Source organism: Netta rufina (assembly GCF_964035555.1).
Source record: "Netta rufina genome assembly, chromosome: 1".
NCBI lineage: Eukaryota > Metazoa > Chordata > Aves > Anseriformes > Anatidae > Netta > Netta rufina.
In genome coordinates, this window is record NC_140123.1 from 124,451,222 (window position 1) to 124,589,552 (window position 138,331).

General features: G+C 41.4%; 7 protein-coding genes across 8 annotated transcripts; 4 read left to right on the forward strand and 3 right to left on the reverse strand.

Annotated features, from left to right (window-relative positions):
* Positions 1 to 2,242: 2,242 nt before the first annotated feature.
* Positions 2,243 to 7,965, reverse strand: LOC311222023 (cystatin-A-like; the record flags this gene model as incomplete). Its single annotated transcript, XM_084306101.1, has 3 exons — positions 2,243 to 2,377; positions 3,980 to 4,081; positions 7,903 to 7,965. The coding sequence occupies 3 exons, from the start codon at positions 7,963 to 7,965 to the stop codon at positions 2,249 to 2,251; spliced, it is 294 nt and encodes a 97-aa protein (XP_084162227.1). The 3' UTR covers positions 2,243 to 2,248.
* A 5,578-nt stretch (positions 7,966 to 13,543) lies between these two features.
* On the reverse strand, positions 13,544 to 20,766 carry MIX23 (mitochondrial matrix import factor 23). Its single transcript, XM_084306611.1, has 5 exons — positions 20,692 to 20,766; positions 20,256 to 20,381; positions 19,552 to 19,698; positions 16,499 to 16,558; positions 13,544 to 13,836 (listed from the first exon to the last, which is right to left on the reverse strand). The coding sequence occupies exons 1-5, from the start codon at positions 20,740 to 20,742 to the stop codon at positions 13,786 to 13,788; spliced, it is 435 nt and encodes a 144-aa protein (XP_084162737.1). The 5' UTR covers positions 20,743 to 20,766; the 3' UTR covers positions 13,544 to 13,785.
* An 89-nt stretch (positions 20,767 to 20,855) lies between these two features.
* On the forward strand, positions 20,856 to 29,526 carry FAM162A (family with sequence similarity 162 member A). Its single transcript, XM_084299216.1, has 5 exons — positions 20,856 to 20,921; positions 21,869 to 21,994; positions 24,231 to 24,339; positions 27,407 to 27,515; positions 29,234 to 29,526. The coding sequence occupies exons 1-5, from the start codon at positions 20,906 to 20,908 to the stop codon at positions 29,327 to 29,329; spliced, it is 456 nt and encodes a 151-aa protein (XP_084155342.1). The 5' UTR covers positions 20,856 to 20,905; the 3' UTR covers positions 29,330 to 29,526.
* A 2,142-nt stretch (positions 29,527 to 31,668) lies between these two features.
* KPNA1 (karyopherin subunit alpha 1) lies at positions 31,669 to 88,085 on the reverse strand. Its single transcript, XM_084299215.1, has 14 exons — positions 87,968 to 88,085; positions 76,084 to 76,217; positions 73,954 to 74,061; positions 72,002 to 72,101; positions 71,295 to 71,389; positions 70,055 to 70,186; positions 60,744 to 60,832; positions 58,572 to 58,671; positions 57,309 to 57,472; positions 56,399 to 56,477; positions 53,861 to 53,986; positions 42,174 to 42,301; positions 41,216 to 41,394; positions 31,669 to 37,428 (listed from the first exon to the last, which is right to left on the reverse strand). The coding sequence occupies exons 2-14, from the start codon at positions 76,210 to 76,212 to the stop codon at positions 37,241 to 37,243; spliced, it is 1,617 nt and encodes a 538-aa protein (XP_084155341.1). The 5' UTR covers positions 76,213 to 76,217; positions 87,968 to 88,085; the 3' UTR covers positions 31,669 to 37,240.
* Positions 88,086 to 90,000: 1,915 nt separating this feature from the next.
* FBXO40 (F-box protein 40) lies at positions 90,001 to 104,861 on the forward strand. Of its 2 annotated transcripts, none has more exons than XM_084303170.1 (3): positions 90,001 to 90,137; positions 96,455 to 98,348; positions 100,847 to 104,861. In XM_084303170.1, exons 2-3 carry the CDS (start codon positions 96,546 to 96,548, stop codon positions 101,042 to 101,044), a joined length of 2,001 nt encoding a protein of 666 aa, XP_084159296.1. In that variant the 5' UTR covers positions 90,001 to 90,137; positions 96,455 to 96,545; the 3' UTR covers positions 101,045 to 104,861. The 2 variants fall into 2 exon arrangements, with proteins under 2 accessions (XP_084159296.1, XP_084159295.1); XM_084303169.1 differs by having other exon boundaries at positions 90,006 to 90,137; positions 96,450 to 98,348.
* TAPBPL (TAP binding protein like) lies at positions 104,104 to 111,791 on the forward strand (the record flags this gene model as incomplete). The annotated part of the gene is made up of 8 exons (XM_084296794.1): positions 104,104 to 104,176; positions 107,709 to 107,786; positions 107,903 to 108,145; positions 108,887 to 109,168; positions 109,777 to 110,118; positions 110,299 to 110,622; positions 111,338 to 111,430; positions 111,772 to 111,791. The coding sequence occupies 8 exons, from the start codon at positions 104,104 to 104,106 to the stop codon at positions 111,789 to 111,791; spliced, it is 1,455 nt and encodes a 484-aa protein (XP_084152920.1).
* An 11,384-nt stretch (positions 111,792 to 123,175) lies between these two features.
* SCNN1A (sodium channel epithelial 1 subunit alpha) lies at positions 123,176 to 129,971 on the forward strand (the record flags this gene model as incomplete). Its single annotated transcript, XM_084302374.1, has 13 exons — positions 123,176 to 123,193; positions 123,401 to 123,774; positions 124,196 to 124,451; positions 125,291 to 125,478; positions 126,256 to 126,356; positions 127,027 to 127,190; positions 127,528 to 127,626; positions 127,797 to 127,914; positions 128,203 to 128,281; positions 128,593 to 128,650; positions 128,778 to 128,833; positions 129,349 to 129,424; positions 129,645 to 129,971. 13 exons carry the CDS (start codon positions 123,176 to 123,178, stop codon positions 129,969 to 129,971), a joined length of 1,914 nt encoding a protein of 637 aa, XP_084158500.1.
* Positions 129,972 to 138,331: the final 8,360 nt, after the last annotated feature.

Genomic DNA, 138,331 nt, shown 5'->3' on the forward strand with positions numbered 1-138,331 from the left:
TTTTATTTTATTTTATTTTATTTTATTTTATTTTATTTTATTTTATTTTATTTTATTTTATTTATTGGGGGGGGGGGGAATTTACAGTTTGAAACACTTCATATTGCAGTTATTAAATGATGGTAGAACTGGCCGGTGCTGTAAAGCCTCAATCTGAGGTGTGTTGCTTTCCAAGCTTGCTTTTTGGAGGCCTGTCTGTTACGTGATTTGAAGAGGGAGCTAACACTGAAGACAGCCCTCTTCTTTTCGAACAGATCACATATGTTTTAAATCTTCTCTTTTTAAAAGACCTAAAGTCTTGTGGATGTACATAGGAAACCACTTTACATTTGTTGTTAAGTATACAGGGCAGAAGGGAAGCTGAGACGTTAACAGTGGAAATAACATCAACATAAATCTTCTAGAATAACAACACAGTGCTTTGGTAGAGGCTGTCTCCAGACTTGGTCTCTGTCTGTGATGATGGAACCACATCACTGTCTTGGTTGTGCTGCCTCTTTAGACTCCTGGCCTTGCTTCAACACACAAAAAAGACCTTCAGGGTAATCAGGAACACTGATAGCGTGAGCCTTCAGTCCTAAATACATGAGTATTGCATCAGTCTTAATCACTTGATGTTTCTTTAAGGTGAAGCCTCAGCTAGAAGAAAAAGAAGGGAAAACCTTTGATGTCTTCAGTGCAGTGGAGTTTAAGGCTCAGGTGGTTGCTGGAACAAACTATTTTATCAAGGTAAAGGACACAGGGCAGTGGAATTCCTCCTAGGCTGCAAAAGGTTGATTCCTGTTCCAACAAAGAACAAGAAAATACCTTTTTTTTTTTTTTTTTTTTTTTTTTTTTAACAAAGCTGGAAAAAACAATCTAGTTCTCTCATGCCATTCTCTTACTGCACAGTATCTGAAGGAATCACATAGTTCTCCTTTCATCTTTTGCTACTGCAAACTCAAGGAGCTGCACTGGCTACAGTGCACCTCAACCAGAATACTGTGCCTGAGGCGTGTTTGTGGACTTCCCAGGTCTGGAAGTTGCAGGGGAGAGACACTAGCACTCGTGGATTTGCAGCAAGCAGCAAGAGAAAAACATGCATCTTTTTATGTACTGTTTTGCAACGGTGAATACATCTGTAGATTTAAGGTATACTTAAATTTAAGTGTATTTTCTTGGCAAATACCAGAAGGTGGACTTGAACAGAAAGATTCAGAGAGCAAGGAAAAAAAGGAGTACTGTAGCCTTTGGAAACATTCCCTTGGTAATCATGTTTTTCCTGTTGCAGCAGTAGGATATAATGTCCAGTAGAGGGTGTATGAGATTGTTTGTTGTTTTTTGTTTTTTTCTGCACTAATAAGAGTAAGTACTTCTCTCAAATTTAGATGGTATATTTCACTGGCATGTCTATGTTTTCTTTGCCACTTTTTCAGTAATAGTTACTATCTTGTTCAGTTTTTTTCCGTGAGCTTTTTTCACATTCCAGATGACTAAATCATAGAATCACTTCAGTTGAAAAAGCCCTCTAAGATCATCTGGTCCAACCCTTAAACTAACACTGCCAATTCCATTGTTAAACCATGCCACTAAGCACCACATCTATGTTTACATGAATATTTGTTTTAATTAGAAATACTTTGTTTTAATTGGGTGAGGCAACAACAAAGGCTTTGGGGAGGGAGGATGGGGGTTGGAGGTCAGGTGTGTGTGTGTGTGTGTTGGTAATTTTGATATTTTACTTTGGGAGAGGTGGTGCTGCATTCTGAACTGAGAAGAAACAGCCCACCTGTGTATGACACCAGGGCAGATTCTTGCTTCCACACTGAAGAAACCACACATGCTCATTATTATGCCTCTTGTGGCAGGAATGCTGTGTGAGCATGTAACCAGAATGGTTTAGAGCATGATCTGCTTCCTAACTATTAAGGGGAGCTTCAGGGAGCTCAGACTACTTTTTTGCATATATTCTTTTGCTCGCATCAGCCCAAAGAGTTCTCCCACACTCCCAATGTAGAACATTGGAGGAATACGTCAGGGCTGTTATGCACTGCTTGTTTTGCTAAAATAAGGTGGTTCCACAGATGGTATTTCTTAGCTTTTACTAGTATTTCAGAGCCCTCTCGAGCTTTAGACAGGTGGCAGACTCAGATACAACAAGCAGGAGATGAACACAGCTTTCAAAACTTATTTTATTCTCATGCATTTACTGACACAGGCAGAATCCCCGTGCAACTTGCAGAAGTCAGGAAACATTCCCCACCATCGCTCAGAAGTAGTCAAGAGGATCATCTCTGGTTTTGCCAGTTTGATAACTGACAAGGCTGGGACCTTGGTTCTCATGAGGAAGGGCTTGGAACACCCTTAAGTGGACGTAGCCAGTATCAGAATCTTGGACCTAGAAACCAGAACAGTGGGAGAATGAGGATCATGTCTGAAACTAAAAGTAGCTCTTAAATACTTGGAAGAAGATCTTCTCTCAGAAGCTTAAGTTTAGGCATATCTTCACTTCTACTGCAGTGACTCTTACCCAAGTCTGGATGGTAACACGTGGCAGGAGCTACATGGAGAACTCTGTCTCTACGTATCACAGATTGTAATAAAACACATAAAGAACATCAGACAGATGTTAATGGAAAATCAGGACTTCTTGGGGGTAGAAGCACCAGAAGAAACAAAAGGAGAAAGTTTTTGATGGCATTCCATTTAGCTCTTCGAGATCCTTGTCCATCAGCTTCAAACTTCTCGGGACATTTAGAGCAGGAGACAAAAGCCTAAGTCCTAATGGCTCAGAGGTGGGACAAGATGCAGACACCATATCAGCTCCTAGACGGTACAAAAAGATCTATCCAAAACCTTCACATGGTCTTAAGAACAACCCCAGAGATGCCATGACAACTTGAAAGCCAAGATCCCTTGTCTTTCTTACTGCAAACAGGCTCCTGTCTGGACAGACAACATGACATGTCTTTGTGCTTGCACGGATGAGCATGAGTGGCTGAAATCATTTTTAAAATAAACTTGCCTTCCCCTCCACAAAGCCCTCACAAAGATTTCCTACACAGTTGCACAGAATTTCCTGCATACAGAGCCAAATACAACAGGCGCTCAACTCTTAGTGTGTGAGGTCTATGGTATAAAAGGAAGGTTTAATGCCTTAGGCTCTTAAGAGGTCTTTACATGCCTTCTGGTGACTGCAGTGTTGCACTATGTTTGTTGTTGTCTGCATTACATCTCAGCTGTAAATTTGTTGGTAAAATATTAGCAATGTGGAAAATTCCCAAGTGTAAAGAATGGGTCTTGCAACAGAGCTCACTCCAGTTAACGCTAAATTGAAAAACTGTTTCCTATCACTTGCAAAACTTGGAAAGCCGTCATCAGTCACCAGTGCTATAAATTCGTTTTTTAAGTTTGATTGCATATCTGTCTTAACTTCTGAGTAGCTTGGTCATGAGGCTTACAATGGACAGCAGGCAAGTACTTCACACATGTGATTGCCTAGGTCAGCAATAAGCACTAAGGGAAGAAATCTAACTGGGCATGACTTCTGGCTCTACCTCTGCAGCAGATGACACAGAACCAAAGGGTCAACACATGTGCTTGCATATGAAACTAGACAGAAGATTCTGGGCTGCTTGCGTTAAATTTAAAAATTGACTAACTCTCCATCAGATGCTCGGGCTGACCTCAAATTAATCATCGTAAACACTACTGGAGGACACAAGAGGGAATATGAAATCTGCTGCTTTGCCTTGAAAGGCAACAGGACAGCACAGTTCCGGCTAGTTTAGATAATTTGCAACAAGCACAGTGATTTCAGTTTTTATACTTCTATTCTAGAGTAGTGACAGAGGAATTTTATAAGCAGCTAGAGATAGTGTTGATTCTTGTTGGTCCCATCAGGTTGTCTACATTTGCTTCCCTTTCTTGCTATAAGCCACTATGCAAGTCACCTATATTGTTTGACTACAAAATAATCCCTCTTATAACACATACAAACCTTAATGAAGTAGTTTATTCCAGCAACCACCTGCGTCCTATATACTATGGCTTGAAAGGTGCTATATGTTCTGTTTTCCCTGCTTTCAAATTGTGGCTTCACCTGTATAAAGAAAGGGAAAAAATGGTGGTCAAGTTCACATTTAGGCTTTTCTACCACTCCAATTTTCATGTTTCTAAACACGTGCCTGCAATGAAATAACCCAGAACCATCAAAATAATTCAATTTACAACTAAATCTCCAGCCTTCTTTCCTGGTTCAAGTGTTGCCTCCAGCATTCTTTAAAATCACACTAGAATTAGGCTTCCTAATAGATTTTTTTTCTAAAAGCTGCCTAGCTAAACTGTTTCCTCCCAAAAACCAACAACATTCCATGCATAAACATCATAAATTCTTCACTACGTAGCAGTTGCAGATAGTGCAGTTTCAGAAGAAAAAATACTATGTGCTGAAAGCATTTACCCTCTCAGTTCAGGTAGACACGTTTATGTGCAGTATCCAAGTTAAGCCCTGTGAATCTTAAAATATGCACAGTTAAAACATTTACCGACTTTTCATATACATATTAAAAAAATAAAAAATAATAATAAAAAAAAAAAGTAATAAAACAAGTAACTATTTCTCCTGAAAGAAAGCATAGGGAAAGTTTTAAGTTCATTACCCATCACATTGGTATGGCCCTCTGAGGCAAAATATTCCTACAATTCCTACAATTACGAGGCAGGGAATTAGCAGGGGGACATCTGTGAGCAGTGATGGAAGTCTTTCCAGGTTTCTAAGGCATCACAATTTATGTACCAGTGATTGTTTTGCTACAGTTACTTGCATCCAAATTTCCAATAGAAAGGCATTCACTGCAAAAGTAACCAGAAAACTTATTTCTGTCATCTAGAAAGCATAAGCAATCTTTTGCAGGCCGGGTAACAGCCTCTCCTCAGCACATGACACACGTTAATGGCTTGATGCACGGAAGATGCATTCCAGAAGTCGGGCAGCCCAGTGCATAATCACTCAGCAGCCTGCTCAGGCAGTCCCTGGGAGAAGCTCAGCACTCACCACCAGGCTGTTTCACACACAGAACAAATTGCCCTTCCCAGCACACCCACCTACAACTCTTTGCCACTCCCATTCCTTCCTACTGAGCAGGTCCCAAAGAGTGCCCTGGTGACATCCAAATCAACTGTTTTCAGTCAGAAATTATCCAATACCTTCAATTCATCATCCTGAGGCTTCTCTTACTCTCTCACTGTTATCATTTACTGAAGTAACTGCCTTTTGATGTTCATCCAGACTAACGAGGCAGGTTCCATATGGCTGCAATTTCCAACCCTCTTCCAGCTGGCTGGGTCTGGGGGCTTCTAAGGTGCAAAAGTTAACTGTGGCATCTTTAGGTACACTTCATTCCTCTCTCAAGACAAAAGAAAGTCAGCTCTTCCCCTCCCCAGGTTTATGATCTCGCCTGGCCTCTGACCACTATTTCCACACTTGTCATTTATGGACAGAGCCTTCAGTAAATTCAGGCAGGCAAGCACACAGCTTCTTAACCCACAAACGGACAAAGACAACATTTCTAAGCCCTTATGTAACAGCTCCTTAAACCCCAAACATTCCTCAGCTTTAGGCAACAGCTATAAAATAAGGAGACTGGATAAAGAGCATTCCCCAACTCACTAAGGTTTAAAGTACAAATGAGGCAAAAGGTGTAAGTAAATAATTATGTAATCCCAAGAGATGATAGACCTTGAACAAATACAGCTATATATATGGTATATAGGATACTGAGTTATGCAGATGCATAACTTCACTCAAATCATATCAATTGCTCCTTCTCTTAGCAGATCATAAAATTGTATAGAATTGCATCATTAAAGGGTGACACTTACCTAGCCATAAGTACAGGAGGGCTGCCCCACCATAACGTTTGCCTTCACAAGAACATTATCCTTAGAGAACTATATCAAAGGCTCTGCAGTGGGGCATGAGCTTTTTCAAAGGCAAATGGCCCGCAAAGGGGAGGGCTGAGAGAAGCAGCAGGGACACCCCTCTCTCACCCTCAGCAGAAGGCAGAAATTTCACCTTGCAGAAAATTAAGAGCGAAGAATAATTTGCTTTCATTTTCCTGAACTTACTGAGAATAGAAGAGCACCAAAAATTAGATCAGTCCTCTTCTGGAATCAAACCGAATGCCACTACATTCACATTTCAGATTCTGAATTTGTCCAGGACTTTGTGAACATTAGCACACATTGAAACAAACTTTTACATTTTAAGGTGCATTTGTTGCCCACTGACCACCAGGCACAAGGTTTCATACTTGCTGTGCACTGCAATAGGGTAGGATTTTGATCACCCATAGCACAGCCCAGCATTAAAAACACAGCTCTGGTATGCTACAGTGCCCTAGCACTGTTCGAAGAAGGCCTTTAACACATTTAACACACCCATTGGTGAAACCTCACAGCCTTCAGCTGTCTGGAGACATTGCCCTCCCTCTCTTACACGTGAAGAAACCACAACTGCAAATACACAAAGGTACCACAAACCCTGGCATCATTCTGTGGTCTTCATCTGTCTGTGGTCTTCTCTCTGTGCGTAAAAAGGAGTTCGTGATCTATGCAAGTGCTGCTTGCTAAACCACATCTGTCAGCATAGGAGGAACAGTAATCCTGCTCCTGAGCAATTAAATCCATGTCCCACAGACAAATTTAGATAACCCTTTTCCCTCCTGTTCTGCAAACTATCTCTCCTCTGACTAGCCTGTTAGCATCAGCCACCAGCACACACACCAACTCTCCCCCATCTATATGTACAACTACAATGACAGCCCCAGTCTGCCTGTTTTACAGGGATCTCCTGGTTGCAATGCCTCTCCACACAAACAACCCAGCTCACCTCAGTCTGGCTCCACCATTGCCTGCTGTTAGCCTACAGGCTCACAGGAAACACAAAACAGTGCTGGTGGAAATGCTGTCCACTATGGCACAGCAAAGGAGAGCTTGGAGCCCTGTGCATGCAGCAGTGTGCAGCAGTGTCAGCCAACATCTTCAGCCCCACTACTTCTTCTGTTTCCTCAAGTAGGGCATAAATTATACTTTGTACAGGTGCCAAAGAAGGAAGAGCTCGACCCTTCAGAGTTGTGAAGGTGAAGGGGATTGCTAGGATGGCTTGGAACACCAGATGGGAGGTATGAAAGGAGCTTTCCCATGCCACATTGCCCCCCTCCTGCTCCTCAATGGGTGCTCTCTACGTTTTAGAGTTGCCGCACCACAGAGCATTAGAGAGCATCTCCAGAGGTGTTGTCAACACTGGTGCTTCCAGGAAGGCACCACTCACTGCCTGTAACTACTCACTTTGGCAACTCAGAAGAGGTTTGGCAACTGCTCTCACCCTGTCCACCTTGTGCCAAGCTTGCCTTGCCCTGCGGGCTCAACAGCAGCCCCTGCACCACAGCTGTTATCTCTAGAAAGCACTAGATGCCAGGAAATTTAGTTACACGGCTATTTAGTTATGCCATGTCCTGCATATAGTTTTTTTTTCCCACATACACTGCACATGGCTTGTCCTGTCCACATCCTTCAGTGATTAATTTTGAATTAATCACCTTTTGAATTAATTCAGTCAGGTAAAATCTTCTCCCTTCAGATATATTGACATCAGTGCTGGCACAGTAGAGTTGGTCTTTTAACTGTACTCAAAGATTAAGTGAAGGTAGCCAGTACTATGCCTGCCTATGGACAAGGATTAAGAGAAGTGATTTGGGTTTGTCTTACTTGCACAGTGCCCACGCAGAACGCTGAGAAAAATACTTCCTGGCAAGGGCATTTTCTTCTCTTTCAACACTCAGTATCACCACCTGGTCTCCCAGCCTTCGCACAACATTCACCCTTCACACAGACTTCATCTTTAGATAGGTTGCAACTCACCTGGTCAACAATATGCTGGACTTCTGGAGTAGCAGGCTTAGTTTCAGATAAGCCCCCAGTCATGACAGGCAACATCTCCGAAATGATGGGTGGTTCTAAGGAGGGAAGTCCAGAGTAGTCTGAGAAGAGTCACCAGGCACCTCGTATATATACACAGACACATGTGTCATGGGATCATGTGACTTTTAACATATGGAACCTACCACTACCAAAGTGGAGGAGGAGAAAAATGCTGAGAACAGGGGCAAAAAGCCATGTAAAGCACTAATGATATTAATAGCAACTATAAAGAGCACATTAAAATCTTATGTGAATAAAGTCTCCACGTCAGTTAGAAAAGTAAACGATATTCTCCCGCCATCCATACCTTAAGATAGTTGGTTAGGGCTGAAACTAGAACCTCTTGTCTCTCCACCCACATGCAGGTGACTAGTCCATACACTCAGGAAATGCATCAAAACCACACCCAGCATTTCCCAACACATTTAATATCAGAAGAAAGCGTTCAGCAATTTCCTTAGTGCAGGCCCCATTCTACTTGAAATTGTATTGTCTCAATATCCTTCCAGGTGAGAAAGGAACAGATTTTGTTTTACATGCAGTGACTTTACATACTTCTGCCTGACCAGAAAGATGCAGAGGCAAAATTCAGAAGGGGAAAAAATTAAGTCCTTGGCTCAAGTAAATACTGCAAGTTAGTTAATTCTGTTCCTTTCCCATCAAACCTGTAGTTAGTTGCATTCAGACAATCAAGATAAAAATTCAATATGTGGTACCATTTATGCTTTTCTTGAAACTCTGGTGTCAGTTTCCTGGTTATTGACCTCCTCACAGGTAACAAGCAATGCAACAGACTGCAAACACATACTTCATGTCTAACTTCAAGGCCAAAAGAGACTTGAAAAGAGCTTTTCTTGGCACAAAGAGCTTGAGATTGAGAAACTAGGGCTGACAGGACTAAATCCAACAGTACACAGATCAAGATAGGGGCGTGTTACAGATAAGGATGTTGCAGAATTCTCCAGAACTGTTATGTAACTGGATGAAAGCCATATGAGGAAAAACTGCTGTCCTAATACCACTTCCTGAACAAAGTGAAAAACATTCACAGTTCTTAGGAATAAAGGGAGTGGCGGGTATTGGAAGTTTCCCGTTTTCTCTCAATTCATCACACCAGATGAGGAGATCCTCACAGCCCCGTTCATAGAGGGAACGACAATTCAAGCCAATGAGCTCAGCCTCTTTCTTTTGTACAAGACATTGCTGATTCACTCAAGCACTGATCGTCTTCTGCCACATTCCTACCACGTGTCTCATTCACACAGCAAGACAGATGAGCTAGATAACTGGGAGAGCCAGCTCACCACGCTGAGGCCACAAGTCACAGAGTACATCCAATAACAGCACAGCACCTGGGCTAAACAAAGCCAGTTTAGAAATTTCTCCACTCACCGGGACGCAGATCTCACTAATGCCCTTGGAAGGTATTCTGATACGGTTCCCAAAGCAACACAACCCTTCTGAAGAACTCTTGCTTCTGATTAGTAAGAAATGCACTGAGTACAAAGACCAGAAGAGTTACATTATAACCTCAGGAAGACTGTAGGAGTGAAACTAAAGACACTGATGTTGTGTGGAAGTCATTCATTGGACTCCACATTTCTGGGTTTGTTGGGTTTTGACTTCAAAAATTTTGTCTCAAAATGCAGTGGTACATCTAACGCTGGCATGCAGTGCTCTATTCTTGCACATGTAGCTCACTAAGTCATTTTTAAATGCTGACATTTCACAAACTTGTTAATCAGCGGCAACGGGCTATCCAAGGCAATCTAAACCTCTCTCCATGAAGCTTTGGATGCGATGAAACAGCATTTGGAATGCTGCCTTGAAAAAAAAAAGCCATCCTCATTACATCTCTTGCAGAACATTGACAATTTTGACCACATCTCCACTTCAGCGTATGTGACACGTTTGATGTTACATACCATTCCAGCCCATGCTCAGCATTTGCCCAGACTGCAGTTTTTCTTCACGTAAATGTTCTGCTGTAAGCTTTGAGAATCTGTGCTGGAAGAACAGCAATACTGTTCTATATAACTTTAAAGCTGGGTAGCATCTTCTACTTATTCAGCTAACGAAGAAAAAACTTTGCAGCATGTACACCACTACTCTCTGGTTCTATGCAAGCAATTTTAAGTAGTAAACAGAAGCTGTAGTCAATAAAAGTAACAGTACAGTAACAACAACAACAAAAAAAGAATCTAAACCCTAGGATTAGGTATTTATGAGTTATTTTAAAAAAGAAATGAAGCCATCTCCATAGAAATGATAGGGACATCTAAGGGAGTATGTCAGTCCTGTGGTTGCACGGTGATAAGACATGACTAATCTTGACTGGATGAAATGACACATGGTCTGCACCAAATATCATCAGCTGTGAAAGGAAAGCAGTCCTCCATCTGCTGACTGAGGATCTAGTTGGCATCATCACAGCTTCTCATTAAAGTGCTTTTACTTGCAAGTATTTGTTGGGTCCAGTGTTTGATACACGTGACGTCAAGAGGCCCAGTAATTTTGTGCCTACCTTGATGGCAAAGTTGAAAGAGAATTCAATCGCAGACCAAGCAAGATCCCAGAATGAAGAGGAGTCACTAGATACAGACAGTATTTTATCTACACTCATTTAGCGTGGCCCACAGCTCACACCAGTACTGCTTATATTCCACCACAAAACATCTCACCTCACAGACAGCACGTGTGCACCTGCAGCCCAGAAAGCCAACCATGTCCTGGGCTCCATTAAAAGCAGTGTGGCCAGCAAGTTGAGGGAGGTGATCCTCCTCCTCTGCTCTGCTCTCGTGAGACCCCACCTGGAGGGCTGTGTTCAGCTCTGGGGCCCCCAGCACAAGGACATGGAGCTATTAGGACATGTCCAGAAGAAGGCCACAAAGATTATCAAGGGGCTGGAGCACCTTTCCTATGAAGACAGGCTGAGGGAGTTGGGGTTGTTGGAGTCAGAGAAGAGAATGCTGCAGGGAGACCTTATAGCAGCCTTCCAGTACCTAAAGGGGGCCTGCAAGAAAGCTGGGAAGGGACTTTTTGTCAGGGAGTGTAGTGATGGGACAAGGAGTACCAGATTTAAACTAAAAGAGGGTAGGTTTAGATTACATGTAAGGGGGTAATTCTTTACTACAAGGGTGGTGAGGCCCTGGAACAGCTTGCCCAGAGAAGCTGTGGATGCCCCATCCCTGGAGGTGTTCAAGGCCAGGCCGGATGGGGCTTTGGGCAGCCTGTCTGGTGGTAGGTGTCCCTGCCCATGGCAGGGGGGATGGAATTAGATGATCTTTAAGGTGCCTTCCAACCCAAACCATTCTATGATTTTATGACAGATCTTAACTATCAAAAGATGGTAAAGCTTTTCCTCCTTTCCCATGCCCCAAAGCATGACATGCAATTCCAGTTACTCACCTTAGTGTTCCACTAAGCTCAAGAGCATTCAAACAGCCTCTGATCCATGCCATTTGCCATATGCTGTAAGAGATAGCCCTCTGCACTCAGAGCAGACCAAACAGAGTAATTCAACTTTTTAGTACAACCCTTTGTATGTGACAAGCTGTAAATAACTGGACAGCACCAAACAGGGACTTAAAAATCTTTTTAGGGTTCAGAATCTTTACCATATACAGGCTTATATAGATCTACTTGCTTAGCTTTATATTCAAATGAAAAATTGCATTAGAGGTTGCTTTTTTTTTTCCCTTAGATCTCTCCCAATTAATGCTAAGCTGCACTACCAGAAAAACAAACAAATAAACAACCCCCTCCCTCCCACCCTCCCCCCAAAAAAAAAAGTCCTACAAATGTATCCCATCCATACAGGTCACTTCTCACAGCATCTGCTTAGCTGAAGTTCTCACACAACTGTTGAGCAGACATCTGGATGGATAAAGGAAGACAGTGATTAATTCCCATTAGAATCTCGAGTTTCTACTGATATACAACAAAAGTTTAATTATTTCAGAGATATTAATGCTACCTTATACGCACTGGCAGAAATTTGTATCATACAACTGGCTTAAAAGGACTGCAGCTGTAGACCCAGACCCTGGAGAGAACAAATATTTTAGGCACTTACATTAGGTGCCAGCCTTAGAGCAGTGACTTTGAAATTAAAACTAACTATTCTCAGCATTTGATTAACGGACCATCTCCTGTGGAAATCAGGTTACTGGCAATTCAGCCCACAGTTCTGAGAAGTACTTGACTTCCACTTTGCTTTAATATTAAAGAAAAAACACTAATAAGGATTTATCAGTGTAATAGCAAACTTTTTTTCCCCTTGCTTTCATACTTGCAGAAAAACAATGAATACTTCAAGAGGGAAATGAGAGCTTCATTCAATCAGAGTAAAGCTCTGCTTAGAGCAGTTACAATACCTTAAGGTTTTTTGTTTGTTTGTTTGTTTGTTTTTTAAGAAAAAAAGTGTTTCAATATTAGCATTTACACCCTTAAAGAATTAAAATAGATTTCTACTTCATTCTCAAAAAAAAAAGTGTGTCTAAATGACACCACAACCACCACGTTGTCTAAAAAAACAAAGGTGACCATGTAGTCTAAGGATCTCTACTGGACAAATGACTATGGAGATGATACTACAAAGTTCTTTGCAATTTTCAGTGACACAAAGACATTCCTCCAGCTACTTCCTACTCACCCTATGTGCAAAGCTTTTAAGGACATGAGAGTACGCAGTCATTTCAGTAGTGTAACTGAATTCCAAAGTGTTTACGAGATGGTGCCTGTACTTTTAAGGCTCTGATCAATGTTGTTTGGTTTTTTTTTAAGCATTATTACTCTAACAGAAACAGCTGGTAAGCAAGCAGTCCATTTGACTTGTCAGTCAGAGTTAGTAAAAAAAATAAATAAATAAATAAAGTAAAAAATAAAGATATAATCACAGCAATTTCACTTTAGTCATATTTTTCCAGTTTTAAATGATGCTTTCTTTGCTGTACTACTGCAGGGGTGTTATATTTAAAGCTTTCTAAATACAATACAAAAAGCAGATTCAGCAGTATCAGGTATGCACAGCTATTTTCTCTAGATATAATTCACCTACAGAACTAATTTTTTAGAAAAAGGGGTGGAATAGGGACACTAGAGTTAGCTGTCTCCTTCCTAAATGCTGTTCAAATGCATGTTTTCATTTCCAACACAAAGTAGTTTTAATCAACTCCACATTCTGTGTTAAAAAAAAAAAAAAAAAATCCAGAGCATGGTAACAAAGGTGTTACAGCAGCTGCAACAGATGCTGCCTGTCAGCATTAGGGAAGTCAAAGGAAACTTGTATCCACAGGCAGGGTTTGAATCAATGTTGCTAGTGTTGAGTAGTTCAAAAGAAGGCTGGTGGCTTATTACTTTGATGAGTGCTGAAACTATGGTTGCTTATCATTCTGCAATGTTTATTTCCTTGTGAATTTTTGCACCATGTTCAATGACTGCTTACCAAGCACCAGTTCTGGGAAAACCCTGTCCACACTGCTCAGAGTTGTTTGTTTGTTTTTTTTTAAACAAACAAAAGCCCAACACTTTCTTCCCCTCTTGGGCTCCTGAAGCTTTGAAGTTTAAGAAAGATACCACATTCCATTTGAAAATTATTTTAATACTATAAAACTCATTTGTTCACATATTTTGTACAAAAGATGAGTTGTTTTCTCTTAATTAGAGGAGAATTATTTAAATTGAGATTCCAGCTAGAGTAGGTCCAAAACAAAACGGGACTGGGTTCTCCTGGCTCTGGAGGGTCCCAGTTCAGCTCGCCCAAGGTCTCTTTCCAGTTTGGCTCTCTTGGTTATGGACCACCTTGATGGAAAGTACTTAACATCATTGACTCTTCGGAGGCTTGTAATGAATTCGGCAACGTTCATTAAATACCTGAGACAGCAAAACAGAAGAGCAAAAGTGAGTAAGTCCATGTCTATGGGATAACCTGATCTTCAGAGCTAGTTCAGGCAACTGTCTCCTCCTGTAGCACCCACTCTGAGGTGCCCAGCCCTGCTGTACCAATAAATGGTACTTACCAAGGCATCTGTCTCCATTCACTTTCTCTCCTGGCTTTACTGAATCCAAAGCTTGCAGCCTGGTGCTGGGGGACTGACTGCACAGCACTAACAGTATTCTCCCTCAGATAGGGCAGACATAATCCCGGTGGTCTGTCACTACCAAGGATGCTGAAGCTTTTGGTTGATTGGTTGGTGGGAGATTTTGTTGTTGCTGTTCTAAAGAGGGAGGGAAAAGACCAGCAGAAGGATCCTGACCAGCTGTGTTTTGTTAAGTTCACTGTGGCATTGAAACTGGGACATCGCGTTCTTCTCTTTCCTGAGCAAACACACTTTACATTGTTGGGACAGCTAAAAAGAAGTGCAAGTATGTGTTCTTGGAAGCAGCGGTCTTGTTTTTAATTATTTGACTGGGGATGCTGATGTTGCCAGCATCCCCTCAGAAAGGGCACGCTGCTCTCGCCGCATTCACCTTTCTCTGGGTAAAATTTATCACAGAGCCAAAACCTGAAGATCATTTTCATTTAGCTCAAACTTGCAGACCTCGTCAAACAGCCTGCTTAACCTGATGTGGGCCAGTCATTAAATTACAGCAGTTTTAATCAAAAGCACCACACACAGACTCACACCAAAGTTACTGGGGCTGTTTTCACGGGATTTAGTTATTTAAAGTTTTGGCGCCAAACTATCCCGCACACGTCCTGGAGTGTAGCACGAGCTCCACCTAGCACCAAGCTGAGGCACTGGTGGTTATTAGGTCCACCAGCAGCACTCCCACAACGATGTATTTTGCCAGGGTATCCAGGTACTTTTCAGATCTCCAAACGCCTTTGATGTTGAGGATGTCAAGTTGTGTTAAGTCTCCCTTAGGCTTCACATGCAAAGTGACTGCTCTTGTCATCTTGGGGAAGTAACGTGTTTTATTTAAAATGTTATTTGAAAGTTTATCTTCCTAGAATTGTCTACTTTTGCAACTGATCTCCTTATTCAGCACCAATGGCAAACTTCAACAAAAGCGAGGTGTGCAGCATGCCTTAGTTATGCATTTATACCTAACAATTTTTAAGTAATCTTTGACTTATCAAATTTGGTTCACTTTAAGAAAGACACATTACAAACTAATTCGCATTAAAGAAAAAATGGAAGTTGTGATATAACCTATTTCACATGCACACACAGCCTGTCTCACTACATTCCCACATGCAATGGAAAGCTCTGGATGAGTTAGGAGCATGTAAAGACCTGAAATCAGGTAACTGATAGAAGGAAACAGCAGAAATCAACAGTCAACAAAAAATTTCCTATTCAGAAGCATTTTAATACTAGGAAGATTGTTCCGCTTCTGTCCAAGTCATTTAATATGACTGTCATAAAGGGTACTGGAAATACACTTTAAGCCACTGTAAGGCCAGCTCTCTCACATCAAACAACATACCAAAAAAAAAAAAAATTTCAATTTCCAGCTTGCTATCACGCAAACTTTGAAAGCATCATTATCAGTATCTCTTTAGACCATGAAAGACCAATATTACCATCTTACTAACACTGCCTCCTACTTTTAGGATCATCTACCCACAGATCTCAGTGTGTTGCTCAGTCCAATTAACTCCTATAGTCTACCTGTGAAGTATTACTTTTTTCAGACAAAAAACCACTGTCCAAGATACCCTAAAATGCATGTTGCTACGTAAAAGTTTGATTTTGATGTCTTATGTAGTAATACAAAACACTCTGCTGATAAAGGTGATATATCGAGACTAATGCAAATGTGTTATTTTGGAACCCAATTCACCCTACGCCTTTTTAAAATAAAACTGACAGTAGAGTTGCCATGAAATGTTCGCCACTGGTGGCCTGTAGTGCATTGTTAAAGATAGAGCATTTCTGAGTTTTATCCAAACTGGCTCTAAATTCATTAAACTTAATGCACTAATTAATTAAGGGCATGACTAGCTTTTTCTCTTTTAGCTTTTTCCATTCGGTATTGACTGGGAAACCCTTTAAACACTCATCTGTTCAGTCTCCATGGTGCTCCATTACGGTGACTAGACCTCCAAGAACACCCAAGACTTAAAGCTCTATTGCATTTATCCTGATGCAAACTTCAGGGCTAAAATCCTAAAGCAGAGATTAAGAAAGGAGCTGCAGCAAGTGTTAGCTCTCTGCAAAAAAATCTTTTACATTTAGCAAGGGAACGAGGTTACTTATGCAGAATTGAGAACTCTAGAAAGCTAGGACAAAGCACAAAATCGTGCTAGAAGTGAAATGCTGCAGCAAGAGAATATGCAGGGAGTACTTCACAGTCCCTCCTCCCCACTGAACCAGCCACATTTCTTCCCTTCACAGTGCAACTGAGAAGCTTTGGTGTCTGCTTGTACAAATAGGAAAATGACCAAGCGCTTTCCCTACTTTCCCCAGTGCTGCCCTCACCTATCTCTAGTCCACCTGCCTCCTAAGGCATCAGTCCCACACCTGCAGCGCAGGACAGTTCAAACCCACGGCAAAGAACAACAACACTTTGGTAAATGACTGAGTACCTTCCAACTTCTGTCGTTTACCACTTCTTCGACGTTCAGCTCCGACTGCATCAATTTCAACTGCAGAGAATAATAGACAAAGAAACAGGTTAAAGCCAGTACCAGGTGTGCATCCCATCCAATGGTACAAACTGAAGGCGGTCATCCTGAAAGCCTGGTCCCTCCATTCAGCCAATGCTTTGGGTATGCTAGAGTTGTCCACAAGATGCACTGTGAAGGCAGACTTGCAATGCAAGCCTTGCAGAAATAGCTACTGGTTACTAATTCTCCACTTTTAAATATTGCCCATCAAGACTTGCCAGCATTTAGCTGATTAACCTTCACGGCTTCACCAACAAAAATAACGATGCCAAATTCAAGCACTCAGCACAGGGAATGGTAGTGCTAGGGTTAGCTTTGCAGGCTGGAGTTCTCATTCTTCCACACATGCATTATTAGAGTCAAATAGGACAGCTGGCAACAAAACTATGATGGAAATCAATCAGATTCTTGATTTAGGATTAAGATCACGAAGACACCCCCTCTGCTTTCTTTGCCATCTACTCTGTGTACTGACCAAAAAAGGATCTACAAGAACAGATCATATATGTTCATGTTCTCTGAACCATTTACTATGGTACGTGATCACAGTAGGACAAATCAGATTTACATAGATCCAAGAAATGCCACAATAAGCAGTACTTGAGCACTCGCTCAATCCGTGAGAACTTTTTTTCACCTCTGTTAGTAACTCCAAGGGGCACTCGTGACAGCTGCGTTCAGATGACCTGTGGGAATTTGACCCTGCCACACGTTCCAGAAGCAGTAGTAGAGGACTTAAAGCCCAACTGCCATTTATGCCTATGTTTGGGATTTATTTTTGTTGGAGTTTTAGACTCTAGAATGAATAAATTTTAAGTATGTGGCTCTAATTCGAGAGCTGGTGAACAAATACAAACCAAGAGGGCAATTACATTAAAAAAAAAAAAAAAAACTCCAAGCAGGATGTCCAGACACACACAGCTTATATAGGTGTTGGATGAGCTTTTACCTACTCAAAAGGACTCCAAACTGTTTGAAATAATAACCCAGCATTAACAGGGTTGCTAGATGACCAGCATTAGTCTCTATAAAACAACTGGAGATCTTGAACATTTCAAAGAAGGGCTTTTCCTGCTGGAATACATGAATAGGTTTACAGTTGCCAGCATCGTCACATAACTCAGCTTTGACACCAAGCCTCAGCAAAACTACTATTCAGCCTGTTGCTCAGGGTTACAGACCCAAACAGGAGTGCAATCAGAGTTAATCAACAAGGCTATACAGGTGTTTGTTTGTTTCTAAATTTGCATTTTTTTCCCCTCTCCTCCTAAAAATATACTCCAATGTTTTTTAGCAGGCCCCACTAATTCACTTCATAAAGCTAATACTTGTTAAGCTATATGTTTTGAACTTGGAGAACTAATTTGGGTGGCTATGACATTTCATATAAAAGATATGACATTTCATATAAAAGAAATAAGATGATACCAAATTAATACAATAATCTAATGATAGTTTTATGTAAGTGACCTGAAAGAATTGACTGCTAGACCCACACAGCTCCAAGGTTTTTTAAGCAGTGACCTAGAAGCAGTAACTTTATACAAAGTCCTCCATTTTGTACCATTAACAGTATGCAAAAAGTATAAAGAACAGACCTGTATTTCTAACAAATATATATTTAAAATGAGTAATCTTAACTGTAGGGCATATTCTCCCAAGAGAGCTTATTTGAGTTCCAGAAAAAAAAAAAAAAAAATGAACTCATGAAGAAGGAAAAGAAAAAAGTAGAAATGGAGAAGAAACCACTCTCAAAATCACGTGCAAATTTGAGGTCATCTGATCAAAGGACTTCTGGGATGTTTCCAAATTACAGATTTCTTTTAATTGGACGTGATTTCAAATGTTATTAAGCATTATCATTAAGATTCTCCTATTGCTTTTATCAGTAGGTTTCAGGCTCAGTAACTAAGTGATTTAAAGAATTGACTCTGGAAAAAAAAAGAAAAAAACTTATAGGAAATATTAAGCTATCATTTCAGCAGACCAAAAGTAATATGGATGCTTATTAGAAGTTCTGTAACTTAGGCTTTAAGAACAAAACCACTTGCCTGCCATTTGGTTCTTTAAATCTGAGCTCACAACAGAGGACTTCTCTGAGAGCATGTCAAACATGCTCAATGCCTGGGAAAATCAGTAGCTAGTTTGTGAACCCCTGAACTCAAGTCATCTCTCCAGAAAGCTCTTCGATTACAACTGCATCAGCATTCAAGTGCTCTGCAAAAGACCACTTCTTTCCACTTCTGACAGTCCATCTAATTCACCTCTGGTGAATTCGCTTTCCATCCAGAGGCCATAAGGTTGAGAAGGTTTGAACATTAAAATTCCTTGTGCAAACCCAGAAATCACTCTCACAGCATAAAAGCTAAACACTAAACAACAACAAAAAAAATGGCTTAAGTGGAATTCAAGGTTGACTAACAGCTCCTCACAGTGGACAGCAACTCCAGTTAATACACTGAGTAAGAATAATGCTTCTCAGGGTGATGTTGAATAAGGACAGCTTTAAGTCTGTATAACTGTGTGGTGCAAGAGACAAACACGAAAGACATTTCATTATCTTCTAGTGTTTGCATCTTGGCACACATCCACCATTTGCAGATAGACTACTTTTCACAAAATCTCAAAAAAGGCAAAAGGAACCTTTGGGCATTTGAAGAGAATAAACAAGCCCCAGTTGAGTTGTACACTAAGTGGAGTTAGTCAGTGAAAGTTAGAGTCCACTCTGGAAGAGCACGCATGTTTTGCCATGCATTTGTGTAACAGAATCTCTAAAAATGTTCAATTTACAGGATAAAAGCAGTTCTGTTCTGAGTGCCAGGGAAAACACCACTCACAAACCCATCTGACAAGAACCCAGGACAACACTTAAGTCAGAACCCCCTTCAGGTTCCCTCCATCACAGATATCTTTCAAGTTGGGAAAGACTCACTCTGACTTCTAAGTGACCACACAAAATCCCCACCACTCACCTTTGTCTGCTCTTTCCTGAGTTGCTTTAATAACGCTACGTCATCTTGTGCCTTTTCCCTCTCTTCTCTGAGAGTTTTCACTACACTGGAAGTCTGAGCGATGCAGTTTTTGATGATTCTCTCTCTGTTGGTGTGAGCTTCCATCAGCTAAGTGGGGATGAGACAAAGTCACAACAACTAGGTCAACTACCCAAGGGAGAAAAAAAAAAAAAAAAAGAAAAAAAAAAAAAAGCTCTGAGTTACAATCTGAGTTACATATTTAAGAGACTTTCTGAAGTTAAGGCATTGCTATGCCTGCAGAACTCCCTTTGACTCTATAATCTACAGGGAAGCAATGTTGCTTTGAGCAGTAGTTACCGACGTGGACTGATGGTAAAAGTCAAAGATACACGATAAGAGTCTTTGACTTTTGGACCACAAAAGTGCGCCAGCATCCATTCTTAAAAGAAAGTGGGGTGTCTGCAGTACACCTCAAAGGACTGGTATTGCAGGACAAGCAAGTCCACAGCATGGTTTAAGAGTGAAGTAGCTTTCGCATGCATGTGGTTTAGCTACGTAGGGAAGTCAGGCGTGCCATTATGAATGCATAAAGCATGGTGCATCAAGGGTGTTTTCCTTAGAAAAGGAGGCATGCAGCTTTAGCGGCTAACGAACAGAGCAAAAACTCGGAAAATAAGTCGGAGGTTAAAGAAACAGACACTTACAGACTGGTAGAGCGCTTTACACGTCTGGCTGGCGTCGACTTTCCCGACGAAGGAGGCCGTAGGAATCGTAGTGTTCAGCTCGTGGACGATCCTGTCGTCGATCGTCCTCATCACCCTGAGCAACTCCTGCATCAAATAACAATATAAATAAATAAATAAATAAATAAATAAATACATGCTTATGCAGCCCGGGCCACGAAGGGCAGGCGGGCGCCCCTCAGGGCGTCCCAGCGGCCTGCTGCGCCCCCTGCCTGCCCCACACACACGGCCGGGGGCTGCCGCCGGGCGACCCGAGCGAGGGCCGGGAAGACCGAGGAGGGACCGAGGGGGCACCAGAGGGGGCAGCCCGGGCGGCCACGCGTGGCGACGACCCCCGGCGGGGAGAGGAGGAGGCCCGCAGGCCCGGCCCGGCCCCCCCGCGCCCCGCTCTCGCTACCTGGAACTCGGCGAAGTCCTCGCAGCCCGCCGCGCTGCTGGGCGCCGCCATATTGGCAAGGCCGAGGGCGGAGCGGGGGCCGGGACCGGGGCGGCACCGGGCGGGGACGGGGAGCGGGGAACGGGGAGGGAGGGAGGGAGGAGGAGGAGGAGGAGGAGGGGGGGGGGGTGACATTGAGGGGCCCCGCGCCGCGCTGCGGGCTGCGGGCAGCGCCATGTGGGGCCGAGCCGGTGAGTGCACGGCCCTACACCGGGCCCGGAGCCGGGATGGGGGCCAAGGGGGTCCGGGGAGGGGTCTGTGGGGCCGGGCGGCCGCCGGGGGTGCTGGAGCTTGAAGCCCGGGGGCCTCCGAGCTGGATTAAAAAGTCAAAAAGGGAGGCGGGGGGGGGGGTGGGAAGGTTCGTACCTTTTTGTTTTGTGTTTTCTCCTCCGAAAACCTTGGGAATGGGTTTGGTTTTGAGGGTGCCTTTTTAATATTTTTTTTCCTATACTTGAGAAATTTTCCAGAATAAAGAAGACTAAAAAAAAAAATACCCGTTTACATATATATATATATATATATTTATTTACTACCCCTTTATCCTCCAAAACTTCATTTTTTTTCCCTCAGAAATTTCTCGCCACATGGTGAATTGAAAGGTTTTTTCCATTAAAACAGCACGTTTTCCTCTATAAGCCTCCCGGCGCAGTATCTCAGCGCTGCGAGGTCCGGCTTCTGCCGTGGCAGCCCCCCGTCAAGTCACTGACTTGCTTCTTGGATGCGACAAGGCTGTCAAAATCCTGGTGCACAGCCCTTGAAAGAGCCCTGCCCGAAGTGTATCTGATGCCTAGGAATAGATAAGTGCCTTGAAGTGGTGATACGTTCGTAGCACGTCTTGGAAATTGCTCGTAGGCTATAATCTGTCGGTCCGGTTTTCCTACGTGTGCTTAACAGGTAAGCTCCAGCGATGGTTTATGGAGTTGTCCTTAATTTCTTTCTAAATCTGCCTAAATCTGCAGATACAAATCTGCAGCCTAAATCTGCTCAGTATTAGGTTTGTACCCGCTGCTTTTACTTCTGATTTTGCCCTGCAGGTGGGGAGGAGAAACAACCTCCTATATCCCACTTCCAGCATTCTCACTCTCTACTATTCTGAGTTAGATTTAACCCCCTTTGCTTCTTCTGCTTTCTCTTCCAGACAGGGCAGTTAAACTGCTGGAAAGAAACATTCCCTCAATTCTGAGGTTGACTAGAGGAGTAGATCTGAAGGTAAACAGAAGGCTTTGCAGCAAACCTCTCCAAGAAGGCCCGCCTCAGCCAAGAAGTAAGTTTCTGATAAAGATCGTGGCACGTTTCATGCTTTGAAATATTTAAGTACTCGGGCCGCAGTCATCTGAACAGGCGTTTTGCAGACATGTATACCAATATCCCTGATTTTGTGAGAGGGAATTCTAATCTTTAGGCTGTTAAGGATGTTACAATTAGCAATGAGATCTTGTTTTTTAACAAAGCCAGGGGGCAATTTTTTGTCTCGTGACAATAACACAGCTTTTGCTTTGTAGCAGGTCATTAGTATTGTATTTGATGTACAGCCCTGCACTCTGAGGCTCTTATCTGTGCTCTAGAACAGACTGTTCAGCGCCGATGTAAGCTGTGGGTGTTTAGGAATATTATACTAGCTAAAATACTTTTGCAGTTTTCCACAGTAGAACCAGCTCCAGCTGTTCACAAATGTGAACATGCCCAGCAGGAGAGAGTCAATCTCGATCATTGGCTTAATTCGTGTTAAAGGTGAAATTGGTCAGGTAAAGCTCGGGTGTTGAGACATTTTGTAACAGATTAGAGCACAGTTTTGGGGCTCTAATCAGACTCCTCTATAACTGTTTCCCTACTTCGCCTGTTGATGCAAGATAAAAGCAGCATACAGATGTGAAGCATTTTGCATAAATCTGTGTTAAAAAAATAAAATAAAATCAATAACTCAGCTGTACTAAGTAAGACCAAAGGTCTGTTTAACAGTGTCACTCTCCAGTAGTGGCCTGTGAAGGAGGGCCCTTACATTTTTGTGAGGACTAACAGGAATGGTGATCAATAGCAAGGCTCTAAGAAGTAATATAGAAACAGGGCAAACATAGTGTTTCTTCCCTAGACTGCTGTCCCAGAGGTGAAGTCTTTGTTTAATGGTCCTTGTTGGATTTTTCTTTCCTAAATTTTCCCAGTATCTTGAAGCTGTATCTATTTTTAGCATCCACAGCCTCTGGGAAGGAGTTCCTCAGCCGAACTGTGCTTTGAGAAAATAAGTACAGGCTTGTGTTTGTTTTTGAGCCTGGTACGTGCTGTTTTCCTCCAGACAGTCATTCCAATCCATGTTCTCAGTGTGAGGTTAATTCTGGCACCCTCCGTTGTGATGAAGGGGCTTTCAGTTAGTGCTTTTCCAGGCTGCAGGGTCTCGGTCTATTACATTGTTTCTTACATGTTGGCCATTCCATAGCTGTGATCACACTTGAGAATTTTCTCTGTGCCCATTCTAGTTGGACTGTTTTTGAGATGAGGGATCAGCGTCTTGCACACTTTTCAAAATGCTGGAGCCATCTTTTTCATACAGTGGCATAATAAAGCTATTGTGTTGATCTGTGTTCATTTCCTTGTCATTGCTAATAATGCCTTTTGCCTTTCTGTTACTGAACTTTTCCCAAAACCTCCTAGAAACCCCAAGGACTTACTTTGCAGCAATAATGGTTAGGTTAGAGTTTGTCCTTTGTATGTGAACTGGAATTGCTTCTTCCTTACATAAATGGGAGGGATTTTCACTGGATTTCACTGAGTTGGGATTCTGAAGTCTTGCAGATCTTCACCCTTAGCCATCTTCTCAATAACATAGCGTTGTCAGGAAGCTGTGTATCCAACACTACTTCCTAGTTCATTTATGAATCCACTAAGCAACATACATCCATGAAGAACATATCCCATTGTTGTTTTAATGATTATTTTTGCACTTTGTATGCTAGATTTTAATGTTATGTATAGAAAAACCTTCCTGTTTTATTCTAAATATTTTGTATTTGGAGGTTGAAAGACTGAACTGAAAATTAAGGATCTTATCTTTATTTATAGTAATTTGTTTTTAATATCTCCAAATAAGATAAAATCCTACCATCCATGTAAAACTTAAAATACTCTTATGCTATGGTGGAGCATATTGGCTTTTCTGCAACAGTTTCATTTCATTTAATTTCTTTAAACTAATTTAAATGTAGTAGAAAACTATATCACAGCAGCTTAGGAAGCATAGATGATGGGGCAGGTTCCATAAATTTAGAGTTGTAAATATTCAGAGCTTGCCTTGGGCAAGATTTGGCTTTCCTACCATGGCCTCAGTTTAATCCATATTTAGAAGTTCATTAATCTAACTATGTGATAAATTTTTGTTCTGTAACCTACTCTAGTAATTGTACTTCATTGCTCAACCTAACCGGTTTATTACAGCTGCGGCAATTCAACTTTTCTGACTTTCTATTTTTTTGTGGATTTTTTTGTTTGTTTACCTTATTTTATTTTAGGTCGGTCTGCTTTAAGGGTACCTGGACACAAGCCGACAGACTGGGAGAAAAAATGTTTGTTGTGGGCAGGCCATTTCAAAAAACCAGAGGATATACCAGAGACTGTCTCGTAAGTGCCAGTTTTGAAGCTGTAAGAGAAGCATTATTTTCACAGGAATATGTTACTTGAATGCAATTCATAAATACCTTTTCTTAACAGGAATGGGTTTCCACAGCTGAAAATTCTTATGCTGCTGTGACTGTTCTATCACCTTGTAGATAAGATTATATGACCCGGGGAATTTTATTTTGATATACGTGCATTTAGATTTTTCTGAAGGGATGGCCGGCACCTCTCAGTTGTTTCATTAGAAAAACAACACATTTCAATTAATCTTTATTCTTCTAATCAAAAAAGTTTTTTGTAAATATTGGCGTGAGCTTTCCATAGTGTTTTTCTTAGTATGTCAAAGCCTAATGCATGAAATTTTCATGATATAGCCATAAAATAATTGAAATGCATTTAAAAACATTTATTAATTAATATCTGGATGGCAGAGGCCAACTTTCTTTACTCTTGGCGTTTAAACTAACAAATAGTGGAAAGGTTCCCTTGCAAAAAAAAAATAGTCAAAATTTCCCCATTGCTGGTGAAACACGAATGCCAATGCTTTGTCCTGTGTGCAACGTAGAAAATAAAACTGGATGTTCTATTTTGCCTATCTAAAATGAAGATCAAAGTTTTTAAAAAAATGCAATTATTAGTTTAAAAAAACATTTCTAGTGTTAGTATAGTTGTTATCTCTTAGAATACACTTCTAATGTTTCTATGTATATATATTTATTCAAAAGATTCAGTCAATCTTTTATTACTTAGGTGAGCAAGTTATGTAGCTCCTGTCTAAAGGTACTCTGTTTGGATGCATAGTATAGGGATTGAAAATACACCCATGTATCTAAGCTTTTTCTAAATGTATCACAATGTTGAAAATTATTCAGTTTTGTTTTGGACCATTTTTCTTGAAATTAAAGTTTGAAATAAAGTTTTAAATCATTAAAACATTAAATTATGTCAATTCCTATATTTTTGCATACAAAATACCTGAGTGTTTTTAAGAAAACAGAGTTATCAGACTGAGTGAAGGCATTGACTGTGCATCTAAAATCATGCTTTATTGAAAGGACAAACCAACTTCTGATAAAAGCTGATCATTTTTGCAAGTGCACAGGTTGAATCAGTGGTTTTGTTTAGGGAAATAGTTCAGCCAAAGTTGAAAAGACGGTTAACAACTATAAAAACACAAAAGCTTGTTTTTTCTCTAAACTGCGTAAGATTCGGGTGTAAGGGCATGTGATACAACCATATCTTGCAAGTTATGTTCATTAAAAGTAAATAATTTATTAAACAAAAAAAAGCTAATCTTAGCCACTGAATTAATTTTTAAGTGAAAATTGCATTCAGATAACTACTTTTTCCTCTTGTATAGTCTAGCACACACAAGGTAACTCAAAAATAAAAACTAATAGTTTTTAAATCTGTGCATTTCAGCTTAAGTGCAGCCAAGAACCAAAGTTTTTCATCCCAAATTATTTGCAAAAACAAATAACCTGGAAGCTAAATTATAAGCTTGATGCTAGATCGACATGTTCTCTACGATTAGAAATTTTCTTGGATCAGTACTATGAAATGGTGATCAAATCACTGTCACATTCTTCTTCAAAAGACCAAAATGTTTTTAATTCTCAGGTCTTACGTGATTTACCACGCTGAACCATTGTGGATCCCTTGGTGTCTTTTTCCTCCAAGTATAAGGGTTAAAATGTGATATGTTTACATATTTACTGGTGTTTGTGTACAGTATTAGCCTCCCAGTTCTGTTAAGTCTATTATCCATGTTAGGCTTAGCATATAATTACCTCGTGTGATGCATTTTTGTGCCGTTATGTTAATGCTTCTCCAGTCCCCTGTAATTTTATAATACGCCAAATTAAATTGGTGAGAATATTAAACTTCCTCAACAAGAAAGTCAACTGCTCTAAATTCTGCAAGGAGAATTAAATATATAGGACTAAGTCACTGGAAAACACATCTGGAAATTTTACACTTCATTGGCGTTCCTTATATGAACTTCTTATTTGTAGTATTTCAGGTGCAGGTTGGTAGAATGATCTTCAGTACAGTTGGAAGACTTTAACAACTGATATTCTTCTTGTGGAGAACTTCTGTGTTCTAAAAGATAACCATAGACAAGGCAACAGGTTTCCTAAAGGAGTGGCACAGCTACTGGTACATCTGGATAAGCATGCTGAAATATGGAAAAGATTTAAAGGAGTTACCTGTCCAAAAGCTATGTTGGAAAGCTTACAGTCCTCCATGCCTCTCTAGTTTCCTACAAAAACAGATTACTTTAAGTCTGTTTCACCTAGCAGAAGGGAAGTTGTAACCACGGTCTTATACCATGTCCTATCCAGAATTTCTAGGAGTATTATGTCTAGCAGCCAGTGTGAAATCTAAAAATAGCATTATCAAATGCTGTAGTAGAGGAAGCCTTCTTTGGAAAATAGACGGTACCATAAATGAAAGCATTTTGAACCTCAGGCAGAAAAAACTGTTAAGCTGTGAACGTATTTCCCTCTGTCTAAGAAGCTCAGACTGTTAAACAACATATTTTATTCCTGCTGACAAATGTTTTTTACCATGCTTCTGCTATTGAGGGAACGTGCATATTTTACAGTGCTAAAATACACTGAAGTTCTAGTATGGATAGGGCATTTGCTGTCTTCACAGACTTTAGGAAGCGGTAGTGTTAGTAAACTAGTATTAATAAAAGCATCCCTCTCTTTTTCCTGTCCTCCCTGCAGTGAACATACATACTTAAATACTGCAGCCTTCTTTCCCTTGCATTCCCTAATAATTCAATAGTTTAAAACATTGGGTTTGTTCCCAGCTTTGAGAAAGCCCTTTGTTACCATGATTTTGTATATCCCAAAGTAGCTAGGAATCAGATGTTCCCATTCCTTTAAAAACTTTTTAATTTTTTCTTTTTTTTTGTGGAACGAGCCAAGTACTGTTAGCATTATACACAGAGGGCATACCTAGATTATACAGGTAGCATGGCAGGAGAAATCAAACAACTAGCCAATGGTTTATTTGGGTCTCCAGTAATGAGTCTGTTCTTTTATTATTATTTCTTGAGGATTGAAGCAATCAGAGCAGCACAGACCACACTGCGCGTGAAGGTCAGCTATGTAATGATTGCCTTGACTATACTGGGATGCATAGCGATGGTGATCAGAGGGAAGCAGGTAAGCAGAGATTTTTGGCTGGTGAGTGCAAATGGATCTTGATATAAACTCATTTGGATTGTTTGTACTGTTTGTCCTTTTTGTTCCCTAACCCTCACTGATTAATTCCCAAGTCAGAAAAGGGTGATGTCACTGTTAAGACCACATAAGCAAAAATAGTCCTTCCCCCCTGCCCCTCAGTGCAGTACTTAATCTTATCTTGTCCTAGTTTAATTCCTCAGTTTTGCTGACAGGCTGCAAGAACTTGAAAGGACAGAAAACCTTCTCTTCTGACAGTCTGGTAGGCAAGTAAATGCTCCTTGGGCCTATAGGATCCATACACCATTCATTTTGTGGATTTATTACAAACACCTCTCTACACACTGCAATGCTTAAAGAATCAACATAATAGAAACAGCAGATGGGTGTATTTCTTCAGAAATCTCAAAATCTTTGTAAACAGTGGGGAGGTGGTCAGCAGTAATTCTGTGCCCTTTAATTGTAGTAGAAAAGTCTCTCTTTATTGTGGATGGAACTAATTTTTGAAAAAAAAAAAAAAAACAGTTTATATTATAGAAAAGTTTCCATGTCCTGTAGATGCCAAGCGTCTTTCACTTATATATAATTTGTCATGATATCTAAGAAGTAGATATCTAAAAGGTATCTAAAACTAGGTCTGTGATTTAATTTGCATCATTTGAGGTGAGGAAGTGTAAAGTTTAAGATTCCAAGTGAAGGACAGGTTAGTCATGCTTTAGTTTTGTGCTTTTTAACACAACTGGTAAACTATTAACTTTGTTGTTTTTATAAAGAAACAAGCACTTTTTGCACACTGAAGTCTCAGAATCATTAGTCTTCAAGTCAAAGAACATGAATATAATCTATGCAGCTTATTGTTATGTTGCTTTGGGGAAAAAAAACAAAAAACAAAAAACAAAAAACACAGGGCTAACAGAAACACAGTCCACTACATTCTTTTAAGAATGACTAGAAGCTGAAAACCCTGCACTTCTTAAAGTATCTATACAGACAGAACCATAGTTTATGCTTCCTCTCTCTGCAGCCGTTCTTCTGATCACCATGTTCCAATCTTCTTTTTATTGACAACTAAGTTACTAGCAAAACGTTATTAACTGAGTCTTAGTTAATAAAGCACTGCAAATTATTTAAGTGTCAAGTATCATTTCTACTTGTCAGCATTTGCCTATCAAAATGAAAAAGATGCATCCCTCTGAAATCAGTGGAAAGGTTTTTCTTTTGCCTTAGCAGAAGAAATCAATGACTGATAATTCCCAGAACATTTTCCTCTTAGGTTTACATAATACGAATGCAAACACCGGAAGAGGAGAGATGCTTTGGGACCCTTGTTTTCACAGCAGCTGGAATCTATTTAACTTCTGATTTTTTTCCAGTGTCTCTGACTTCTGAGGACCAGAGATTAATATTAAATATTGACTAGAAGCCCAGAATACATCTGCTAGTGCCATTAACAGAAGGGCTTAATTTATTCCCAGAGAAATGATAAACTTAAACTAATCTCTAGATGCTGTATTTTAACCTTCTCTCTTCCTGTCACTAAAGCTGACAGAACTGTGCCTTGGTAGTTCTCTGTGATAGGCCAGATACTTTGAAAAAATTGATTCAGTGGTTTTGTGAATTGTTTTGGAAGTATCATCACAATTGTTTTCTGTGGTACTTTCGGTGACACCTTCTGCTTCTTTCTTTGTCATATATTGTAGGCTATAAAAAGGCATGAATCACTTACAAGCATAAACTTGGAGAAGAAAGCTCAGTGGAAAGAAGAAGCTACTCAGAGTACATCTGCTAAACCGTAGAGGAAGAAATGGAGAAACCAAGGATGGGGGAAGAAAAGCCTGAAGTCCTCCTCAGCTCTGGGAGGAGGATATAGTCATATCATCCTTGTATGTTCTGTACTCTTGTGTTCAAGAATGAATACATGTGATCATTAAAAACAGAAACATCTGTTTTTCCTCCTGGTACCTTCCCCTTTCCTCCCAACTCTCTTCTTCAAGCCATGTAATTTTATTTCCTTCATTAACTTAATTGAAGTAATAACTAACGTCATCCACTATCACTACTACAGCTCCCTTTAAAAAGAGTGGTGCTATACGTATTCTGTACTGTTACAGGCTGCCCAAATTTTTCTGTATGTTCTTTGTATAAGAGAGAACAATTATTAAGGAAGTCCTTGAGTTGGGAATAATGACATGACTGCATTAACATGGTCAAAATGATCAGTTATTAGGAAGTTATTAGGAAGTCTGCTTACTTACTTGTTCCAGGTCCAGTATATTCTGGCTACCTCTGTATAAGTCGAGGATGAGTTGTCTTCTTTGCTAAGAAGAGGAAAGGGAGTGATACCCTGGATACCACAGAAACGATGTACTGCACGACAACCTAACATTTTTTACACTGGAGTTGCTAGTGAGGTGAGAGAAAATTCAAGTTAAGAGTACAGAGATGAGTATTTTGACAAATACTGATCGATAACTTCAGCCTGTGCTATCAGATATGCTACTTCAAGGCACATGAGTATAAGAAAGTTAATCAAGCATTTCTTCTCTCTGCTGCCAAGCTCCTTTTTTCCAAAATTTATTTGGACTTATTTGCATATTTTCCCTTCAAAATGCCACCTCTTCTTTCACATTGCTAGCCCACATAAAGATCACCTGCCTCAAGTTTCAGAAGCAGCAGACCCAGTAACACCTGCAAAGAGCAACTCCCAGTAGCCCTGTTTCTGGCATTGATCCCAGAAGAGTCACGTACTGTTCATGCTAAACAGCACACAACAACTGGAGTCCAGTATTTTTCCCTCTTCCTTTCAGATCATTTGGAAGGAAATGTAGATTAGGACCATCAGGACTGTTCAAAACCATGTATTTTCCCAGGACTGCACACTAACTGGCCCCTGGGGACTCCAGAAACAGAAGAGGCATGTTTGACAGATGTAGTTTGTGAATATCCTGATTGCGGGAGGCAGATTATTTTTCCTGTAACTTTTCGGTTTTTCTTGTACTACTACAAATTAGCAATATTACTGAATTAAAAGCCCTTCAAAAATGCAGGATAAACCTTGTATTTATAATTGGAAAGAAATAATGAGGTATCTAATGCAGTCCTCTCTAGTACTTTGTCCTTTATTTTACAGATAGAAAATAAATAACTGCTTCAGTCCATCTTTCTATGAATTGCATTTCTGGCTACCACCCATACTACAGAGATCTAACCAATCCAAGAAGCCATACAGTCATTCCAGAGAAGTTTAAAGCAATCAGATGATGCTACAACCCCTTATCAGATTCTCACTAAGACAAATATTGGAAGTATGCTGTCATGCAAGCAGAGCCGGCTCCCACAGGTTTGTCCGTTCAGTTAATACTGAATGCAAGTCATGCTTAATTCCACTGCAGGTATGTGAACAGATCTTTCATGACTACACCAGTAAGCATATAGGTCGGAATCAAAAAGTCTTACCAGGTTATGTGCCTGTGCTTGTGTATTTATTAAATGAGACCAAGGAAGAGAACATCAACTTCAGGCAATATTTCAGGTTACCACAGAGAGAAACTGGTGATTTGACTTAGCTTGGTGATGGTAGAACTTAAAACCAGAAAGTGTTCTGCTTTCAAGAAGCAGTATATTCCGAGTATATTCTTTGAACAGGGCTAGAAGGTACCTCATCTAGTTTTGTATATAAAACCATTCGGACTCATCCAGCTGGTAAAGCATTTCAAATAAAAATATGTAAAATACCACTCAGAAAGCAGTGCCCAGAGCAGCAATGATCAATAGTTTTACATTTTGCTCAAATACCTATAAGCTTTATGCCCACGTACTCGAAAATTCAAACCCTGGTCCATTAGTTTGACAGAAGCTCCATTTAGTAGTCACATCACATAAGGGTCATAGAATGAATATAAAGACCATATATGACTCATAGAAAGGGTCATAGAATATGACACATAAGGGTCATAGAATGGCTCGGGTTGGAAAAGACCTCAAAGATCACCTAGTTCCACCCCCCTGCCATGGGCAGGGACACCTCCCACTAGGTCAGGTTGCTCCAAGCTCCATCCAACCTGGTGCTGAACACCTCCTGGGGCATCCACAGCTTCTCTGGGCAGCCTGTGCCAGTGCCTCACCACCCTGAGTGAAGAACTTCCTCCTAACATCCAATCTAAATCTCTTCTTTTAGTTTAAAGCCAACCCCCCCTTCTTGTCCTGTCATTGTCTGCCTGAGCAGAGTTGCAGAGTACCCCAGAGCTTTTTCCCTGCTGAACATCCCCAGCTCTCAGGCTTTCTTCATAGGAGAGATATATCCTTACGTCCTTTCCTTACATGCCTGGTTATCACCACCATTTCTGGATCTACCATAAAACCTGTTTATCACTGCACCCGTTTGTTTTCTTTCAGCTTCCATATAGCTTCACGGTCTCAAAAACCTGAGCATGGGCTTTGTGCCTTCTCCAGCTCACTCCCAACCATGGCAGTATTTTATTTTATTTATTTTATTTTTTTTTGCAAGTAGCATACTAGAAAAATCTGAGAGGGACCATGAAAGTAACCACCTCTTTCCTAGTGTTTCCTAACTTCTAAGAAAGCACTTCTGAACAGTGTTTTAAAAACTTCATCTTTCTGCCTAAATAGCCAGCCTAGCTGACTAGAGAACACCCCACATCACCTGATTAGGTCGTAGCTTTAGCCTACACTATTATAACAGTGCCTGATGAAATGGAATATATTAAGCCCTTAGAAAAATATTTCCTTTCTCCCCTTTGGCTTGGTCTGCAACACCATTTACATTTATTCTAAGTAGTAAAATTACTAATCCTACACCATATGCCTTATCGCTGTACCTCTTCCAGATGCAACAGATACTTCCCAATGCAATGATCGATCTCACAACTTGAATGCTGCCTCAAAAGACCATGCAGGAGCCCTATGGACACTGTAATAGTAGTACACGGATACACTGTTTATTTTCTGACTAAGACAGGCATCTGAAAAAAAAATTAAAAAAAATTAATGCCTGCTAGCTAAAATTGGCATGTGAAAGTACTAATGACATGTTATGCCAATCCCAGAAGAAAATAAACCATACTGGAAGACATGGGGAAGTACTTAAAGCTGGCACAGAGCTGAAAACTGCCCAAAGGTAAGATAGCTGTCCCCGCAAATCCTTAGGAAAGCACAGAGGTGCCACACAGGTGCATCATCAGGAGCATCATCACTTTCAGAACTGGGTGGTGGGATTTGGTTCTTAACAATCTTAGCGCTGATGTTACAGAAATACAGGGTCAAGAACACACATCTTCCTGGGTCAACGTCTTCCTGTCTTCCCCTAAGATTAACAGAAGGGACTTTGACCACCAGTATTTAGTTGGCTTCAAAGAACCAACACAGAAATATAAGAATGTGCTGAAGTCTCTAGGCAGCAAATGATTGTTTGCCTCCATAGTGTATTCTCAGGAGCCCCAAACACTGGTCCTGGCTTAGTTGCTGAAATTTTGTTAACTTTCTGCCCCACTATCTCCTGTATCTTCCTGAATCCAAAAGAAGAACCCTGTGTGCAACATTCTACTGGGATCTTTACCAACAGAAAGAATTAAAATTTCTGTTTGCTGCCCCAACAAACACATAACATTTAAAGGCATTACAGGTCTGCAGACAGGACGGCTAGATAAAAATACCAGACAATCCTGCATCTTCCTTGCCCTAATGCCCAATGTAAAGTTTGTCACTGTTAAAACCTGACAGTTCCTTAGTGATGCTCCAAGAACAACTCAGAAATTCTTGGTTTTCACGCATCTTCTCACCTTAGCAGCTCACAAGGCTTCTGGAAGTTGCCTAGATGGGGTCTCCACAAGCAGAAACAAATGCATTAACTTCCACTTATACAGTAAGGGAAGCAGAAAATATGTGAAATCCCTTTTCTTGCACTATACACTGCATAGCAGAGCTAAGAGAAGAACTAAAGATATCAAACAGTTTCCTGGCATATCCTCTGCTTATTAGACAGTGCTGCCTCCTAGCCGTACACAAAACAAGAACAGATCACTGCAAACTGTGGAGGAGGCTACAGGCATTCTCTGAGTTAGTTCCGTCTGAACTGCAACATACTCTTTAGGAAAGCAGAGAATACTGGTTGAAATGTTTCTAACAGCGAACATAATACTTGTTATTCTCATATCAGTCTAACAGTTATTCTTGAGGGTAAAAAGCGCCTTGTTTCTCATCTGAATCGAACCTCACACCTTTTAACAGTTGTTGTTGCTCCCAGTTTCATGTCTCTTTTTAAGTGAAAATAGCAACACTGAGAATGCTCCTGTAAAAAAAAAAGTTTCAACAAAGCTGAACGTGAAGTTCACATAATTCCCCATTTCTACTAAAAGATTTCTTTTTATACCTATGAGAATTACACTAGCCACACAGAATCATGTCAGGTAACCAGTATTCAAGTGATAATGTATAATGAACCTCAGATTTTTTCAGAGCTCTTTTCCTTCAAAACAGAGTCCTTCGCATGTGGCCTGAATGTCATTTATTAGATGGGTAATGTAACACCACACATTTGGCTCTATCAAATGCAAACAGTCTGATTGCCCTTGGTTTACCAAGTAATTCTGATCAGTCTCTATCAGTAAACTGTTCCTTTCATAATTCATATGTCTTCTCCCCTCCATACTCATGTAATTTGCAGCGTTTGTTAGAAGTAGTATTTCTTTTCAAGTCATTAATAAGGCTAAGTAAAGCAAGGACAAGAACTGGTTGCTGGAAGATCCTGATGAAAATACACTCAATTAAGCACCATTTAAAATTAAATTGAGACCTATGAGTTAGCCACATTTTAATCCATTTAATGTGTGCCATGTTGACTTCTGTATTGTTTTAGTTTTCAATCAAAATGTTACGCAGTACCAGTCAAATGCTTTACACAGTCTAAGTATATATGACAACAATATTACCTGTGTCAAACCAAGCCTGTCACTTCAAACAAACATACCAAGTTTAAAGATTTATACTTATCTGCTCTGAATTCACATATCCACTGCAAAAGTAACAAACACTGGCTAGGCTCCTTACACAGGAAGGCACACCATTCAGCTTAAATGGACTCTTTTTTAATTCACTCATTTAGAGGCAACTGTCTTTTTTTTTTTCTTGGGGGCAGGGGAGGGAAACGCCAATGCACCACATTGTTTTCACTAGCCTGGAAGAGAAAACACTTATATATATATATAGATATATAGATATATAGATATGTATATATATACACACCTACATATTTGTGTGTATATATATACACAGGTGTGTGTGTATATATATGTATATATACACACAAGTGTATATATACACAGAATATACATATATGAATATACAGAATATATGCACACACACTTTGCTCAGATTTGTTTACAAAATATGTAGCATTTTTATACCATCCAATAAGAGGTAAATGATTTTAAACAAATCTTATAGAAATGACATGTTATTGGAAATTTACACGTAAAAAAATCCAGCACAAAAAAATCCAAAAGCTAAAACAAGATTTTGCTACTAATCAGTGCTTCTATCACCCTTCAAGAAAAGAGAAACACAGTTATTTATATGTGATGTAAAGGCAACATTGAGGGTTTTTTTGTTTTTAAATTAACCACCAAATTTAACCCCCTAAAATTACAAAGAATCAAAGTCCATTTACAGATCAAGTGCAGTAAACTAAATGTTCCTTCAGCACAAAGCAGCACTAGAGAAAATAATTGGGAGAGGGAAGGTGGAGGCCATCTGGCTTAGCTAGGGAGGCAGCAGGTGGCTTCTGCAGTGGCCACACAGGTCAGAGTCTCCATCCTGAAGCACAGACAGAACTGAAGACTGTATTTAAATAATGGTCACACAGAGCTGATGTTCAGGCCTTTGCCTAGCTTCTTTCAGCAGTTTGACAAGTGACATTATTTTATTTTATTTTATTTTATTATTTATTTTTTTTTTTAAACTCTGAATCCAATGGGCTGGTTTTGCTTTTGCAGTGGCTTGTCACTGAGAGGAGTCATAAGGAGGATCTTGCAGACAGTTCTGCCACTAACATTTACCACAGGTACACGACGCTGCAGATGTTAGTGGCATTTTTGAAATGCTTACACTGGACAAATGTGTGTTCCAAACGTCCCAAATGGCTTGCAAGAACATAGCCCGATGCCAGGGGGAGCAGACAGCCTGGAGAATCCATTGCATTTACAGAAATGGAACTGCCACTTTCAATCACATGGCATCTCCCGATGTGTGACGAGTTTGGTGTCAATGTCAGCTGAACTCAGTGAGGAGTGGCAGGCCTTTGCATCAGATGTCTGTGATCCAAGCAGCTTGCGGAGCCAAGAACATGCTGCTAGCAGAAGAGCAGTCTACAGCTGTGAATAACAGCTGTCATGCAGTCAGCAATGCCTTATAGATGTCACCTGTAGGAACCACGTGTTCCATGCTAATTCACCTGAAGTCCCGTAAACAGCAGAAGGAAAAATGAAATGAAAGGGGCAGGCAGACCTGGGTGTAACATTACTATCTTTTGAATGTAGTGTCATTTTATTTGTTAAATAAAGGGCTTGACCACGAGGACTCTTATCATGTGAGTTGAAGAGGAAGCTCATTTCATGAAAACCAAAGGAGATCTAACACTCCTTACGCTAAGTTTTACAAATTATGATTTTGTTTTCAGAGTGTAATTTTTCAGAAGAGAAATCTGTTCAAGTCAAGCTCTGTAAAAATGTAAAGAGGCAGATAGGATTTTTTCCAACCATAACTCTAATACCAAGGACCAGACTCTGAAATATGAAGTCAGGAAGGGCTGGATTTTAAGGTAGGCATGGCCAGATCATACTGTGCTGGCAAGAAAAAGTGGGGGTAGTTTCTCCATTCTAGAAGCTGGTTTGGAAAGTCATTTCTGGGGGTGTGGTAAGAGTGACTTAAATTCACAGGTGATTTTTTTTTTGTGGATGGAGAGGAAAGATTGGGAAGGTGTACAAATCTCCACAGTGGTCTGCAATCCAGCTTGAGAGCTCAGTGTTGAGAAGGGGAAGGACCAGGTGTGTTCAGTATTCTTAAGAATCAGAAACCACGTCCATTTGGAGCCTGTTGTTGCAGGGGACAGAGAACTCATTCCATTATTTGTAACGTTCTGTATGCCAATAACTCCAGCTGGCACATATAGCAAAGTAGATGCATTGCATGTGAAGATTTAACACATCTCACACAGCCATCCAAGAGGCATCCAGGGAAAAAAAAGAAAAAAAAAAGTATGGGAAATTAATTCAGCTATGTTCTCAAAGTCTGAATGTCTCCCTGGGCTGCAGGCACACACTGCAGTAAATACGTGAGAAAGGCAGCCTTACCTTGGATGCCAGGAGTGTGGGGGCTAGTGGAGGAGGAATTACTTTCCTGTAACAGGAGTAGGGAATATCTCAAAGTATAGAAAGGTGCCTCAACTCCACAAAGATGACAGTGGAGAGGTTCAGAATCTAGAGAAAAAGGGTGATTCTGGCAACCCCTTGCCAAGAAGGGGGCATCCTGCCACGGAGCCAAGAGTTTTCCGGACGTATGTAAGAGCATGTGCACAAGGCAAGCGAATGAGCGCAAACAGGATTATGGAAAACATTGAGAGAATCACTCCACGGGTGGCTTGTGGCTCAACAACAGGATTGGCTAGGTAGAGGAGCACACAGCACGGGGGCACCTCAGAGCTGGAAGCCTTCCATGGGAGCCTCACACTGCTGGAAGATGTACTGTTGCTGGCCAAGATCCACCTGTGGGGCAATGCTGCTGTCTTCATCCTCTGTTCCAAAGTAGTGCTCAATCAGATCAAAGGCCTTCTGATAAATCTCTTGATTCTCATGGCTCTGGAGGAATTCAATCTTGTCCAGGCCTGCAGAGAAAAGAAGCACATAAAAGTTACAGCTCGGCAAAAGTATTATGGCCACGATCATTTTCAGTCTGTTGTGAACCTCACATTCCATGGCAATTCTCTCCCACCTTCAGAAAAGAAAGATCCCACTATGGAGACCTTTACAACACTCACACTCTCCACAGCCAAGGAAAATCAGGTTGAACTACAGAATTCCTTTGCGAATGCACAATGTTCCATAATTTGTCCACCTCTCCCCTCCCACTCCAAAAATCTAATAAATCAATGAATGTGTGAAAAAATAGGCCTCAAGACTTTTCCTGAATAGAGTTTTAGAACCATGTTTCCTGAAAGTGTGTTCTTAGCACTTTTGTTTACAAGGACCATGACCATACAGTCACTTAACTGCAAGTTAGAAGTCATTTTTGGTAATCATCTAGTCCAACTTGCAGCTCGGAGCAGCACTACTAGCAATAGCAGATTAAGTTAGCTGTGCCTTTGTCTAGTCATGTCTTCAAAATCTCCAACAATGGAGACTCCACTACCTACTACATATCATGGGTGTATACAATGCAGTTAAACTTGTACAATCACATTAAGCATGTCAGCAAACTCAAGCCTCATAGTCAGAAAATACAGCAAACAGAACTATCCTTGGTATGTAGGAATGAGGCTATAATGAAATCCAAGTTGTAGCCACCCTAGTAAATCTTTAGTACATGGGGTACTGTAGAGGTTTTCTTGTTCAACTCCTTTTACTGTGTATGGATACTAGAGGAAACAATTATCTGGCACTGTATTGATGTTTCTGCAACACTGATAAAAAGTTCTGTTTATACCTGTGGCTTTTGTTAAATAGGATACATATCAGAGGCTATCCCAAGTTAAGATCATGGTATTGTGAAGAGAACTACCGATCTCACAGCAACTCGTGACAGAAGACAAAGGGACACAAAAATGAATAAAGGAAGGGAGCATCTATCCCATAAGGAGAAGTTGAGACAGGTGGGACTGCTTAGCCCATAGAAGAGAAGGCTCAGGAGCAGGTGGGGCCAGCATCTTATTAAGATATGTAAATATCTGAAAGGAGATGGGAGACAGAGGGATGTGGCCAACCTCTTTTCAGTAGTTTGTGGGGGCAGGACAAGGGGTAATGGCCACAAGATGGAGCACAGGAAGTTCCGCACCAGCATCTGAAAGAACTTCTTCATGGTGAGGGTGATGGAGCACTGCAACAGGCTGCCCACAGAAGTTGTGGAGTCTCCTTCTCTGGAGATATTCAAGGCCCATCTGGACACCCACCTGGGCAGCCTGCTCTAAGGAACTTGCTTTGGCAGGGGAATGGACCCGATGGTCTTTCGAGGTCCCTTCCAACCCCTACAATTCTGTGATTCTGTGAAGAGTAAGCCAGGCCCTTTTCAGCAATACCTAGTGACAGAAGAAGAGGTGATGGACATAAACTGAAACCCAGAAGGTTCTGTGTGAACACCAGGAAAACTTTTTTTTTTTTTTTTTTTACTGTGAGAGTGACTGAGCACCAGCACAGGTTGCCCAAAGAGGCTGTGGAATCCCTATGCTGTAAATACTCAAAAGCTGCCTGGACATGGTCCTGGGCAATTGGCTGGACAAGATGACCTTCAGAGGTCCCTTCCAACCACGGCCATTCTGTGATTCTGTGAAGTCGTAGGAATCATGGGCAAGTGCTGACAGAATACAATTCATAAAACACTTGGAAATATATGAGGCCCCACAGTCACTCAAGAAGCAGCAGTGCTGTCCCAATTCTCTGAATGCAGCAGCCACTAATCAAGGCTTCCCAAACCATAAATGAAACCTTTATGCTAGGAACTGCCACACCTCATTCGAGAACCTAAAACATCTCCAAATTAGAATACCCGCTTACTTTTCATGGAAAATCAAACAAACAAACTAGAACCAGACACCAAAAAAAAACTTATTTTGATGCAGCTCTTTCCTGGAAGTGACATATTAATCAAGAAACAATATTCCATGCTACTATCCTCTCCTATACTGCTCTTGACACCCCATTTTTATTTTTTCTTAAAGCTTCAGTGCTGGGCAGCACGGAAACAAGCATAACAAGTCAACTACGTTAACAAACGTCTAAGATGACTGCCTTCAACTTTACCTCTACAGGACTACTCAAGACAAATCCTCTTGAACCTCAGAGTATTTAAGGATATCTCACTAAGGGCTACTCATATTAAATAAAAAAAAAAGACCCAGACAAACAATTCCATCTGATACTACTACTTTTAAGGCAATGAACAATTAATACATTACAACTGACACAAAACCTACTTAGCCAATCCAAAGAATAATTCTCACCGGAACGCTATGCAAGCTACATTGCATACCGAGATAAAAGACTTATGCTAAGGTTGAGGGAAGAGAATTGGATTTGAACAGAATTCTGGAATTATGTAGGACTTAACATATGCTTAGGGAAAAAGCCAATGACAGGGAAAGGGTAGGATAAATGCAGATCACAGAGAAACAAACATGACAAAGTAGAGAAACTGAGGCAATATTAAGACATTGGTTGCATATAATGAGTATGCTCATCGAGCCAAAGCCCTGTACCTCATCATCCATAGTCCGCCCTACCTTTTTGTTAAATTCTGTTTTTAGTTTCTCACTGTTCTAGTTTGTTAGTAATAGACAATAAATTATATAAATCACCTTATTCTGAGTCTGTTTTGCCCATGATGATAAATGTTCAGCAATCAACCTGTCCTTATCTCAACCACTGAGCCCTTTCCATTCTGTTTTCTCCCCCTTTCCCTTCGAAGGGTGGGAGTGAGAGAGCAGTTGTGGTGGAGTTCAGCTGCCCAACTGGGTAAAACCACCACAACCATATAGATTAAATATGAATTGTGTGTCATTTCAGTATTTTTGAAAGTTTAAGGGCAGCTGTGAGTTTAGAGACAGAATGTCCCATCAGAGCAGTATGCAAAGAGGACAGAGGATCAAGATTCATAAAGTGGAGAGCAAGCATACTTGCTCTGTCCTCTGTGCTTAGAAAAAAAAAAAATAAAAAAAAAAAATAAAAAAGAGCTATACAGAAGAGAGGAGCTGTCACTGCCTGAACAATGCATTAGGGAAAAATCCCACAGCAAGGCAAGAGTGTTAAATGGTGAGCAATTTACAGGCTCTCCACCTTCAGACTTCTAGACAGACTGCTAGATAGTTTTACCCTTTCTGACATAAGATTATGCTTTTCTCAATGATACTTAATTCTGCTGAGAAAAGCTGCTGAGGTGAAGAGAGATATACCACATCGGACAGAAAATGGCCAGACTGAATTGAGAAGACCCCAGGCCTGTTAACAAGGAAACTAACCTTAGGAGTAGACATACCTCAGAACCAGGACTAAATGATGGCAGTGCATGCCATAACTACAGCAAAGCAAAGCCAAACCAAGAATTTGCTGCTGCTGGCAGAATTCTGCAGGGCAGCAGAAAGGGAAAGGAAAGGCCTGAAATCTGAGAAACAGAGCAGAGCTCCTGAACTTTAATCTGCTGCAGAGAAAAGATACTAGGGCTGAATGACATCCAGGTTTCTGCAATGTGAAAAAGAAAGAACTAAAATATTCACACACTATCTCCAACTACATACAGACAAAGGTAATGTGAAAACTGAAGCACACTGGTAAACGATTTGTTGAAGAACAGTTAATTTTCAGGTAAAAGTGGTAAGGAAATTAATACAATCTGGTCTTCTGAAACTCTAACAGATCCATGATCACTGCTTTAATCCCTGCCATCCACAGATGTTTTGCTCATACCATATGCTTCCTCAATAAGAGCGCAGTAAGGATTAATGCCAGTGCCACTGCATTTGGATTCCTGCTCTCCAAGCCTCAGGATGTTCTCCAGCCCATTCAGTGCTACTTGCACAATCTTTGAGTCCATTACTGTAAGGAGGTCACAGAGTGGTTTGATGCATCCCAATTCTACTAAATACCTGAAAAACACCACATATACAACAGTTAATTGTTTGTAAAGTTAAAACCAATATAGCCATTTAAGCATTTAGTGTGAAGTACAAAGAACCAAAACAAACGAAATATCAACTTGATTGCAGAAACTGGAAAAATTACAGACATCTATACATATCCAGTCAATTCTGATGAAAGACTGAAAATATCTTTAAAATACATTATCTGTCTACACATCTCTATGTGTAAAAAGATATGAAATAATCATCTGATTTTGTAACTTCTATTTATACGTTTATAATGTATGTTACCAGGCTTAACTATATTAAATTATAATTTAAAGTATTAACTTTGTATAAAGTTATATATAAGCATAATATACTAGTATAAGTTAAACAGAAAGAACAATGAACATGAAGCCCTTGTCTCAGGGGCTTGGGAGTACATCTTTCAGCCATGCCTCTCCAGGTTGCATTTTGTTACACTCTGTAACAACCACTGTGAAAAAGTTTAAAAGTTTATTTTTTCCACATAAGAGGAATGGTTCAATTAATGAAGCAAGTATTACAGCTGAAATTCTTCTGTGATTTCTCCATACAGGAATGAATGGCTCATTCACAACTCAATCTAAAGATGTCATCTCTCTGGAGACAAACTCTGTAAGCATACAGAATTTTACATACAGACGGTCAAAACTGTACCAACTCTTTACAGAAACATTTTTGAGTTTCTATGTTACTAGCTTGGTTTCTTGCAAAAACACTAATTCACTCAATTTCATTGAAACATTTGCACTATTTCATACTTGATCTGTTCAGCAGAGCCTCCAGATGTTGCATTTGTGATTGCCCATGCAGCTTCCTTCCTCGTCCGAAATTCAGCTGTTTGCAAAATATTTATTAGAGCTGGAAAGATATGGGCATCGATGACTGTCTGCAAAAAAGAAATGACATGTCAAGGTTATAATCAAAATTAGAAATAAATTCCTTGTCCTGAGCCATTTAATGCCTATGCTCAACACCACACATTAAACAATGAAATATTACTTCTCAACAGGCAAAAATCAGTTCACAGCTTTACATTCAAAACCCTAATTATCACCAGTTAGTGTTTATCCCAAAGTAATTCATAAAATGTTCAGACTGAACTATCACTATATCTAACATGCAACTTAATTATACCTTGACAGCAGGAGAATGCCGTATTTCCCTTATTTTCCGGGTAATGAACTACTAAGATCTTTCCCCCTAAACGGGGAAAAAAAAGTTCATAAACCTGTTCATCAAATACTGTATTTTGGCAAGATTAGACAACAGAGAAAAGAAAGAACGTATTGCAAGAACTAAGAACTCCCCAAAATAATATATTCTTTCCTGGTAAAAAGACAAAGCAACAGATGGTTCAGTAATATGGTTAACTGCATAGCCCATCAAATAGATACAAGTCAAATGAGTACTTAATCAGCAGCACAAAGTTTCTAGTAACAACCCCTGGAAAGAACCTTTTGCAATAAAAAAATAAAACTGGTTCAGTTACACACCTACCACAAAGATCTGAAACACTTTCTTTCATAAGGGTAACTGAAAGAAACAAGAGCCTAGGGTTGCATTTTTAAATCAACCATTTAATAAGGACATTATCACTGAACTGGTAACAACAAACTCAGACAAATAAATCCTTTGCAAGGAGCTCTACAGACAGAAACAGACCACATCCAGCATAAAGTTACAGGCAATTCACTGGCTGGACAATTACCCAGTGAAAAAAAAAACAACCTGTTGACATTTCTTTTATCCTTCCTGTTTATCTGGGCAGCCAAGCTGCATGAATTCGTAAATCCATACTGTGCATTAGTTTTATCAACAGCCTCTTTTACCACAGAATCTGCAATTCCATAAAGGCGATTTGTGGCCCTCAACTAAAAAGAGTGTACGAATTTAAAAGCTATCACAAAATAAAACTCAACAGGAATTGGAAAAGAAAAAACCTTTTCTTACATTTTTCTGCTTTCTAGCATTGAGAGGTTTCATATTTGCATTAGATTGAGGGGAAACGTTCACTAAGAGTGACAAGATTCAACATGAATCCTTTTATAATTTTCTGCATCGCTTAGAGGTACAGGGCAGCATAGCCAAACTTCACCCTCCCAAAGGAGAGCAACTTAAATAAATAGCAATAGTGGAATATAAGAAACCCAACACTGGGGTTCAATAACTCTCAGGTATGTCTCTTGGCTTCACTGATCATAATGCAACTTTTCTGGAGTCTAGGGCAACATATAGGCTCTCTATAGGTACCTCAAGGGAGGCTGTAGCGAGGTGGGGGTTGGCCTGTTCTCCCACGTGCCTGGTGACAGGACGAGGGGGAATGGGCTTAAGTTGCGCCAGGGGAGTTTTAGGTTAGATGTTAGGAAGAACTTCTTCACTGAAAGGGTTGTGAGGCACTGGAACAGGCTGCCCAGGGAAGTGGTGGAGTCACCATCCCTGGAAGTCTTCAAAAGACGTTTAGATGTGGAGCTTAGGGATATGGTTTAGTGGGGACTGCTAGCGTTAGGTCAGAGGTTGGACTCGATGATCTTGAGGTCTCTTCCAACCTAGAAATTCTGTGATTCTGTGATATTTTGAAGGAACACATGTACAACTGCAAAGATTGGTACAATAATATTTTAAGAAACCCCTTGTCTTTGCTGCACTTTTTGAAAAGTATCACCTCTTAAGTCCCTCTTCCCAAATGAGAATTTTTACAAGAGGATTATTTACTTATAAAGCATCTTCTCAGAACAAGCTTCTTTAGTAATCAGAGAAAGTTACACAGTAGCACCCAACTAAATCAGCACATCTTAGCCATCAGACCGCAAGTATTTTAACTTTGATCACCAAAAGAAAAATATACCTTAAAATATTTCAATTTAGACCTGTAGGAGGTGAATAGTAGGGAGAATTCAAGAACAAGGGGTACTAGCAATGGGACAGTAACAAGTGGGAAGAATCACAGAAGATCTTAATTCTTTTCCTCCAGGCTTAAAAATTTTGATCTTTTCAATGAAAAGCCTGGTGGATAAAAGCACTCTCCTCAGAGTGGCAAAATATGCCTTTGAACTTTTTCAGAAGGAAATGAATCCAGAAGTCTTGGGTGAATGATCAAATTTCTAAGCTATTGCATAAATGATTACAGGCACCTTGTTCACTTCCCTGCTGTACCACAAATTCAGCCATCCTTACCCAAGAACATGCTAAAAGACCACAACGATTACTACAGCCTTTGGTAAGGTACTTCATGCAAGGAGACTGGCTTGAGAGAAGACCAGCTGTCATTAGACTTTTAACTTTCCCACTGCTTGACATGCGTTAAGTGCTGTCACCACCTCACTCCTGAACGAGTCCCAGTTCAGGAGTGAGTCCCAGCATTTAACTACCCCTCTATAGTACAGCACAGTTTTTCAACTAGCAGTCTATTGACAGTTGAAAATCACAGGCCTTGTATTTGTAAAATAAACATTAACTAGATCAGAAAATAGCTTGCTTTGAACTTAATATCTTCACTGAACTTTGCAAGTTCAGTTAAGCTCCAGTGGGGAGAAAACAATAAAACATAATAAAGAGAACAATAAAACGTTGAAGAAAAAGTGCTAGCAGCACTTTTTATTTTAAACTCCATGTTTACAGCCTTTCTTACAGTGATTATTCTTGAAATCAAACTAGACTACACATGGACTCCTAGCTCTGACATCTTACGTTAGAATAATTACTATAGAAATAAGTCATGTGTTCCTTTCTATTAAATTTACTTGCACAATAAAATAGTAAGCCACTGAAACAGATTGCTGCTGTGTTTTGTTTTGTTTTTCCCCTTGAAGAAAAGCAAACTTGAGGCAGAGCAACACCCTAAAGGACTGTGGTAAGGTGAGATCCTAGAAGTGATGATTTAAATATTGATTTGAATGATTTTATTTTTTTTTAACCTTATTACCACAGTATGGGCATCTGACTTGTAAATGTGCTGAAAACTCAAGTAATGTGGTGAATATAAAGAATGTTCAAGATTATATCTTTCAAATAAAATGAACACTGTTAAGGGATTTCAGTTTAATAACTTTAAAAAAAAATGATAAAAGTAAAAGATGAAAAAATTTCAAGGTGTAAACTAAAGACTGACATACGAACATCTCGCTCTGCCAGCTGTTCGAGTGTTCTGCTATTCCCTGAAAAATTATAGGTGCCTTGGCCATTCATGTGGGCAAATGTCTCATACTAGCTATAATGTAAAAGATATTAAAACATTCTTTCTGAGCAGCTGATGTACGGTAACTTTCTTATTTATCTATGCCTTCTAAAGGTGACTGAAATTTTTAAAGGAGTCTGATGACAGCATGCTAACGGTAACAATTTTAAAGAAACACTCCAAGAACCATGTCATTTTTAGCAGTTCACATAGATTTTTCAATCCAAATCACTGTTACAATCACATGTAAAAAAAATATTTTAACATCCTGCTCCGACAGCAATCAAAAGCAGATGCACATGAAAATGTGAACTCTTGGTGTATTTTAAGTTTTTAAATTCAGTTACAGCAGCGAGTTTTAGTTTGACTACACCTGTAGGGAAAGATATGTGCTCATTTGTGCAGCACATACTTATTACTGTGCTGTCTCTGCCTTTGATGATCTTGCTCAAAAGCGAAGAATAATTCTTCCTCTTCTTCTTCTTTCTTCAAAGAAAAATTCATCTTCCCAGATGCTGTTCATGTTTCTACAGCATTCTCTATGTTTCTCTACCTGTCCCTTAATCTATACAGTTGCACCTCATATAAAATCAAGTTGACATTTTATGGTTCTCCTTACCACCAGTTTCATTTCCCATCATGTCCTCTGAAAACTGATGTATGTTCGGGGCAACACTGAAGATCTATACCAGAACCAGAATAACTTTTTGTTTGCTTGTTCTTTTTATCCCTTTTCTTAAGATTTTAAATATTTATGTTGATTTTAGGCTGCTACTGGGCACTGTAGTAGCATTTTCAAAAATGTTATAAATTGGTTTTATGCCCAAGAGCTAATGCAGAGCCCATCCTTTTAAAAATGAAACTAACACCAAAATTTATGCCCAATTGCATCCCTTCATGTTTGTTGGAACTGAACTCTGTTTTGACTTATCATTGAGTCTTTCTGAAAATCAAACTGAATTTGAATCAAAAACTGAATTTTCAAATTTAATTTGAAATTGAATTGTAATACCCAGTCCTTTAGCAAATCTGGCCCTCGCTTTTGAAGTATTTTTTTTGTTTGTTTTAAAACAGATGGCATTCCTGCAGCTCTGACGCTCCAAGAGGGTTGTCTGTCTCTTCGAAGCACTTCATCCTTTTTATTTCTTTTAATCAAGCTTATTCACTTCATAATATTTGATTTTAAAGAGCTGAGACAGATGAAAACGAATGTTCAGAATTTTATTACATCACCATGCATGCTGAATCTAACTACAATATAGTCATGGTTAGGGAGCAGCTCTTCAGCAGCAGTGTATTAAATCAGTACATGAACTGGCCAATACCAAATTAATTTGCTCCTCTTCTTTGGGTTCCAACAAATAAATCACTTATGGTATGCAAAAACACACATATAGTGTACAAGTGTCTACACATGAATCACCACATGCCTGTGATAGCAACAAAGTCTTACACTGTGATTGTGTTCTGCTCCTGCAAGCTCTCTCATTACCTTTAGCAACTCAAGATTACAGTCACCACCGTATCTGGAAGCTGTGAGTATTCCTACTACTACATTCTCCTCCTCCAGGCTGGGAATTTTAGTTCACAGGGGTTTCTCTGTAACTTGTGATCCAGTTATGCTGTTTACAGATTCAATTTACAACTGCTTTCTAAATGACCTAGCAAATATTTGTAAGGCAAAGCCACTTCAGATGATGGCGTATGAGTACAAACCTGCTGCCATATGAGTCAAGAAGGAAGCACTTCAGATCTCATTTCTAATGGGCTTACGTTGTTGACACTGACACTAAATCCATATACTCCAAGCTGTGTATAAAGTAAACTTTATACTAGTTTACACAGGTTGCTATTGCTCTCAGGAAGAACCTGCACTATAATGAACAGCACTGTGTTAAGCTGTCTCCAGATTTTAGGGTCTGCCCTCCAAAAAATATAGTAATATGTACTGATGAGGTTTTCGGACAGAAAAAAAAAAATCAAAGGTATCCTAGCTGTGCTACCCTCAATATGGCGTGATGTACGGATGCACCACATGTGGAAGCCTAACAACAGTTTTACTTAAACACAAACTTAAACCTCAAAATCACTCATCTGACTTTTGCTGGTCCACAGACAAAGAAACATGACATTTACAGCAACACCATACTTTGCTCCTATTTGAGAGGCTTTTTAAAGCTCTGCCACCACAAACAGCATATGAGGATTTGAGACCATCTGTGCAAACTAAGGCATGAACCAAACACATTTTATACTTAAATAATTTGATAGTTTGCCTGTGTAAACTGCAACTCTGCATGTGAACTGTGGTATTCTTTTCCCACGTCCTCAGCCTTACTCTGGCCTTTTTGGAGAAGACCTAACAATTCTCAGCTTGTATCTTTACCCAGTTTGTAAAAATGCATTTCATTCTAGAGTTTCTAGAACTGATAGGCAATGTAGCATTTGCTACACTTGCTTATAGCACATTTCATCAAGGATAGGAAACCCTAAAGAAGAAATGAACGGCACAGATCCTGTTGCTACCACATGTAGCCGTATTCAGGTTTCCAGATGTTCTTGTGAGAATTTAAGGTATATCAGAAAAGAAGTGATAAGTTTCTTAACCTGTCAACAGGAGAGAACTCCTATGATGTCTTCACTGTCAGATATGGAAGATTGTATCTGGTGTACTGCCTTTCATAGCTTTTCAACAGGTTGCGTTTTCTGAGGCATCTGATAGCCTTTCATACCCTTCAGAAGGGTCGACAGTCAGGATTTAGCTTCAGTTGTGCAGTTCTCCTTCTGATTCCCAGGAAGATGTAGTTCCCCTTCTCCCTGACTGGGGAAGCTATCCACTGAAGTACAGCAAAGCTGTATACAAACTAGGAAATTAACAAACAAAAACTATACTTAGTGACAATCATGACTGCATCAGGATATACACATCCATCCCAAACCTTAAAAGCACAGAAATAAAGAGGGGAAAGACTGCTGTATTCCATCACTTTTCCATTGCCTAAACACTGTTGATAACACACTCTGAAAGGCTTTCACTTCCACATTTGGTGGGGGAAAAACAAAAAAACACTCCTGTGTTTTAAACATTAGATACAAACAAAGTTCAGCCCACATTTCATGCATGTTAACTTACATTGCTTACCAGTAGGAAGAGTTTACTTGATTGTGTTTGAGTGCGAATCTAACAGTGATAGGCTCCTGTCTTATCTTTTAGAAATGGCAGTGAAAGCCTTTGGAGTGTGCTAACAACATTATAGGCAGTATGAAAGTGGAAATGAATATAGAAGTCCTTCCCTCTAACTTTATATTTCTATACTTCTGAGTGGGTGGATGGAGGAAGTGTAACCCAATGCAATCTTAAACAACACTAAATATAGCTCTGTCTGTTAATATTGGTTGGGTAAATATGCATTAGATTTATTGAAATATTTCATTTTCTTCTTGGAGCGCTGAAGCAATGCTTAGATTATGGTTTGAGCACTACCCAGAACTTCCATGGTATTCAAACATCCTGATGGCTCTGGAGCAACAACCCACTCATTAGATCAGCTTGTAACTTGTAATAATGTACTTACTATGCAAAGCAGATATTTAACTTTTAGGAAATACATTACCATGGAGTGATTTTTTTTTTTACTTGATTTCTGGCTAAAGATTGTGCGCGGTCAAAATCCAGTTAATACAGCACAGACTGGAATAGATCTGGTTACAGTCTGTAATCTGCAGTAGGAACTACTGAGCAATTTGGAAGGTCTGGGGAGGAAGGAAAATAAATGACTTAGTTCAGAGCTGCATCTAGTATTTAGAATTCCTTCTGTAATGAAGGGCAATTCTCAAGAACTGACATTTTAATTCACTGCGATGTTTGACGTTACCTTTAAAGTTCATTTCTGCAGAGTAAAAAATGCAACATGGATGAAATAGGTCCATCCATGCACTTAGTAAATTGGATATTCTTCACAGATGGGAATTATCCCTTGTCCCCTCAGCTAGTGAAAACAAAACAGGCTTCTACTCTCTATGCTACATTTTAGCATAGGACCATGTTCAAGAAGAACTTTACCAAAAGCATAGTCCAACTTCGGAAACTATTTTGAAGCATTTTTCAGCTCAAGCATTTACAATGATTGGCATGGAGTAGGAGTTATCTGAAAGAATAGCTCAAAGAAGGAAGTTTGTGAGAAAAGCAGACGTATCCGCTCCAGAATTGAAAGGAGGTTTTATTACACCTTGAATCTCACATGACAAAATCTATAGTCAGAGTAGACTCTAAAGAATTGGAGCTTTTCTGGAACCATTTTATACATCTGTGATGCGACTTGCAGCATCTGATAATCACTGCAATTACACTTGCAATTGATAATAATTATTTCTAAGAAACAGCAGCTTCAAGATCTCCAATCAAACAGGTTGCAAACATTTTCAAGCATCCTTTACTTCACAACTTCACTCTAACAAGCCTCTTTCTTCAGTTCCAAAAACCTAAGCCTCATGATGGATGTGATTTGCAAAATGTCCCAATTACCCAGATAGTTAACACCTGCTCCAGATAAGAAGCACTGTGTGTTTTTTTAAATCTCAGTTTTACAGCTGACAATATAGATTGTATTGGTAATGCACTTGGGAGAGTCAGTATTTCGCTACATAGCACGTGTGTGCTTAGAGTTCAGAAGTAGCTCAATTGCTCTGAATTGGTCCTAGGGGATTCTTGAATGAGGAACTACAACTTTCACTTTTGAGAATTTTCTTCTCTTTTTTTTTTTTTTTTTTTGAATTGAATGCAAACATTCATTGAAAAACAGGCTTCCAACTTCACTTGTGACGTAGCCAAAGGCAGGCTATACTTAAAGCTGAATTCCTTTAAATCCAAATGCATTTTGGTGATGTGATAGACTCTGTATTTTCTTCCTGACACAAGAATACCGAGAAAGAGCTTCTTCCCAGACAACAATAACTATTTTTCTTTGCAAAGCAAAAGGGTTCTTCTGTACTTGTAAAGGACCACCAGCTAAAATTTAAGGTGCAATATTAATGGCTAATAGCATTAATTTCCTCATCTTTGCCTTCCCCACCTCCTTTTCCCAAGGCATAAGCCAATTCTATTCTGTTCTCAGTAGAAAGAGGTCTCACCTAAACTGGTGATGAGGCATTTTGAAACCTTTACAAACTACTGAACACACGCAATTTTGTTTAGCTAGACCACCTAACAAATTTGTTTAGCTAGACTAGGCAAATTTTGTTAACTTTAACAAAAGAAATATTATATTGTCACTTTTTTTCAAATAAAGTTGAGACAGCAACTGAAGTCTCAGAGGTTTGTGAAGGGTATAGTTAAGATTCCACCTACACCTTTATCTGAGCAGTGCGTATCAGGTGTAGGAATAGTGTCTGTCCTTGTTAGCACAATAACTCCTTCACTTGAACAGGATGATGTGATAAATTGAATACTTACGTAGAAGGCACAAAAGCAAGTGGATTATCGAAATAGCTTCTAGGTGTACTAGAACAAATTACCTCTAGAACTCTTCACAATTATATCTTCAGTAGATCACGAATATGAAAACAAAGATCCTGAGGTTTTGAAAAAATGCTCTAATAACGAACTTCACTTTCTATTGCCATTTTAGATACTTGTTTCTTTATGGAATTACTTTATTTCTGATTTTCTCAAGATCATCTTTTTCATAGTTTGCAACACTCCTACATGGTTCTGTATCTTAAAGGACTTCTAACAGAGTTGGGAAATACGAAATTAAATAAATGTGCTGGGCTGGACTGTTCCACAGAACTCTTAGGCTTAAAACTCTTAGGCTCCCCAGAGCCTCTTAAGCTTCCTGGGAAAAGCAAGAATAGCCTACTAGATAGAAAGAAGTATGAGCAATATTTTCTAAGGTAGTAACAGTATGGATAAGGCAGCCAAAAGATCCTTCACTGCAAGAAAAGCAAAGGCAAAAACATTTTTACCTTATTACAAGTGGTAGTAACTACCTTCTCAGCACTGCTAATTGTACAGCAATTAGAATTGCTGATACAAGAAAAAACAGGGATGCCGTTGCTGATTTTATACAGTGCTTTATCTTATATATTCACCTAGTCCACAGATCTAATATGCAAGCGACAACAAAGCTAGAACTGAAATTCTTGGAGCTCTCCCAACATTAGATCAAGTGACCAAATCCTTCTGAATCTGACAAAAAAACATGATCTTCAGTGGAAAGAGTAAAATCTTGACTGAGAAATGTAAACACAGCTGTAAGAGGTTTGTTTGCTCTCAGTTCCATCTTAGTCACATCCTTGCATCAAATGAAAAAGACGTAGCTTTTCAGCTCATAAGTTTTATTTTCTTGCCTACTTATTTTCTAAGATGAGTACCTCTTAAGTTAGATAAATATTCACACTTAATTACAGAAAGTTTAGCAGACTCTTATCTTCCTGAAAAGTCTCATCTTCATTTCCTATTTTTTTCTGAAAGGTAGATGAAGACCTCTTCAAGATGTTACGACTTTATGTTGCCCCTTCAGCAGATGAATATTGTTTGTAAGGTAGAAGGCTTAACTAAACTGCTGCAAAAACCACCTGCAAAGCACATATCAGGGCTTCATCAGGGAAAACAATGCAGCTTTTTTCACAATCTCGTGCAAGATTTCTGCAAAAAGAATTCCATCCCTTTGGTGAAGAAGCTTGACCACTTCATGCTAATTCTGATGATACAGAATGAATAATCAAGAGCCATCAGATATAAGAATAACAAGTGTTAGACTGCCTTCTAAGGAAAAGGATATGACAAAAATATCTCTCAGTCACTTCTGCCAACGTAATATGGACTTGGATTGCTTTCTGCCTGGTTACTACACAGTGACAAAAATATTTCCAAAGTGTAATATTTCTGCTATTCTTTTCTATTCCTCAAAGACTAGATGCCTTCAATTGGACTTCCACACACCCTCTGCAATCCCTGAGAATACTCTCTATATCCTGTGAGGGAGAAGAGCACTGAGAAATGGAACTTCAGAAAAATTAAGTTTGATTTATGCAAGGAACCTTCATTCAACCAGCTTGATGGGAACCTAGTACATTTATCAGATGCAGCCTGGTTTCACTACAATCTTGTTTTTCCATCAGTTCAAAGAATCATAGAATCATTCAGGCTGGAAAAGACCTCTAAGATCATCTAGTCCAACTTTTAACCTAGTACTGAGAAGTCCACCATGAAACCATGCTACTAAGTTCTACATCTACACACTTCTTGAAGACCTCCAGGGATGGTGACTCAACCACTTCCCTGGGCAATGCTGGAAAAAAAATAAGGAAAGATGTTCTCCTTGAAAGTCAAACAAAAAATTTCTTAGTATGGCTGTTCTTAAAAACTTCACACCCAGGGAAAACAAAAACATATTGAGCAGTTTCTTCATTTCCTAGTCTAAGAAAAAAAAAGAAAAAAAAAAAAAAAACTGTAGAGGAGATGGTCAATCTCTCACTGGGAGACAAGTCCCAGGACTTCCTCCTGATGGCTGAACCTAAGTCCAGATTCCGAACAAATACGTGGTCTTTTGGAGGCCTTATTGTAAAGATTGACATAAGGGACTGACTGAGACTTTCATTCATTTGTGTGTGCTACCCCTTAACATGACAGGATTACAACATTTGGTACAGCCAGGAAGGACAAACCCCAGAGCAACATGTTAGACATCCTCTACTACTGCTCAGTTTAATAAAAAGCATGTTTTTGATTTGGGTAAGCACAACTGCCAATTTTAGCAATTATAAAAATATATAATTACGACTAAAAGTATTTACAATGTAGTTGGTCCATATCTGGTGGTGAAATCAAGAAACATCTAAAGTTATTTGATTCTCAGTTTGTAGCTTCCTTGTTTCCTATTTGAGGATTCCTATATCATAATTGTCAAAGGCATGAAGCAAATAATTTAAAGCAAGTTTTTCTTGAGCTTAGTCCACTTTTGTCATTCGTTAGCATGACTGTCGCCCCCTCCCCTCCCTCCCATAATCTGTGGACGGTTATGAAATTAAATAATTCTATATTGCATCTGAGGGATGACTGAGGCATTGAAATATTCTAATTATCCCCAAAATCTGTAATATACTTCTGCTTATAAATAATTATATATTCATATAATTGTGTATATACAATGCAAAAAATAGTTTGTGTTGTATATACACAACATAATTTGTATAGTTTGTGTTGTACCACCTGATATGTTCTTTCTAGCCTGCAAGACAAAGATTACCAATCATAGCTGAAAAGGTTACCTGGATCTGGGCTCTGTTTCCAGCTGTTATATTAGATATTGTCCAGCAGGCTTCCTTTTTGATAGATTCTTTAGGGCTGCTTAGCAAATGCAGTAAGCTCTGCAGGGCAGAACAATTCAGAATTACCTGAATACAAAAGAAAAAAAAAAAATCACATCTTAGAGGAATTTTACAACAGAGAATTACATGAAATAAGGAATGTGTTATCTTCAAAAGCTAGAAAGTATATGCCATCGAGATAATTTCCCTAAAAGCTTTAGTTTTTGCTCTATTTTTTAAAATAAATGTTTGCATTTTATATGCAGGAAAGCTAATGAGAAAAACAACTGAGTAGTTCAAATAAGACAACACATCTTCATTATCACCGGAACATACCAAGATACTAACACCATTATGATCAACAAAAATTAGACACCAGTATTTTCCTATATTCTGGTCTTCTGTGCTTCTGCACATCTGGAAGCTCCAGCTACTTCTGTTTCCTACATCAACTGGCACAGCGGAGCAGACAATTGCCAGTGTTGTGCCCAATGACATGAGTGGGCAATTCTTGATGCAAAAAAAAAAAAAAAAGTAAAAAATTGGAACTTCACAGAAGAGAAGGTTGGCTTTTTTAAATGTTAATTAAATTAACATATTCTAAAAGAGTCAAAAATCTGAAGAGCCTACCAAGAAACGCAGTAATTTTGCCTTGTATAGCAAACGCAGGCAGCTTACAAAGACCGTGTGATGCAAAATTTTTTTGAGAAATTCTTCAGCCTGCTTGTGAAGGTGAAAAGGATGAGACAGTCCAGCTAAGTAACGGTGATAATTTCTAATCTTGAAATATGTGGATTCCCTTGCTTATCACTCTCCCCCTTTCCACCCTCTACTACCTCCTCTCAGACTCTTCAGAGATTCCTAAAACTTTCCACATTGTAAATTAAGAATTTTATAAAATAAAAAAAAAAAAAAGAAAGGTTATGGTTTAGGATTTTCTTACAGACATGCTGGGACAAGAGAGGTTTATTTTTTTCTTCATACATGCCATCTTTCAAGCACTGGCAATTATTAATTGTTGGAAGTGAGACATTAGGTAAAAGCAGGCCTGTGCTTTGAGGCTGTACACAAACCTTCTTTAGGCAACTGGTAGAAACGTACTGACTGTTAAAAGCTGGGCTCTTCCTTCTCCCTCCAAGATCTGTTTACATGCAGAGATTTTAGTGTGTTCTGGACCCCTCTTTAGCATGCAACATTGTCTGCATGCAGGATCATCAAGCTATCTTCCTTTAAATATTCTTTAGAATTTTAGGAACACTTACGTATGCTCTTCTTAAAAAAAAAAAAAAAAAAAAACAGCATGCAAAGGAGTTGAAACATTTTTTTGAACTGAACTCTAAGATTTCAGTTTATGAAATGCACTATTTAATTATCTCCATTACACGTGATTTAGTGATCCCTTGGGGTTTTACTTAGAAAAACAACACTATGAAATCACAAAGCACATCTCACGAGCAATCTGCAAAATAGCCACTGAGAAAATACAAAAATGCCAATGCAGTCTAGCTACCCAACAATCGAAGTAACAATAAAAAAACACGTTGACCTCCTCTAGCACTAGTGACAAGATATTCAAACATTATCTTGCTGCTGACTAACTTATCCTTGTCTCTGACCTCACTGTCAGAGAGCAATAAAATTCAAAAGGATACACTTATACAAGCCAAGAAATAAGCACTGAACAAGCCTCAAGGTGAGGAAATTGAATTTTAACTTCAGCATAATTTACATGGAAGAAGCAGTTCAATGCTTTGCATAGGAAATCTCATGCTTTATGCATCTACACTTGACTGAAAGCATCTTTTTCCAGACTCTTCCAATCATCTCACACGTTGAGTTTCTATCACTATCTCCTGGATGTCCATGTCACTTCCTCCACTGCACACACCACCTCATTTGCAGCTACCACCACTTCTTGATCCCACTTCTGTCATCAGCGTTAACAAAGCAGCCCACCACAGCAAGCCTGTTTGAGTAGTACCTCTGAGGCATCAGGTTCCTGGCTCCCAATTTAATCCCAACACAGTGGTGGGAGCCACTGCCTAATACTTCTCCAAGAATGTACCCAGATTGTGTGACATGCTATCCAAAATCTGACCACTCTTTTTTGGTATATTCATCACAGAATACGTTGACACTGTTACTGGTGTCAAACACAACAGGACCTTGATAGCCCCACCATGCTACATCATTCAGCATAAAATTCAGCACAAGAGGAAGACTAGCTTTAAACAAAACAGAAAGGAAAAGAAAAATATCAAAGAGCATTGGACAGCTACATCAGAATCCCAGACACAATTATGTAAGAATTAACAGCAGTTCAGGATTGAAGAGAAAAACCTAAGAAAACTAATACATATTTTGAAACAACTAGTGTCAATGTTTTCACTTTCAAACTTCAAAAGAAACAGGACAACGTGCTTGTGAATAGGTTATATCAGTTTAATCACTACTGAAAAGATGAACAGGGGTACAACACAAGAGAAAGTGAATCCATACCTGGGTCTGGATATCATCTCCTGTGACTATGTTCCCAACAGCTCGTAAGGCAGGAGACACTACTTTGTAGTCGTTGTGCCTAGAATTACCAAAGAAAGACTGAAGTGTTAACCATCCTGAATTATCATCATCTTTACCTCCTCAAGGAAGGAACATGAGCTAGGGGAAAACCTCCTTGCTAAGTCTGACTTAACTCATCACCTGAAACAACACACACTTTGATTTTAAACTAATGGTAACTGTTTCTAGGGTTAGATATCATTTAGCAGCATAAAAATTCAAACATGAGATTAAAAAAATACAAATACCTCAGAATACAGGCATCTTTGGGAAAAAAATCAACTATGTAACATACTTAATGTAGCATGCACAAAGGCAAATAACGAGACAGAGGAATAGAGTCCTCTGTAAACAGTCATTAAACCATATTCTGCCATCATATGCATTCGCCCCTGCACTGCATCTTCCCATCACCATCATTAAAATCAGGACTGGAAGGAAAAACTAAAGACTTTTTTTTTGGAATGAAAACACTTCTTTACAAAAAACATTATCTTACGTAACACATTCTATTCATTAATTCAATGACAGATTTGCTTCAATCTAACAACCCTTAATTGCCTTTTTAATTTACATCATTGAAATCTATTGTTTCTTGGTTTTAGGTAAACGTTACAAAAATGCATCTGTTAGATGGCGGAAAATCTCTCTTAAGAAAGAATAAAACTAGGACAGAAAAAGTTCCATTCTGTTACTCATGAGTGGAGACGGGTAAAATTATAAAACTCAAATCTTGTTTTTTTAGAAAATTATTACATTTCAGGATATATCTAATTATGCTTCCTGTTGAAGCAACCTTGATTTTAGGGAAAGAAGTGAATAATGCATTTGCTTAGAATGAATTTCTTACATTAGCAGTTCCACAAGTCTTCTGCAGACTCCTGCATCAATCACAGCCTGGATTTTATCGTTGGGGCCATCAGACAAATAGGACAAAGCCCAGCAGGCATCAGCTAATACATCTGTATCATTAACAAAGAGCAGCCAGGAAAGCACACTGAGACAAGGTGAAACCTGTAGAACATTAAAAATAGATACGTATGTTACACAATTGAAAGGGCAAGAATATTTATTAATGTCAGTTAATTCTGTACATGGCAATAGAACTATTCACTGGCATCAAAAGAAACATGGCCAGCAGGTCAAAGGAGGTGATTCTCCCCCTCTACTCTGCTCTCATGAGACCCCACCTGTAGTGCTACATTCAGCTCCCAGCATAAGGAGGACATGGAGGTATTAGAACATGTCCAGAGAAGGACCACAAAGATGATCAAGGGTCTGGAGCGGCTGGAGCACCTCTCTTATAAAGACAGGTGGAAGGGGCTGAGGTTGTTCAGCCTGGAGACAAGGCTCTGGGAAGAACACATAGCAACTTTACAGTACCTAAAGGGGATCCTACAGGAAGGCTAGGGATGGACTCTTTATCAGGGATTATAGTGATAAGACAAGAGAGAATGGTTTTAAACTAAAGAAGGGAAGATTTAGATAAGATAATAGGAAGTTTTTCACTATGAGGCCAGAAAAACTGTGGACGTCCCATCCCTGGAAGTGTTTAAGGCTAGGCTGGATGGGGCTTTGAGCAACCTGGTCTAGTAGAAAGTGTCCCTGCCCATAGCAGGGATGATCTTTAAGGTCCCATCCAACTCAAATGGTTGTAATATAGCAAGCTCATGTACTAGGAAAATTGCAGACCTCTGTAGCACTTCTGTGCAGGGCTGTAGCTACACAAATATGGAGGAATGAGTCAGCAGAAAAGCACTATGAAAGTTCTTCAGCCTCTACGGTACAATATCTGGCAACTTTAACTCATAGTTGTCCACTAAGGCATGTCATACTTTGCACTAAAGCAGCCATGTTGCACAGTTTTTTGTTCTACTGTGTAATGGGCATCTCTGATATAGGAACAACAACAAATTCACTAGGAGGCAGCAATATCAAAACAGTGGTGTTGTGAGTATCTGCCAAAAAGACTAAAACCAGTAGTTCGTAAGAAGCCAATACATTGTATCAAAGCAACTCTGAAATGTTTCTGGTATAGTTTAAGCTTCACCACCTTTATTGATTATTTGGACACCACCACCTCACAACATATTTCCTTTCAGATATTTCTTACCTTGGCAAAATCTGGAGGAGGATTTTTTCCTCTGCAGAGATTGGATAGAGCCCATACAGCATTTCGGGTCATGGTGAGACGGTTCTGTTTTGAAAGCAATCTAAAACAAACAAAAATTCCAAGTTTTACTTTTTCAAAATCAAAGCCAGGCAACCCAGGAGGGTCAGCTGCCTGATTCATTCACATGAACTCAGGCTTACATTTTAACTGATGGAAGGGAAAAATACGCTGGATTTTTTTTTTGTATAAAAATGCATCCTGAGGAAAATTATGCTTGATGGCTGGATACTAATCTACATGCCAGACATGTGAATACTAGTATCCTGGCAAGAACAAATACTACTACACTAAAATCATGTTCATTTAACTTTCTAGATATTGACATGGCAGATCAACAGTCAAGAGGCATAGGAATTGTGACAAAATTACTCTATGTGGAAGTATGTGTAGATAGTTTTGAAAAATACTCTTGTTGAACAGTCATTTACGTGTCAGTCTCAGTCAATCAGCTCTACTATAGACTTTTCTTTGTTAAGCTTACTAGTGACTGAGAATAGAACTTAGAGAACACATACAACCACCTTTAAGGTTTCCCAGACGTTTCCAACAGTCACTTATCTCACAGCAACCACAGTTCACAGACTTTCTGTGCATAGTGGTTCCAGTCCCAGCGTAAGTCTTGCCCACTACGTTCTTATAAGACCAAAAATTCTACAGGTCACGCCAAACCAGTACCTTTCTGCAGTTTTTACAGGATGATATTCACATACCATCTGCAGGGTTCACCTTCTGCTCCGTAAGACACAGGAATGCCAACAGTGTGTTGTACTGTAATACTGACATCTTTACGGTATCTGCATACCGAAGTCACCCTCTTATGTTAGGACTTCCACATTGATCGAAGTCGCTCCAGTCTCTGGTACACTGTGCATCCCCTCATCTGAGATCACTCCTGCACAACTATGTCTGTGCAGTTGGTTAATTAAGGCAAACAGTGGGAAGCCTTTAAATGAGGCATTTCCCTGACAGCTTAGAAATTACTAGTCATAGTGTTCTTTGGCCTAGGAGGAATGCACTAAGGCAAGGCCTAATTTTTCCACAACTGTAACAAGTTGTTTTCTTTTTCTGATAGCTATCCTATACCATGCCTATGCCTTTGTGACAACAGGGTAGAACCCCAGAGAAAATTCTGATTAGGCATCAGAACACTGTCCTTTCACCATGCCACAGTCAAATACTGCAACAGGTTGCTCTGTGTGGTTATAGAATCTATGTATGATTTTCCAAATTCAACTACTGTCCTGGTTTTAGCTGGGACAGAATTAAGTTTCTTCTCAGAGACTTGTATGATGCTGTGGTTTAGATTTTTAATGAAAATAGCACCGATAACACACCAATGTTTTCAGTTGTTGCAGAGCAGTGCTTACACATTCAGTGACCATTTGTGCTGCCCTGCCAGCAAGGAGGATGGAGAAGCACAAAAAGCTGGGAGGAGACACAGCCAAACCCAAACTGACCAAGCACGTATTTTGTACCAGATAGAATCATGCTCAGCAATAAAAGCCAGGGTAAAGGGGGGGAGCAACATTTGGAATAATGGCTTTTGTCTTTCCAAGAAACCGTTATTCATGATGAGCCCTCTTTTCCTGGAAGTGGCTAAACACCTGCCTGCTGATGGGTAATGAATGAACTCCCTGTTTTGCCCTGATTGCGTGTGGCTTTTACTTTATGAACTGTCCTTATCTCAACCCATGAGTTCTTACACTTTTACCTTTTGAATTCTCTCCCCCATCCCAGCTGGGGATAGTGAGAGAGCAGCTGCATGACTCCTAACTGCCTGCAGGCTTAAACCATGACTAGTTAAGTGGCTGAGCAACCAAATCTGAGTTCGCCTGCTAAGAGGAGAGGATGTGACTAGATGACTTCCAGAGGTCATTTTAAATTATTCTATAATTCTGTAATAGTCCCAGGCACCCACACACACTGTAGAATAAAATAGCTTCAGTTTAGCCACTCCTAACACATCTCCTTTTAGGTACATTAAAAAAGAAGCCCCCATAAAGAAAACTGATTAGTCCACGACAATAAATAATTGTTTTTCAAGGCAAAGCAAACTTCAGTCTCATCAGGCACTTGAGCAAAATTCTGAAAAACATATTAAAACAGACTTACTGCAGTAAAGGGGGCAGGATATTACAGTCCAGTACATAGTCTCTGCACATAGTACTGTCTCCAGCAATGTTGCCAAGAGCCCATACTGCCTGCAATGAAGAACAGAAGAGTAATTGTTTTTATTTTCACAATTCAACCTACTCAGTATATGTATTAGAGTGGGAGATACTCTGTTCTCACTACTAGACCCTAGACACTGTACAACAGGGGAATGCATTCTGGTTAGGAGTTCCATATATATGCACCCAAGCTCAATATATGATTCAGGAATAATAATGCAGATCTAAGAGGAGTATCGAACCAGTCAACAAGTATGTCTCCAAAGACTCTGCAGGCAGACATAACCTTACTCTACCCACAACATGAGAACTTATCTCCTCAGGCTCAGTAACACACTAATTCTACACATCCCCTGCTTCAGAGCTGGTTCAAAGCACAGGTCAAGCAAGTTTTGATCTACTCAGAGATGTGTACAACAGCTTATATTAGTATTTCCTAAGAAGCCATTAAAGCGTGCTTTGTTTACACAGTCACATTAAGAACGCTGATACCAAGAAAGATGAAAATGATGATTTAGATGCAAGATAAAATACTCAAAAAGTTCAGATGGTCATTGTTATATTTTAAGAGAGCTACAGAAGACAGAACCAGTGTTGGCTATTAGACATATGCAGGATAGAATACAAGGACATCTATTTCCTCCCTTGGGCATCAGTATTACTCTAAGCCCTCATCTTGAGGAATAAGATCAAAAATAAGAGAAAATAGATTTCACGCTTCTTTAGTTATCTGTTATAATATGAAGAGAATGAATGATTTCATTAGATTTACAACATTTGGGTCAAATGGTGCTTTTGATATCACTGTCAACTACTACACAAGAGCTATAACAAAAAAAAAAAAAAAACAGGAAGTAGTCTATACAACTATAAAAGACTTTACAAATTCCATGTGATTTACAGACATTTTGCCACACAAGAAAGCATATGAAACATTTATTCTTTTTTTTTTTTTTTTTTTTTTTTTTTTAAGTAAACAGAGGGCTAAATGTCATATCAAACAGAGACATTTATCTGTTTATTAGGTAAGATCCATGCAAAGTCTATACAGCCACGGGAAATACTTCCAATTGAAGTTGCTGCATATTGAGGACTAAAGCAATCCTGTTTATCACGTGCAACAGCAGCATGTCCTTGATAAATTTCTCTTCAGTTGACAGCTATTTATTTCAGTAAAAAGCAGTGTGTAAACATTTAACTGAACATACCTAGATTCTCCACAAAAAAAAAAAAAAATACATTTTTTCTGTCTCTACTTGAAAAAAAATATTCCTCTAAACAAATAGAATAAGCCCTATTTGTTATCTAAAAGAAATTCTCAGATAATCTAAAATAAACTTAAGTATGTCAGTTGGTTAACTGCATTAAATTTCTATAGTAACAAGTTTTTAAAAGATGGCAAAAAAGAGGTGCGACTTTAAAATACAAGTGACTCCTCTTCCAGCCTAGAAAATTCTCCTCCAGCCACTCTACAGGTCAAAAAACCACTAGCAGATCTCTGTAAAATTAATAAAGCTGAAGCAAAGTAATAAAATGTATATAAAAGAATCTGTATCCGCATTTTGTCAGCTGCTAGATGCAAAATACAAAAACTGTTCCTGTGTACTATAGATAGATAGACTGATAGAAGCCTCCACACTGCAAGTTGTTACAGACTAGGAGACTGTTGTGGAGAAGGATTAGTTTGCTTTGTTCTCCTACTGTTTTTCAGGCTTCTGCTGTCAGCCACAGTCAGAGAGTACCAGGCTATATGGTCCTTTGCTGTGAAATTGTACTGTTACTACTATGCTGGAATGTCCCTCTAAACCTAATCTTCAAAAGAAAGCTTATTTTTCATTCCAATTCTTATTATTTTACAACTGTTGTCACAACAGTTTGTCTGAAATTAAAGTATAATGTTACGTCTGGCAGCCTTGTGGCTCAAGATGGGAGCTACCAGAAAAGAAAAAAAAAAAACCTTAAGAGACAGACCATATGCTAGCTCCGCCAAAGTTTCATTTGTATTATAACTGTAAGCAGCCATGCTCGTTGCTCACTGCAATGCTTGTATTTCTGCAGTGATGAGAAACCCTAGGCAGGAATCAATTTCAGATTTCAGCAGGTTCTATACAACCTTGTCAATCACAGTAAAAGCAGGGAGGGGTGGATTTTGCAATAATCTCCTTGTATTGAACATGTGGGTAACTGTAAAACAATGCAGCCTCCTTGTCTGGACACCCTTACACCCACTGAAAACTGATTTCACTCATCTGTAGACTGCCATTATAGTAGTTTCTACTTCCAGGATTGGATTAAATGGCTATTACTGTTGTCAAGCATCTATTCTGACACTAAATGACAGACTGGTTCTGCAACAGCAAATCTCACATCAGAAAGTCTGGCAAGTGAAGTCCTAAAACTTCTCTACTGTTTTCCTACTCTTGAGTGTGTAGCGCAAATAAGTCTGACTGAATAGTCTGACACCACAGGATTTGGTAACAGAGGATGTTGAAAAAATCTCATGCTAACCTCCAGTAGTTCTGAGTCTTACACTGATACAAAGTATCTTTAGTAAAACTACAGAGTACAGTCCGACAAGGAGAATATCTTTCCTCAAGGCACCATTTCAAGCCTTCAGATAAATGAGGCACATAAATCAAGCTCATTTAAACTCATCTTATCAGACACTGCTACAAACACAAAGCTTCACTGTGGTTTCCACGAAGACATGTGAACACTGACAAGTGTCTTCAGCTTTTCTGTCTGATTAACATTCAATGATTTCCATTGATGCACACTCCTCAAGATGCAAATGGCTTGACTGCCCTAACACTTCTGGCTTCATTCTCAAAATCGCAAATATTTTTATCTTCTCTTCTAGATAGCTGTCAAAGTAAGAGGATATTTAATTCCAGCAAACTTCAGAGTTCATTAAATTTATCAAAATGTCAAGCTTAGCAAAATTAATTTCAGTACTTTCCACTAGCCACATCCAGACTTGAATACTAAAAGAACCCATAATTTTAAGATTTGCAGTCTTTTGAACCACTATCAAGTTGTATACAAACTGAGCAAATGCTCCCTTGACAGTATGGATTTTTGTAGAGCTGTGTAAGTTTTGATTTATTGCTAGTGATCAAGTGTGGTTTTTTGCAAGCCTCCAGTATATTTTACTCTAGTAAAATACTCTTCACTCTTTAGTCAACTCTAGTGGCTTCTCATGCAATGCTGGACAACCCCTATAGTCAGCAACAGTAAAATGCAAGTTTTCTAGAGTAACAGTGAGCTATATGTTGCATTCTGTGAATAAGCTTGCTTTCTGACAACTCTCCACTTCTCACAGAATAGCTGAGGTTGGAAGCAACTTCTGGAAATCATCAGGTCCAACCCCCCTGCCAAGCAGGGTCACCTAGAGCACATTGCACAGGATGGCATCAAGGCGGGTTTTGAGTATCGTCAGAGAAGGAGACTCCACAACCTCTCTGGGCAACCTGTTCCAGAGCTCTGTCACCCTCGCAGCAAAGAATTGTTTTCTCATATTTAGCTGGAACTTTCTGCGTGCCCATTGCCTCTTGTCCTGTTGCTGGGCACCACTGAAAAAGTCTGGCCCAATGCTCTTGACACCATCCCTCTGGATATTTGCACACTTTGGTAAGATCCCCCTCAGCCTTCTCTTCTGCAGGCTAAGCAGGCCCAGCTCTCTCAGCCTGCTCTCACATGACAGACACTCGAGTCCCCTCATCATCTTAGTAGCCTTCTGCTGGACTCGTTTCAGTAGCTCCATGTCCCTCTTGTACTGGGGAGCCCAGAACTGGATACAATACTCCAAGTGTGGCCTCACCAGGGCTGAGCAGAGTGGGAGGATCACCTCCCTTGACCTGCTGGTAATATTCTTCCTAATGCAGCCCAGGATCCCATTGGCCTTCTTGGCCACAAGGGCACACTGCTGGCTCGTGGTCAGCCTGCTGTCCAGCAGGACTCCCAGGTCCTTCTCCACAGAGCTGCTTTCCAGCAGGGCAGCCCCCAGCCTGTACTGGTGCTTGTGGTTATTCCTCCCTAAGTACAGGACTCTGCACTTTACTTTGTTGAACTTCATGAGGCTCTGTTCAACTCTCCAGTCTGTCCTGGTCTCTTTGAACGGCAACACAGCCTCCTGCTGTATCAGCCACTCCTCCCTTTTGTGTCATCAACAAACCTGCTGAGGGTGCACTCTGTTCACTGTCACCTATTCACTGATGAATAAACTGAACAAGACTGGACCCAGCACTGACCCCTGGAGGACACTGCTAGCTACTGGCCCCCAACTAGACTACACCGCAAAGAAAAACCATCTGAGCTCTGCCATCCAGACAGTTCTTGACCCACCTCACTGTCCACTCATCTATCCCACACCTCTTGAGTGTGCCTATGAGGGTGTTATGGGAGACAGTGTTGAAAGCCTTGCTGAAGTCATGGTAGACAACATTCATTGCTCTCCCCAAATCTACCCAGACAGTTGTTCCATCCACAGCAGGATGGATTTCCCTGGTTTCTGAAGGCTCTCAACCACGTATTTCGTTACATGTTTGAATACTGAAACCAAGAGCTAAGCCAACCACCAACTGTGCATGAAGCCTGTGCCTTTCTGTGGAGAAGAAACGTTATGAATCAACACTGTTCACTTTTGGCTGCTGACATGGGGAAACAGATCTAATGCTAGGATGAAAACATTGAAGATTAGCTTACATACAAATGCAATCGGACTAGTGCACACATGGAAGGATACTAGAGGGCCAAGAAATTACTTCTGCTATGCCCCAACAAAGAAAACACATTTCTTTCAGCCCCTAGGCTGATCATACTTATTACTGGAATATGATGAAAATAACTAGAGAAAGTATCTAATTCTCATGCCTCAACTGTTGTTTTGTTGTTATTTTTCCCAATTTTGATTATTAAGACCTAGTTAGTAGGGCTGCTGATGTATAAGCCAGAGAACAGATCTTGGATACCAGACTCACAGGTCAACTCTGCCAAACAGTGGTTATTGAAAGAAGTGATACAACTAGAAATGGAAAAATATTGAGGGAAAAACAAACCGGTTGCTTTAGCAGAAAACACATACATTCCCAAAGGATAGTAGGGCAGCTGAGCATGTTCCTGCCACCAGCTACCCTTCAGGTGCAAAGCAGAATGACAAATCTGTCACTGAAAGACGATCTCAAGAACCTCAGACATGGAGCATAATGCTTTGTACGGTTTTTGAAGGAAATGCTACGTTCATCAAGGGAACCCAAGCTGACAACTGGGTTTTACATATGCCTGCAGTAAAGGACTTTCAGGATCGAACTGCAGTTAAGACTGCACTGAAACTACATCAACCTTAAAAGCATGCCTAAAGGGCTTTGATGAAGTCCTTAAATACTAATAACTTCAGGCTGGCATCTCTAAATTTCTAAATGCATTTTGAAGGAAAAATAAATTGTGAGAAGTAGAAGAAGGTTAGGAGATATGCAATTGACTAAATATCAAAAAAAACAGCATACTAAAAATGGAGAGGGGGTGAAAAGGGATAAGGGTGGGGGGAAAGGAGAGAGAGAGAGAAAGATGTAGTCAAGAAGTTTTTATAAATAATGGAGATGAAGCATGTGCAATAAAACTGTTTTCTTTGGAAGGAAAATAGTTTGACCACTAATTAAGGGGAATGTCCAAGAAAGGCTGTTATACAACCTGAACAAGGAAATCCAAGAGTTTAAAGGATGGTAGAGTAATTAAATGTCAGCCTACATAGCTTAATGGGAAACAGATCTTGTAAAAAGATACAAGCTACGATTTCATTAAAATACATATTGTTTAATAAATAAAGTTATACGGATCCCTCACTGACTTCTGTAAGACCAACCATTTAGTATCACACCAAACTCTGACACTAGCATATGCAAAAACAGTGCAATACATTAGATCTGGCCTACAAATATGAAAAGACTGCTGAAAGAATCATGATTAGGTAAGGTGAACTGGTATGTTTTTCTGAACAACTGCTAAGGGAAGTTTCAAATAAAAGAAAAATTCAATGGTGTGAGCCTATTGATGACAAAATCAGTTGATAACGATTAGCCATTAAGACAAATTAAATCACAAAATGAGTTATTTTCAATTTATACTATGATACATATTCAAAACAGTATTACTACTTAGATTTCCTTCTACAGAATTACTATATCACTTAGTGTAAAGAATGATTTACTAAACACAGCCTTCAATATTAATTTTTCTCTTCCTACTTTACTGTATGGCTGTATGCATGACTTCTGGCTTGCATGCCCTAAACACAGTTTTATTCTCTGTGTTTTCCTATAAGTCTATAGTTTGTTGCAAGAGTGGATTGCAAAATAATCATCTGCACAGTTCTCCTGTGAGACAATATAAGAATCACGGGATGATTACAGGGGAGAGAATTATGGCCAAAATGGTCAATCCTTCAATTTTGGAAATCTAGCCTGAGATATCCAGAACCAGATCCATTCAAAAAAAAAAAAAAAAAAAAAAATCTAATTGCAAAAGTCACTTGCAAATGTGCCAAGTTACACGTAACTACAAAAAGAAATTAAATATTTTACACAGAGCACTCAAAAAAGATATAACTAGTATCCACTCACTGGAAACTTTTTCAGCATTAGACACTATGTGGCAGATACATTTATCTCAGAAATCTGATCTGCAACCTCCTTAATCATAAGAATCTCTGCCTTTTTCCATCTACTACAATGTGTTCTAACTTTAACAAAAAGTGCACAATGTAACAATTAAAAGCTTCCTTTACTACTCACTGATCTGTAACTAGGGCAATGATCCATACACATGCAAAATGAGATGTAAGTTATTAAGAAAAACAGTGTGCAGTTGTGTACTTAGCGCTCTTCTGTAATGCAGAAGTACAAGAGCTAACATGTATATGCCTAATGCCTTTATTTTTTATTTTATTATATGTTACAGTGAAGGATTCTTTTTTCTTTTTAAAAGCTGTCAGAAAGAGCAGGGTTTTGTTTTTTTTTCTAAGCTGACCTGAATTAAACCAAAAGTCGGCAGTTAAGCAGGGCTGCAACCTCTACACCTGCAGCACAGAAATCCATTATGAAAAGGTGTAGGTAACATTGCAGCATTAGCTTCTCTAGCAGTTCACTACAAAAAGCAATTTTGTACTGGTAGTCAGAGACTTACTGATGACAGACAGATCGTGGACTCAACACCTGAACTGTGCAGAATAATATTTTCCAGTAGCTATAACTGATTCTGCCTGCAATCTGAACTTTAATATATCAGTTTATTAGAGTCAGAGAGGAACTTAACTGTGACCCCCCCAAGTTCTTCTGTTAATTCACACACATCTGAAGGCTGAAAGCTGCACAACTCATTCTAAAGCAGGTTGGATCTTCCCACATGCTCTCTGAACATCAGCAAGGATGACACTAACAACCTAATAAAAAGTTAGCTCTTACACAAGAGACCATTAGAAGTAAAAAATGTAGTAGCCCTTATTACACTCAGTGCACCAACCATTCTGCAGGAACAGCACTTTACAAGTGATGGCTGAATTTGTAAAGTAATGCCACCCCCCTAAAAACAGGCTCTAAAAATTAGTTTTTCTATCATATAGCTAAGTCTGCACTGATTTTCACACAGGCAGAATATGGCATCTCTACCATTTCAGGAAGCTCCCCATCACATTTCTAGTTTCTGAAAAAAAAAAAAAAAAGAAAAAAAAAAAGGTGTTTCCTCAAAGAAAGATTAAAAAATGACAAAAAATACTTATTACCTTGAACATAATTTTCTGGGGCAACCAAACTTTCTTTAAACACCTTTGCCAAAATTATTCAGCCTGAGACAGGCCATTGCCAACTGAAAGTTACAGAGTGGAAAGCTACAAGCAGCTGGAAAAACGTGTCTGTCTTGTGTAAAATGTTAGGCAACCTTAAGTACAGGTGGCACACTCTGTGCCAGCTGTAAGATAGAACAGCAAGTTACACAAAGCGATCCAATACTTATGAGTTGGACTCTTCCAATCATGCATCTCAATACAGCCAAATGCAAGGTCAGACATCTAGGAAGAGAGAATAGAGGGCACACTTACAGGATGGAGAACTGAGCCCTGGAAGTCAGTGACTCTGCAAAGAACAATGGATCACACTGGATAATCAGCTTAACCTGAGCTCACAGCAAGCCTCTGTGGCAAAAGAGCCCTCAAAGATATCTTGGATATTTACGCAGGGAAGAATCAAGTCGAAGTTAATATTAGGTACCACCTCTGCAAACAGCATTGATGGAGCAACACTACTTGGAATAACCAGTGCTCGTTATTTCACCACCGCAAAAAGATACTGAAACAAAGAAATGTTCAGAAAAGGATCACACACACACACACAAAAAAAATATCCTTAATAAGAATTCAGATTTTAATTTCATTTGCCCAAGAAAAGCTTAAACTATCATCTATTATAAGCTATAGGAAAGAAAACAGAGCAAACACCTGGACCCAAAGCTAGACAAATTTATAGAGATATATATGTAAAAGCTACAATTATGAATTGCTGAAAATATGTTCTTCAATATGATTAATATTTCACCATCTTAAATACTTAAAGCAAGATTAGATGTCTTTTAAAAATCCTACATAGTTCAAACATGAGTTATGGCCCTCAAGTGGAAATTACTTAGTCAAGTGTTTGGTCTGTGCTTTATACTGACCCCTTTGGGCCTTAAAGGATATTAATCTAATTTGTAAGGAAGGCATTCAAACTGAATTTATGGATAAAGATCACATCTATTCTTTCACGTCAGCCCGATTCCCACAGTAAAAACCATCAGCTTAGTAAACTACATTACTTCACCACCTTTTTCTGACAACATCCAACAGACCTACAGCATGCTTAATTACACTTTTGACTCCTTTTCCTACATTTCATGAGAACCGATTCCCGTAATGTTTTATCTTCAGGAGTAATACACGTATCTTTCCAACTCTAAAGTGATTTTTAAACAAGGTTTCTTGAATTCCTCAGTAAGCTGAAAAACATTGACTCGGTAGAGATCAAAACGCATTACCACATTGGCTGTAGTTAAACATATTTCCAGAAAAACAAAAAAGTAACACTTGCATCTTAAACTCAGGCTAGGTAGAAACAGACTCTTGTGCAAAACTGCCAAACAATATACTTTCCTCTAAAGCAACAGGCCTTTTATTAGTCTTGTACACCTCTTTGTTAAAAAAAAAAAAAAAAAATTCTTAATCTCTACCTGTTCCTGTACATCTTCAAACTCAGAACTAAGCAGCTCTATGAAGATGGGGACGGCTCCTGCTTGGATCACTATTCGAGTTTGAAGGGAATTTCCCGAGGCAATATTTGTCAACACCCATGCAGCTTCAAACTGGAAAACAAAGTACAGAGAAAGTTTACTGGGACCCTTCCGTGCCACACCAAAAACTAACACTGTGTTGCTTTGTTTTTTGTTTGTTTTTACTGGATATTCCATTGACAATACAGTAGAAGCCTGTAGCACAAAGACTCAAACAGTTTCATGTTCACTAGCATAGAAGAGTTTCCACATTCAATCCATCATACAAACAGCATGTGGGGAAAAATACTTCGGATACATGCTTTTAGTTACTGTCTACATATTCCTTAGAAATAGCTAGCAGACCTTCAGAATTCTGCTGGTCTTAATTTGAAAAGTAACTCCTATAATTTATATCTTTATTTTGTAAGAAACGAAAAAAAGGAAAAGTCCTTTTTGCATATTTCCACATACCAAAATTTGGATATTGCATGGCATTAACAAAGTGTTGGCTTATGCCTTTTCAAAGAATATCGCATTAACCATGCCTTTTGAAAGAACACTGATTCAACTTACATATTGTATTTAGCAGTTAACTATTAATACTTTCTTTCATTAGAGGATCAATTTCCTCCCATTTTATACTAGTCCAGAAGAAACATTACTTACCAGAAAAAATGGAGAGCTAGGAAAAAGACAAAGTTTCAAGAAGTAGGTCCAAAACAAATTAACCACCATTGTAGCAGACACAATTTAGTTTTTCAAACCAAAGCAAGCAAGTTGCAGGGTTTCTATGTTTATATTTTAATTTTAACCTTTTTAGAATTTAATGAAAAATTTAAGTCATAATTCTGAAATTTAAAACGGTTTTCAGTTGGTACAAAAGGTTAACAATACAGTTTAGTTTAATAGCTTTTCCTTCTTTGAGGCCACATTTCAAACGATTTTTGTTACACAAGAAAGTCAGTGTAAACATTCCATATTAGTCACCACACAACATAACTCAAGACTTCTTTCTCCTGTCCCTATCAGAGGCCTAGAAATGGAATTTGTCTTGAAGAAACCCTCAATATAAAATAGCTGTGTTATCCTTGTGAAGAACAAGAGAAGTATAGCTCATTAAGCAAAGTACTGACATTTTCTACTTGATTTACATCACCAAATGTCTTCATAATACAGAAAGATAGATATATTCGTATACCTGTAATGTACAGTTTTCTTTCCGTTTGAGGAACTCCACAAACCTTGCCACCACTCCTGGCGTGCTTATGACTTCGTCTATTGGGGGATTTGGTTCTATTTAAAATAAAATGCAAAGTTAAATATATTCATTTCTTTGCTGGGGATTTCCCAAATTACTGCATCAAAATATCAAACAGCATGTTGACTGTTCTTTCCTGAATGTTAGTTTTCTGTAACACCGCCTTGCCTATATTAAAAGGCAATAGATTCATAACTATCACCTAAGGAAGTCTCCAGCTTGAATTCTGAAGTAATAAGGTAACACAATTCAAAACAGTAATGCATTCAGTAATGTAAGCACATGAACTTTTCAGCAGCAGATCTGCAACGTCACTTTGGCACACACATGCAGAGCTCAACTTCTTAAAAAAAAAAAAAAAAAAAAAAAAAAAAAAGGCGGCATATGCAAGCCATAGAGACACTGCCCACAACACTTTAACTTACACTACAGATCAGAGATCACATCTGCATCACTTAATAGTTTTAAAGATTTCAAGAGCAAAAGCAACTATTAAATACATCTAGTTAGCATTTTGGAAAACAACACTGTTTGGATGAAATTCTTCATCCAGACATTACTGTATGAAACAATCTTAATTGCTATCAAAGTCAAAATATATGCCGTGGACTGTTTTACATTTTTCTGCAAGTAATTTCAGCCCTTACCTTTAGAAAGAAGTTTTCGGAATTTCTGAGTGGCTGAAAGCTGCTGTTCTGGACTATTGGAGAAAATCATTTCAATCATATCAGCCGTAATGACAGCACTCTACAATTCAGGTGGGGGAGAGAATGAAAGCAACAAAGAGAAAAAGAAAATTGGGGATTAGTGAAGGAAAGGTTAGAATATTTGCTAAAATGGTAACAAGTTTCTCTCTTATTGAGCAAATACCTAGATAAGAACCAGTATGGACAATAAATGAGTCATCATACATGTGCAGCTACCATAACTAGAAACACTTCCAAGTAGTCTTTCTTCCTGGAAGCCCAGATTCAGATTTTACTCAAGTTATGACACAAAAAATCTTCTCACAATCTCTCACAGGTATTCTCTCCCCTTTTCTCTTATCTCCCTTTCTCTAGAATAACTGTAAAATTGTCAGCTTTAACAAAAAGCAGTTTAAATTAGAATAGCAATTACTGTTACGCAAGAAGAACACTGATTATGCTATTGTTTGGGTATCTGCAACATGTACATCATGAGCCATTCTCTTACACCAAAATGTACAGGAACTGTCATTTTAGAAACATTGACAAAACGAATGCTTGTCATCATAATCAAATAGAGTATTAAGTTTTTCACAATACTGATGGTTTCCACTAATATGGCTAAACTTAATCAGTGACCTTTCTTATGCCAGTTAGAATCTGACATCATTTCATTTGACCCATTCAAACCCATGAAAGGGAAGTTGTTGTTCTTCCACTTTCTGATTCAAATCCTTCTATAGATCACATCCAACCCCCTAGCGCATAGGAAGATAGATGACAGTAATGAAAACACTTGAGCTTTGTCTGTACTTTTACAACCCAGTAATAAAACAGAATAAATCTAGATTTTTGTCACATGAAACAGTTTACAGAGAGTAGGGAAACAAAATATGCAGTACTTTTAGATCTTTCATTTTTCATCCCCAACTCTTACGACCCTGAAATTATTTATATTTAAAATGCTAATCTGTATAAGATTGGCTTTCCTTACTTTTTACTATCTATTTAGTTTGTATTTTCATACAAATAATTAAATGGTATGTAGGACTCATCTGATGTATTAAGATTATCTTGAAGAATAAAACAATATATTCTATTAGTTATTTACCACATTATAGGCATTTCTCTTGAGTAATTTTCAAAACTGGTCTAACCACCAGCAGTAATCAAAAGCAGCCTGATTTCCATCAAAGCATACTCTGAACACAAAAACAAATACGAGGATCAAAGATCAAACTTTACAGTCCACACTGAGTCCTATTTTTCTTTATCCTCCCTATTACAGCCTGAATCCCTTACCATTTTCCTTTCCTTTACAGGGAGAAGACTGCAGTACAGAAATGAAAAAAGCAGAAAAAAATAAATTTCTACTAAAACAATGCTTTCCTGCAGGATGAAATTCCAGCTTTGAAAGGAGTTCAAGGACACTTGCAGATAGCTAAACAGGTCTAGCTATGTTTCCAACATTCTGGTTTAAATTTCTGCCACTTGAATGTTTGCTAACGGAGATTTCCAGCCAGCCTCTTTTTACTTTCCAGATTGCAAGAACACATTGACTCATTTGTATTTCCACGTTTCAAGCATTACGAGTTTCATATTTAAAAAAAATACACAGCTCTGGGCAGAAGTTGATAAAATCACCCATAATGGTCAACATCAAAACCAAGAAGTGATCAGCCTGATTGGAACAATGCTATTTCATTTTCTTGAAGGCATATCCACTGAGCAACCACTCGCTCTACCCATAACATAATCTGTTTCAGGTCAGTTCACTGATACAGGTGTTTGCAAGTTGTCCGTCCATACGCTCTTCGAGTTTTCCACGATTTTGTGCAATTCTGCTCCCCTCAAGTCACTGCATGACAGACCTGCTCAGTTTCAATGAACAATAATCCTGTCTCAACACTTACAGAAGTCATTTCCATGTTGTTCATTTGAGCCTCATGGAAGCCACCATCTGACATAACTTCCTCCTCCGCTTCCTCCTCAGCTGTTGCAACATTTCGCCGTTTGAACAACTAAAGAGAAAAAATATTTAATAAAAGCAGTGCTGAACTGAGGGCCAACATAAACATGACATATTATGCATAATAAAAACTATATACAGTATCACCTGAAAAGAAGCCCACTCACTGCCCACTCTCCACGGTCCAGCTATCTCTAGCTTCCAGGCAATTACTTTCTTGCCCACCCCAAGTTTAGCAGGGGAGGCTCATATTAAAAAACCTGAAAAATTGTTGTGTATAACAAATACCTGTAGAACAGCTACTGAGACTGGGATAATTGAGTTACTGTGGAAAAGAGAAGACTCTGGGCGATAATCACTTGAGAGTAGTCTAAAGATATGATATTGGGATGAACAGAATTTGGTTGTTATCACATAAAGGAGGTAGACAGAATTGTCAGGAGAAAGAGAGGCTACGGCTTCTCAATTCAGCTGTCTCACTGGAAGAAACATTATGACAAATGACAAGATGGATTGAGGAGTGCTGCATGGCCTGTCAGGTTCCTCCTCTGCGTTCAGGAAACAAGACTCCAGCACTGAGCCACGTCAGATTTGCACCACTAAAGAGGGAAGCCAAGACAGAGTCCTGACACCAACCTGCTGCTTATTTCTCTCAGTCTTCTCTGGAGAAAAAAAAAAAAAAAAAAAAAAAAGTATGCAAAGCTGGTACATCTACACCAGCCCCAGTTCAGTGATAGGCATCCTTGTGAAGTGCTGTTTCTTCCAGGCTAATGGACAATGTGCCCACCCAAGCTTTTCAAACACTGCTCATACACAAACCTAAGCCAAATTTTACATGTTGGCAGTTTATGCAAAAATTCAGATGCTTGAGATTGTTTTTGTGGGATATAAAGCCAAATGAAAAAAAAAAAAAAAAGACTTTGAACAAGCTTCAATAAAAGGTCAAAAGATTCTCCCCACAGAGGCTGAAAATGCAAAATCAATGCTAAGACAATAAAACAAAGAATATATTAAAAATATCAGAACACAAAACTGAGTACAAACGAAAACAAGCAAGTCAAAGAGTAAAGCAGGTTCCCTCACATAATTAAACCACAGCTCTAACTAGCAGGTGCAATGTTAGCTCTGTCATCCTCAATGCCAGTCAAGCATCCCACTGACACTCCCATGTGCCAAATACATAAAAATAGAAGTACCTGCACATTAGGTTTGAAACTGTTGCAGTGGTAAAGGAACATAACAAAAGACTGCTTGCAGCTCCACTTCCACTGCATTCTGTCCAGATAGGACCTACAATTTTCTTTAAGAGAATAAAAGTACTACTACACTTTATTTAGGCAACCTGTGGTAATCAGGTACAAGGGAGGTCAGAGGCACAGATAAGAGATTCCTAAAATGACTTCTTCATTTTCCTAATTTAGTATCAGCTTTACAGATAAGACCGAGTACATTCTGTACTACCAGTGGTCTGGAAATACTGCCTGCTGTTCCTAATTAAAACCTCCAACAAGAAATCTTGCAATTCGCTCTCAGAATTCTTCCCGAACTAGAGACTTTCCTTGAAAGTGCCTGGTATTGACACTATGAAAAGGATATTGAATGGAACAGATTACAGAGTTGACCAACCATTCCAAACCTAAGCACGTCACTATCTTTAACTCAACATGGATAAAAAATTTTTTTCATTTCACCTTACCGCTGTTTAAATGAAGATTAGAGCCACCACAACTCAGCTAGCAGAAAATAAAAGTGGGAAAAAAAAAAAAAAAAAAAAAAAAAAGGATTCCTCAACTACCTCCAGCGCAAGGTCAGACAGCTTTCCAGAAATCACCGTTATTTCCAAGCTGCTCTGGTCAATCTTACACTTGAGTGGATGATGAGCACCCTCACATTTTGTACTTCCCGAAGAAGAGGCAGTACAGTCTGCAAGTGACCGATTTCAGACTGACCACATATGAACTTGACAGGGCAAGAACAATCAAGCAAAGCAGCTTTGAGAGAAGCAAAAAAGTAGACAGTGCAAGACGCAAATGTTTAACGACTGGTTATGGTTATCACAACTGTAGTACAGTACCTGCTCCTCTCTTTTTTGCTTCCGTAGCTGAAGACCCTCTTCCTCCCGCCTGCGGCGCATCTCATCAGGATTCAAAGATTTGTTCTTGTAGCTCTTCAGTCGGAAATTCTCTTTTCCTGAGGTCGTCATGATTCCTTTAAATTGCAATTAAAAACAGAATCAGTCAGAGAATGATTACTCTTCAACAACGCATTCGTTTATGGTCCATCTCTGTAGAACCTCTCCATGCACTTCCAGCCACTGCCTCCCTATAACCTGTCACCTAACTTCCAATAACTTTGAAGGTGTAAAATGACTTTACAGAATTTACACTTCAGTGTGCCAGTTTTTCCACATCAGACCACCAATCTTTTATTTTACACTTTGAGATTGCAAGACATAAGTGAACCGTTTTATTAAGAAGGAACTGAGATTCTTCTGAGATTCACTCAGAAGTGAAGTAATCTTAGCTCCTTCTTAGCTTAATTCACTTTGGAAGTCAGTAGAGGCTTCCCGCACTTCAAATTCACATTTTAAATTAATTCAACACACTCTCATGTTCCTTCAATCCAGACAAGACCTACAAGAAAAAATTAAATGGAGACAGACACATTTCAGGCAAGGATGGTTTAACCACTGAAAAGACTTGCTTCTGCAAAGAGAAGTGCCATTCTTACCCCTCTTCCTCACCCCCAGACTGCAATCCTGTTACTGTTTATACAGAAGAGCCTTTCTTGAGTCTATTATTTCCAATTGCCAGTTTTCCTATGTAACTCAGTAGATCAAAATTAATATCAACTCCTGACAATTTTCACATGTACAACGATGCACTTTGGAGTTACTTAGCATAAATCAACAGCTATAAAACTGAATCGAAAGACTACCCTTAAACCAAATGGGCTGTGGATCAGGTCTCTACCCTCCATGCTCCACTCTGCTACTACTTCTGGGGCTGTTCAGCCTAAACAAGAGAAGACTCTGGGGTGATCTTATTACAGTTTTTCAGTACTCAAAGGGGACTTATAAAAAAGACAAGGATAATGGCAGGACAAAGGGGAATGGTTTTAAACTAAAAGAAGAGAGATTTAGACTAGAGTTTAGGAGGAAATTCTTCACTCAGAGGGTGGTGAGACATTGGAACAGGATGCCCAGAGAGATTGACGATGCCCCATCCTTGGAGGTGTTCAAGGCCAGGTTGGATGATGCCCTGAGCAACCTGATCTAGTGGATGGGGTCCCTGCCTACAGCAGCGGGGTTGGAACTAGATGATTTTCATGGTCCCTTCTAGCCTGAGCCATTCTGTGATTCTCTTCCATCTCCCCTTTAAATCCAAACAACATTAGGAATAGAATTCTAAAATCTCTCCGTATTTCCATGAATCTTCCTGCAGGTACAGAATGCACAGTATGTTTCAAATATTTGAAGCTCTGTAATACGCAATTTAGGAAACTATCCTACATATAAAGTGGCTCTTCAGGACTTTTAAAGGTCTCTTTCAAATGTCTTAGTGTATTGTATTAGATACTCTACCCACTTCAAATTCCATAAGCACAGAATCACCAGGTGACAAACGATCTGTTGTGCACTTTATTTTAAAATGAAGCAACACAGGTGTACAAAAATTCTCAATAGCTTTGGTTACCTTTTTTAAAATATATCAGATGTATACCAGAGTCTACTCTAACCTCCTTTCTGTTAGCACAAAGAGTTTTAAGAGATTAAAAACAGTGGCTAGCCAAATGCGTTTCTTATTAGAGCCTCTTTTTAAAGTCACTGATACCTGACAATCATGTATAAAAATCCTGATATTCAGAAGAGATGCCAGGTATCCCCTTCAAGCTGTGTTCCACTAGGCAACATTTGAACACTGCTAATAAACACAACACTACTGCATTCAAGACCAGCCAGTCACAGGTAGCACTGAATGCAACATGAAAGCCTGATCACATAGGTAATTCAGCAGCCTAATTCTGCTGTAAGGACTCTTCCTAAAATAGCTTCTTTTTAACTGAAAATCCTACAAAATCACAATCTCAGAACTCCAGAAGTTCCCTACATCATTCGTAACAGCTGCATTCTTCCCACATGACTATATTCTTCATGTGTTTAGGTGTCTAAGCTTAAAGTTTTCACGTTTCTTTCAATATGCTTGGCAGTAACATTATTTGTTTCCTGGTTTTAGGTTTTTCAAATGGCTACTACCTGCACAGTAAACAGAGAGAGCCCTGAGTTTTTAATGTTTTAACTGTTAATATAAAGGCCAATACTTTATATATTTTAGAGTCGAGAAAATGAACTAAATTACCAGTTGGAAAATACAAGCTAAAAGGACACATCTAACAGGAAAAAAAAAAAAAGGCTTTGTAGCCACCCTAGTCAATCTGCCCTTGAACATGAACACAGGCACACACAATAGCCCAGATAACATCTCCGGCCTCCTGGGACATTACTAATCATTCTGTGCTTTTATCTGAAACATCTTAAACTCACAAGATTAGATTTGCCTTCGTTGGGGATTTCAGGACTTTGATAGTCCTGTAATCATTCCACATTTTCACTTTCAGTCCATAAAAGCTCACAGTTTATAGAAATTCTTCATTTCTTATTACTAATTTCACCTCATTACTGTTATGCAGTCCTTCCATATGATGCTCTGATGTTTCTAAATACCAGTGACGTAATCCAGCTTCATCATCAACAAGTTTCCTTATCATACTCTTCTTCCTCATATATGTTTTTTTTACCTCGTTTATGTCTATCACACACCTTAATATATCAGTTCCTTTCAAATTTGCTTCTGGCTTTGAGGAAATAACTTCCATTTAGCTCTGTCAGCCTTGTCCTCTTGTGTTATTTATCATCTTTATTGAAAATACAGGCATGGCTTTTATTAGTTTATTATTTGAATTCTGACTTTACCTCAACTGCTCTACCTAAAGGCTTCACATTTTCCCCGTTCTCTTTTATGTTTAGAACTTCAGAAACATGACATCCTCTACAAGCTTTAGCTGTAAATTTTGGCTAAGCTTATTTCTTACTCCCAAGACAAAACAAGCCTTTGCTGACTAACCCCCTTTATTTTCTGAGCGATCAGTACACTTAAAATCCTTTCACAAGCATATTGCGTATTACATTGGAGTAAAATCTTCCTACAAATTCCCACCAAATAACTAGGAAGACAGTTTTTTTCCAATTAAAGGCAGAGAAATTAAGCTTCCTTCAGCATTTGGAAGTTCTCAAATTCAAGTAGTAATGAATTCAGAAATTATTTCATAGTAGTCCCTAACCAGCAGCATATCAACAAGGTCCCAATGCGTGGCCATACAACCATTTTATATCTCTGCCTAATTTGTACAGTTATTCAATCCAAAGTTATTTCCTAAAGGGCTCTATAATACCCTCAATAGCTCCTAAATCTCAGTCTGAAGTAACATAGTTCTTCTGTTGGTTCCCACATCTACTGCCAGCATCTTTAGACCTATTCCATGTGAGCACGCTTTTTTTTCTTTAGGAGTGAAAATAAAACAATCTTACATGTATGTTGGTCGTTACAGTCACCCAAGAATTACTTTCTGTAAAGATCCTTTTCCATCTTTCAGGATGTAGCCTTTCCCCCAGACTAAACCAGATAGGGGAATACTTCTTTCTCACTCATCTCCAGCAGCTTTGTTGCAGCTTAACTGAAAATCTTCCAGTGGTCACTTTAAATTCGCCCATGGTGAGTTCTTCATAGTAAATCCTGGATCTTCTCTGAACTATCAAAATTAATGCTCCCTCTGGTGAAAGTCTGTGGTGGTTGTCATGGAAATGTTCTACGAATCTCTTCTTTCCTAAAGATAGCATAGTATTTTCCACATTTCTCGATGCTCCTGTCTATAGATAAAAATCTTTGGTGACCCTGGGAGTTTTCATGATGTACTCTTTGACTTTTTGTGCAGCACCAGCCCAACCCCATATGACCCCCTCCTCAATTTAGCTACCACGAAAAAAGTATTTTTTAATAAATGAAAAAACACCATCTATTCCTTAGTGTCTGCATTCACTAAGGAAACGATGTTCCCTGTTTCTTTTGCTTATCAAGACAAAGGCCATATCAAAAGTGGAGGTGATCAGAGCAAAAATTTCTAGGGAAAGGAAAAGTATTGCATTTCTCCTCACTAGTCAAGTCAAAGAACTTCGGTTTGCACTGTGAAATGTCGTCACTTGTTGCAATGACCTGCCTTGTCCCAAGCAACCACCTATACAGGGACAAAAAGGAACTCCCTGCCTTCTTAAATCAAGTATCAATCATCTAAAAGAGGGACAAAAATGAACTTGTCTTCGTAAACCAGGTATCACTGTCGCAGGAATGCCACATGACTATCACCCTTGGCTATTCCAACCAACAGAGATTTTTGGTTACTCAATGGCTCTGCCACAGGACTCTCTGCACCCTGGAGAACTGAAGTTTCCTCACAACTGTGCTTCTTAGTATCATGGCAAACACCTATAGCACAGCCTGTACAGGTGTCCTAGCAATTCACTGACTTCTGATTACAGGATGTATCACCTTCTGATGCTCTTAATGAAAGACTGGGAACATTTTTTAAAAAAAAAAAAAAAAAAAAAAAAAAAAAAAAAAAAAAAAAAAAAAAAAAAAAAAAGCAACCACCCTGAATGCAGCACCTGACTATTTGTTACTCTCCTCAGCCGACAAATCCAACATTTTGACCACAGGTGTATTTTTTTACCCGCAAAGTGTTTGTTTTAGAAAGCCTTGCTATTTTGCTTTTTGCCAATTTGAAGGCAACAGGTTCAGGATACTAAGAGAATTATTTAAATATTTAGGAAATAAGCTGTCAGCTTTCTTGCAAGTGACAGAAAACTTCCTAGTACACAGACATATAAAGACAGGCGCAGTCTTCATAGTAAAACCATGTCCTTGGCTTGGTATAAGCACTGCTCTGCAACAATTAAAACATCGGGGTGTTATCAGCACTCTTCTCATCCTAAGCCAAAACACAGCATTCCACCAGCTACTAGGAAGAAAATTAATTCTGTTCTAACTGAAACCAGGACAATAATATATGGTGTATAATGATACAAATACTACCTAGGGATTAATGCTATTTCCCTGGAAAAACTTTTATGCAGCATCCTACATTTGACATCATGCTAGAGAGATGAAACAACATCCACCAAGTCTCTGCATTGCTGACAGTGTTATCTGAGGAAAAAAGAACATACAGAGTATCAGTAGACTGACATCTCTCTTCACTGCCACCTCCTGTTGCTTGAAAACCTGACGTTGTGGTGAGGCTCTATCTGCTTCTTTTGTTAAATTCTGGGAGTCTATGGAATGCCCATCAGTAGAAACATGAGGGACAAGGCATTGATTTGTAATTTCCAAAGGCCTCAGACTGCTGTAAGCTCAGGACAACTAGAGGAAAGTATGTTTAACTAAGCTCCAAGAAGCTATTCTTCAAGCACAACACAGCCAATTTCTAGAACCTTAGCTTAACTTTCTCCAGCTATAAAACGAAATTGCAAAATATGTCTCACAAGGACTATAAAAAAAACAGAGTATTTGTAAAGACCTGCAAAGTAACTTTTGATGATGATAGTTCAAACACTAGCACTAACTAGGAAACAAAATGATCGCGTGAAATGAATGTTCTGTGGCTTGGGAAAGCTGCAGCAGCAGACAAGCCCTACTCACTAGAAGGAAGGACAGACCTCAGCGTACGTAGCACGGCAGGGACGCACACTCCGACAGCAGACCTCACAGAGGAACAAGCAGGAGCCACCTTCTGACAGCCAAGAGGTCAAAAAATTACAGGAGCTTCAAATGCAACGTAACATTCATGGTTGAATTCGGATAGAACATAAAGCCTTGAACCAGGGTTCAGAGTCTTAGGAAGCTGTTGTCAAAACATGGAAGTAGTGAGGGGATTTCATCACGGAATTCCCGCCCGTCTCCATTTCTTTCAAATCTGCTTTATTATGTACCCATTAATTTGCTTCCATAGAAGCAGAGAATCATTTAGATTGGAAATGACCTTTAAGATCATCCATCACCAGTTAATTCACAATCGCTTCTGTCTTAGCAGCTTTATAAATCTGTACGATAGTAAACCAGGTATTGATCCACTTCATCTACAATAAATACAGCATGTTCTCGCTGTTCTTTGACCACTTAGCAAGTTTGGCTGCTACTTGCCCAAAATAAGGTCAACCTTAAGTCAATTATAACAAAGCTTGAGAAGAGGCACAATTTCGCACAATGTGAAACATCAAATTACAGACTAATTAAAAAGCTCGATATTGACTGTTATGCTAATATAACAGACATGCTGAAAAGCAAACGGAGATAGAAAATAGGCTACACTGTAAGAACGACATGGAGAAGACCTGATGTTAAGTTTGTAGGGATGACACATTTCAAGGATTTCTCATCTTGCACGAGAAGGAAAAAAAAAAAAAGGCAGAAACAAAATGAAAATGTAATGCAATAAAAACAAAAATACAAAGGTGTTTTTGTGAAACAACTAAACCTGAAGGGTCAATTCAGCATGTTCCCAGGTAGCCTTCAGAAAGATCTTCTGCACTCACAAAAGCATAGATGGGGTTGCAGATTTATTTTTTTTTTTTTTTTAGATGTCCCCAAAGGTAGGCAAACATCAGTTTGCCAACCCCTATTCTTTTATCACACTGAAAAACACACAGAAAGAAACAAAAAAAAAAAAAAATCAAGGAAGCATACTCACGGTTGCAGCAAAAGAACTAACAGAATTACTTGGCACTTGGTGTTGTCTCAGAAGAGATTTGGCGCACCAGCCTGGACTACTTTTTAAGTGCACAGACACCTACAGAACTGGTCACTTCAGCCAATCTTAAGAAGTTTAATGATTACGTTTTTGTGGTGGCTTTTTTGTTATGTGGTTTTGCTTTTTAAGCAAGCAACACTGAAGAGATTAAGTAGTAAGGCATTTCTGAGGTTTATTAGAAAACAGTTTTACTAAAAAAGAAAAAACAATAAAAGATAGATGGATGCAGTATACCTAGTACTACACTGCAGATTCACTATCACCAAGTTATTTCTGATGTGGTTTTAGTCCCATTTTTTAAAGGTCTATTTTGATTTAATGAAGCAACAGATACAGCTTCCAAAGTTTTGGAAACCTTTTAATTTGAACAAGAGGGCCAAAAAACACTCACTCTTAAAGTCAGGGGAACTTAAAAGGAAAACACCTACAAATTTATTAAAAGGGCCTATCTGATCTGAATAACAAACACAGGTTTTTTCTGCTGCATTCAAAGCCATTGCAGTGCACACAAATCTGTTTAAATGAATGCTGATTTCTATAAACCCAGAGCGAACAATCAACCAAAAAGTTCCCACAAGCCATAAAACAAAGCAGCTAGTGATGGGGAATTAAACTTTTCAACCACATAGGATCACGCTAACATTAAAAAAAAATAACTTTATGCTAACATGACCACGTACATGAAACAACAAAAGTGATTACTCCTATTAATAAATTAAAATGCAACGCTTTTCTTTTAAAGCATAGATTCATTTTTATTTTCATTAAGATTACAGCACCTCCTCGCCACACTTTACAGAACGAGCTGACCCACAACGTATTTTCTGTATTTTCTCTAAAACCTAGGGCATTTGAAAAATAATAGTCCAATAGGTATCTACGTAATTTGACAGTTGTTGTCTGCTGGAAAAAAGTCATCATAAAATTTTTAACATGTCCTAAACATTCTTTGCAAGACAACAAGCGTGAACCTCTCAGCACTCCGTATCATGAAAATAATAAATCCCATACAATCTTAAACAAATTAGGTTAAAAAATAAACTAAATTTGATTTGTAGTTTCAAGCAACTTTTTTTGGGGGTTGTGAATGACCGCAGGCACTGAAACAAAACCTCTCTCTTGTATCCCCTGATGACAAATTTGCCTCCGACAAATTTATTGGTTGCTGTGACTCAGCATTATGAAAGGTATGAAATGTGCCCAAAGCTCTTCCGGGTAATTGGACACCAATGGCAATTGTAACTGCACAAAATAACAGTAAGCCAAAATTCTGCAGAATGTGTACAAGCTCTGGACATCAGCAACTGAAAGAGTTGCATAATACAGATGTATCAGCCACACCAAGCCAAAACGCCCAAGAAGTTTAAAGCTTGAGGATGCTGGCTCTGCCTCCCTGCGTTAGCACCTAGCATCCTTCCTACCGACTGCTCCTAAAGCCAATGAATGCAAATCTCCCTTCCAATCATTTAATACGAAAATAATAATAAATTGAGAACATACAGACAGTTAAACAGGCTACCGTGTATGCGTTAGCTACAAAGGAGTCCTACATCTTTTAAGAGGCAACTTCATCCTGCTTCATATTACTTTAAAAAAATAATAATAACAGTTTAATGATAATGACAAAATTATTATCTGGTATTTCTTAAAGGTACTTTGTGGGTTTTTTTGCAACCAAAAAGTGGTTTGTTCACCAAAGTGACATCTTCATACACCAACAGGTGCATTTTGTGTCAGGTGTAACCTCAGCACTGGATTTAGTAGGCTTACAGTGCCTTCTTTGGAGATAAATACATTCAGGATGTTTAGCCACAGGATATTTAATTCCAAAGCCAGCAACTCTTATCATCTCAACATCAAACCCAGATTGTAAAATAAAATAAATCCTCGCTTGTCAAACTGGTTAGATTCTCACAGAACATATGAATTCTCCTGCTGAGCCTGGCGAGCCGCCCAAACTACCAAATAAAAGCAGGAAAAGAAAGAATAACTATTCTAGACCATAAAGATAGTTTCAGCAGTTGGTGACTAGCTAAGTAAAATCTTATGAGATACGCTTACAACTCAGTGTGTAACTCTCGGTACACACCCAGGAACACAGTCCTGTTTCTTTCAGTTCTAATGCGTTTAGGTTCTGTCTCCTCATGACACTGAGCATTAATAATGTTTCAAGAAAATATTAACTTCATCCCAATACAAGAATTATTCTGGTTCCAAACTCCATTTACCCTTTTACAGCATGAATGGATAAATAGAAAAGTTACGTCTGATTCACCACTACTTCCTACCACTTCTTCCTACACCTACTACTAACATAATTTTTAAACACAAAATTTCTGGTGAAAGGAAATTCACTGTCCATCACCTGCCTAGACGACCCCTACTTTTTCTTTCTTCATAATAAATTACTGAATTCACACATTTAATACAGTTTGAGACATTCATGAGGTGGCATAATATGACTTCCAGTCCTATTGCTCTGCAGCTTTTCTATGTACTAGACGTTTTCACGAAGTACTTTACACTCCTTTTTGCTGTTTTTACAGAGTTCCCCTATGATCTTCAAAACAATTCAAAAGCACCAGTATTCCTGTGAGACTTATGTCTTGCTGTTGCATTTTGTATCATGAAAATCCCACGCTCATGCCTGGATATAAAACAGACCAATTTAATCCATTACTCACTTGACTTCAAAAGTTGTAATAGACTATGGACACATTTTATTTTTTTTTCTTGAGAGGAGAAAAAAAATGACTTGCTATCAGACCGTTGCCACTTATTTCTGAAGTTTATACGGGGATTTTTTTCTCTATTATTATTGTATTACTTAACAAGGAGTTATGTTTAGTGTCTTTGCATGAAGCTGAATAATTTTCCTATCAGTTCATCTTTAGTTCTTGTTCTCTGAAAGAAGAGGTGGCCTGGTCTTTCTAACTTGTTGTTTGTCTATGACATCATTCCAGAACCTCCTGTTCAAATATTTTAACCTCTCATAATGTTTTCTCAAATGAGTAATTCCTTTATTGTCTTTTATTTTCCTTGACTCGCTCCTAGCCTATTAGACTCCTGTGCACACTTACTCTCTTTGGCCTTCTGAAATATTTAAACAAATCGACTAAATTTAGCTAGTTACTGCTGCTGTTTCATTTCCGCTTCTGTTTCTAATTTAAATTAGAACCAATCAAATACAAAATAGGTGATGTGAATCATGGTTAACTGTTATATGTTATGCTTTTTCACATAAATTTGATTTTCATTTTTCTGGAGGGCACTGTTTTGGCTCCATTAATCTCACACTTCTTTCCACAATTTTTTCAACCTTTACAGTTGCCTTTAAAGACGGTTTCCTTTTGTGTTCTTAAGGACATGAGTTAGGCCCATTTGCCCCTCCAAGACATGAAAAACATCTGAGAAAAATCCACAATCTCAAGAAGAAAGAAACAAAGACATCAAAGCAAGGCTGCTATATACAAACAGGCTAAAATAAAACATACCATTCTGTTCACTTCAACTTATTCAACAGAAGAAAAAAGAAAAAAAAAAAGGAAAAGAAAGAAGCGCTGTAGCACTGTACGGAAACATTGAAGTTGTAATAAAGCTGCCAAACAATCCAGTTAAATAAACATTTACACTTTAGCGTCTATAAAGAGCATTTCAGGAACTTTTACAATATCTGAAAAGTTGAATGCTTTTTGTTGTAATAGTGTCTTTTCTCAGTGCTGTTGAAATGAGCTATGGCTGCCTTTCCCTTTCTAAACTGGAAGGCCTGTGACTTACGCAGTGAGCAGCACTGAGACCAGTGCGCAGACAGGACCACCAAGGCAAGCCAGGTCTGAACACTTTAACACTGGGAATGCATCAGGAAAAACCAATGGGTGGCACACTGATAGCAAAGGGAAACGTCCTGGTATAGAGCTGGAGTTAGAGATGGGATGTGACAAAGGCACTGTTTAGAAACCTCAGGGGGAAGTTACAGTCTCAGTAACAGTGATATTCTCTTGGAGCTGAAGCATTACTACAACTGTTTGAAAAATTCTGGCAAGGGACCCCACTGCGAGAACCTCTACCTCCCACATCATCTTACATTACCATGCCTCAAGCTACTGTGCATCTTCCCTCTGCCTTTGGGCACATCTCAAGCACAATTAAAGGTGCAACCGTAGTTTGAGTAGAAACAAAGTTGCTTTGAACTAGCTCACTCATATGTCAGCGCAATGCATTAACGTGCCAGAGAGTGCAACATAATAAAAACAAGGACGGACATACCAAAGCCTCGTCTGATTCAAACTATTAATTGCCATACCGTTCCAGTATATACAAAAGGGATTTCAAACAGCTAGCTGCTGGGTGTAAAGTCGCAATCCATCTCTGGATAGCCCACAAACGCATCTCAACTTGTTACGTCTGTCATTAACGTTAAGCAGGTAGAGCAGAATATATGTCAGGGAACAAAAAAAAAAAAATATCTAGAGAAACAGAAAGTTGAATAAAAATAGATGAGGAAACGACTAAATGCAGAATTCCATTTGGGAATTCTGCGAAAGCGGCAGCCCGGCGTTGTCACAGCTCACGCCGCGCACTTCCAGCCTGGAGTTTCAGCTTTCACTAAACGCCCTCAAGAGGCAAAGCACAAAACCGCCACCCCATGCATCCCGCTACGAGGGAGCCGCGCTCCAGGAGTATGAATGGGGGCGAGCTCCCGCCGGGCACGAAGGGAAGACAAATAACAAATAAAGACACCAGGCTGAGGAGACGCGCGGCAGCCCCCTGCCCCACGCGGCCGGCCGCGGCCCCCCTCCCAGCCCCGTCCCCCTGACGGACGGGGGGTGCCGGGGATGCCGGGCCAGGCACGATCGCGGCCGGGAGCCCGGGGCGGGGCGGGGCCGTGCCGGGCCCGGTGGCTGTGGCCGTGCTCCAGGCGCGGGGCCTCCCGCCGGGCCCGCCCCGCCCCGCCCCGCCCGCCCGCTGCACGCGCGCACGCCGGGGGCTCCCTCAGCACCGGGCCGGCCCCGCTCGGCTCCCGGCTCCGCTCCAGCAGCCCCGTCCCGTCCCGTCCCGTCCTTTCCCTTCCCGTCCCGTCCCTTCCCCTCCCCTCCTACCTGCGGCCGGCGCGGCCCGGCCCGGCCCGGCGCTGGCTGCTGAGGGGCCCGAGGCGCGCGGAGCGCCGCTCCCTCTCTCCCTCCCTGCCTGCCCGGCGCTGGCTGCGGGCGGCAGTGCGCGTGCGCACGGCGAGCCGCGCAGCTTCCGGCCCCAGCGCGGGGCGCTCTGGGAGGGGGAGGCGTTCCGGCGGGGTAGGCGCTGGTAGGCTGCGGGAAGACTACAAGTCCCGGCAGGCAGCGCGGCGTGGTCCACAGTGCGGCGCAGCCGTAGGAAGGCGCGCAGAGCGTGCTGGGGGTTGTAGTCTGGAGAGTGGTGGATAGGCCATGTCGCGACTGTTGGGTGTGTTGGGATAGGCGCGGGTGCGGTACGGGGTGTGCGTATCCCAAGCAGCAGGGGGAGTCCTGCCTCGTCTCTGCCCTGCCCCGTCTCTGCCCTGCCCCGTCACTGGCACCATCAGCCCAACAAAGGCCATATTCCATATGCAGAGGAGCATGGCAGCTGGTATACAGCTGTACCTCTGTGTATATACAGTATGAACACGCACGTATCTACAGCTACACATCTATATATGTACGGTATGCACATGCACGTGTGTATTTACATGCATATGTGCATATACATATCACACAGATAACATACGTTTCATAGGACGTCCATATGGCACAGTATTTCCACCCACAAAATTGAGATAAGAGAGAATAAAGCATTCATTCAACAGCTTTCTCCAGCAGTATTTGCCTCACAAAATAAATAAGTTACTCGTTCTTCTCAGAGAAGTCGCGTTTCTTCCATCCCACCAGCAAGCACACCTGTACTGCAGTGGAAGGTCTGGTTACGGGTTGATGTTCCTGAGGTATCTTGAGTCAAATTAGCACAAGTTACGGTGGCAGCAGAGGTCTGTAAGTTCACCCGTTTTTGCTGAGAGTATAGTTTCAGATGAAGCTGAGCTAATACAAATGGTGTGCTGCAGGTAAAAAAGATAAATTCCTGTTTTCTGTCACCTTCTCTGATGAAATTAACATAGAAGATAGCTTCATTTCTGGGAACAGCTGCTTCTAAAGCACTGAATACTTGTCATCTGGGTTAATTCAGCTGGAGAATTTATTCTTATATCAGTAGCAGAGAATTTTGAGAAGCAGATTTGTGTAAAAGTGAAGCATATGAGCAGTATGTTTTTAAGCAGCCTAAAAAGACAATGACAACATTGAAGAAGCTTCTGTGAGTCAAGGCTGAAGAGTAATTGTGAACTAGGAGGTGAGGGGTTCAAGTGGAAGGGACAAACACATTGTTGATAGTGTGATTGGATGAAATATGGGTTTAGACATATTCCTGCTGGCCCCTGTTTTCCTGAGTGCAGTGGGATGATACAAAATGGTACCACAGTAATACAGCCCTTTCTAAAAAAGGCCACAGAGCCAGCCTGCTAACCGTATTTAGCACTACTAAATTACAATTGGCACCAGCAAGCCTTGGTTGTCGCCTACTGACATTTCGTTCAACCTAAAAATGAAAACACAGTTGCCTGCACTGTTTCAAACCATCAGCGTCACTGAGGTCTCACAGATAGGGAAAGAGAAAGATAAGGTGGAACAAAAAGCTGTCTGTGATTTAGGATCTCAGAGCTTCCACCACAGCAGCAAGGTGTTCCCCCACCAGGGAGAAGCAGCAACTCATCCTGTGTGCACCCACCGCTGGAGTGTGTGAAAGAAGGAGCAGGGGACGCAGTGACAGCTGCAACAGCAGAGACTACAGGCTGATGTGGGCACTGAGAGGAGCGGCATGGTTAAAGATGAGAATGGCAGGAAACTCATACAAGGCTCTGGGAAATGCTCTGATCTTTTCCTCTTAACACCCAGGGCAGAGGGCAGGGTTAGTGTCGTCTTACATCCTCTCTTACATCTTCTCCGTTAAGTATCACGCCAGTAGTGACAGTGTTAACAAATACAGTGGAAGAGACAGCTCTGAAAGCTGAGCTGCCCAGTCACATGCACAGGTTTTATTTTTAACATCCCCAAACTACTTGATGTTTCTACTTGGGCTTGCTCTGTGTCCTCTCATTCTCTCTTCTTTCTTTGCTTCTTGTTAGCCCTTACTTACCTCACTTCAACTCAGCTGAGCAAAACCAAGAGTGCAAGTGTTCGGTACAAACACAGGGACACTATGATTAAGGTAAGGCTTTGTAAATAGGGCTGGAGCCTTTATTGGTGAAAACTTATGCAATGCGATGGTTACTGTGTCAAGCTATGAAAGCCAAGATGTCTTCAAAACAGTCTTAGTAATTAGGATGAAGTAGAATAATCAGACACAAGATGTCTTCAAGTGACACCTGAGAAAAGAGGCAGCTGGTAACTCTGAACACTTTTGTGACAGGCTGCTCTAACAACAAAAACCCTCCATAACATATTAGGTGGATTAGCCAGGGCTTGCAGCACTGCATCTGGGGTTTTAAAAAACTAACATACTGGCTCTAAAATGGGAACTTCGGTAGTATGACAGATAATAAATCAAAAATTCAATTTATGTAACTTTCAAGAAAAAAAAAAAAAAAAAGTAAGTCTTAAAATCCAGTGAGTTTTAAGATTCAGACTGCAAACTGCATTTTTAGTCCAGACTAAATAATACAGTGATGAAGTAAGAATTACAAGCGTTACAGGTACTATTTACTGTACCTTTTAGAGTTGTGGATGCTTAGCAGTTTTTATTCATGAATCTTTTAGCTTTTGTTTTTATGACTTAGATCTTAACCATGAGCACTCACATTCTTTGTACTGGGCATCTGGGTTTAGCTGGTTTTCTTTTGTTTTGCTTAAATCCATTCACTTGACTATCTCAAGAAGTTTTCAGAAAAGTATGTTAATGAGATTGTTACCAGGGAACAAAAATAGAACCTGAGCCCAAAACAAAACTGTTTTGTTTTGTTTTGTTTTGTTTTTCTCAGGCTTCAACTGAACTGTAACCTGTTATTTTAAGGCACTTGGTGAACTCAAATCATAAACCCAGGTGCTGATGCACAGTAAGAGTTTGCCTAACTGTGTCCCTCCCAAGGACAGTCCTTCACATTAGGTGCAGAGTGGGTGCCTGTCACAGTCTCCTCCTTTCCCACTCCACTTCTCAGCCCCTGCTGCTGTGCTGCCCGGTGCCACACGTGAACCCAGGGGACCGTATCAGCATGATTTTTTTGGTGGGTTTGTCTTAGATGAGCTGTGACTATGTTGTTCCAGGTAGGGAGGAGCAAGAAATATTGCTGATCCAGTGCTCAGACAAGTGCTGCATGGGGTTCCTACCAGCAGTGCCCTGTGTTACCTGTGCCCCATTACTCTGAACCCTCCCCTGGTCCTCCCTCAGCAGCACTGGTGCATTTGGCTGGATAGAAATGGCCTGAGTGAGTTTCTGTGCCTCTTCACTGCACACATGCAGCACAGATTTACCAGGAGAAGGGATGTCTGGTGATGTGACAGCTTATCTTTTACTCCATGGTCCTTCATGCCGTGTTTTGGGAGCTGAAGGGAAGTTGATGTGCTGTTTCAGGAACCTGAGTAGCATGCATCATCTGGAGGAAAAGCACAGAACTGAAGTCTTTGCCTGACTGATGCACTGTGCTGTGGACCTACTCTGTTCCTGCCATTTTAAAGTATATTTCTTCATATAAAGAAAATCCGACATATTCAGCATCTCCAAACCAGTGGTTATTGCCACAAAACATCACAGTCTCAGTCAGCTGGTCTCCAGCTGAAAAATACAGGGAATAGCTCCCTAAATGTCACTTGTCCTTCCATCTTTGGGCTTATCCAATGGGACAGTTGTCTCATGGAACATCTTTTCCATCTTCATCTGTTATATCAGGGACTTGAGGTTCATGAGAAGGATTGCCCTGGCATCAAAATGCCCCTGTAAAATCTGTATGAACTTGTTCAAGGGTTAAGACTCCAGGCAACTATGCCTTGCACACACTGGATAGAAGTTTGTTAGTGTTACTGATAATGATTTCATCTCCACTTTCTATTCTCCCTTTGCACGTACCCTGAGCTGTGCCATGTTCACTACCCGGCTCATCTGAAGCCTGGCTGGCAATGTGCTTGTGAGATCAGTCTGAATGGCAATTGCAGAGCAGGCATGCCATGACAGTGACCTGGCTGCGAAGATGTGGGGCGTCACTCACTTAGAGGTCACTGTGACTCCAGATGGTGACATTCTCGGATTTGCTTTTTATTTTGTAACGAAGGGCAGGATGTTAGAAAACTTAGTCTCCTGGAATTACATAAACATGCAGTTTCCACTGGCATAGTGTTTTCTTCCTCGGCTCCCAGAAATAAACATGTCTGTGCTGTGACTGGAGACCCAAGCCTGATTTCTTGCTGAGGTTGTTCAGGTTGTGGTGACTGAGGAGGTGCACTGCACACAAAGAGAATAAAATCTCTAGTTTAGAGAGGCTTGGATTTTCTAGAAAATGTGATTCTATTGTTGCCTCTGCCAGGCAGGTGAGACATCAGAACCTGGGCATCCCCATGCTTTGCCTTTGTTTTATTTACATAAACTATTATATTTAATTATATTTGCTTTTGTCTTCCTACAGTCTAATTCTACATCTGTCAGATGGAAGTACCAATGTCTTTTAACCTCAAGTGCACCTCTAGTACTGCAAAGAAAAATTCATTATCACTTGTGAACCACTCAGATACTACGGTAGTAAATATATTGAAAAACCCTGTAAGGAAATTAATAACTCTACATTCACCCCAAGATTTAGGTATTATGCTGAAAACAAGATATACACTGTGACTGGGTAACAGGGATTAAAAGAAATAGTAAATAACTGCTATCTGCCCTACATACTTCACATTCCTTTAAAATATTTTTTTTGTTGTAATATTATATGTAACTTTAACATTCTTGGCTCCAGTGTTTGGATGAAAACTTCCCAGAGATTTTTAAGAGATGCTTATCGTGTTGTAAATCTTAGAAAGATTGTTTTGTGTTCATTGGTAATCAGATCTCAGAGGCAGTCTGCTAGATAATTGTCTGGGGTTTATGATGGCCTTTTAAAATGGTTTCTTAAAATGGGAGGCATCCCTTGAATCTGCAAGAAGAGTTCAGATATGATGTGCAATTTTAGTATGTCATATTATCAGTCACCTACACAGAACAAATACCAAATAAGGAAACATTTGTGTTGTTTTAGCTCAATAACTGCAACTAAATTTAATATGCATTTACTGAAAATAAATTATAATTGATTTATAAACTACAAGTTATTGTCACTGAACAGATCTACTTCAGACACAGACATATCTGTAGTTTAAAAGGCGGCTGTATATTTTTAAACCTTACTTGATTTGCTGTCATGACAGTCTAAAAATAAAGATTTACCAAAGTGGACAGACTGTGGATGGGAGTTTGCATCTTTTCATTCCACAGCACCTTAAGCATGATTCAAGTAAAAAATTTTGTTCTTTTTTTTTTTTTTTTTTTAAAGCAGCCCTTCAAAAACATTGCAAGTTGCAGTGAAACAAGATGTATGTCGGTTTAGAGAAGTGTTTTATTACCTGACATATCCGTGTGTTATCTGCCTCTGGATGTTAATGTATCACTTACTGAGGCAAGAATTGGTAAATTTTCTGTCAAGTGTTTTGAAAAGCTGTTGTATCTGTATTGACAATGACATCAACAACTAAGAGATGGAGCTAATCATCAGTTAAAATACAGAGCTCATGATTATTGTCTTGTCAGAACAGAAGCATTCAAACCCTAATACATATCAGAAAAATTCTCTCTCACTTCTCCCTGTCTCCTAACTTCACAGATCTGACAATTAGAAGAGAGAGAGAAAAATATTTTTTTCTGACTGAACAGCATGTACAATTTAGAGATGGGGTAAAATGAACTAAAAATGGCAAATCTGAGTAATCATGAAGACTGATTCTAGATGTGAATGCTGTGATGTGGTCATTGTTCACAAGCAAAATGTATATTTCCTTTTTCTCCATGTGATTCTAGTGTGGTTGGTTTCAGCACACAACAGTGTGAAAGCAGGCTCCTCTCCAGAAACTTCACAATCAGCCCTTTCTGTGTTTTTGGAGAACCGTAAGGCCTGCGCTTCAGATGTGTTCTTATTTATCAGTTATTTCTCTCTAATAGCTAGTTTTGCAGTGGAAAGTGTTGTTCATACATTCATGTTTTTGTTTCAGTGTAATGTACCCAGCCTTCCTCTGACCTTACGCGAGTCATAGCTGGGACTATTTTTAGAGATTATATTTGCAGCAAAATGCTACAAGAATGACAGTAGCAAGGATGCTGCCAATGTGAAATAAATCCATCTGCATCTCTTTCTTCCCTGAGCTGCATAAATGTAGATGTCACTAAACAGTCTAAAGCAGGATGGATGTTGTCCTAAATGACATTTATTTAGGGGCTGAATCTGTCTGGGGCCATGCTGACCAGCATTGTGGTGTCAGCCCTGGGCAGAACCCTGTGCTTCCCAAGACAAGCAGGGAACATTATTATGAACAGTCATGAAATACTGCTTTTCTGCTTTGCTGTCTTCAGTCCCTTGGTGAAGGTATCAGAAAAGACTTGCTCCTTTAGTAGTTAGGATGGAGAGGGAATAGGGTTGATTCAGTAAGGGGATTTAAACAGGCTTTGGTCAGTTTTGGAGACTGTGATGGATGGAATGGAACTGTGTTGAGCTATGGTAGGTCCTACTGCATAGGAAGCATGGTGGGAAGATGAATCAAAGATCTTTTTCTCATTTTCATGACAAATAAATACATAAGCACATAAATAAATAAATAAATAAATAAATAAATAAATAAATAAAAAGCCCTGGCTAACCACCCTTTACAGCAAAGGAAAAGTCAGAAAGCCTGGAGTTTTCTACTTGCAGCAGCTATTCTTTGGGCTAAGTTGATGTTACCAGATCAAGTTATTCAGGGAGGTAGCTCCAAGCAGTACAAGGACTGGGCAGCTTCTAGGTCTCCAGTACAGCAAATGTGGAGAGAGCATATGAAGGGAAAAGTCCTGTGGATCCACAGAAGCTCCCACATGTTCCCCTGAAACAAGGTTCACCTCTTATGGGCATTGTAGAAGGACAATGCAGGGCTGGATGGACCACTGGTCTGACCCAAAGTGTCGTTTGTCATTTTCTTGTTATGTTCTTATTTTTTTATGACAAAAGAAGACATGCCTCATGCTAATGACCATCTCTATTTAGTTGCTGCCAAATTCTATGCTTCTGTTTTCTCATTTTTAGGGAGGAGTAATACTCTTTGCCTGGAATTCTTACAAGGGTGGGGATATTATAAGCAAGGTGCACTGATAACTTTTGGAGACAGGCCTCGTAAGTGTATTATTTTCAGCTAATTAAAGTGATTTAATTGATTTACTGGGAAAGAGTGGAAAACACAACAATGAAACCAAAGCAGATGAGTGATTCGTTCTGACACAAAGCTAGTAATCTGGCAGTGATATCTTTTTCTGTAAGGGTCTCCGTACTCCATATTCTTGTACTTCTGCTTTTTGCTGTTGGACCTCAGGAAAATGGTATGTCCTTTTCATTTCAACATTTTTAGGGAGAGAAAAGCAAAAGAATACATATATTTTTGAAACCATGTTAATACATGAGTGTGAGAACTGAAATGCATTCTTCCTTAAGAAAACATTTAGCCTTTTTATATGATAAGGCTGGTTGAAATTTCTGAGACATTTGTTTTGGCATCCTCAACTTGTTCTTTTCATCCAGTCTGTGAGTTGCAAAACATTAAATTAATGGACCTGCCAGGTGGCAGCTGAATTTATGAAATGGAGTCTGGTTTTGTTTATTTCTGTTCTTGTTGCCTGGGACTGTTCCCTGTTTTCTGGGCCGCTGTGGCACCACTAACACCTTCATAAACTGAATCTAAAATATGATCACCTCAGGATCACCTATCCAGTTCTGGGTCTTGTTTGACACTGACTTGTAAGTATGTAGGATGAACTAAAAAAACGTAGGGCAGTTGCAGTTGGTTCATTTGTGACCATTCATGTCCATGGTGGGATGAGGAAGGTATGACAAGACGTGGGCCAAATGACCAGCTGATTTTTCTAGGGAGGAAAAAGAAATATCACCTTTCCCATTCAAATCATATCAAGGAAGTGGGGGAGCACCCTCTCTGTGCCTGCAGCAGTCTTGATTTCAGCAATAAGCAATGGGCAGCATCAGCACAAATATTGAGGCAGAAAACATCTCATTCTCAAATCTTTGCTGTCTCTGCTGGGCTAAGAGCAAAGAGTGCTGAGGTCTCACTGATATCCATGCTGCTATCAGGGAACACTGTCCTGTGGGGATCAGTGCTTATCAGAGCTGGGTATCATTTACCCACAGCCTTATTCCTGCTAGGAGTGCATGTGAGCATCTAACTCGCAGAAACCAGGCATGGGCACAGGCACTGGTGGTCTGTGTCCTTCCTTGCCCCTCCAAGCAGTAACTCTTGTCTTTTCTACGTCCAGCACAGGGCTCAGAAAACTCCCCCTGGGCAGCACAGGCATTGTGAGAAATGCTTCAGCCGGCACTGCCGCGCGCCGATCGAGCCCTCCGTCTCCTGCATGGTGATCAGCTGCCGCTTTCACTGCGGAGCCACCTTCCACATGTGCAAGGAGGAGGAGCACCAGCTGCTCTGCCCCTTGGAGCAGGTGCCCTGCCTCAACTCAGACTATGGCTGTCCTTTTTCCATGGCCCGCTTTAAGCTGGCAAAGCATCTTCAGGTCTGTCCAGCCAGCGTTGTCTGCTGCTCGATGGAGTGGAATCGCTGGCCAAACGTGGATTCAGACACAACCCTCCACAAGAACATTATGAAGGAGACCTTGAGTGAGGAGTGTCTGGACACAGCATTGGCGCTCAGAGACCAGAAGATACTATTCAGGAGTTTGAGGGTAGCCGACTTGTTTCCAGAGTGGAGGAGATATGATGAAGTGGAAGAGCTAATGGATGAAGCCATGGGTGGGGAAGAAGGTGCTGTGGGAGGATTAGCCTGTGGTTCCCAAGAGGGCAATGACCCAGCATCTGAGCTCAGCCAACGTGAGCGTGAAGATTTGGCAAAGGACAAGGAAGGAATGGATCTGGGGAGTTACAAAACCTGGGAGAACATTTTCAGCAAAGAGCTCTTGGCGTGCAAGGTAACGGGCTCAGCAGCTGGCAAGGGAAAAAATACAGAGGAGGCTTCCAAGAAAACAGCATCAGGACCTTGTGCTGCCAGCTCTGCAGAGAAGGCAAAGGAAACGCCTGCTAATGCAGAAGAAGCAAAAGACCAACAGCCTGAACAAGTAACACCAAATAAAGAAATGACAGGGCTGGCTCCTTGGCAAGAAGGGGTCCTGGAGAGGCTGAAGAAAGAAGTTGGTGTAGCCGATTACAACATGTATCTGGTACATCATGGGGGAATGCTCATCCGCTTTGGCCAGCTAGCTGCTTGCACTCCGAAAGAAAAAGACTTTGTGTATGGGAACTTGGAAGCTCAGGAAGTGAAGACGGTCTACACCTTCAAAGTGCCAGTTAGTTACTGTGGCAAAAGAGCACGGCTAGGAGATGCACTGGGACACAAGATGCCAACTTCAGACAAGTCGGTGGATACCTCAGATTTGGGAATAAGTCCAGAAGAACTGCCTACAGCAAACGTAGTTCAAGCCACACTGCTGTGTGCATTGGAAAAAGAACTGAAAGGCCATGAGATCTCCGAAGCAAGGGGTATCGATGGACTGTTTGTAGACTTTGCAACACAGACTTACAGCTTTCCCCTGGAGCCTTTCTCCTCCAATGCTGTTCTAGCAGATGTTCTGGATGAAAAAAGCCAACCAGAACTCCACGTGGAGCTGTACACTGAATGTGTAACCAGAAGACACAACAAAAGCAGTTCAGCTTTCACATTCACTTGCAGTCATTTCTTCAGGAGAGACGAGTTTGCATCCCACTTCAAGAATGTGCATGCTGATATCCAGTCATGTCTGGATGGATGGTTTCAGCATCGCTGTCCACTGGCCTACTTGGGATGTACTTTTGTTCAAAATCACTTCCGCCCTGACGGACATAAGGCCAAGGTGATATACAGCAAGCTTCTCAAGACATTTGCTATTAAACCAGAGGTTGACACCCTCCTTGCTGAGTCAGGGAAATGCGGTTACACAGTGGACAATCGAGGGAGAAACAAGGATTTGCTGAGCAGCCTCCCACTGGAAGTGCTGAAGTACATTGCTGGGTTCCTGGACAGCTTCAGTTTATCTCAGCTATCGCAAGTGTCAGTGCTGATGAGGGACATCTGTGCCACTCTACTTCAAGAGAGGGGAATGGTCCTGCTGGTCTGGGAGAAGAAAAGATATTCCCATGGTGGTACTTCATGGAAAGCTCGCAGAAAGGCAAGTGACTGCAACACTGGGGAAAGGACAGCCAGGGGGGTATCACCAGATAACACACAAGCATAGCAAGTGATGCTGCATATAAGCATGTAGGTAGGGAGAAGGTTCATGAGGTTAAGAATTTGCAGCCCAATGTGTCCTGGGTGGTCAGTGCTATAGAGTGCAGTACATCTAGCAAAGAGAGGAAGGTGTAAGTGGGTATCTACTTCCTAGCTGCAGGTCCCCACCCAAGCTTGTCTTGAGTAACCTGTTTGCATTTGCACCGTATTTAGGCACTAGGAGCTGAGAATTCTTGATACTTAAAGGTCACATAGATGGTTTTAAAGAACTTGCAGTTCACCCTTTTGTTTTATTCTTTACAAGCTGATATAAGAGTACACTGAAGGGTAAAGAACTAGATGTGACTGTGAAAGGAGCTCAGGCATTCACATCAATCCGACAGGGTTTTGGAATCATAATCATAGTAAATAGTTTATTTCTGATGTCTAATTTACATCTATTTTCTTTTAGCTTAAAACCATTACCCCTTGTTTTATCACTACACTCCTTTACAAAGAGTCCCTCCTCATCTTTCCTGTAGGCCCCCTTTAGGTACCAGAAGGCTGCTATAAGGTCTTCCCAGAGTCTTCTCTTCTCTGGGCTAAACAACCCCAACTCCCTCAGCCTGTCTTCCTAGGAGAGGTGCTCCAGCCCTCTGGTCATTTTCGTGGTCCTCCTCTGGACTCCCTCTAACAATTCTTCATTCCTCTTGTGCTGGAGGCCCCAGAGCTGAAGGTAGCACTCTGGGTGGGTCTCACAAGAGCAGAGCAGAGGAGGAGAATCACCTCCCTTGACCTGCTGGCCACACTTCCTTTGATGCAGCCCAGGGCACGGTTGGCTTTCTGGGCTGCAAGTGCACACTGCCAACTCATGTTTAGTTTTTCACCCACTGATACCCCCAAGCCTTTCTCCACATGGCTGCTCTCCACTCAGCCTGTATTTGTGTTTGGGATTGCCCTGACCCAGTTGCAGGGCCTTGCACTTGGCCTTGTTGAACTCAATGAGGTTCACCCAGGCCCACCTCTCAAGTCTGTCCAGGTCTTTCTGGATGGCATCCCATCTCTCCAGTGTGTTGAACATGCCACAGGGCTTGGTGTCATCAGCAAACTTGCAGAGGGTGCACTGGTCCCACTGTCCATGTCACCAACAAAGATGTTAAATAGCACTGGTCCCAATATCGACCCTGAGGAACACCACTCATTGCTGATCTCCACCCAGACATGGAGCCATTGACAGCAACTCTGTGAATGCAACCAAATCCAGACAATTCCTTACCCACTAAGGAGTTGATCCATCAAATTCATGTCTCTCCAATTTAGAGAAAAGGTTGCTGTGTGGGAGTGTGTCAAATGCAACAAGTACAGTGACTGCAAGCTGAATCAGCCAAATCCAAACAGGAGTTAGCCACTGTGACCATTTACTGGAGGATGAAGCTTCAAGTAGCAAAAGGAAGAAATTCCACCTGGTCTAATTAACTCCAGTTCCAATTAACTCCAGTTACTGTTGCACAACTTAAAACCAGCAGTCTTGAATTTAAAGGCTGTCTAAACCCTTTCTTGTCAGCCCTTTGTACTGACCACGCAGGAATCTTGTATTCAGTGCACAGATTCTGCTTGAAAACATCCCATTTGTAATTAATCTGAATTTATTGTCTACTTTGTATGATAGCTATGATTATATAGAAACAGGACAGGCTTAGGTAACTTTAAGTGCAGCACATCCACATACTGTCCTTCCACAGAAAGAAACATTTCTAAACTATGACTTTAAAAATTAATTTGATTTAATGGTATACAGGAAATATTCAAGTGACTTATCCACGGTCTTATCACTACATGGTGGTGTATCAGTAAATGACACATGGTATCACTGCAAACAGAATCAGAAAATTTTAATTGCACATTTCTGTTTTTTACAAGCTTGTAACTCTTCTAGGAATGACCTTAACCTTAGATTTTTCCAGGCTTGTTCTGGGGTGGGGTGAATAACAGCAGTGTTATAATGTTCCTTCCTTTGAAGTTACTGATAAAGACTTTGGAAGGTCTTTATGAAGTAAGGTTTCTTTGAGATACGTATCACACAAGCATCCCGTAGTCACTCTGCCTTATAATTATCATTGGATACACCTATAAGCACCTTGGACCCCACCTCACATGTGATGTTGTGGTGGTCAGCTGTCCTGGGTTTCCTCATGCCCAGCACTAAATTGGCACCAAAAACTGTGCTTTCCTGTTAAAAATGGCAGGTGATGACTAAAGCAGCAAAAACAACAAGTGTGAGGTACGTAACAATGCAGACTACACTTGTACAGCCCTGCGTGGTCTGGTTTTCACTAACCAGTACAAGTAACGCATACCCACTACAGACATATATATATTTTTCTGAAAATCCTCTTCTGTTTTTACTAACATACCAGTGTTCCCTCCCCGATTTCTCTCTCCTTCCCTATCGCCACCCAGACCTGGCAGTTCAGCAGCCTCTTCTCCAGAGTTAACAGGTGGAAGCACAGCGAGGTGGCGTGCATGTCAGAGCACCTGAAGAAGTGCCCGTTCTACAAAGTGGAGCACAAGACGGACCCTGTGCTGCTGACTGGCATGTGCGAGGCTCGAGAGCCCGTTCAAAAGACTTTGGTTTCCACCTTCAAGCGTAAGGTCTGAGCAACCAGCTTCTCCTCTGACCCGCTCCTTTCAGTGTCCCTTAAAAGAAGCTCTGGGAAGCTGTATGTAAAGATAGTTGCTTCTAACTCTCCTTTGGAAGGACAAAACTGGCATCTCCCCAGCTGCATTTGGAACATCCTGCAATTTCTTTTTTCCTCCCTGCATTATTTTAATTGTTAAAACTTCATCCAAAGAGTTCTGGCACACTGCTCACTGATGTCTTGTGCTTTCTGTTTATTTTTCTGTTCTCTGCTTAATAAAGCACCCTGGAGAAAGCAGTAAGGATATTGCTTGAACACAGCATCTTTGCATCCTTGAAGACAGGCAGCTGCTCCTAACTCTGTGTCCCTGAGAGAAACAAGAGCAGTTAGTGCACCTAGCTTGAAAAGATACAAAACGCCTCACCTGTGGCTGGAAAGCTGAGCTCTGGGAGCACAGACAGATGCCCTCTCACCTGGCAGACCTAAGGATTGCTAATGTCTCTGGGGACATGGGCAAAGGAAAGACACCCCCAAAATTGCACTCAATTAATTAAAACTCCATTGAAGACTCAGGACAGCACCACACAACCACAAACCATCCGTTAGGCAATACAAGCTTAAAGCTGAGCTCGTGGCAACATCAAAACCAAACCAAAGCAAACAAATGTGCTCTTTGTTGGAAATAACCAGATAGCAAACCTGGCTGTTTAGGGGCTCAATTGACTTTTTCCTTTTTCTAGTTAATATTTTTTTTGTGTGTGTTACGTTTTAAATCCATTAAAGCCATCAAAAAATACCTGAAGACACTTTTAGAATGCCTCACCTATTCAGTTTTGCAACTGTAAATTGCAAATTGTAGTCGTAAACAATTTGTCAAAGGATGTTTGTTTGTTATGTAAAAGAAAAGGTGTTCAGCAACCCATTCAGCAATGGTGTGAATAATGATTGCTTCAGTTAAATGGTCTGGAGTAAAAAGATTATTTTTTTTTTATAGAGCAGAAAAGTGATTAGGATTTGGTTGATTTTTTAATAAGTACACCAATTTAAAAACAAAATGTGTTTGTTGAGACAACAAATGAGGCTGTTGAGTTGAAAATGGGCATTGATGGATGGAGATATGCTGCACCTGTGATTCTCGGTTTTGATGCAGATGCGGGATAAGGCTGGCCATGCAAAGAGCCTTCTCTTATTGATGGAGGCTGCCATTCATTGTTGCTGATGAACCTGAGCTGGGTGCTGGGTACTGAAGGCATGAGCTACACTGTCCTTGCAGCTCAAAAGGTCCTCTTGAGATTTTACCATATGAGGATGATTTCTTCACCAGACACATGCCCTCAGGATAACATAATCTGAGCTGTGGGGATGGTGGGTTGGTCCTGACATCAGGAGCAGGAGTAGCAGTAGTGACAGATTCTTATTTTTATTTTCAAATCAATTTTCTTCCCCTGGAGATCTTTTTTAGGAAGTGTCATCATGCTTCACCCATAAACCCATCTGCACAGGTGCCCTGTAGAAAATACAAGTTGCACCCCAATTTTACGCAACAAAAGCAAACGAACACAGGGGATGTGAGCTGGGCCAAGCACAGCTAAAGTCAGGTGCTCTGTTCCTTTGCCTTGTGCCTTAACCACTTTGCAAAAACAAACTGGCCATCCTTTAAAGTTGCTTACAAAAACACACACCTGTCCTCAGAACATCCATGATACTCACCTTGTCTTCAAAACCCATGAAACGGGTCACCCAGTATTATTGCCCTCTGTTTTAAGCAGGGAAGTTGTCAGAGGTGAGAACATGCAGTTATCCAGCTTTTTTGGCTGCCTTTATAGCCTCCTCCTCCTCCACGTGTCATGTGCCTGATTTTGAAAGAAGCTCAGCACCAAACTGTAGACCACAGCTGTCCAAGAATCAGGTGCCAGCATCTATACTTGGTGCTTAAAAATAGAGGCAGTCAAAATTATGGACAGTTCAGAGAGAAAAAAAAAAAAAAAAAAAAGACCTTTAAAGGATAGCTTCTGAGAGTAAATCAGTGTTCATGGCTGGTATAAGAGACCACTAAAAAATCCAACCTATGAACCATCTGATCAGCTACTTAGTTTATGTAAACTGGAGAAATAGTGGTTTATGGTAGGTGTGAATCAGGCTCATTTCACCTCCAGCATTGCTGCTATTCTGATTCTGGCGTACTTCTGTCAATGCCAGTGGGTTTTGCTCTTATATCTCCCTTTTCTTGGAGATCTCGTGTTTTAAATTCCAGCCTCATTGCCACTGGCCTTGCTTCTTCCCCAACCAGGAGGTGCCAGCATCAGGTACAGAGAGGATGCAATCTCAGCCAAAGTGAGATAGCTAAAGGTGTGGGTTAGAGATAAGGATGCTGCAACTTCTACCTCTTGGGGTATAGATACAACATCTAGGAAACTAGATATGGATCATTTTCTTTCTAGTACTACTACAGGATACACTGGAGAGACACAAGGTGTTAATTCACAGAGAAAGAGACAAATTCACCCCCATGAATACCCATGTATATTTTTGTAAGCTGTAAATTTGATTGAGTCAACAAGATTCATTTACAACCTTGCCTTAAGCATATACGGTGCAAGCTGTAATCTGCAGTGATCTTCAGGTTAGCCTGGTTAATCCAACCCCAGGAGAGGGAAGACAGTACAAGGAGGTGGAGGTCACTTCCAGAACAGCACATACCCACCTAGCAAATGCCAGCTGGTAGCCACTTCATATTTTACCTCTCATTTAACGCTAGAGGAGAGCTGTGGGCTGGTGTCAGATGCAATCAGTTTAATCAGAGGAGGCATGCCAAGCTAGCTCAGTGTTGATAGTCCCACTCATTAGTAGAGTCAGCAGAAGCTTTTGGGGAACTGCAAGAAACAGAATTTGCCTGAGCATTGCGTGAGCATAATGCTGGCTTAGTGTAAAAAGAGAGGCTATGGTTTGGATTCAGCAAGTCCTTAGGCTCCTAATTTAAGCTTGGAGCTTGACTGATGGAAAGTTCAGATAAATAAGGCTGACAGATTTTGTGGTGTTTCCTCTCGTTGGAAGAATTGGAACTGAAATGATAGCACTATGGAAATTAGAGAGGTCAGAGCAGGGCAAAAAGACTCAGGGCAAGAGAATGGGAAGACTGGAAAGAAGAAAGGTAAGTGGTTTGGTTAGAGGACAGCTGACTAAATGTGGGTGTCATGGGGAGAGGCAAATGGAGAAAGGTAAAAGGGCACAGGAATGGAGGGAAGAGGGATGTGGAAGAGGTGATGGGGCTTCAAATACGCTAGGAGGAAATGTTTGAATTCAAGAGATGCTAGGAGGATAGGGGTGACATTTAGAGCAGCAGAGACCTATGGGGATATTAAGGGGAATAGAGAGATTATATTATTTGGTTTCTACTGACAAAGTAAGATGAGCCTAGTGAACTCAGTGAACTGCAGACTCTATTTTGAATTGTAACTTTTACAGTGAACCTCACTCTGTGGCACAACCTCTTTTCTGGGTTAGAATATTCAGCCAATGTATTGTTGAAGTGCAAGCTAAGAGGCCACTGTGAAACCATGAAGAGCCTCCAGTTTTGACATTCCTGTGCGCTCACCATTTGCTGCCAACAGCAGATTTTCTGGATAAATGCTTGGAGAAGGGGCTGGAAGCTCCCTATCAGTGTTATACATTAACACGGGATGATATTTCTTCAGGGGTGAAAGGGTAGGTTACCTACTGACACGTACATCCAGGCTGGACTGAGAAATTACTCTCCAGGCCTCTATTTCCCAAAACCAACTGAACCCAGATAAGGTGAAGTTTATCTGTACAATGTATGTTATTTTGCAAAACTGTGTAACTCCTTGTTGCTTTCTTAAGAATAATAATAAAAAATATGGTTAAAAAATGCATCAAAATCCATGTCTTATTTTGTTTTCTTAGTTTCATCACAGTAACATTAGTTTTGCTTTCTAATCAGATGTGGTTCCTGTACCCTCATATTCATTACTTTCATCTGCTCCATTCGGTATAACTTTTCTGGTTGAAGACTAAGGCTATGTATCAGCAGCAAGTATTGTTATTCTTGGCCTTGTCCTCTTTGTACAGTCACTTTATCCTTCCTTGTTAAGTTATTTACCTGTATGAAAAACTTTCTCTTCTAAAAATTAATTTTCTAGATTAACATCACATTATGTCTACAAACAACTGAAGAAGAATTTTCTTTGACAACCTATCTCCTTATTCACCACTTATATTCAATAACGTTGTGACCATTGATCCTAGTAACCACAAAGAGCTTTTTTTTTCCTCCTGGGGTGCAATTTCCATGATCGCTGTACGTCCCTCACAGCAATTCTGGGCTTCTCTCACATCCAGTTCCCTCACTGCTATGGTCCACTTCAAAGACTTCTCTCATTTCCTGTATTTATTTATTTGTTTGTTTGTTTGTTTCCCTTTTGAAGCAAAACCTCCAAGTACTGTACAGACCTATTTTTATTCAGCTTCCTGCTTCATTTATATGTAAGCAAATTATGATCACGTGCTCCAAATTTATTTTTAATGACCACCTGCTCTATGACTTAATTGCTATTTACAACTAACAAATCTTTTGTAGGCTCAGTGACTGTTTTGTGAAGGAATTTGTCCTGTCATGTTGAGACTTACAGGCCTAAGCACCACTATGATTATCAGAGATTATTCTCCAGTCATTAAATGTGAAATTAGTTTCCCATGGTAGCACAGCTCCTACTGGGATTTATCACCCAGTATTAGCACTCTCTCTACATATCCAATTACGAACTGGAGTTGTTCACAGTTGTCTCTGACCTGCACCACAAAAAAAAGCACCTATTTTGAATTTTTTCCTCAGTTTCACCTAATGCACTATTTTTGTTCTTCATTTCTATCAGTCTGAACAGCAGGATATTTTAATACCAGTGATGACTGGTATCCTACCATATTTCTGTTACCTGCAGGATAGCTAGTTTCCACCCCATATTAGTTGTTCATATTTATTTCATACAGATATCTGGAAGGGAGTTAAAAACAGAATGGAGCCAAAGGCTCCCTAGTAGTAGCAGCTAATATAAAGAAGGGCAATGGCAGCAAGATGAAGCTTGGGGAGGTCCTATCTCAGTGCTCTCTGGTCTCACCCCCTTCCCAGGACTGAACTCAACATACCTTTGGCTGCCTGCCTTGTCTGCTGTGATTCTTTTACACAATTACGATATTCTTCCCCTTGTTGTCTAGACTTCTGCCCATTGATACCTCTTTATCTGTCATGATACACCTATTTAACTGTTTTTGGTATTCCTGTGTACAAAAATAGGTACACTGCTCTCTCCCAGCAGTTGCATCATCGTCAAAGAGATCTTTTGCATGTGATACATACACTGTAAAATTATATTTACTAGCTAGCTCAGTAAGACACACAACATTTTACTGGAGCTGTTTCCTTTACCCAGGCCAATCCAGCATGCAGTGTGTTGCAGCTTTGGAGACTGGAAAAGAGTCCCAGTTTCTGCAGACATCTGGAGGGATTTGATTACACAGAGCTGTCAGGGGTGACTTGCTGCTCAGAAGGACAAACTTTGTCACAACTACTGTGTTCAGGCCACTCTACAGGCAGTAAGCCACGACCCATTTCACAGACACAACTTCCCCCAGCTCCTGGGTGCTATTGGCCAAATCAGCTCCTTTAGGCTTGAAATGCAGTTTTGGCCACACTGGCACAGCAGGGAGAATTAATATTCCTTGTGAGACTTTTCTAAGAGGGACTGGAGTGGTTAATGAGGATGGGGTGGGGATGCAAGGGGTAAGTGCATATCAGGAGTTAATTGGAACAAACTGGGGTGGTTTCACTGTTGAGCAGGTGTCTGTCCAGCACAAATCCTGCCTGGGCTGGGCTTCAGGAAGTTGTATTGGAAGAGATGGAGAGATTGCTATCATGTTTGCTGCGCATGCGTACGCATGCTTATAGCAGGCCACAGCAGGGCTAGGTTGTATTACTGCAGGGCTTGAAAGACAGAGGAGAGGAACAAACCACCAGAGGAAAAAAAAATGTCATTTTCTCTCAGTACATCTGAAAGATGTGAAAAAAGGCAGTAGTTAAAATGTCATCAGAGCTCATCCATTCTCTCTCTAACAGCTGTGCTCTGGCTTATTTTTTTTCCATGATGTTTTTTCCCATGAAGCAAGGGCTGACTTGGCAGCTTGCGGCTCCACAGCCACTGAGCAAAACAGCTCCCGTGTGCTTCATGGCACTTAGAGAAGGATCCACAGGGGGAAAAAAAAATATATATATATATACAGCTTCAAGCTCCTAGCCTCTCACAAAGCTAAAGTCTTCTAAAAAGCAAGCGTACAGAGACACAGAAGCTTTCACAGGGTGCTCAGTGAGCCAAGGGTGGTGAGAAAGGCTGACATAGCATTGACTCTTAAAGAGGTATCCAGCAAAAGCAGCCTTTCTTCGGGGTTTGGGGATGCTTCTTAATCCCATTTCCCTGCTGTCTCAAGCCTTCAGCATTATGCCCTCCTGTTAAGACTGCTATGCTTGGTAAAGAAAGAGTTAACAGGTTTAATGGAGTTGTGCTTTTTTTTTTTTCCTTCTGCTTTGTCAGAGTGAAAGTGAAATTAAAACCACGAGCTCTGCTAGCAGTCTGGGGCTGGGGCTGATTCCTGTAAATTTTTCTATGTTTCAGCCGGCTGGAAGCCCTTCCCTGGGTGCAACATGATCAGAGAGCTCATCCTGTGCTGCTGCGTGCTGCCTCTGCATGCGGGTGAGTCGGGGTCGGATCCTGTGCTTCCACCCCAAAAAGGCTGCACCCTCAGCGGGGCTGGGAGAACAGCCTGGAGGAGGTTCATGCATTAAACTGTTTCTCTTCCCTCCCTGCAGGCCCAGTGGAAAATCCCACAGAAGTGCCTCAGTATCGCAGGGTGGATATCGTCCTGGACTGCTCCTACGTGTGGGATGGAGGACTGCTGCATGGCTTCGGTGCCTCGCTCTCCAAGCACCCTGCTACCCTAGTGCTAAGGGGTATCAGCGTCAGAGACGACGGGAGCTTGGGAGGTGTAACTGACTACGAAGTCCCACAGGGAACTCCTGACTCCTCTCCTCCCGTCATCTTTGAAGCCTCAGGTGAGTGGGAGAGCTGGGGTAAGAGAGCTGCCTCCAGGGTTTTGACCATTCACATGCACCAGGCCTGCACAAAAAATCCCTTGCCAAAAACAACTGAGTAATTATGCCACTATGTGTTGTTATTGCAACGTTGAGCATTCCTATCTTTTGTCATTGCTAATATCAGCTTCTTGGTAAGTGTGCATGAAGCTGAGCTGTCCCTCTCAGGGCCAGCAGCAGGTACTGGGAAGCACATAGGTCACTTAATGGGTGGTCATGTAAGATGCTTGTGCCTACAAGTAAGCCTGTGCTTTGAACAAAAACACATACAGCCTGTCCCTACATCCAGCCACTCCTGCCTTCTTGCCACACTTTCTTTCCTTAATTGAGATGCTTCAATGTCCCCTTTGCACCTGGATTCAGGCCCCAAAAGAATAAACATTGCAAGTCTTCACCGGGTAGTTCACATATACAGACTACTTTGTTGAGCTAGCTGAAGGGAATCTGTTCTGCATATTCTCCTTTCCTAACAGCTTCCTCTGCTCACAGTGAACTCTGTGCGGGAAGAAATAAAACCAGCAGGCTGAGGGATGTAAAGAAATCACAACTAACCTCTAACCTTTCATATTCTTTACTGGCCTTCATTTGATAAGCCTAGCCTTGCATTTCTGCACCCTGACTGACCCCCACAGCACATCTCATCCATTTACATTGCCTTCCTTTTGGACCTGGATGGCTAAATCTCTCCCTCTCTCCTCACAGCCCAGTCGGTGTCCATCCCACACGCAGAGGCCCTGTTGCACATGGACTGCAATGGGGAGGAGATGAGCTGCGAGCTCTCCCTGTACAGCTCCCGGCAGGATGGCGAGGGGTCCTGCCAAGCCTCCTGGTTCATGGCCACCCTGCAGCTCTCCGGTGGGATCAGCATCGCCCTGGTGCTCAGAGGACCCTGCCCCAGCGGACAGGAGGAGGAGGGACACGATGCAGTGCTGCACCCAAAGCTGGCGATTCCTGTGAGCAAGGAGGGGACGTTGCTGACCACAGGTGACCAGGAGGCCGGGGGTATCCCCACAGCATGAGGGACGTGAAGGAGGGGAGCCTGCTGTCCCAACAGCCCTGTGACCCACCTCTCACCAGGCACTGAGGGCTGCCAGAGGAGTTGCTTAGGAAAAAAACAGGTTGTGCAGACTCCTTTTATAAAGGTTCTTCCTCGGGGACAGTCTTGCCACCCCCTGTGCCTCCTCTCTGAGCTTTCTATGCTCTGGCTCCTGAGGATAGCATAGAATCACACAATGGTTGAGGTTGTCAGGGCCCTCTGGAGGCCATCTGGTCCAACCACCCTGCTCCAGCAGGGACACCCAGAGCAGGTTGCCCAGGGCCATGGCCAGGAGGCTTTTGAAGAGCTCCAAGGAGGGAGACTCAAGCAAGTGCTTCAAGACCATGGCATGCACTTGGTGTCTGCCTGTTTGTCCACCTATGAACCCCACTGGGCTGGCTTGCTCCATTCTTCAGCCCACATGGCCCCTGGGACACCACATAAGGTGCCACCTCTGCATGAGGACACCACTGCCCATGCATCCCACCTGAGGGTGCCTTTTTTAACCATATCTGCTTAACTCCCCACTTGCTTGTGTCCCTCTTTCTGTTTCTAGTTGAATTTCAGTCATCATCAAACAACACTTCCATGCGCACACGTCTCGGCGGCTCTGTTACCCTCGACTGCCGCTTTGCCTTGGCCCCCAGCTCCACACTGTCCTCCCTGGAGTGGAGGAGGCAGCACCGAGGCAGAGGCCAGAACATTTACCAGTACCAGGTGGGGAGCACAGGCCCTGCAACGCAGCCAAAAGTCCACGTGGATGTGGCACAGCTGCTGGGGAGCGGAGACGCATCACTGAGCCTGCAAGGAGCGACTGTGGATGACGAAGGGATGTACATCTGCCTGGTGTCCACCGCACAGCACCAGGCCCAGCACAACATCCAGCTGCTTGTGGCTGGTGAGGAAGGCAAATCCATGGGGGTAACAGCAGTGCTGTGTTCCCAGGCACTGAAACTTCACTCAGCACCCTTACTCGCTTGCTCCCAACACTCGTTGTCACAGGCAGCTTGTGGGTGGATGGCACTCGTGTTGCCTGCTAACAGTTAGTAAGTCTAATCCCTGTTTTTTCCCTCTCCAGAGCCCCCAAGGGTCCGTATGCTTCCATCAGTGGTGTCATTCGAGAGCGATGAGACAATTACACTGTCCTGCATCATTGCTGGCTATTACCCCCTGGATGTCTCAGTGAGCTGGACACAGAGGTCTCCTGAGAATGAAGCAGAAATCCACCTCTCAGACACGCGTTTCTCCAGTCACCGGCAAAGCCAGGATGGCACCTATAGCATCACCTCCTACCTCAGCCTCAGCTCCGCCACAGCGCAAGCACCGGCCACCTACACCTGCCATGTTTCACACATGGCTCTGGAGGAGCCCATCTCTGTCAGTGCCCATCTGAAGGCACCAGGTGAGTGCAAGGGGTGGAGGAAAAAGTCCTTCGCCCTGCCTGGACCTCCTGCCACCTCATTACCCACCACAAGGATTAAAAATTCTGACGCTTGCCTGTTTCTTCCTGCTCTCCTGGTTTCCTCTTGTACTCGTCCTCTCTTCCCATTCACTTTCAATCCCTTAGCCTGCATCTCAGCCCCTGAAGCTTTTCAGGGAGCAAGTATCTAATTTCCTTGAGGGGAAAAGAATTTTTATGACCAAAAGCTGAGCAAGAGAGCAAAAGTTTGTAGCACATGGGCTGGAGCCCACTTGGACAGACACAAGAGAACAGCCATGACCCAAGGAGTTAGGAGCCTAGCTGGAGCTGATGTTCAGCTGGAGACTGAAGCTTCTCAGGAGCTGTAGTCCCAGCAGTGCAACAAATGCTTCTCCCCCTTGGAGCTGATGTGCAGTTGCTGCTGTTCTTGCTCTTCTTCCTAATGGGTCATTGCTTCTATGTATCCTTCTGACCCAGCAGGGAAAAGCAGGCAATGCTGCCGTTTGACAAATTACGACACATCAGTCTAGCCAGTATAACTGGCCCTGTGTCTGTGGCTTTAGTGCACGTGTTTCATGTCACATTGGTGTATCTGAGAAGAGCACGTGCTGTGCAGGCTTGTTGAGCTGTGACAACTCGCTGTCTGCTCAGCTGCTCAAGCGAGTGTAACATCCCTGATCCTCCTCTTCCTCTACAGAGCACAAGGGATGGGAAGGACTGGTGGGGATGCTCATTGCCACTGCCATTTTCATCGCTGTCCTCTTCGCTGTGCTCAGACGGAAAAGAGCAGGTAGGAGGTTAAGCACTGAGCCACTTGCCTGGTATGGGAGATGGAGCAAGGGACATCTTCCTTAAATTGGCAGCTCGGTGTCACTGCTGGGGAGGTCCTGCTGCCTTCTCCCTTTCCTCCCTTGCCCCTGCAGTGTGCAGGGCTACCATCCCATAGCCACAGTCCTCCTGCCCTTCCAACGCCTCTTGACAGGGCAAGGATGCAGTGCTCTTCTCCATTCACTTCTGGTGGATCCCTGCACAGGGTGGTGTTCTGTACCAGTTTGGTCTTGCTGAATCTTAGGTGTGTTTTTTGTTTTCTTCTTCTTTTTTTTTTTTTTTTTTTTTTCCCCTCCTTTTCAGCTAAGCCAAAGTCTGGGTAACTTCTAACAGTTTCGGAGTAAAAGAAGCTCTTGTGTCACCCACCCGCCCTCCTTTGTCTCCCTGCTCTTGACACATCCTGCTCCGGAGAGCCAGCCTTGACCAAATATTGGATGGAAGATATTGGTCTGTATGGGAATGGTAGGACTGCCCTTGCTGAAGGAGCTGAGTGGCCATTCAGAGACAGAGGCTGAAAAGAAACACTGGAAAATGTGCCTTCATCTTGGGAGGGCAACACTGACAGGCTCAGCTCTTTGCTGGGATGCCATGCTAGATGGAACATGCATGCATTTTTAGAAATTACCATTTTTCAATTTCAGGGAAACATAATTTGTGTGTGTATATATATATATATATATATGAGTGCTTGTATTACTGTATGTGTGCATGTGTCTGTATAGATAAGTGTATGTACATATACATGTTGTAAATAGGTATGTGTCTGCAAATTTATATAAGTACATTTGGCTAATAGTAAGCTTTTTAAGTAAGATATTTATTTTTTATGTATGTGTATGTTTTATCTGCAATGTTGGACAAATAACTAGGTACTTCAAAATTGGTACTTCAAAATGGTTAACCCTCAAACCGGGGTAAGTGATGGCTTAAACTGATTCCATGTCTAGCAATCAGAAAAATACGATGAAAATTCTCCACTGAAAAATTATAATATTTTTTTTAATAGAAATTTCACTGGCAGAAGTTTATAAGGTGGAAAAGATCTGTGGTTCTGTAGTTGTGAAAAAAATAGACTTAATTAAAAACCATTTCTGCCTAACAGGCAATTTGAAGGTAACACTCAGAAATCTTATATATAACCAATGGGAATAAATAAATAAATAAATAAATAAATAGTAGAAGGAAGGTTTAGATGGAAAGAAGGTTAATGGCACACGAGTTAGAACTTATGGAGCATACACAAAGCATACAAACTGATAAGGACTGCTTCAAATATCTGGGAAAAAAAAAAAAAAAAAAAAAAAAAAAACGGATCGCTGCAACTGCTAAAGGCTCTTGGAAGATTTTTTTCAAAATATGTTGGAAGCCAAGAAATTCTAGCAACAGCCTCTTACCAGGTGGATATAGGTAAAGCTGTTAACAGAGATTTCAGATGGAGACTTTTTGATACAGAGAAGACAACTCTTTTAAAAAGAAGTATCCAGATTACATGAGGAGAGTAACAACTTTCTAATGTACCTGTGAAATAAGGAGGGTTTTTAACAGCTTTTATTAAGCTTAAGTATTTTCAGATCAGTAGGCCAAGATAATTTGCATCTCAGCATCAAAAAAGATTGGGTTGAAAAGCTGTCTGGTCCAATGGAGTTGGATATTTAAACATCCTGGAATACTAGAGAAATTCCAAGGTATTGGAAGAGCAAGTTGTGCCAGTGTTCACAAACAAAAAGCAAGACAACTACATGACTTGTAAATAGCAGTAGTCATAGTTAAGACAGTGTGAAGCTAATACAAATCAGCTAACAACAGCTTCAAAAATGAAAATAACATTAATAATTTCATATGTTGCTTTATTTTTTAAAAAGTTGTGAGACAAATAACTCCCAATTTATTGATTAAATAATACATTTGTTTGATAAAAATACTTGTGCAGATTTAACAAACCAATGAATTTGTAAACCAGCAAGACATTCTGAAGAAAGTAATGATACTGTATGTCTGCATCATAATTTGCATCATGTATATTAATTGCTGCCTAACAGACAAATGACAAAATTTAATTGTCCAAAAAGAAGTCTCAGTCACTGCTGAAAGTGTGTGCCTCTGCCAGAGCTGATGGTGATCCCAATGATTTTCCACATTTGGATCAGGAGATACAACTATAAAAATGATTGTTGATAAAAGTTGCAAATGGCAAGATAGGTAGCTAATGTGGAAGGAGTCCTTTAGACCCACATGAACCACTAGATGTTCAGCAATGCTCATCTGTTGAGTTGATCATAATCAAACAAGATGAGACGTTCAGTAATGCTGGTGCCATCTCCCTGGGTACAGGACCACCACACTGTCTCAGTGTTCAAAGATACCCTATTCTCAATACCCTATCAGTCACTGTTAGTAACCAGCATTCCTAAGAGTGACCATTGGAGGAAGGTAACTGCTGGCAGAAGCAGCTTTTGCTTGTAGCATTTCCTCTTCATTTTTTTTGATGAATACCCTCACTCCCAGAGAGTGCTAATCTGGAGCTTTTTGCACTGCCAAGTGTATTCAAAGCAACCCCCAGATAAGGGATGAGTGTTTGGATGCAGGCACATGGCAGCATAGCCAGGGAGGAAGGACAAAGTGCCAGGAGCAGGAACTTCATTTGTAGAAGTCCCTTCTGTTTGTGACTGAGAACACCGAGCTGGAAGCACAGCGAAACCTGGAGCTGCCACAGCTGTCTGCAGTGCAGGTGCACACATTTAAAAATATATATGTGTTGAAAGCTTGGAGGTGGTACAGAGTTAAATGACAGGAACAATTAGGAAGCTCAGAAAATGCTTTGCAGGGAGGCATTTTGAGACATTGCTCTGATCTTACTAAGACAGTTTCTCTTAACTACATTACAGAAGGTAGGGTACTGATGGCACCATAACCTGCAGAGAGATGCAGAGTGAGAACCAAAGGCTGCAAGTTACATTTAGGCATGTACAGAGCAGAATAAGACATAATGTGCCCAATAGTGAAGAGGATTGTCCTAGCTGCCTGTCAATAAAAATGGTAGACTGTCTCACGAAGTCTTCAAATACAGGACAGATTACTGTTCTGAACCTGTTCGTCAACCAAAATAGTTAATGACCTCAGTTAAAAGAGAGATTGGTCTCTTTATTTAATAAAATGCCCAGGCCTGTGTTGTGTGTGAAGTGTGAGCTGGTGATTTGTCTGCCTTTTTGGCCCATAAAACAGCATAAAGCAAAGAAAAAGTAATAGAAAGATGTAGGAGATGCACTGGGAGTGGTTGTATCCCTTGTGAGGAGAAATATACTGTGGCACTTGATTTTACTCCACAGCATCTTCTCTGATGCTCCCCACTTATGTCCCTGTATTACTGTACCCCTGAAGTTTTCAAGCTGAATTTAAACCACAAAAGTCAGACATACACCCTAAAGGAGAAAAAAGTAATACTGAAAAATAAAGTGATGCTATGTTTAACAATAATGTTCCTTACATTTAAATACAAAATGCTTATTACAGAAAATACCACCGAGAGACTAAAAGTTTGTCAAAGATAAACTTGATTGCATTAGAAGGATATGAATAATTAATACTGTATGTTCTGTGTCTCTGGGAGACAGCCACACTGCCTTCCAAGGTCAAATGTGCAGTGGCCAAGTGCCACGTGGCAACAGTGCCTGCCCACGTGAACTGAGAGGTAGGAATCTGTTCGTCATCTGATTAGCTGCTAGTCAAACCAACCCGCTATAAGGTATGTGTCTATACAAACAAATATCAAATGTAGATGTTTTAAATTAATTCTTTAAGAGAATTGTTTAATGTAAGGTATGAAATTTGATTGGGATTTTGTCAACCTGTAAAATGTAAGATGAAGTTCTCTGCACTCGAGTCAATACAGGACTGCTTTGGGTCTATGACTGTGCTGTACTGTGAATAAAGACAAGCCAAAACTTCTCATTTGGTATTGAAATATTTGTCACTGTGAACAGAGCTGAGCACAAGATTATCACTTCCACATAGGTTCCCCTTGTTCAATTGTGCCTCATTCAATTTAACCTAGCAAAATTGACCCAGAGATCTAACTACATTGGTTTAGATGCAGTTTATGAACATAGCTAAATTTTGGCTAGCATGCATCTCAAAGTGAACATGCATTAACTAGAAGGCATGTGTAAAGTATTTGAATTGACTTTCTGTTCACTTCAGCCTGGCAGTGTACATCATAATCCAGAGCAACTGAGGACATTGCTTCTCTGGAGCCAGACTGCAGCATGGGTGCCCTGTTCAGTTGAAGCCCTTTTCTGGAATACGGCAGACGCGGTGTATGAGTGGTCAGTCATGACCCTGAAGGACATGTGCAGGCCCTTACCAGCCCTCTCCAGCCACACAGCTGCTGCCTACATGTCACAGTGTTCCCGTTGCAAGGCGCCACAGTAAGGACAGACTGAGCAAAGGTTGCTTTTAAAATCATGGAGATGTCACTCTTGAAACATTTGAGAACGACACCTCTGGAAATATCAGGAGTCCACCCTCCCTGGGCAGTGCTCATCCTTACTTGTAACCACCAAGGCCATCACAGATCAGGCTAGGAAGAATCCTTCTTTCTGTGCATGAAGTGTTACAGCTGAGAGAGCCGTCCTTCATAAAGCTTATTTCCAACTCGGAACCAGATGCTGAGGATGAGAATCTTCAAATTCCACCAGTCACCCTGCAGCTCTCGTGGACTCATAACAAAGGGCCTAATATATGGGAATGATTCAGAGCTACTACCTGTCTCCCATAGTCCACCAGTCAATGATGGACAGTACTCATTCAAGCCTAGTGTGCAACAGGAAACAGATTTCTACATTGACCACAGAAACACCAAACTTCTCCACATTTCCCCCAACAAGCTGCAGGTGGGACAAAATATCAGGGCAAGCATTCATGCCCTCCTACTGTACTCGTCTTCCAGATCAGAGGCTTGAAGCAGCAAGCTCTATTCCAGGAACATAGCATTACAGTCCTCATAGTTATTTTCAACAGCTGGACAGCTCTTTTAGTAGAGACGGTCATCTCACAGCTATACAGTGGCGGCTTCCCCTCCCCAGAACTGGCCTTTAGAAAAAATGCCCCTGTGAAATGGCCCTTTCTCTGCGAAGAGCATGAAATGCTGGTCAAAGAAATGTATTCACTAGGGCTGTGTTTTTGCTTTTCTCAGTAAGAGCAGTCTTCTGCATTGATCATTTTCTCTGGTCTATCCTTCACCTGGAGTTCACTAACAGAAGCATGGTAAGGTAGAACAGGTTATGAACCTCCTGATCTCATGTAACATTGCATCCAAAGAGAGGAGGAGAGGGAAGGGAAGGGAAGGGAAGGGAAGGGAAGGGAAGGGAAGGGAAGGGAAGGGAAGGGAAGGGAAGGGAAGGGAAGGGAAGGGAAGGGAAGGGAAGGGAAGGGAAGGGAAGGGAAGGGAAGGGAAGGGAAGGGGTTGGTCTTGTCTTATCCCAAAGCTTATCCAGCTCTTTTACAACCACACCCTAACTTATGTTCCAGGCAAAACACTTCTGCAGATCCCCAACTCCACCTTTTCAAACATCAACTTTCAAAGAAATGATTGCCAGAAACACAGGGCAGTACTGGACAATGCTGATGGACAGCTGAGGAGAGGTCCAGGTAGGATGGGCCAACAATAAGGAGCAGCAAATGAAAGGAAAATGACTGCAAAAACATGAAAGGCAATACTTCATTGTTTTAAGGATTTGTGGAATAACTTCAGTCTTGCCTTCTGTGCTCCAAATTGTCTGGCATGAGTCATCTTCTGGAAGTTATATAACTTGCTAGCATATATTGCAGTATCACTAGGCTCTGCAGGCCTTCCCACCACTACCAGGCGCAATCTGTGGGGGCAGGAGGGCATGGCTTTCTTTTTCTTCTGAGTTCGTTTGTTACATTTCCATTCAGCTCCCTTTTCTATCCTCATGTTCAACTCTGTTTTTCAGCATTTTCTTTTCCTCTTTTTCAAACACTTCTTAAGTCATATGTTTGCTTAGTATTGATTTCTTTATGATTTGCTGTTTTGTAATTCTTGTTTTATACATTTATATATATACAAATGGTTCTCATAGACCCACCCTCCCATGAAATACCATCAATACCCTACTAAGTTCTTAGCATGGAAGATCAATTGCCAATAAATATGCACAGCACTGTATCAGAAGGTGGGCTGCAAATGCTTTGAGACCCTTTACCAGGCATTTGGAGGGCAAAAGGCCCTAGAGTCTGTGAGTTAAGCTCTTTGCCTCATCAACCCTTACAGAGCGTCGCTTCTTTTTTAGACTGCCTGTTCTGCCTGATCTTTTGAGGGTTGGTTCATATTGACTGGGAAGACAGAAAACTTCCCAAGCAGAGGAATGAGCAAGTTCAGACCCCATCTGAACTATTAAAAAGGATTTGGGAAAGGGGAGTGATGTCTTCTGCTCATCCTTTCGTGAAGGGTGTGATGGGATGTGTTTCCTCAAGCCATTTGGCTATGAGATTTGGCCTTACCAGTAAAAGAAACAAAAGATTTATAGACGTGCTTCTTTAATTAAAGACTTAATTTCCTGTGGGTTCCCTTTTTGAGGGGCATAGCTGCTTATATTCTAAAGGAGGAAAGGATCACCAGAACCAGAACAGAAGCAACATGTAGTCCCTGCAGTAAAAGTGACTGAGGAGGACACCTGGAGAATTATGTGGTACAGCATCAAAACTGGAGGTAAAAATAAACTAGGTTGCCTTAACATCAGCTCAAGCAAAGCTGCAGGTGGGCAGCAGATAGCATCTGTGTCTAGCAAGCAAAACTCTGCTGTACTGTGCCGGGTGCTGTGCTGTGCTCAGATGGTGACTAGGCACAACAGCATGATCCTTGCTGGCTGAGGAACAGCTGGTGTCAAGAAAAACTGGTCTGAGGTGGCTGCGTCTGCTTCAGGTTTCCAGGAACAGGCAGAAGAGATCATGAAAGGGGTGGGGATGCAGGCCCAGGGAGTCAGCTGGTTGTTATAATGGTTATATTGTTCTGTTTGGAATGAGGAAATCAAAGATCTCAGCTGAGCAGGAGAACGATGGGGCAAAAACCTCAGGAAATCTCCATCCTGATCTCCCCATTCATTGACAGCCCCTCAGGACACAGCAGACTGGGAACTCACTGGATTTGATCTCACAGACAGGTGTTAGTCTTAGCTATGCCAGTGGGAGACAGTTTTCATACAGCCCTTTCCACGTTTGATCCTACTGCAATTGGTTGACACTGAGGTTCATATCTGAGGAGCTGTCAGTCTGGCTGAGTCAGCCTAAACAAAACCCTGGGTTTCGGAAATATGTGGCAGAGGCAGAGCTTGAAGTCCTATTTTCATTTCCCAGTCATTTTCAGGTCACCAGCATTAAAGGCAGCAGCTGATTTGGACTTGTACAAAGCGGTGTGGCTAAGGTACGTACCATAGGGTCTGGTGATTCAGCTGCTTCAGCACCCAAATGGATGCAGTGCTGGCAGGAGGCAATATCCCTCATCCTGCAACACAGACCACAGATGGGAGAGAGCTAAGTATTTCAGCAGCTAATTCAGATTTGTCAGATAACACAGGGTACGAGCACCTATATAATCTCTCCTCCAGGCCTCTTCAGCAAAGAAAGAGGATCCACACAGGTCTTCTGGGATTCACTCATGCTAACTTCATCCTCCTAGGAAGAGAGATGCACCTCCTTCCACAGAGTTTCCAGAAAGATTTTCTCAGACCTACAATATTAATTCCATGATCTCTACTCTATAATCTCCCACCTCTCATTCTGAGAGAAGGGCATAATGTTCACTGCTTCAGTTTTTCCCACAAGTCTACCTTTTGCATCAACAGAATTGCTCTCTGTAACCACTCTGTTCCTAGAAAGTAGAAATGAATAAACACACTGAAAAGGAGCCTCCTCAGGACACAAATATGTGGGAACGAGTACATGGACATGCTCCTGCTGCCTTTGGTACCAGCGGTTTTTTGGAACAGATACCACTGCCAGCTAGCAAAGTTGAATTAGTAGCCAGGAAGAAGGCACTCAACAGCCCACTAGACTGGTTGGCAAATCCCTGCTGGCTGTTTAATAACGATTCTCTTCTGCTTCAAGTGAGTCCATGGATCCTGGGTAAATAATTCCTTCCTGAAAAGCAACAGCAGTATGAAGTGTAGCCTCACATCTAACCATCTTTACCAGCTACTAGGCTGGTGTTTCTTTGGTCAGATGCTTCAGTTAAACTTATAGCATCATCTGTGCTGCTACTCCTTGACATTTCGGGTTACTAGCTTTAATACAGAAATACATAATCAGCTGTAGATAATGCAGAAATAATCTAGAAATAATTGCTCGCCTCTACCATGCAATGGAAGGAAAAGCATTGTGTGACATTGTTGTATATATACTTACAGAAAAGAACTAAAATGATCAAAGGTCTTTCAAGTAGTTCAAAAATGTGTATAATTTGTTATGGATGCAATCCAGATCAAAGTGGATGTAGACCAAGAACTGCAGAGACAGCCTTTTTTTTTCTCCCACCACAGTAGCAGTGCATTGCATAACAGAAAGTTTGTCTTATTTTAAAATATTGTGTGCATTTCAGATCATTATCACATTCTTACCTGGGCAGCTAGGCGACACACCTGATAAGGAAACATTTCAGATTTGATGCCATAAAAAATGATTCATGTTTACTCAAAGGTTTCTCAGTAGCTATAAAAAGCAATCATGTATTCAGCTTGTGAAGATGTGATATTCAGAAGCACTGTCCACAACAGCGTGCTTCCCATTTCAGCGGAGAAGAACCTAGAGTAAAACACCTGAAGGGAAAGGATCTTCTCATTATAAAGCTCCTTGGATTCAGTACTTTGGTAGAGGTAAAGTATACGTGATGAATTAAAATTTCCAGAAAGAATTTGTAATGCTTGATGGAAGATCATTCATCCTAGAGGAAAACTTGGACCATTCATCCTGTAATTGCTGAGCCTGAATCCTCCTGCAGTGCTCTGAGGTGTGCCACAGCAGTGGGTAGCATCTGGCAACCAGAGCTTCTCACCAGCATGAGATAGGGGAAGAGGAATTGCTTGAATCATGGCTAAGAGCGACTGGAAATTATGGAAGAGCCAACAAATGTTGTTTTTTAATTCTTTAGAAGAAAAAAAAATAAAATATGTGAAAAAGCCTCCTGAAAAATAAGTATATCTAGATGTGTATGTGTATATTGAGAAACACAGATACATGATGTATGTAATTTATACATATATACATATAAAACATACAACACATACACCCACGCTCTAATTAGTTGTTATTTTTGTCCAAACTGGCAAAGGACAAAAGTTCTCCCAAGAAACCTGATGATAGAGATTGTATGCTATGACAGATAAAACTGCTTTAGGCTGTCATTTGAGACACCAAATCAGTCGAGATGTTTGAATTTTTAATTTTTCTTCAAGCCAAAAGAAATTTTTTAAATGCCACTTACCTTTGCTTCACAGCCAGCAAAAAGTTTCTGGACTTCCTGTCCTGTGTTTCTGAACTCAACTGCAATGATCAGCTGAATATAGTTTAAAATGCTTTTAACTACTGCAGAAATCATAGAATGCCCAATTATCAGCTCTGCCAAACTGGGCTATAGTTGTTTTGTGAGTGCCACTAACTTAAATTAGCATAAAATGGGCATTTCAGAGGCATTTTTTACATTTTTGTTTGTTTGTTTGTTTTGTATTTATGGCACGATTCCAAAAAGACTGATGCAGTTTTGGAGGATGGTCCGTTAGTGTAAATGAGCATAATTTCAGGAAATTATGATAACGCAAACCAAACAAGTTATAAACACTCTATGAGGCTACTGGATTATAGCACCTGAGGTTACACTGGTGATTTAACTGCTGATGTTCTGTAATTGTTACATGTCTGTATTTGTTCATATATTTTAAGGGAGTGTACAAAGCTGAATCAAAATGCTGATGTGCACTTCCAGGGACTATCCCTGTGTATCTGAGTGCATAAAGCACACAAATGGCACAAGAGAGAAGAGCTCACATCCTTCTCCTAAATGTCACCGCCTATTGGCACTGCTAGAGGTGGCATATAGAGCAGAACAGACCATCATCCAGATCCAGAAAGGTATTTCTAACGCTCTATGGAAGCTGCTTTGTAATAGGCATTTGAGAACAATATTTGTTTATTTCCCCCCATCCCTCCCACTCTTTGCAACTCATTTTCCTAATGATAAAAGTTCAAAACAAATTGCTTGGTATAACAAAGTTTACAGTGGCAGAAAAAAAATAAAATATGCTTTTGTTTTTTTGACACCTGACGTAGGTAGGGGAAAGCTCTTAGCAGTGGCTATAGGTTTGTAAGAAGAAGCTGTCACGAGGTTGCTCCTGGCATGCTGTCACTTATGCCAGGCTCAGAAGTGTACTCCATGCCGTTTTCAAGCCTGGTATTTTGCAGCGTGGAGAGGTCTAAGTGGCTGTGTCCCTAACCAAAATGCTGCTCATTCCAATGAGGATCAAGATTCGGGGACTGTGAGAGATGAATTGGAGCAAGGACTGATCTGAAGAAAGGAAAGAAAGAAGTGAAAACTTAAAAACTGTGCTGAACTGGGAGAATGTAATTTGGAGAAATTATTGGGAAAGTGGTTCCGCTGCTACAAAGGCAGTGAGTCATGAGGGATTCCCAAGCACATTTGGTTACAGGTTGTCATTTCCATGGTCTGAGGAAACGCTGCAAAGGTGTTAGGTAACAACGAGAGGCCTCAGTTTCCCAAGCACAGCTCAGTGAAACACGTTGCCAGCAGTGGCTGGGCCAGCTAGATCTGGATACGGGAGATTTCTTCAGTTAATGAACCGGCAAAGGCGATGCTACCTCAAGCGTATCGCCTAGCCCCCCGCGAGCCTTCTCCGCCCCAGCCCTCGAGCAAAATTCACCCCAAACTCTCTATCCACCTTTGCTTTGCGAAACCCGGCGCTTAGAGCCTCGCACGAGCCCCGGGGCGCTGATGCGACGAAGGAGCCCGGCGGTGCGGCGGGGCCCCCCTCGAGGACCACCGCGGAGCCCCGACGGGCCGGGCCCTCGCTCCTCTCTCCCCTCTCCCCAGACACGGTCCCGCCGCCCCCCCTCTGCACGGGGGCCCTGCCTCCTGCCTCCTGCCGTCCCCACGCCCTCGGGACGAGCGCTGCCAGCTCGCTTTCTGCATCACCTCCCCTCGCCGGGACGCCGTGTCCCCGACGGCGGCGGGAGGGGGGAACTGGGAGGGGGGACACGCCGTTCCCTGCGCCCTACCTGTCCGGGGCAGGGCTGCTGGCTCCGAAATGGGGGCGCGGGGGGGGGTCCTGAGGGCACAGCGGGGTCCCGGCGACATCGCCTCGCCCCCCGACGGCGCCGCCAAGGTGACCCCCTCGGGCCGGCCGCGGACACTTGAGAGTTTAAAGAGGCTTTTCTTCCCCGGGAGCGGCGCAGGGGGGGGAAGGGGAAGGAGGGGTGGGCGGGGAGAGGCTGGCAGGGCAGGAGCCGGGCGGGGTGCCGGCTCCAACTGGAAAGGAACCAGTCCCAGCCCAGCCGGGGAGGCTGCGGGCGAGCCGGCAGCGCCGGGCGGCAGCGCTGGGGGAGAGCCAACCGGCCCCGGCCCCGGCCCCGGCCCCGGTCCCAAACCCGGCCCCGGCCCCCGCCGTCGGTGCGGGACGGCCCCGCCATGGGCACGGCGCCGCAGGTGCCGGGGGGCTGCGGGAGGGGACAGGGGGACCGTCTGCGGGGTGCGGGGCTGGGGACCCGCAGCCCTGGTGGGGTCGGGGAGGAGGGGGGGAAAGCAGCGAGGGTCGGGGTAGGTGGGGATGCGGAGCTGAGTTTGGCACAGAGCGTGGCTTGCCGGCGTTGTCTTGCAGGGGTACCACCAGCTCGGGCTTACTTTGTGCTGCAGGGTGGGTCTGTGAAGACGGGGAAGATGCCAGAAGGGGAGAAGACGAGGCAGTGCAAGCAGGAAGCGGAGCAGCAGCACAAAGAAGATGAGCGGGAGGGTCTCATCGAGTTCTACGGCTCCTACCAGGAGCTCTTCCAGTTCTTCTGCAGCAACACGACCATCCATGGAGCTATCCGCCTGGTGTGCTCCAAAAAGAATAAGATGAAGACAGCCTTCTGGTCCGTTCTCTTCTTTCTCACCTTCGGCTTGCTGTACTGGCAGTTTGGGATCCTCTACAGGGAGTACTTCAGCTACCCTGTCAACCTCAACCTCAACCTTAACTCCGACAGGCTGACTTTCCCTGCTGTGACGCTTTGCACCCTGAATCCATACAGGTAGGAAACAGTCCACCAGGGCTGTCAACTGCCTCTACTTTTGTGGGTGTAGGATAAAAGCATGTACTCTTATTCTCCTCCTGGTCCTTGAGTGTCCCCCTCAGTAGGAGTGCAGGTGGAAGGGACACTTCTCTAGGTCTCTGCTGCTGCAGGGCATTCATGGTAAATTGTGTTAGTTTAAGGTGCTCTACTTAGTGCTGTGTGTTAGTGGCTGCACTGAAAACTGCCACAGGGCAGAAGCAGATGCATTTCCTTATCTCCTAGAAGGAATGGTGGCCTCCAGCAAAGGTGATGGATTTTCAGCTGTCAGCAGGAGTGACCCGAATCACCCCAGCAAACTTTTGCTTGCCACACGTCATACTCAGAGCTGTTTGTGTGTGTCCAGCCCTAAACCTGCAGGCTCCTCTCTCCCCCTGTATAGGTACAGTGCCATCCGGAAGAAGCTGGATGAGCTGGACCAAATCACCCACCAAACGCTGCTGGACCTTTATGACTACAACATGTCTCTGGCACGGAGTGACTGGTCAACGGCGTCCACACGGAAGCGCACGTCAAGGAGCCTGCTCCATCACGTCCAGCGCCACCCGCTGAGACGGCAGAAGCGTGATAACTTGGTCAGCTTCCCAGAGAACAGCCCCTCAGTGGACAAGAATGACTGGAAAATTGGCTTTATTCTGGTGAGATCCCAAGATATCTTCTGTCCTACCCACGCCAGTCTCTGTCTAGGCACTTCTGTCTTGTTAGATGCTTGGTCATGCCCTTCCCCATATAGATGGGCTTTTGTTACTGGCTTTTGTTAATGACAGATAAAGGTAGAGCTGAAACCTTTGCTAAACATATTGCTGCTCCCCAAGTCCTGTCCCTGGTCATGTGGGCCACAGGAGACTTGCCCATCTTTTCCTAGGTAAGGCAAGGAAACCTTGTCCTTCCTGAAGGCTACATCAGTCTTTTAGAGCCATTTATTAACATCAACCACAGTGTTGCTCAATAGTAGTCAAGGGGACAGTATTGCATGGCTGTGGGCCATGCAAAATGTGGTCAGGTTGTATTTGCTCCTGGGCAGCATCTCCTTCATCCTAGGGTATCTGTGTTTGCATTTTAAAAGGCACCGAAGGACTGAAGCTAATTGCTTGCCAGTTGTCTGGAGCTCTCAGGGGATCACCTGTTTCTCTGGACACACCCTGAAGGAAGGACTCCCCATGCTAGAATTTAAAGGTTCTGGTTTTATAACACATAGGTTTTAAGTGCAGTAGATTCATAACTCACTACAACTTGCTGTCTCTCACTCAGCCGTGCCCATTGACCTGATGTTTAAATTCCACCAAGGAGCTGCCCTGGGATTGCTTTTCCCCATGCTATCGGTTGCCTTTTTATTGAGCACAGCAGCCCTACAGAGCTCTTCTGCTCCATTTCCCAGCTGTGCTGAGGGAGCACAGCTGCTTTCTCATGGTCAAGACTTCCCTGACACGGATGTTTGTTTTTGTTTTTGTTTTTGTTTTTCTTTCTCTTTTTACAGTGCAGTGAAAACAACAAGGACTGTTTCCATCAGGTGTACTCCTCAGGGGTGGATGCAGTGCGGGAATGGTACAGCTTTCACTACATCAATATCCTGGCGCAGGTGCCTGATGCGAAAGCCCTGGATGAGTCTGACTTCGAGAATTTCATTTATGCCTGCCGCTTCAATGAAGCAACCTGTGACAAGGCGTAAGTGGTGGAAACGTCCCACCGTGTATTCCTAAGGACACCTGGGTTTTGTGCCTGGGTCCAAGGAATTCAAGAAACCCAAATAGAGAACTTCTTTCCCAAGGTGGGATTGTCTTTGTCCAGGTCCCGTTGCCTCAAGTGCTAAGACTCTTGAGTCTTTCTTGTGGGTTGTGCTCACCAGAGTCACAGTCACTGTTACCTGAAGCTATGGACTTCAGAGGATGGCTTCTCTTCTTTTTCTCCTGGATTTCACACAAACTATACTGGCACAAACCCCAGATGTACAATCTAGGAGTCTGGTATCCGTGCTGAGGGTGATGTGCAGTGGTGGAGTGGTTTGTTTCAGCCCACATGCAGGAGGAGAAGAGAAAGTTTTTACTCAAAGACAGTAAAAACAATATCACACTTCTCTCCTGCTGCCATTATGGTTCAGAAGCCCCAAAGAGGCAGTGAAATGAAACCCATCAGCAAGGGAAGAAAAGGGGTCCAGAGAGCTAAGAGCTTTGTCAGTATTAAGAATATAGTAATTGCTAGTACTGCTAAAATCCATCTGGGCTAATGACTGCTCATGATATAAAAAACCCATTGTAAAAGCCTGTCCAGCTCGAGGACATTTTCTACAACATATTTTGATTGTTTTTTCCTGTTCAGGTTAGTTTACATAACAAACACTGCCTGTCTGCTGTAAGCCCCTCTTTGTGCAGGTGAAAAAGAGAATTGTTCCTTTCAGGTCTCACAGCCCATCTCAACCCGTGAGTATTTCTGTTCCCATCACAGGAATTATACCCACTTCCACCATCCCTTGTATGGGAACTGCTATACCTTCAACGACAACAGCAGCAGCCTGTGGACGTCCTCTCTGCCTGGGATCAATAACGGTGAGAGGCACTTTTTGGTGGCACAATTTGGCTGTTTTCCCCATGGGGAGTTGTCTGGCAGGCTGGAGGAGATATGGACAACCAGCTTTGCTTACCTTGGTGGTGGCATATCGCAGCCTTGCTCTGTTTCATCCAAGCTCTGTTTTGACCTGTATGGAGATGGCTGTGTCTTATACATGGCTGCCCTTCACTGCTGCCCCACTGGAGTCTCTTTCCCCCTTTAGTGCCTGATCCTTACGTTCATTGCTCTCTCTGGACTTGCACTGGCCCTTACTGAAGTTCTTTATTGAGATCTAAGAGCTTAGCCTTGATCTCCTCCTTCCCCACTTACCACTTCCAGCAGCTGACCTGTATGTGTTTCTAGCCTCCATTAAGCCACTCTAGGGCCAATCCTCAATCTTTTTCTTCTGTCCAACTCTAAATCTCTCTCTCTGTTCCCAGGTTTGCCTTTTCTAAGCCACAATTAAGAAATCCAGTTTCCTCTGGCCTCTCCTGGATCCTCCAGCCTTGTCTCTGGCCTCTTTCCAGCCACCCTCCCATTTCTGCCCAGCTTAGGTTCAGTCCAGGGTGATGTTTCTCTTCCTTTACCTCTTACTGACATGGATTTAATATTCGTGCTCTCTCTCCTCTCCCACGTGATGACCTCCCATGTTCTTCGACGTGTCCTCAGGTCTCTCTCTGGTGGTGCGCACTGAGCAGAACGATTTCATCCCTCTGCTGTCCACGGTGACAGGAGCCAGGGTCATGGTCCATGATCAGAATGAGCCAGCCTTCATGGATGATGGGGGCTTCAACGTGCGTCCGGGCATTGAGACCTCCATCAGCATGAGAAAGGTGAGGAGGCAGCAGCAGGGGTGAGAGCTGTGGATGTGAGGGTATGGGCTTCGGTGTGGGAGGTTTCACTTGGATAGATGGAGATGGTTTGTCAGGGACTCTATGTGTTTAAGGGAGAAGATTAATCACCTGGGGTGAAGGGAGGGGAAGAACAGCAGTTTACTGGACTAGATGAGAGCATTTGGTTGTATTTTATGGGAGGACAATGAAATGGAGGAAAGCAGGAGGTGTCAGCATCCAGAACTAAGCATAAGGAGGCGGGTTCTGATGAACAAGCATGGAAGTGTAGAAGGAGGACAGCAAAGTAGTTTTGTGAAATGACTATTTGATGTTCTAGGAAATGACTGTGCGTCTGGGGGGCAGTTACAGCGATTGCACAGAGGATGGCAGTGATGTGCCAGTGCAAAACCTGTACTCATCCCGCTACACTGAGCAGGTAATGCTTGATCACTGCTTCCACGCCATCTCGTTTCCCCGTATTCCTGGGATGCTTCAGTCCTGTAACAGGCACACTTGTCCATGGGCACTGTTAATAGGATAATGTGATCCAGGCTACAGCGGCTTTGGTTTCCTTGTTCAACTTTTTCCACATCACCTGCCTTCCAGGTCTGCATTCGTTCCTGCTTTCAGCTCAACATGGTAAACCGCTGTAGCTGTGCATATTATTTCTATCCCTTACCCGCTGGAGCAGAATACTGTGACTACACTAAGCACGTAGCCTGGGGTAAGTACTCAAGGGACAGGAGGAATTATATAGTAAACCTCACACACACCTGAACCTGTTTGCTTCACCTCATGTCCCAGTAACTCTCTTCATTGTATGCAATGAGCTTCCCGACTTTCTGGTGTGGGACATCCAAAAGACACTCTTCTCTTGGATGGTTAGTCAATCTGAGGCTGTGGAGGGAAGCTTTCTTTGGATTCCCCTTGCTGTTGCACAATACTTTTTTTTTTTTTTTTTTTTAATATATGTTTTGTGAACTTATCTGGATTTACTTTCTCTGCTGCCCAGGCTACTGCTATTACAAACTCCTGGCTGAATTCAAAGCAGATGTGCTGGGCTGCTTCCACAAGTGTCGGAAGCCTTGCAAGTAAGTTTGTCAGTCAGACTGGCAACTCTGTACTCCCAGGGGTGTTGGAAAGCATTCAATGATGAGGGCAAAAGATTGAGTCAATAGCTGAAGTGCAAACCTGAATGATACTTCTCCCAACGGGAAGCCAAAATGGCTGAGGAGCATCAGTGTCAGCTCTGGGGCGAGCTCCTGAGGACTGTGCAGAAGCTCTGTGGGAAGTGGGCAGAATTACAATATGGCAGGGAGCTTCCAGGTGTGAATAGGCATTGAGAGACCTTGCCTTGTGGCTCTCACAGCTTCAACAGCTAACAGAGTGTCTTGTTTTACAGAATGACAGAATACCAGCTCTCAGCTGGATACTCTCGCTGGCCTTCTGCTGTCTCAGAGGTAAGGAGATGGTTTCCTGGCTCTGCAGCACTGCTCTGACCTCCAGTTTAGTCCTTCCTCAACTGGTTCTAAACCTACAAGAGGTGACTGGGGTCGTATAACACAATTTATTGCACTTTCGTTTCAGGATTGGGTTTTTTACATGCTTTCACAACAGAACAAATACAATATCACATCCAAGAGGTGAGAGACCCTTAACCTTAACAGAGCTTTTATCAAAAGCAGAAGTAGCCCTAGTAGATGGGGGGTGGGTAGGGAGGTCATAGTTTAGATTTAATGGCTGATAGGAAGAGATAGTGCATGGACCTGTGGACAAGGCCAGTGGATTTAAAACAGTGGAGATAAACTGAGAATTTGCCAAAGACTGGGAATCCAAGTGAAGAGTCTGAACATGATCTAGTATGAAAACAGTAAGCCTCAGGCTGCTGCCATGTGGCTTACACATATCACAATAAGGGCTAGTGGAAGACTGGGAAGGACTTAGGACAACACAAATGCTAGTTTGCAGTGCAGTTTCAGAAGTGCAGTATAAGTATCAAAGATTGTTTTTTATGCAGAAGGAGAGCGAAGATGGAGAAAAGCTTCTGGGTGGTACATGCATGAGGACAAGGGCTGGAAGGGGACAGAGAAAATAAGCTTAAAGAAGAAATGTAAGGACTGCAGATTTAGGGTTGTTCACCCCCGTCTTTCCTTAACAGGAATGGAGTTGCCAAAGTGAATATATTTTTTGAGGAATGGAACTACAAGACCAATGGGGAGTCACCAGCCTACACGGTATATATTTTATTTACTATCACATCCACCCACTGTACCACGATGTCCCTCTGTAGGGGCAGGCATCCATTCCAGCAGCACTGCTGGCTCAAAAATCTCCTCATGTGGCAAGATGGGAAGAACCCCAACAAGTGCCATCAGGATACTACCAGTGGGAGCAAACAGGGATGCAAAAAGCTCCAACAAGCAATCTCCTCACTGCCCGTTCTGTCTCTTGCAGGTAGTAACTCTGTTGTCCCAGCTGGGGAATCAGTGGAGTCTGTGGTTTGGATCCTCTGTCCTGTCCGTGATGGAGCTTGCAGAGCTGATTCTGGATTTCATTGCCATCACCTTTATCCTGTCCTTCCGCTGGTTCCGCTCCCGGCAGCGGCACTCGCCCCCAGAACCCTCTCCAAACAGCCACGACAACACTGCCTTCCAAGACGAGGCATCAGGACTCAGTGCTCCGCATCGCTTCACCGTTGAGGCTGTAGTGACCACACTGCCTTCTTACAACAGCCTGGAACCACACGGTCCCAGCAGGGATGGCGAGGTGGGACATGAGTAAGGTAGTGGTAAGGTAGTGGTTTATGCCACAGTTCAGATAGGTGGCAATCAGACCAGAGGCTGCAGTCTCTCTGTGGGACCTTTCTCTTTGGGATGCCCTGCCTGGATCAGAGCAGAGGACTGCACTGTGGTTGGCCTATGTTAATTGCTTTCCCTATTGTACGATAATTCTTCAGTCACATAAATTACTATTGCTCTGGGGATCACCAGGGATGACAGTCAATCTAGTGTTTGTATGGGGGAGATGTTAATTTGGTTTACTTACAGTCCTTCCATGTGCACACCTACACGTGCATGCATGCTTTCTTTTCCCTGCAACAAGGATGCTGCCACAGCTCTCATCTGCTGTTCATTAAAAGAGGTTTAGCACATGTGACTGGCCTTCTCTGGAGTATGGCAAGGTACAGAAATGGAGTCTCAGCACAGCTATAACACTTTCAACAGGCTGAGCCTCCTTAAGCTTTCCCTAAGGTTGAAAACCGGTTGCAGTTTCCTGATTTTTAATGGCCAGTTCTGATCCTAAGACCATGCTGCCCTCTCTTCTCCCAGAGGAGGAGCTGCTTGTACAGGCCTGAGAGAGCTGACAGCCACAATCTCAATCCATATGATCAACACTCAAGAGAGGTGGTTGATGGTTTTAGCTGCTCCCAGGTCAGGACAAAAAGGGAGAGCAGAATAAGCTCTCCCTTTTTAAACAGCCCAAATAGCACTGTTAGTTCTCAGCTGTATAGTAGTCTCCTTCCTTGTGATACACCATATACACGTACATCCAGCCATTTGATCATATGCCAGAGGGTTCAGATTGAATTGATCTTTATATTTGCTTGGCCCAAAGGAGGCCCTCGTCCTCTGCTGAGGATTATGAATCACAGGAGAAGTGCTGCAGGCTTTAATCTAAGATGCTTACAGGGACCAAATAGATAATCAAGACCAGGGCAAAGGTTACCTCTAAACTGGAGACAGTCCTCTTCTAAAGAACTATTTGGGTATCTTAGGATAACAGCATACATCTTATTTCTTGCAGTAAGTTTATCTTTTCTTCTTTTATTTTTTTAAGAAAAAACTTCTGCTGCAATGATGTTTACACAGCACTTTATGTGGTGTCAAGAGAGCAAGGGTAATGTCCTTAAACAGGATTATCCACTCAACTGGACACAAACACAGCTAGCAGAATTAAAGCAGATAGTTTAGACAAAGACCCATGTGCTCAATCATACTGCAAACACACTCTTGAATTTAGAAACTAGTTCATTGTACCAAAAGAAAAACTTCAGGTATTTTAAAAGTTAAGGTAGATGCACCACCCTTGGGAACCTAGAGAGTTTTACTACGGTATGTAAACTGTTGCCTAACTTTCCCTTTTGATAATGTTAAAAATGTTTTAAATGCCTGTTATACTGCTGTTGCCTTGATTACCTAAACGAACTTCCCACATCCCAGCAGTGATTTTCTTCCTCACAGACATGAATGCTATACTCTGTTCAACAAATAATTTAAAAAATGATTTCTGCAAATGTGAAAAAAAATCCACTCCATGCTCACGGAAGGATGTAAACAAAATAAAAGAGTAATGAAAGAATGAAATTCCAAAGTTACTTTAATGAAGGGAGTCATGTTCTGTAAAAGCTCGCTCACTGCCTAAGAGGCAAAGTTAAAAGATAGATCTAGTGACAAAAACAGCATTTTGGTGACAAGTAATCTAAAACTAGAAAAAGGTAACAAGGACTTAGAATATTGCACGTGCAGCCCGGTTCTTGGTTGTGAATTCAGCATTACAGACTGATGCCTTAGCAAGTCACCTGGCATATGGATGAGCAAAAATGTGACACTGGACACAAAAAGCAACTTCCAAATTAAGGAGAGAGAAAGATCAGATGCAACACAAAACCATCTGTACATCATAAATGTACAGAGATTCATACACTGAACCTGATCTTTCTGGAATACACAGAGATTATGGCATGATTCCTCACATTACACAGTACCTTGTGATAACCATAAAATTGATGCAACCCACTGCATCATGCATAATTTAGTTAACTAAAGGAAGATTAATCAGAAGCATAACTACTGGAAGCGTATTTAAATTCTCCTCAACTTCTTAAAGAAATATTGCTATAGAAGAAAGTGATGCATTCCATAGAGGAAGCTTGCACCATATTCTCTCTTCTATAAAAGCAGTAAAATTTAAAACATCTGTTTTGACTGATGAACTCAAAGAAAGTGATTGCCCCATATTGGGTAGCTGTAAATCCAGAACTAAAAGCCTGTACAAACATGAAGTTGTTATACAGGTTGGTAATTAGATTAGCCCTACCTTGTCCTAAGGATCAACACAAAAATTGCCATTGGGGAGAGATCAGGTAATCCTCCCAGGAACATCCCTATACTTGCTCTAAGCAGGCAACAACGCCAATTACCAGCTCAACAGATGTGCAGTGAGTTTGGCTAAACCAGAGGCAAATCAAGTAGTACTGGAATGTGAGTGCAGAAAATGGGAGTGTTTCACAGAATATGAGAAATACTAGAGAAAAGGGAGGAAAGCATGCATTCAGAGTGATTCATAGGTCAGTGATGGGAAAAGGTCTGAGCATTCAGTGTAGTGAATTTGTACAACAGAAGAAAGTCAAGTCATTAGTCATAAATGTTAGCAGCACAGTACAGTTATTTGAAGAACATGGAAAACACAAGGAACAACTTCAGGTCATAGGATGCTGAAGAAAAGCAAGTTATCTTTTTAGACTGGGAGCATCTGTCATCACAGGGGAGGTACAGATGAAGGAATACAAGCACCTGAAGGGGAAGGAAGGTGCAAGGGAAAAAATCATTTTGTGGACAGAATCACAGAATCATAGAGTTTGGAAGGGACCTCTGGAGACAGAGTCCAACCCCCCTGCTAAAAGAAAGTTCCCTAGAGTAGGCTGAGCAGTAAAACATACAAGTAGGTCTTGGATATCTCCAGAGAAGGAGACTCCAGGGCCGAGTACAGGGAAATGGAAAGTAGTATTGGAAGAAGAGGAACAATGCTTCAGCCTGTCCAGCAAGAAGGGTTTGAGAACATGAGTGCAAGACAAAACCAGGGGACAACAGAATGAAAGGAGACTCCACACACTGCTGGAAAAAGTTATGAGACTGTACAGAACACCCAAAAAAACTTGAATGTGTAGAGTAGCTGAAGGGATAAGAAAAGCCATGGAACTAAGAACGTGTGACAGAAGAGGTTGGGGGAAAGGACAAGGGACACAGCAACATTTAGGAAGGAAAGTGTTGCTGGGGAATTTTCAACACAAATACATATGTCTGGACAAAAGGAAGTTCGGAGAAAGGACAAGCAAGAGCACAAAAGCTAGGAAAGAGCATGAGGCTTGAGAAGGGCCTTACACCTCTAAGAGGGAGAAAAGCATTCAAATAGCTGAAGAACTGTGGAGAGCCCATGTCAGAATTCAAAGCTAGTGCACAGCTACAAACAAATTAATAGAACACAAGATGCATCTCCAACTGGACTTTTGGAGAAGATGGGCAGGTGAGGACATGAAGAGATATTTTGGCCACTGCAACAATTATTTGGTAGGTCTATGAAACAAAGTAAAGGATGCTAAGGAGCTGTTCATATTGGAAGCCTGGAAAACAAGGACATTCTGAAAAAACTCTGGGGGAAAAAAGAGAATTATCACAAGCACGAAGGCTCTAAGTGCAACTTTTATTTGTCTTATGACTAGGACAAGTTTTGTGAAGGGACCCACTCATGAGAGCTCCTGGGCTGATGTTTACAGAGAATAGGTCTCCTGCCTCTCCACTCCTCCTTGTGAGGAAGCTAGACTGAGATGAGGTCCCCCCTCAGCCTTCTCTTCTGCAGGCTGAACAGACCCAGTGCCCTCAGCCACTCCTCATACATCTTCCCCTCCAGGCCCTCCACCATCTTCATTGCCCTCCTCTGGACACTCTCCAACAGTTTAATGTCCTTCTTGTACTGTGGTGCCCAGAACTGCACACAGTACTCAAGGTGAGGCCGCACCAGCACAGAGCAGAGCGGGACAATCACCTCCCTCGACCGACTAGCAATGCTGTGCTTGATGCACCCCAGGGTACAGTTGGCCCTCCTGGCTGCCAGGGCACACTGCTGGCTCACATTCAGCTTGCTGTCAACCACAACCCCCAGATCCCTCTCTGCGGGGCTGCTCTCCAGCATCTCGTCGCCCAGTCTGTACTGACAGCCAGGGTTACCCCGTCCCAGGTGCAGGACCCAGCACTTGCCTCTGTTAAACTTCATGTGGTTGGTGATCGCCCAGCTCTCCAATCTGCCCAGATCTCTCTGAGAGTCCTTTCCACCCTCATGCGAGTCCACAGCTCCTCCAAGTTTGGTGTCATCGTCAAATTTGCTCAAAACACCTCCTAGTCTTACATCCAAATCATTTATAAAAACATTGAAGAGGACTGGCCCTAAAATGGAGCCTTGAGGGACCCCACTAGCAACCATGCGTCAGCCAGATGTGGCCCCATTTACCACAACCCTTTGAGCCCTGCCTGTCAGCCAATTGCTCACCCATCATACATGTATGATGTTTTTGTACACTGGACATTTTGTCCAGTAGGATCCTAGGGGAAACCATGTCAAAAGCCTTGCTGAAGTCCAAAAAGATCACATCAGCTGGTTTCCCTTGGTCAACTAGATGAGTGATCTTAAATAATGATCTTATTTAATAAATAAAAGTTAACTATCTTTCAGTAAAACATTTGTGCACGTTTAAACCATGTTTTGTCCATGATACCAAACAGCAGAAGTAGCAAAGGCACAGATGCTTTAAAATATAGCACCTCTGAAGATCAGTTCCAACAAAGCATGGCACATTAACAACTACATGAGAAGGAGCCATCTGATATTATTGACACCATGACACTTATTCTCCTGGTTTTGGGCACTGCAACAAAGAGCAGGGAGGGTCAGCTTCTTCTCCCAGACAATAGCAATAGGACAAGAGGGAATGGCCTCAAGTTGCGCCAGGCAAGGTTCAGGTTGGAAATTAAGAGAAATTTATTCTCAGGAGTACTTAGGCATTGGAATGGGTTGCCCAGGGATGTGGCGGCATTAGCATCCCTGGGGGTGTTTAAGGAAAGGTTGGATGTGGTGCTTAGGGACATGGTTTAATGGGTGACATTGGTGGTAGGTGGACAGTTGGACTAGATGATCTCAGAGGTTTCTTCCAACCTTAATGATTCTGTGTATAGGTTAGATATGTAACTCTTTGCAAACCAGCACAACATGACTCATGAGCTGGGCACAACCCCTGAGACTACTTTTTGCCTACTGGGAGTGAGGCAGTGTTCAGACCACACCTTTATGCTCCAGATCAGCTGGCCAGCTTTAGGGAGTAAGCATGTCTCTAGGTTTGGCTAGGGATTTTGAGACAGCATCAGTGAACTGGAAATGTGAGTGTTACAAGGTCACATGAAAAAGAGTCCTTCCCACCCTCAACAAAAACAAGGCAGAACTGGAAGGCAACACATCTTGCTAGGAAGTGTAGCACAGCTAGTTCACACAGGTTGTACGGGCCTGATCTGTACTGATGTTTAGATTGTATGTGCTACTTCAATTCACTGGCCAGTCCAGATACCATTCTTTCTCAGAATGGCTTCCATTCTTTGAGTAATTAGCCGAGCTGCACTATTTTAATTTCACCACTGAGCACACATTGTTCTGATATGGTTTTGATGAAGTTAAGCCTGGAGAAAGATTGTGATCAAAATATGTTGATCAAAAGGAAACCACAAGCCCCAGGGAGTATTGTTTACAACTTAAAGTTAATAACAGCAAGGGCACATGGACCTAATTTTAAAGCAAATCAACACCGGACAGAGTTATAATTTCTTTTTAATGAGTTTAAGATATACAGGTGAAACAAAACAAGGGGGCACTTACCTTTATTCCAGCCATGCTTCAAGGTATGTTGTGAATAGCATGGTGCTTTTGGAGCTCTTCATTTGGATCCTGAATATGTCCCAGCACCACTCCAACCCCCATGAAAAACTGTCTGGGCTGATGGACCCAAAGGTAGCTTATCGAAACCCAAAGGCAGCACAGCCTGAGGAGCAGGAACTACCAGCAACACATCCATTCAAGGGTCCATCTCCCCTTACATTGCACTGTGGCTGGAAGTAATATTGGCTTGCAAAGCCTCTCACCCCAGAGCAGTGAGTCTGAATGTATTGTTAAAGACTTACCACTGAGTCGGTTCCAGTGGTATTGGAACTATACATGTATGCTTGACTAGCATCACTGCAATGGAAGACCGCCCGTTGCTCTGAGGGATGACACTTCAGGTGTGTGTATGGGATAGAAGTGACAAAAAATGTTCTTCCAAAAAGCAGTTTGGGATCCCAGCCCTTCCCCACCCACAGACAGACCAGACAGACTCGGTAAGGTGGTGAATTATGTTTCTTAGAGACTGTTTAAAGTACATGAGCTGATTACTGTAACATGCCAAGGGGATTACAGTTATGTTTATAGAGGAAATAAATTGCACGTGCATAACTAGCTGTAATGCTGTGGACAGCAGAATCCCTCGCTTTTACTCATAGGGCCTTGGTGATTTTTTTCTCCCCCACACACAGAGACACAGAGGGGAAAGGTAGCAGAAGAAGCAGAAACATACAACATACAAGAGAAAGAAATGGAAAAGACAGCCTAAGGGGACCTCAGCCCCCAGAGGAACAGTAGGAATGAGGCACCAACAGCTTGTTTAGAAGAGTTCGAGAGAACTGCTGGTCTGGGGGCCTCAAGCTTGTATGCCCACCCCCTAAAAGGCAGCAGTTAGTACAAGCAGGCCCTGGCTCCTCTTCAGCAGATGCACTTCTGACCATCCGTCACACCTCAGTTCCACTGGGAATTAGGCAAGTGCTCAGGGGATGAGGGCTGCATCACTCCAGATCTTCAACTCTGCTCTCACCCAAGGTAGGGAGGGATGGAATTGCAGGGAGGTGAACTCAGTGCAAATGAAATGCTTGGGCATGGAAGTGAGTGTGCAAAATCTAGTCCCTTCTTAGACACCCTGTGACAGGGGGAAAGGGGCTTCCCCAGCTTACCCACTGCAACCAAAAGCATCTGCTCCTCCCATTTTTTGTACTTTTGTACTGCACTCCCATATGGGAGCTCCATAGGTGTTCTTCCTCACAACCCCTTAAGCCTCGGCTGATCCCACCAGAGTATTCTACACCCAAGGCAGAGCTTCCTCAATTAAAGCCCTCTTTCCTGTCTAGATTACGGGCTACAACACAGCTTGTAAAGACAAGACGTACATTCCTCACAGGACTGCAGAAACTGAAGTACAGGGCAGCTCATTTAATCCCAGTTCGACAACACACTCATGCAATTCACAGCTCTGATTCTTTCTGAGGAACAAGGAAATTGCTTACAGAAAGCCATAGTGCTCCACACTACAAGTTTGTTTACAGCACAGACCACCCCAAATCTAGTGTTCAAAAAAGCCCACAGCAAGTAGGAAGATTTCAGCTTGACTGGCAAGATCTCTAGAGATCAAAGCTGCCAAACTAGCATCTGATGCAATACCCATGCCCAAAGCAGCATTTCCCTTTGAATCCCTAACTAACAGTATTTTCCTACCTTCTGCTGAAACTTAGGGCTTTCTGGTAGAAGAAACAGAACAGGTGTTCTTACTGAAAGCTGTGTGGCTCACTCAAGTCTTATTTGGAATACCTCCAGTCTCCTTCACCTCCACCATGTAGTAGATTTCCTTTGACATTCAATACAGTAACACTAGAAAGCTAAACTCCCATTCCTTGTTCTGCTACTACCTCAAAGTCTTCCAGAAAGCTACAAGATAGTAGAAAACCATAAGGTCCTGGCTTGTGCCTGCATAAATGAAAAGGAATATTTGATACACACCCAACCATCACACCATACTCCTTGCGGTTGTTCATTTGTTCCTTCTGGCAGATTTTATGCCCACACACGCCCTTCAGAAAGCAAGGAGACTCCTTTCAATTAACTGTGTTCAGTCTGTTGCACTTCACTGAGTTAATCATACAGACTCCCCTTTATTATAACTCACACAGCTACATTCAGAGAGCAAGTCACCTTAAAATAAAGATAGGCAGAATAAATTGCTTAAGTGCTCAAGTGCTTATCTCTCTATGGCTAGAGCAATCTAGATGACTACATCTAGCTCAGTCAGGTGGTTCAGCCGCTAACCAGCGCAAATTAGCAGTTATTTCAGAAACTCAGTGAAAAGCTGAAGTCACTCTTTATGGAGAACACAAGAATCTCGCATGAAATCCCGCATCCCCAAAGGCACTGCATTAAGGCATTCTCATTTTGCTAGTCTACAGAGGCACTAGTTGACAAGT

Coding starts and splice junctions, on each gene's coding strand:
- KPNA1 (XM_084299215.1), bottom strand. CDS start 76,212: ATGACGACCTCAGGAAAAGAGAATTTCCGACTGAAGAGCTACAAGAAC. Junction 71,390..72,001: donor CCGAAAACTTCTTTCTAAAG/GTAAGGGCTGAA, acceptor TATTTTAAATAG/AACCAAATCCCCCAATAGAC. Junction 41,395..42,173: donor GGCTCTGCTGAACAGATCAA/GTATGAAATAGT, acceptor GGTGTTTTTCAG/GTATTTAGTAGAATTGGGAT.
- MIX23 (XM_084306611.1), bottom strand. CDS start 20,742: ATGGCGGCGCCCAGCAGCGCGGCGGGCTGCGAGGACTTCGCCGAGTTC. Junction 20,382..20,691: donor AGGACTTCGCCGAGTTCCAG/GTAGCGAGAGCG, acceptor TATTTGATGCAG/GAGTTGCTCAGGGTGATGAG. Junction 13,837..16,498: donor TAAACGACAGAAGTTGGAAG/GTACTCAGTCAT, acceptor TTGCTGTCTCAG/GTATTTAATGAACGTTGCCG.
- FBXO40 (XM_084303169.1), top strand. Junction 98,349..100,846: donor CATGGAAAGCTCGCAGAAAG/GCAAGTGACTGC, acceptor ATCGCCACCCAG/ACCTGGCAGTTCAGCAGCCT.
- FAM162A (XM_084299216.1), top strand. Junction 21,995..24,230: donor AGGCCCGCCTCAGCCAAGAA/GTAAGTTTCTGA, acceptor ATTTTATTTTAG/GTCGGTCTGCTTTAAGGGTA. Junction 27,516..29,233: donor TGGTGATCAGAGGGAAGCAG/GTAAGCAGAGAT, acceptor CATATATTGTAG/GCTATAAAAAGGCATGAATC.